At 37.7% G+C, this 144,179-nt stretch overlaps 5 protein-coding genes and 1 non-coding gene across 11 annotated transcripts; 1 reads left to right on the top strand and 5 right to left on the bottom strand.

The window, feature by feature from the left end:
* Positions 1 to 6,192: 6,192 nt before the first annotated feature.
* LOC107643302 (pathogenesis-related homeodomain protein) lies at positions 6,193 to 17,136 on the top strand. 2 transcript variants are annotated; one of them, XM_016346905.3, is made up of 6 exons: positions 6,193 to 6,575; positions 6,744 to 7,618; positions 15,530 to 15,695; positions 15,790 to 15,913; positions 16,011 to 16,123; positions 16,225 to 16,937. In XM_016346905.3, exons 2-6 carry the CDS (start codon positions 6,783 to 6,785, stop codon positions 16,588 to 16,590), a joined length of 1,605 nt encoding a protein of 534 aa, XP_016202391.1. In that variant the 5' UTR covers positions 6,193 to 6,575; positions 6,744 to 6,782; the 3' UTR covers positions 16,591 to 16,937. The 2 variants fall into 2 exon arrangements, with proteins under 2 accessions (XP_016202391.1, XP_016202392.1); XM_016346906.3 differs by having other exon boundaries at positions 6,209 to 6,575; positions 6,762 to 7,618; positions 16,225 to 17,136.
* On the bottom strand, positions 16,914 to 17,847 carry LOC107643303 (uncharacterized). Its single transcript, XM_016346907.3, has one exon. The coding sequence runs from the start codon at positions 17,795 to 17,797 to the stop codon at positions 17,102 to 17,104; it is 696 nt and encodes a 231-aa protein (XP_016202393.1). The 5' UTR covers positions 17,798 to 17,847; the 3' UTR covers positions 16,914 to 17,101.
* A 6,258-nt stretch (positions 17,848 to 24,105) lies between these two features.
* On the bottom strand, positions 24,106 to 25,999 carry LOC148563579 (uncharacterized). Its single transcript, XM_088486057.1, has 7 exons — positions 25,550 to 25,999; positions 25,378 to 25,464; positions 25,162 to 25,290; positions 24,937 to 25,071; positions 24,529 to 24,641; positions 24,365 to 24,458; positions 24,106 to 24,279 (listed from the first exon to the last, which is right to left on the bottom strand). The coding sequence occupies exons 1-7, from the start codon at positions 25,997 to 25,999 to the stop codon at positions 24,106 to 24,108; spliced, it is 1,182 nt and encodes a 393-aa protein (XP_088342183.1).
* A 7,692-nt stretch (positions 26,000 to 33,691) lies between these two features.
* LOC148563580 (putative pentatricopeptide repeat-containing protein At3g13770, mitochondrial) lies at positions 33,692 to 35,426 on the bottom strand. Its single transcript, XM_088486864.1, has 2 exons — positions 34,282 to 35,426; positions 33,692 to 33,926 (listed from the first exon to the last, which is right to left on the bottom strand). Exons 1-2 carry the CDS (start codon positions 35,424 to 35,426, stop codon positions 33,692 to 33,694), a joined length of 1,380 nt encoding a protein of 459 aa, XP_088342990.1.
* A 2,756-nt stretch (positions 35,427 to 38,182) lies between these two features.
* Positions 38,183 to 50,776, bottom strand: REV1 (DNA-directed DNA polymerase). Of its 5 annotated transcripts, none has more exons than XM_088488078.1 (23): positions 50,453 to 50,776; positions 50,237 to 50,366; positions 49,841 to 49,956; positions 49,682 to 49,758; positions 49,041 to 49,555; positions 48,395 to 48,532; positions 48,028 to 48,160; positions 47,849 to 47,937; positions 47,663 to 47,713; positions 47,377 to 47,580; positions 46,357 to 46,476; positions 45,821 to 45,913; positions 42,910 to 42,969; positions 42,722 to 42,808; positions 42,461 to 42,544; positions 42,285 to 42,357; positions 41,318 to 41,386; positions 40,987 to 41,055; positions 40,526 to 40,822; positions 40,362 to 40,432; positions 39,113 to 39,684; positions 38,693 to 38,753; positions 38,183 to 38,554 (listed from the first exon to the last, which is right to left on the bottom strand). In XM_088488078.1, the coding sequence occupies exons 1-23, from the start codon at positions 50,629 to 50,631 to the stop codon at positions 38,510 to 38,512; spliced, it is 3,333 nt and encodes a 1,110-aa protein (XP_088344204.1). In that variant the 5' UTR covers positions 50,632 to 50,776; the 3' UTR covers positions 38,183 to 38,509. The 5 variants fall into 5 exon arrangements, with proteins under 5 accessions (XP_088344204.1, XP_020979008.1, XP_016202394.1 ...); XM_021123349.2 differs by having other exon boundaries at positions 40,362 to 40,435; XM_016346908.3 differs by having other exon boundaries at positions 40,987 to 41,061.
* A 70,590-nt stretch (positions 50,777 to 121,366) lies between these two features.
* Positions 121,367 to 121,474, bottom strand: LOC148563581 (small nucleolar RNA R71). Its single transcript, XR_015885201.1, has one exon. It is a non-coding gene; the product is annotated as a small nucleolar RNA R71 (small nucleolar RNA).
* Between the last annotated feature and the right edge of the window lie 22,705 nt (positions 121,475 to 144,179).

A 144,179-nucleotide genomic window follows, 5' to 3' on the forward strand; every position in this document is an offset into this window, starting at 1 on the left:
GACGACCATAAGCAACGGCTGCAAGGATTGGAAGATATTGTGAAACTTATGTTGCAACAAACTTCTCCTAGTATAAATGTTGATGAAGCGCTTTCTCTCTTGCGATCTAAGCAATCGTCAGCAAATAGTGCACAAGATCCAAATTTAGTTCCTCGGCATTCTCCTCCATTGACTCATATACCAAATCATGATTAGGTATGTGTGCTAAATTGTTGTAACACTTGAGTATACATATTATTGTATAGCTGATGATGTTTTGACTATAATTTTTTTGTTCATTTAAATTTGACTGCAGCTTTCTTATTGTTGGATGAAGTTTTCTGAAGACATAAAGGCAATTCTTGGCACAATGGTGAAGCACAAAGTCTTTTTGGTTTCAAGTGGACAACTTAGTTTCTTTTTTGTTTAAGTCTTTTTGGTTTCAAGTGGACAACTTAGTTTCTTTTTTGTTTAAGTTCATCATCAGAAAAATATGTATTTTGCTTACTTATGTTTATTATTTATTTGACTTGGTAATTTAGCAAGTATGTTAATTGGTACTTGGAAGACCTTTCTATATATATGCAATATATATTATTAGCTTATTCAAATGTGGGTGTTATATATCCTTCAAATATCATATAAATATAACAAAGGTAAAAAATATATTATTTTAGATATTAAAAAAGAGAACCTAAGAAAAACTCAATAAGATGTTGCTTTAGTTATTAAAAAAAGACAACTGCAAATAAACTTACATAAGTGTTGCATTAGGTCTATAAAAAAAGCAACTTAAAAAAATCTGGATAAGTGTTGCTTTAGGTATATGAAAAAGGCAACTTAAAAAAATCTGGCAAAGGGTTGCTTTAGGTATATGAAAAAACAACTAGAAAAAATTTGCACAAGTGTTGCTTTAGGTATATGAAAAGGCAACTTAAAAAACTCTGGACAAGTGTTGCTTTATGTATTAGAAAATACAACTCATAAAAAGTGTTGCCATAATGTCTCATCTAAAGAGTTGTGTTTGGGTACTCTAAGGCAACCCTTTCGCGGAGTTGCTTTATTTGCAAAAAAATCAACATTTTTTGAAGGTTGCCATAAAAAGGGTTCCATTTAATACACAAAAGTGTTGCCTTAGACTAAAGGTGACGGCTGTATAGCCAACTCCCCAAAAAGCATTGCTTTTTGTTGGAAAGTATTGCTTTTTATCAAAGGCAACACTTTCCCTTATCATAGGCAACGTTTTTAAAGGGTTGCCTCAGCTCGAATTTGTTGTAGTATTAAAGTGAACTTACATCTGGTGGGGGAGTTGATTATGACAATAGAAGCACCACCAGTGATTGGGAGGTGCTAGCTCCCTTCTTCTTAGGTCTCTTTGTCTTTGGCTTCCAATTGGGGATAGAATGAACTCTTTTACAAGTTTTGTAGTTGTGCCCCTTTTCACCACACTTGCTGTAAGACACAAAGAATGATTTCTTTAATTTGTCTCCTTACATGAATGGCTCAATTGGATCCTTATGCCTGTTATGCACCTTAGGCCGTCCAATTGATCTTTTGATGATGGGTGGATCTGGCTGTGAGAATTCAGATCTTGGCCAAAATTCTGCACTTGGTAATACAATGTGCATACGTCGTTGGGATTGACTCTATACACAGCCAGGAGTGCACATAATCTTGTGGCAAATTACATCTTTTTCTAATGGCAGTAAGTGCATGTAAGCAAGACATGCCAAAAATAATGAAGAAAAATCAGACAATGGTAACAAAAGAAATAATGATATGGTTTATAATTGATAATGTAACTACAGTAGGTACCAGTCAATTGCCATATTTTGCATGAGCAAGTATGCTTAATGAGATCTACATCCACTTTGGTTGCTTTGCGGCTCACCTCAAACCTCTTCCGTTCGTTGTCACCAACCCATTCCACCATCCATTTAGTGCTAATTTTGATGAGCCTTTCTATTCTCTTTTGCTAAATTGGTGCTAGCTTGCCAGGATGGTTGTCTAGTACTCATTTGTGGTTCACCATCCTCCTCATTAGATAACACCTAATTTCTTCATACATAATTAGGATAGGCTTGCATCTGTAGTTAACGATCTTTGCATTAAAGACCTCACACGTTATTTATGAGGTTATCTACCTTTGGACCATATGAGAAGTAAGTCTTTACCCATGTTTCTGGCTCAAACTTACTAAGGTATTCCCAAGAACCTTGATTAACTCCCTTCAATTTTTCCATGCATTTCTTGAATTCTGGTATAGTAGTGCACCTAGCACACTCCCAGACAACCTCTCTGATGTATAAGTCTTTGAATCGGTTGGTGAAATTTTTTCAAATGTACATCACGCAATTGTGTAGCTTTGCATGTGGCATGACTTCCTTTAGAGCAGGCAATAAACCCTACATTGAGGAGGATTAGAAAAAAATTTCAGCCATCCACTCACAAAGCAATCAGAATATAAAGCAAAATTATCATATGTAAAGTAAATATAACATATGCAAGATTAGACTTTACCTTCTGTTGGTCCGACATAAAATTTCAACCATGGTTTGCAACATCTCCTAAGTCCTCTTGAAGAAGTGTGAGGAACCACTTCCAGGAATCCTTGGTTTCAGGCCTTGAAATCCCATATGCAACAACATAAAACTAGTTGTTTGCATCCTGCGCCATTGCTGCTAGAAGCCAACCCCCATAATATGTTTTAAGAAAACAACCATCTAAATGTAACAAAGGCCTACATCCACTTTTGAATCCTTGTTTACAAGTATCTAAGCATATATATAGTTTATCAAATACAGGGGGAGCTTGTGGAATTGGCATGAGCTCCAATCAGGCTGTTGATCCTGGATTGCTACTGAAGATCTGATCAGCATAATCCCTAAGTCTCTTGTATTGTTCCCTTTCGTTGTCCATAATCTTATTTTTTTTGCCTCCTTTACTGCTTTATAAACCATTTAGGGTGGGGACACAATGAAAATTTTTCTTTAAGAAATTCAGTTGCCTTTTTTGTGTTCATATGTAGTTGGGTACACATCTTCTTCTCAATTTTCTTGCTAATCCAATATTGATAAGCAGCATTACTACCTAAATCCCTTGCACATGTATGTTCCTGCTGGTAGGTCTTGACTTGATAACATTGCAAAGTCTTATTGTATGACAAATGCACCAAGAAAAGATACTCCTCATCTTTGCAACTTACTCTGACTCTCTCTTTGTCATTCTTGATCTAGTTCAGCTCCCTACTCTCAGCAATAAATGAGTCTTTTACCACCTCCTTAAACCTTTCAACAGTGAAAAACCTAGTTCTTAACTCAAATCTGCCTTCACAAAAAGCATACTCATCATCAAACTCAGGAAATTGATTCCTATTGCCTTCATCATCTAATGATATGGGAGTATGCAAAGCTTCAGACTCATACTCAAATATGATATCTTCCATATCTATTTGGACTTTACTGACATAAAACTCACCTGCCACTGCATTATTGGGCTGCACATTAGGCCCATCACTTCCATCAAATTGCTCATTGGACCCATCAATCCCATGAGCTCCACCTTCATCACTTGTTCTAACATTAGCATTCCCGCTGTTTTCACCTCTTGTCTTCGCCCTCATCCCATATTGCATCTTCTTCTTTTCCACCTTAGAGTTTGTCTTTAAAGTTTACTTTTTTGCAATTGGCTTCTTTGGGGTCACTACCTTCTTTTTACCCTTCAGACTTCTTTTTCTCTTGCCACCAACCCCTCCACTACTGTCAATTTCAGTATTATCACTTTCAAATCTAGCTGGTGGAGGTTTATACAACACATCCTCTGTGCTCTCGTACCCATCATCTGAGAAGGAGGATGTCTTAAGTCTCTCTAAAATATCATCTATGTCCACTGCGCCATCATTGTCCTTGTCAGGATTATCAATAACTATGGGATCATCGATAGGGTGATCAAAGTATATGTAGAACCCAGTTGTCTCTTGGTTCTTCATTTTGTTCTCTCGTATGGCATTGATCCCTATATCCCTAGTTAATATGTTCAACCCAGACTCAATATCAGCACTTGTTGAATCATATCAATATACTGCCTCATATGACTGGTATCCCAAATCCTTAAACAATGTTACCAAGTCTCCAAAATTCACAAAATCCAAGTCCATTTCAGGGAACTTCTCTACCTTTCTATTTTGATAAACTAAGGAACCATCACTTGTTCTGACAAAATTACCTCCATGATGAAAAATCGGCACCACAAAAATATCAACCATCTGAAATTAATCCATGAATAACTATGTGTAAGTTCAACCAACTATGCACACAACAGATAATATACTCACATTTCAAATAGCAATGGCTCTCCAACACCAAAAATAAAATTTATCAATCAAACACCTTTGTCCTAATAGAATTCCTTCTTCAAATCTATTACACAAGATTTTAAAAACGATTTTTATACATCAGTACACTATTTTTACCCACACTATTAACATGCACACAGAATGCCTTCAAAATTAGTTCATAGATGCATAACCAAAACTGCATCGCTAGGCAAGGTGATCTTACCTTCTGACAAAGACAGCAACCACGAGCACAATGCAACCTTTTTTACCCTCTCTGACACTGACTTCACACCACAACGATTGCTCTTCTACGTAGTGATTTTTTTTTGGAGGGATAAATAGAGAGAAGGGAGTTTGATCATTTGTTTTCTTAGGATTTTCAGTAATTCTCTGAGTGTGATATGGGTGTTATAGGTATTACATAAAGGGATTAAAGTGTGTATGGAGGGCTCTTAGTAAAACGGCATCGTTTTAGAGTAGGAGGACTCATATGTCCTGTTTTAAAAAGATCCATGCCACATGTGCTCCCCTAACGGCTAGGTCAGCACAACGGGAGCCACATCAGACTTTTCCGTAGGATCCAACGGAGTCACGTCAACGGAGGAGTAAATTTGTCTAGGTTTTAGAGAGATCAGGAACGTAAATATATTTTTCAATTCTCGGGGACGAAAATGTCCACAGAAAAAAAAGGTCAAGGACCTCTTTATCTTTTTCTCAAAATTTAAAATAGCATCAGGGAAGTGGGAATGGGTGTATTAGAGGGGAGTGATGTTCCATGAATTGGGTTGGGTTTTAGCCCACATGAATCGGTCCATGACAAAAAAAATGAAGAGGTAGTGGTGCTGATATGATGAAGGTAAAATTGATATTTAGTATAATAATGAATTATATGTTCTGTGGGCCCCATTCCCCATCCCCTTATGTTTAACAGATAGAAGTAAACATGCAGACACAGGAGTAGAGTTGGGGCTGTGGGAGAGAACGACGCGGTGGGAGAGAACGACTCGGTGAGACAAAGTGGAGACTGGAGAGAGTTGGGAATGTGGGAGAGAACGGCGTATGGTGCTGTGGGAGTTTTGCAGTTTGAACAAAGTGGAGATGGAAGAGAGTTGGGGCTGGGAATAGAGAGTAGATGGCGCAGCAAACAACACAGTGAGTAGGGAATTATGAAACGGTGCGATAATTGTAAGCAACTGAGATGAGAAATTCTTTTGTCTCAGAATTATGAAACAATGCGACAATTGTAAGCAACATAGATGACACACTTGATGGATATAGAATTGTTAATTTTTTTTTTCTTTTTTTTTTTGGTGACTAAATAGAAAGGAAAGAAAAAAAAAATAGATACAAAATCAAATTAATTGACTAGGTTCATGTCTAAATCTATTAGATGTTGAAACTCACTCCATGATTGATTCTCATTCAAGTGATTGTCCGCACTAGAAGTAGCTGCTCTAGCCATATAATCTGCAACACTTTCTTTTATTTTTTTTTTCCCTTCCTTTGGTAATAGAAAAATAAAAGATAAAAAAAAAGAAAGGAAAGAAAAAAAAAACAAGAAGAATAATAAATAAGGTTGTTTTTGAGATATTATTTGTTACAACTAAAAATTTTAGTGAAAGAATTATTTGTTCCAATCCAATTGTTGGAGAACACGTAAGCATCTAATCGTTCTACGTAAGATTCAGCCGTTAAAAGTTCACAGCAAACCTAACAGAAAAGCCAAGTTGTTTAACAAAAATGATTAAAGGTGGTATTGTTCTTATCATATAAAGGTGGATCCTCTTTTCATAAAATGAACAGAGTCGGGGCTCCTGTTAAAATGATTCTGGTGGTTTCAGTTTTTATATATATATTATAAATATAAATATATAAATAGATAGATAAATATTCAATGTTCAATTATTAATTTTAATATTATCGCAATGTGTTACTGGTGGGATGAAGAGGATGAAGATGGTATTGAAGATGGGTTGTAAAAGAATGAAGAATGCCGGGGTTAAGTTTGGAGTGAATGGGTTGGGTGTTTGAGGGGCTTATTGGTCATTCTGAAGTTGAATCAGCTTAGAAAATACAAAATAGAGAGAGCTCGAAGTAGAAGGAGTATTTGATCATCGGACTTGGAATTTGGCAACTGGAAAGCAAAGACAGTAAAGACACGCAACCGAAGGAATTGCTTCCGAGCATCGAGTTCAACGCATCTCAACTCGGTTCACTTCTCCAGATCCAGATCCAAATCCAATCATCTCTTCTTTTTCACGTAAGGAAGTACAGCCACATGCTTTACTACTTGCAACTAATCTCGTTCAGCTTCACTTTGTAACTATTGCTACTTTTACTTTACTGATCTAAGTTGTATCTTGAAGACTATGGCTATTTATGTTACAATTTATTGCAGTATTTAGTTCTTTTGGATTTATTTGATTAGGGTGTTCGGGTGGTGTAGGCACATCATAGGTCAGAACACATGCACAAACTTGATCCAGGAAGTCAGCAATTTGAATTCTCAGAAAATACAAATCAGATTGGTTCTTCATGTTTAGAAAATGAACAAAAGGTGCTAATCAGTATGAAGAATAGCACCGTCTTTGATGAAAAGTTACATCAAGGTTCTGATAATATGAGAGGGAATTCTCTTATTCAACTATCTGCTCCTCCTCAATATGTTTTGGTAAAGAGTTCTCAGATTGGAGAAGGTTCTTGCGATAAAAAAGTTACTGTCGAGCCAGAACTGGCCTTTCGAGATTTATCTGATTATAACTCACAAAGGAAATCTCAACCAGCCTCCCAAAATGTTCAAAATGGATCCGTAGAATCAACTAACTCAATAAGTAGCCTTTTTGTTCAGGATCAAATGCAGCCGAGTCCTGCACAAGAGAACATGAGCTCAGTGATTGAACACTTGGACCTGCCTACTGGGGATGTTGCAGGAAATGATGGTCCTAACTGTTTGCAAAGAAAGTCTAAAAGGCTGACTCAAATGAGGTTAAAGTCGGAGGACGGCAGAACTCCAAAATTACTCAAGGGAAAATATACACTCAGGTCTTCGAGAAGCAGTGACAGAGCTTTGCAGTCGCAGACTCGAGAAAAATGTAAAGTGCCTGAACTAAGTAGCGACTTGATTGATGTTAAAAATGTTGGAGAGAAAAAGAGAAGAGGGAGGAAGAGAAAACAGTGGGGAGGAGAGGGGATTATTGATGAATTTTCAAGAATAAGGAGTCACTTACGATATTTATTGAACAGAGTAAGCTATGAGCAGAGCTTGATTGATGCTTATTCTGGCGAGGGCTGGAAAGGATACAGGTATGTAAATTGTACCATTACCTTGTGCTCTAGTTAACTTGAAGTATTAATCTGCATTAGGATATGATTTTTGGAGGCTGATCTAGTTTGATCTCCTTTAATTCAGAATACTATATTATTTTGTGGTCATTCAGAATTCAATGGCACATTTTAAAGGTTTCAGGCTGAGTTATCCTGTATATGTAGAATGCTACTTTTATGAGTTGAGTGACTGTAGAAGTCTATGCCTAGAACTTTATCTGTTGCACTTGGATAAATCAGTTCACTGAAGTCTTAGGTCCCTGGATTTGAAATCTGTATTCAAATTGCATCATTTTTTTTTATTCATCAAATTCCTTAAGAAGAAAATATTTATATTTAAGTATTTTACCGATACCTCATTTCCCCAATGCTTTGTGAAGGATTGGTCTTGTTGAGAGAAAAAAGAAAGGAGATAAAGATTAATGAAGTCTGATTTGTGTCTTAAGCTACACAAAAGAGAAGCTGTTATAAAGAGTATATATATATATATATATATATATATATATATATACCAACTATTGTTAATATCTTATTAATAATGTAAATATTTAAATTAACAAGATATAAATTGAACAAAACCACTATTAATAATATAATAACATCTAATAAATTAATAATGAATTAAATATTAATACTCACAATATGATTGAGTAATATGAAAGATTGCAACAAAAGCTTTAAAAGTGTTTCAAAGTATGAGAGATTGTGTGTAAATGCGGATGCTTTACAACTCCTTCCCCCTCCCCCTTTTATAGTGGACTATCTATCCCCTTTATTCTCTTATAATTTAATCCCTAGTTTTGCAAATCTGTTTGCTTTTTCTGTGGGCTGATTCAAAGATTCTGTCTTGAACTTGATGTGTTTTGTCCTAGTTGAGAAAATTGGTAGCGGGTTTTGTAATTCTGCTGTGATTCTGTTAGTATTCCGCTGATGACTTTTGTTATTTTCTGCATGCGATGCTTTTGTTGATCTCTGAGCTGTCTTGACACTTCTTTTTCTGATGTTGGATAAGTGTCTGTTTTTTTGATGATTCTAGGACTTTTTTTTAATCAATCTCCAAATGGGTTTTGGGTGTCTAGTATGTACAGTCCTAGGTTGGACTGAACTTCTTCATCTTCATCTGTTGGTTTTGCTTTTATTGCTTTTAGAGAATTATGAATTTCTTCTTCTGAGGTAACCGCTACAAGGGCAGACATCATCTATTTTTTATGAGTTAAGAAACGAGTCTCTTTTTCGTATGATATTTTTTCAAACCCTGAACTGTGGCTCAGGGGTTCTGCTCTTTTATGAGATATAGTCATCCAATTATCAACGGTCTTTTTACTGATTAAGTTAAGGTCGAATTTATTCCACCTTTTTACTTTTATGTTTCGAATTAAATATTGGATGCTTGGAGTGTCTTCATATTCTGTGGAGTCATATTCCCAGATCATTATTCAGCATATTTCCATAGTGGAAATGAAGGAAATGAGCTTATATCCATCTAAAAATGAGGTTTTGATTTTGAAATATTCATAAGCCATGCTAACCTCCTTTGAAAAAATAACTTCTATTTGTCCAAACTCTTGGAACCATACCTGAAACCATTTGAAAAATGGTAGAGAAATTCCCTTGCAGAACCATATGAACCAGGAATGTGAATTCGGAGAAAGATATAGGGTGTTCCACCAAGGATCTATGTAATCATAATAGGAATAATATTGAGGTTCGAATTTTCTAGTAAAACTTTTACAGTGAAAGGGAGGTCTTTCCCATTCTGATAGGGTTATTACTTTGATGATCTTAATTTGGGAGTATATTATGTCTTTTGTGGTTGGGTCTTTATTGTGAGTTAATTCAATGGATCCTGTGTCAACTAAAATAAATTCATAAAAAATTCGGATTTTTTGAATACTCACTGGAGGGTAATGGAAAGTATTTGAAAAAATTGTTTTGTAAAAGGTTCTTCTAACCATCTTGAACCACTCTTTTTCTAAAGCCATTATTTTTATGGGTATAAGTTTTTCATGGTAAAGATGTTCTTCGAATAACGGTTTAGTTTTAAATTAGATCAGATAATTGTAATAATGTATATCGGTTAACTGTAGGAACTTCATGTAAGCTCTTAGTTGATGCAGATGATTTTTCGCTCTTACCTGTGACATTGTCAAAGGTTTAATGGTTAATTGTTTAACTTGTATTGAAGTTGCTAGTTGGTCAAGTGGTTGACCATAATCTTCACTGCTTACTTGTTTCTTGTTCATTTTTTACCTTGCAAAAATTTTCTTGTTAGAAAATCAGGCAATGCATCTGATTCACCTTTAATATGTTTAATAGTAAAATCAAAACATGATAATATAGCTTGCCATCTAACAAATATTTGTTTAGAAACTAAATTTTTAACATCATTTTTTAATACGCTAAGAGCAGCTTTACAATAATTCCTGATTAAGAAGGTCTTATTGAAAACGTAAAACACACAAGACAATAGCTAATATCTTTTTTAATAGTGGCATAATTTTTTTGGGTTGAATTTCATATACCAGAATGATATTTAACTATTTGCTCTTTTGATGAGTTTGGAGAAATTTGTTTAAATATTCTTCCGTATACTAATTCTGAGGTGTCCGTTTCGAAGATTAGACTTGCCTTAGAGTCTAGTATACTCAAACAAGAAATTTCTTTCACTATAGTTTTAATCTTTTGAACTATTTTGGATATGTCTTCTGTCCAAGATGGAGGTTGTTTTCTTAATCTTTTATATAAAAGTTCACATAAAGTTCTTATTCATGGTAAAAATTCGGCTACATAATTAAGACATCATAAAAATCTTTGTAGTTATTTTTTGTCAATAATTTCATCCGAAAATTTTTCTGCAAATTCAACAAATCTTTTAATCGGAGTAATCGTTCCTTAAAAAATTTCATACCCTAAAAACCTTACTCTTGTTATAAATATTTTTATTTTCTTTTCAGTTAAGTCAAGACCGTTTTCCTTTATAATATTAACGAATTTTTTTAGGTGTTGAATATATTGGTTTATTCCTTTAGAGTATACAAGTATGTCGTCTAAATAAAGTATGGTAAAATCTACCTGAGTAAAAAATATTAATCATAATTTTCTGAAATTTACTTGGTGCATTTTTTAATTCTTGAGACATTACATTCTATTCATAATGTCCAAAGGGTACTATAAAAGTTGTTCTATATCTATGTTCTTCTTTTACTGATATTTGATAGTATCCAAATTTTAAATTAAATTTAGAAAAGATAGTATAGTATTATTTAATCTTTTAATTAAGTCATTTTTGTGGGTAAAGAATATCTTATCCATTTTAAGGATTTATTTAGACACTTGTAATTAATTACTAACTTTGGAGCTCCTCTTTCGATTTCTGAGACTTTCATTACATAAAATTCTGTACAATTCTAAGGAGACTTTGATGGCCTGATTAGTCATTTGTCTAAGTATTCTTGGATTTCTTTCTTACAATACGTCAAGAATTCTTTGTTCATTTGGATTATTTTGCTTTAGTGGGGATATTTTTTTTATTAAAATCATCTTCATATGATAGAAATATTTCATGTAATTTTCTATAATGAAAAACTTTGGATTTAGGCTGCACAAATCTTTTTTTATCCTATTTTTTAACATTTTTATTACGTTTTGAATTTTTTTATTTTCTAATTGCTGTTCTATTCTCTTATATATAATTTCTTGGTTCAAAAAATTAATATTTTTTTTATTATATTAAGTTGGGAGATAGCAATTTGTTGTAGTAAATTTAGTTCTCTCCTCTTGAGTTTTTGTATAAATTCAAATAGAATGAGCTGGTTTGGTATACAATAGGTGGTTACTCCATCTACATCTACCATAAGAGGATATAGTAAAAGAGTGAAGGAGTTTCCTAATATAACTTGTTGGGATATTCTTTTTGTCAATAAAAAGTAGTTGAAAAGCATACTTTTCTTTTACAAATTTTCGCTTTAAAAATCTTATAGTTTATAGTCATTCTATCATTTTCTACTTTGACAATAATTTTAGTTGTTTTTTTTATAATACTTGGTAGATATTAACCCTTCTTATATACAGTTTACATCTACTCCTGAGTCTATCATGGCTATAAACTCAATTTTTTTTTCCAATCATTATTTCTATAGGAGTATACCATTTTTGGTTAATTAGTAATAGAGTAAAGTATCGTTTTTGTCCCGTTTGGAATAAGTCTCATAATTGTCCCTAACGTTTAAATCGTCCTATTTAAGTCCCTAACATTTCAAAATTGACTCAATGTTGTCCTGCCGTTAGAGATCTGTTAACGGAATTGACGGCAAGACAAAATTGAGACGGTTTTAAAACATAGGACGAAAATGTTGGGGGACAAAAACAATACATAGAAATAAATTTTAATTTTATTCTTCAGTAATATCAATTTTTTACGGTACATAATTATTCAATTATTTTTTAATCAAATCTAAGTAAATTACACTTAATTACATTATTTTGATTCTAAATAAATTTATATTTTTATAATTTTATTCTTAAAGATTTTTACTCATCATGAAATATTTGTAGAATGACTAGAATCACATTACTTTATTGTATATGTATCATTTTTTTCTACAAGTTTATGTACTAGTTATTTTACAAATATTTTATGATGAGTAAAAATTTTTAAGAGTAAACTTATAAAAAATAAATTTATTTAGAACAAAAGTAAATGTGATTAAGTATAATTTATTTAGATATGATTAAAAAAATTGAATAACTATGTATAGTAAAAAAATGATATTATTGAAGGATAAAATTAAATTGGGTAAAGTATATTTTTTGTTCCTGAAGTTTGACAAAAGTTTCAAAAATACCCTTAAGTTTTATTATGTTTCAATTTTGTTCTGAAAGTTTTCGATTTGTATCAAATATATTCTCGATGGCTAAATTTTTTAAAAATTTAAAACCAATATAACAATAATGCATAAAAATTATGCTTGATTTATTTGTATTAAGGGTTGTTCTTATGAAATTATTGTTGAATCGATCTTAAATTTTTTGAAAAATTAGCTGTTAGGGGTATATTTGATGCAAATTGAAAATTTCTGGGACAAAATTGAAACAAAATAAAACTTAGGGGTATTTTTAAAACTTTTATCAAACTTTAGGGACAAAAAATATACTTTACCCAATTAAATTTTATTTTTATGTATCGTTTTTGTCCCCAACATTTTCGTCCTATTTAAGTTTCTAACATTTTAAAATCGTCTCAATTTTGTCCCGTCATCAATTCTGTTAACAGATCCCTAACGGTAGGACAACATTGAGTCAATTTTGAAACATTAGGACTTAAATAGAACGATTTAAACGTTAGGGACAACTTTGAAACTTACAGCAAACGTTGGGGACAAAAACGATACTTTACTCTTAGTAATATTAGTTCATTAATGTAATTTTGTAGGGTTATGACTTCTTCTTCTTCCTCTATTAATTCTAATAGTTCTTTTCTTTCTTGTAACTTTACCATGTTTTCTCCTTCTAACTTCAGTATGTGTAGTCAAGAGAGATATCTTGTTGTTTTAATTAAAAAATTTCGAGTTTCAACATTTTTATTTCTTCTTATAAATGTTTTAAAGAAGTCTCTTCTTTAGAAGTTCTAAACATGTTATATATCTCTGGGAATGAATCCTCTCCATTGTTAAAAAAAATTGAGAGTGTAAAGTGTAATCTCTAACCCTTCATTGCTCTCTCTTTTATATTTATTTTGGTCTCACTTATAAAATTAATGATGGGAGATCACACTTTACTCCCTCAATTGTTAAAAAAAATTGAGAGGATCCATTTTCTATATCTCTTTAATTTCTACTGGCCTTATTTCTTCTTTGACTTTTTTTTTCTTCTAATCAGATCATTTAATTGGAATATGAACTCATCTTTCAACGGAAAATCTTTTAATTTATCTATTATAGATATTAAAGTGCTTGTTTGTTCTCTGATTAATGTATTGATTGACTTTTTCTGAGTTCTCGTAATTATATTTAAAAATTTTATACAACTATCACAACTACATATTTTTTATCCCAAACACGAGTCTTCTTCTTCTAATTCAGAAGAACCCGAGGAAGATGGTATATCTAACTATTGTATAAAATTACCTGAATCAACAGAAAAAATATTCTTTTTCTATTTCGATTTCTGATTCATTGTCAATTAGTATAGCAGCTAAAGCTTTTCTTACTTCGTCATTATTAATTTTGTTTATTTTTTCTTCTGTTTTGCACTTGTTAGCGTAATCACCTGACTTTTTACATCTACAACAAACTATGTGTTTCTGGTCACTTTTCTTTTTATTGTTCCATTTTTGTTTTTTCTTGTAGTTTTTCTTTGGCTTATTTCCTCTTATATAAGGTTCTCTAGATTGATATCTATACTTATGCTCATAATTTTTTATATATATTTTTTTAATAATTCTATTTTAGTTGCTAGGTGTCTTTTCAGTTGTAATGCCATATTATTGACAAAATTTTTTAAATTTTTGCTTACTACTCATTTTTTTCTTATTTTTTCTTGTAATCTAGTGTCAGTACATATTTCTACTTCAGTTTGTACTACTATATTATGTATTTGGCCAAAAATTAGACCTTCATATGGTATTTGAGTACCAAATAGAGATTGTAGCTTTTGTAAACTTTTTTTGAAAAGAGTTTGAGTAGAGCTGCTGCATCATCTCTCATCATAACTTTAGAGATGAAAACATCTTTATACCAATTATGATATGGTGGGACATCGTAAGTTCATTAGTTGGTTTCTATTCTGTCTTTAAAAATATTTGGGTCTTCTAAAAAATTTTTATGATTGTAAAGATTAAGGTTGCTGTGGCGTCTTGTGTTTGGTCTCCTGGTTTTACACTACTTAAAATTAAATCTTTTTCGGATAAGGCTAGAAAGTTATCCCACCATCCTTTTAATTGTCCCGTGAACCCTTTGGTGATCATGACTGCTGCTTTTCTATCACTAACTTGTTTTGCCTTATAAGTAGTTACTGCCATAGTCATATTATACATTAGATCTAAAATAATTTGTTCACTTAACCCATCACTATTTTGTACTAACTGTGTTCTTTTCTCAAGGCTTACGCCAACTGGGGTTGGTCTTGGATAATAATTCTTGAGTTTCAAATAATATTGATTTTTATGTGTTATCTTGTTAATTTTTATTATATTAATAGTTATTTTTTCTTGACTTATAGGCTTAAGTTTTTTCTTTAGCTCATCAATGTCAGCTTCCACGTTTGTTGTTAGTTTAATTATATATAACCCTACTACTAGAGGTTTAATGTGCTTTCTTCATAAATTTTCTTTTCTTGGTAGAGGTTGACTATATGGATTGAGCAATGCCATTGCATGCTATTCTGAATCATTTCAGAAGTCAACCCATTTATAAATATCCAGGAAAAGGTTAAGTTATTGAATTTTAATGTTTTTAGTATATATTAGTTCTATAAGGTTTAGTGGATGCTTGGTTAGTGGATACTGGATAGTGTTAGCTTTATTACGTGTGTAGTAATGGTGGTTATAAGAACATTTTAGGAATTAGAAATTGGACACCAAATAGCAGTTATATATATTTGCCAGATTCTAACACCCCGATTTCCTTTGGGACATGTTGTTTTACTTATATGACATAACTTTTTGGCTCTAAGGTGCTTTGTAATTTGTAATATTATTTTAGTTTATAGCCCCTTTCTTTCCTTCGTATGTTTGTGAGGGGAGTGGCGGGGATATCTAAATTGTTGGTGGAAGTGATATAATACTGGTTGCTTATGAGATGCTTTGGTTTAACCTGAACCCGGCCTAGAAGCAGCAACTTGGTTTAAAACTGAAGACTTGTATGGCTGTTTGACTGCATTGTAATTTTGCAGCATTGAAAAATTAAAGCCTGAGAAGGAGCTTCAACGAGCTAAGTCTGAAATTCTTAGGAGAAAATTGAAAATTAGGGATCTATTTTGGAATTTGGGTTTATTGTGTGCTGAAGGAAAGCTTCCAGAGTCTTTGTTTGATTCCGAAGGAGCAATACGCAGTGACGATGTAGGTTGATTCTTGACATATCAATCTTAGAAGATCTATCCTATTATTCATTGTTCTTTGGAATTATTCACTAACTTTAAATGTTCTGTGGCAGATTTTCTGTGCAAAATGCGGGTCCAAAGAGCTGACCACTGATAATGATATAATTCTCTGTGATGGTGCTTGTGACCGTGGATTTCACCAATGCTGTTTAAGTCCTCCATTGTTAACTAAAGACAGTAATATACTAACTTTTTACTCTCTTTTATTTGTTTTATTTTTATTTTTAATTTTGTGCTTTTGAGTTATCGATCATTTAAATATATTTGGTTACAGTTCCGCCGGGCCATGATATTTGGCTATGCCCAGGATGTAACTGCAAACTTGAATGCATTAAACTTCTTAATGACTTCTTAGGAACAAGTCTTTCTATTAGGGACACCTGGGAGGTCAGTGAGCAAAATTCAGGATTTTTTTTTCCTGTTACAGTTTAGTCTTCATGGTTTATTTATTGAGTTTTTCATTTCTCCTTTAATTTGTTACTGTGCAGCGGGTTTTTCCTGAAGCAACAGAGGCTGCTGGAACCAATGCGGGCCATAGCCTGGGACTTCCTTCAGTTGATTCTGATGACAACGATTACAAGCCTAAAGCTCCAGAAGATGAAGAGGATGAAGGTGGAGAATCAAGCTCTGATGGATCTGATTATGCTTCTGATTCTGAGAAATTGAAAGATTTGCATTCAGAGGATGATGATTATGATCCAAATGCTCCAGATACTGATAGGGAAGCCTCTGAAGAAAATTCAAGCTCTGGTTTCATTTCTGATGACACTGTGGACGAAGCTCAAATGCTTGCACCACAGGATGATATTATGAAGTGTAAAAGCTCTCGCAGTAAAAAGTTCAAAGTTGGTTAGAAGCCTTCTGCAGCTAATGAATTGTCATCTTTACCAAAGCCAAATCTTGGCCAAGAGAGTTCCGCTACTGTTGTCAGGAAAAGACATGTTGGTAGTGGTTTTTTCCCTCATTAAAATTTACAGGTCTATGTAATTGTAAATTGTATAACAAAAAATAATCAATCATACAGGCGTCGCAATAAATAGGTCGATCAATGCAGCTTGAAGGATGTAAATTAGTACATGTAACGTTCGTTGTGTGGTTCGTTATGTGATGATGCAATATGTCAAAGTATGGCATAAGTGTACAAGTAGAAGAGCTAAGCTAGTTCAAGAAGCAATACGAAAATCAAATTTTATTGAAGAAAGTGGCCATAGCACATAACATGATGATTGTTGGGGAAGCAGTGAATGCCAGAATAGAAATCTAGTCAAATTTTCTCCACCACCAAACCCTGAATCAAAGTGTTATGATACATGTGTTATTCTTAATTATTATTACTATTATGATTATAAATGTAATCTAGTTCTGCTAGTCGTTGGTAGTAAACTTGGCCTTGTAGTCAATCCAGAGCTGAGTAACGGGCTTGCCAAGAATCTGAGTGAAATAGTCATCGCTATAGCTGCTCTTCATCCTGTCGTTTAAGTCGGCAACAAAACCATTCTTTATGGTATTGCAGTAGTCTAAGAAGCGAGCAGTGACGTCGTAGCCTTGGAACCAGTTATCTCCACGGCCCGGGGGAGCCCAGCCCGGTGCAGCATAGCCAGCCTTGAGCCTCACGAAATCCGCAATGCCTTCTATGAGACCGGAGGGAGCCTGGCCGTTAGCATCCCACTGCAAGAGATGAGTCATCTCGTGATATAGCACTCCTGTCAGATCCTTCTTTATGTCTCCCTGGAACCTCTCTATGTATCCTGCACTCACATGGATCGCGTTGTTGTCGGCATATGCCACGCCATCGATGTTTTCGACTACCATGGTCACTTTCTGGACATTCTTCACATCATAATCAGTGTTTTGCTTATGGAAGAGCTTGTGTATGAAGTCAGCAGCATCGCTCAGAGTTTGCTTGGCGTAACCCGAGCCTACTTCTTTTTCGAAGCGGCGGCTGCCAACGCTGGATTCAGCATTGTTGGACACTGCATAGTCCACTGCCTTAGTGCCATACACGCTAGCTGCCAGGGTCAGCAACAAGCATAGAACCTGCTCATTATGGTATCTAGCCATTGAATTATATTGAGGATGAGTTGCTTTAATAACTTCGTTGGGTTTTTAATTTGCGCAATTTCGATGGTTTACAACTACTTCCTTTATAGGAGGAATTTGGCGTCAAAACAGCTAGTAATACGGAGGTGTTGGATACATGACATTTATTGGTTAGTCTTTTCTTTGGTAATGGTTCCTAAATATTACTGCATATTGTTGTTTGGATTTATGTATAAAAATACTAATGTTGGTTGATTGATAGTCTAAAGTGATAAAATTTGCTAGTTCTGTAGTAATATAGTGATATTATGTTATTCACAATATGCATGTGGCCTTATTTGATGCCTATACATCATGAACAAAAACAACTAGACTAAAAAAAAGTGGTGAACATGTAATAACTAATTTAAAACTTGTAAGTGACCAAAGCATAAGGCAAACTTGAGGTATCTGATTCAAGTACTGTTCACACTTTTTTTTTTTAACTTCAGTATGAAGAAAACGGAAAGGTATTTTCGATCTTACAGTTATGACTTAAGACTGAAAAGTGAAAACTATACAGACAAAGGGAAAAAAAGAAATTGATTAATATAAGGAAAAGTCTAGGGGGCCAGCAACTTTGTTAAATTCTGGCCAGCATGTAACCAGCAAAGGAAAATGAACCATTGGATGAATTCTCACACCAATCTCACACCATTAAAACCATCATTGATGACTATTTGATGGCTAAAATCACAAAAGTTGATGGCCCCTAGCATTCCTCTTAATATAAATAGAGTTGTGAATGTAATGCATGACTCCTGTGACACCATTTTCAATTTTCAATGACCACGTCCTCTGTGGCTAGGCCCAGAATAAGCCCGGCTTATTGAACCCATGAAGGTGAGGTTAGGAGCTGATGATGATTCATCTTTGAGAGGTCTCATGGCCACGGCATTCATGGAGCTGCTCCAGAGCAGCAACATCATGAAGACACAAATAATGGTATTGAATGCCACCGCAACAGAACAAGAATAACCCTTCTTCATTTTGATCTTTCTTGCTGCTAGAGAAACTGTTATATTTTAGAATTGTGTGTATGTAGCACCATTAGCATTGTCACCTTTGCAATATATTGCTGAAATTTGTGTTCTTTGACTTTGACTTTTGGATGATCATGTAGTTGTAGGGTTAGTGGCACAGTTTTCCTTTCAAGTTTCAATGCCGAACAAATGAAAATTTGTATTTGAAAAACGTAAAGAGCACGGTTTATTGACTATGGGGGGATTTATGACTTGCACGAGATAAAATATTAGGAGTTAGTCGATTACCAGAACTGTGTGTATATAAGTAAGTGGATATTGGACGGAATTGAATAGCATGACTTTGGAACCTAGGCTATCAAGTTCTTTAATGTACCGGAATAGTGTAATTGAGTAGAAGAGAAGACTCATTTCTCTTTAAAACGGTAGACTATTTTCCATACTTGAGAAAAATAAAAACCGTGAGTTAGATGTTTTTAAGAGAAAATACTCAAAAGACAGCAGAATTTATTGTTTTGGCCAACACTTTAGCTATTAATCTAATTTTTTTTAATCTAGTAATCCAACAATATACTTTTAGGTCACATTTTCTAGCATTTCTCAAATCAAATTATAAAACTATGATAATAGCTATTATAATTTGATTTTTAGTGAGAAAGCACTATGTCAACTCTCAATCATATACTGAGAAACTGTTTGTAACTTTTGAGTTTTGATTCTTAATGTAACCTTAGAAACAATTCAGCAATCATATATGAAGTATGATAGACTAGTTAAAATGAAACTTCATACATAGATATGTTGTGCTATTCGAAAACATATATTCAGGGACAGAAGGTGTCTCAGTTTACAGTTTTGGAGTCATCCAAATCGAATTGGAATTTAGTTTTTTAGGAATAATTTCTTTGCTTCTGTTGAATCTGTATTTAGAATGTATCATGCTCTAATTGCTATGCAGAGAGGTCAATAACCTCATGCAATAACTCCCATGAAGGATATTGTTTGGAGTGGCACAAACGTGGAAGTCAGAAACAAAACTAAATTGGTAAGATCATTTTTCAAACACGATATGGAAGAACTCCTTTGTGGACATAGCCAAAATCATCTTGATCAAGAAAATTTGGGCCAAAAAACCCATTTGTTGCCATTGCTAGCTCAGCCTCATCATATATAAAAGTATTCTAAGACAGATAACAAATGTTGATATAAATGTATTTTTACAAAATTAATTACGAATAAAATTAGATTGATGTTCATATGATTTGTGTTTGGATATTTTTTTATTGGACACTGAGAAAACAAATACTATACTTTTACTATACTTTTAACAAATCTAAGCCTACGCATATAAAGTGCTCAAATTTTACTATACTTTTAAGTTTTACGGAAAAGCTCTGCATAGAAGCCATTAGGACTTGTATGCTTTACAAGTTCATTAAGCAATAAAACAAAAAAATGCGCTGCTACACATACGTTGTATACACGCGCTATATAAGATCCCGCGTATATCTAACTACCAAATTTAAAAGATTTGTTTCCTTCTTCGTTTTCGTTATTTGGAGATTTGCTTGTTCTTCTTCTCGCGCGTCTTTCCTCCTTCTTCTCCATCGTTTTTTTCCTCTCCTTTTCTCACTGGTATGTTCTTCGTTTACGTTACTTTCCTCTCTCTGTGCAACTCGAGCTTCGTTTTCTATTTTGATTTGTTGTTTTCTAAAATCAAAGTTTGAACTCGTTTTGAAGATAATGGATCATTCAACCTCTCAGATTGTCAGTTGAATCCAGGCGAAGTGGATTATGAATTTGAATCTAACGAAGTTCCTGAGGTTTGATTTACATAGGATTAGTATGAATTTTCTTGCAGTAATTTGTATAGCATTGTGTAGTTGAAAAATTGTTGAACATCGACTGTGAAACTAACACGTTAACATGAATCTGTCGATTCAATGTATTAGTTTTGATTACTTATCTGGAATTTATAGCAGACGCTCGGGTGTAGATCAGGTCTTTTTTGGGTGTATTTTTGCTAGAAGTGTGGGTGTATTTACACTTTACTGGTTTTTTGTTATTTTAATTGAGTTGTTGTTGTTCAGGTGTATTATATCAGACATGATTGGGTGTGTTTTTAGTTTTTGACATGGTGTATTCTGCAGCATGTGTATTTACAGTTTATGGCTTTATTGTCATTTTAGTTGAGATGTTGCGGTTCGGGTATATCATATTAGACATGATTGGGTGTATTTGAATCATATCTATGGGTGTATTTACAGTTTTTGACATGGTGTAATGTGCAGCCTCTCTCGGTTGTTGATGACGAGCTTGTTCTGAAGGTTGGAATGACCTTTACCACCCTTGAAGATGCTGGAAAATTTTACAGGAACTACGCCAAGGCTGCAGGTTTCTCTACAAGAGTTCGGTGCACAAATAGGAAGGGAAACGAGATTAAGAATCAACTGATTACATGTAGCAGAGAGGGAAAATGGAAATCTAAAATATCTCCGATCGAGAAGACCAATCCAACAGCCGGTATAAACTGTCCTGCAAGAATTTATATACACACATTGAAGGATGTCGGTGCTTAGATCATTTCAAAGGTTGTGCTGGATCATTCACACCCCTGCTATCCAAGTAAAGCAGAGATGCTCAAACAGCACAGGGAACTAAGCATGTCCATTCGTCGTACAATAGAGAATAACGAGGAGGCCGGTATCAGACCAAGCAAAACCTACCAATCATTTGTTGCGGCTGCCGGGGGTCACCGCGAGTTAAATTTTATCGAAAAGGACGTGAGGAATTACATTACCAGGGAAGTGCGGAATATTTCCAAACAAGAAGATGCAAAGGAATTCGGGAAATATTTGTTAAGAATGAAAGAGAAGAATCATAATTTCTTTTTTGAGCTCGAACTCGAGGAGGATCAATCTATTAAGCTAGCTTTTTGGACCGATGTAAGAAGCAGAGCTGCCTTTGAGTATTTCGGAGACGTCATTTCATTCGACACCACCTACAATACAAACAGGTAACAAACTGCCCCTGTTTATGATGCTAAATTAATGTATTTTTACGAATTCGCAGCAGAGGTGTATATTTGCTGTTTCTTTGGGTGTATACGAAGAATCTATTGGGGTGTATTTAATGATTTTGCATTCTGCACTATGGTAATTTGTTTCAGGTATAATTTGGTCTGTGGTTCTTTTGTCGGGGTGAATCACCACGGTCAGTCAACACTTCTCGGATGCTCTTTGATGAAGAACGAAGAAATTAAATCATTCAAATGGTTATTTCAGTGCTGGCTTCGTTGCATGGGAGGAAACGCTCCGAAAAGGTTTCTCACCGATCAGTGCGCATCAATGAAAAGGGCTTTAGAGGCCTGTATGCCAACAATAATTCACCGTTGGTGTATTTGGCACATCATGAAGAAGATTCCAAGAAAATTAAACGGGTACAAGGGACACGCCGATATTGAACAAGAAATGAGCCAAGTTGTTTGGAACTCTCATAGCAAAGACTCATTCGATAGGAATTGGAATGATTTTCTGCTGAATTTTGGTCTTGCGGACAACAAGTGACTTTCAGGTAATGTCTTTTTAAAATCTGCAGCAGAGGTGTAAATTGCATGTTCTCTCGGGTGTATTTATAGTCTGTGTTTGGGTGTATTCTGCAGATCTGTACGAAGACCGTCACATATGGGTTCCTATCTATCTGGATCACCACTTCTGGGCAGGGATGAGAAGCACACAAAGGAGCGAGAGCATGCATTCATTTTTTAACAAGTATATCACCCGGAACAGCTCGCTTATTTAGTTCGTCAAACAATACGATAATTGCCTCGGAAGCAGGGAGCAAGCAGAGAGAGAATCAGATGCTGCAGATTTTCATACGGTCATACCGTGTGCAACCAAATCCTCCATTGAAGCTCAGTTTCAAGATGCGTACACTCATCAAAAGTTTAGGGAAGTCCAAGCGCAATTTAGAGGAAAGGCGAATTGCATCACCAGATTAACGAATTCCGCTCTAGGCTATTCAGTATACGAAGTTGGAGAACAAGTTTCCAGCTCAATATTCAACAAGTTTGTGGTTACTTACGACTCAGTTGCAGCCGAGGTAAAATGCCAATGCTTATTATTCGAGTCGAGAGGGATACTGTGCCGTTACGCACTAAGCGTGTTAAGCTTCGAACAAGTAAGCCAAGTGTCACCTAGATATATACTGGAACGATGGAGCAAGAAGGTAAAGAGGCGACACACACACATCAAGAGCAGCCACGACGAGCCACTGATGGAGCCAAGAAGCAAGAGGTTCGACCAATTGGTTTTTCGTTCGCAAAATATTTGCGAATTTGCATCCGAATCGGAGGAGGACATCTTCTTTATCCCACGAAGACGTCAACTTGGAATCCGTTAACGAGCTTCAAAGCCCGCCAAGGATTTGAACAAGAGGACGTCCAAAAAATAGGCTAGGTTCAAAGTTGGACAAACAGATCGCAAATGCCACAAAGAAGAAGAAGACGAAAGTTTTAAGCGAGGTAAAAGTAATGTTCTTTAAATTTGTGGCGATTGAGTTTATTTTTCTCGTTAATAGTTTAGCTAATATGTGAGTGTTATATTCAGATAAACCTGTTTGATGCTGCATCAGTGGTGCATTCAAATTCCAGCCAATATCAAGGACATGTTATGAATTATCAGTTCAGGGTACCAGCAGCAGGGGATAACTCTTTGGGTGTATAGTTTTTCAGAATATGGGTGTAGAAGCACTGTGCTTTTGGGTGTATTTTTGTTAATTCACAATTTACATATAGATACATATATATAATATTTGTGTTTTAGGGTTTACAGGTTAGGGGTAAGGGTTTAGGTTTTAAGTGTTTAGGGTTCAGGGTTTTAGTCTCAAAGCATCAGGGGGGATAGATTTTAGGGTGTATGTTCAATTTTATTTGGGTGTAAAAATTCGCAGGTTATGGGTGTATATTTGATTTGATGTTTTTCTTCATATTTTAGTACCTGTAATTCATACATTTTGAATACAGCACAGACAGTTTAACAGCACAGACAATTTGGGTGTATATTTTATGCAATCTTGGGTGTATTATTACACTTGCGTTGGGTGTAAAAGTTTATAATTTGCGTTTATATATGCCTTGATTTTTTCCTTCATATTTTACCACCTGTAATACAGCTTTTGAATACAGCACAGATAGTTTAACAGCACAGATAGTTTAATTATGGAAAAAATATACATGGAATAGAAGTTGTTGATAAATGGCAAATATTTACAACATTTGTTCAATTTACAAACTACCCAGCAGTTGGATTACGCAGTTTCTATATCAGCAGAATTTATCTGACAAAACGGACTCAATAATACAGAGGATGGCTTCGACAGCCTTATAGCATTACTCTCTCTAATTGCCTGATCTCTTTCTTTATTCATCTCATTGAATAGTATCCGCGAAGCATACTCCACTCTATAGTGGTCCACCTCCTCCTACAATTAAAAAGTATATTCTGTTTAAACAGCAATATTAATTCAGTAAAGTAATACAGAGTTATATAGTTCTAAAGATAGTTACCTGTTTCCAATTATCCCATTCATACTTCCCCTTTTTAATGTTTTCCGGCTCAATTAACTCAAGCCACTTCATAACGTAGATACCGCAGTCATAGCTGAAAATGAAGAAAATAAATTACAAATCTCATTTAGGAAAGTTTAATGTTCAGAGTCACAAATTTATACCTTGATTTTTGGCCTGATATTTTAACATATGATGCTTTAATTTCCTTCTCCTTCTCGTCTTTCTGCAGAGGTTCCCCGCCAGCATATGCTCTCAATCTTGAAAATACATATCCCTTAAATACCAAAACAAATCAGTAATACACCCGAATGAATGCACAAGATACAACCAACTGAATGGACAATATACACCCAACACAACTAACGAAATACACCCAACTTGATAAACAACATACACCCAAATGAATGCACAAGATACAAAGGCAAATGGTTCCACAAAATACACCCAACCCGACAAAGAAATTACACCTAAAAGAGAACATAATTACACCCAAAGCAAAACATACATACACCTTATATTGAACTGAAATAGACCTATCTATTAAAGTAAAGAACACAGAGGCAACTTACAGTGAATTTATTAAGCTGCTTTCTCTCATCGCTTGGAGCTTTCTTGTGTAGCGGGTCAAGTATACGACATCTCCGCTTTGTTGTATCAATCACCCATAACCACCAATGGCCCGAGTAGCAAACAGGTGCAAAAATCTGAAGGATTGCCACATTTCAACAATGTGTTATTTTATTTAGCATATAAGTAAAGAACGGTACTAACAAATTTAGCAAATGAAAACTTACATATGGATGAGAAGTTTTTTTTTTTGCATCTATGAAGGGAATAAAACTCGGGTAGTCTTCCACCCTGAATTCTTTATTGGTTTTCGGTGATATGAATTCCCCCTTTGGGTGCTTCGAAAGGGCCATGCTCTGCAACAATTGCGAAACAAAAAATGAAATACTGAAAATACACCCAAGTAAATACTTTAAATACACCCAAATGACTACACAACTTACCACAATATCGGGGGGCAGACAGTATACTTGTTCTTGAAACCTTTTATCATTTTTCCAGTTGAGGATGTGGCACATGGCAGATACAATCTAGAAATATATGCCAAAATCAATTTACGTTAATAAACATTGCAGTAAACTTTGGTGTAAAACATTAATGTGATTCTAATATTACCTCAGATTCTATATAACTTTCTGCCTGGAGGGATGCAAGGTGCATTCTAAATAAAATGTAATTATCTTGGGCCATCAGAGTGCACATGTGGTCATACTCGTCAGTACTGCCATCTGCGTAAGTCTTCAGTCGTGTCCCCCAGATGTAGCACTTTTCTTTCATATCATCCGTAATCTGATTTATTCCCTCAGGAGTTTCAAACTTCCCAGAACTTTCTCCCCTAGTCTCCCTTTGAATTTGTGGACTTTTACTTTTTTCTTTCGCCGCACTGCTTGCTATTTTTTGTACCAAATCGTCTAATTGTTCTAGCAAATTTGCAGTTTCTGGAGATTTTGCCCTTTCTGTCTCCTGCGTTGACGCTCCCTCCTGGCTTGAATAAGTCAAGCCAAGGCTGAATGATGGCACTGGATCTGTTTTAGGAACATAGGATGCTGTCCGTGCCATCATCATCAGGGCAGCAACGTCTTCTGCGGCTGGATGACTGCGTCATCATGTATAACATATTATAAGAGTAAGAATATACGGATCATAAGCAAAGATTGATTTTAGTTTGATGAACTTACATTTTAGATGGAGCTGGGGGAAGCGTGGGTGTGGTTTCTTGAAGTTGTTGGGGGGGGGTTCAGAAGTGCTGCACAGTTACACAAAATTAATAATGGCGTAAAAAAAACTAATCAGGAACAATATACACCCAAACTGTTAGCAAATATACACCCAAACTCTAAACAAATATACACCCAATACTATTTCTTACGTTTCTGTAGTTCCTTCAATCTGTAGCGGAGGGGTTGGTTCAAAATCTGTCTCAGGTGTTTCTTGAAGTTCTGGCACAGTGGTTGTTTGGGACGCCGGCACAAAAACTTGAATCGGGACTCTAAACAAGAAGAAAAATGAAAGGTTAACAACGCCTTTGAAAATAATAAGGTTATAAAGTTGAAATATTCTTGAAAAACTCACATTGCAAGCGCATCCGACGGTGTCTGTTCCCTCACAACCATCATATTCGAATCAGCTTGACTCAACCTAAAATACACCCAAAGAAAGTCAAAAAATACACCCGAACAATTCAAAAAGAAGACAGGCTTTGTTTTTTAAGAACTTACATACTTGCAGTTTTTGCTTGTTTTTCCTGCCTTTTTTTCTTGAATAAAATAATAAAGGGCTTTTTTCTAAAAAAATATATATATAGAATTAGAAGTAGAAGTTAATAGAAGAACAAAAGTAACGGTTATCTGAAAGAGAAATTACATGCTCTCTGACGGCTGGTTTACACTACTCTGTTCTGTGCGTCCTTGAGAGGAAGGATCATCACTTCCCAAGTTCACAGCCGGTATTCTAAACAGATTTCATGTTATTCAGACAAAATAAGATACAGGTATAAAATACACCCAAATGAATGCATAAGATACAACCAATCGAATGGACAATATACACCCAACACAACAAACGAAATATCCCAACTTAATAAACAACATACACCCAACTTGATCAACAAAATACACCCAAATGGTTCCACAAAATACACCCAAATCATGATAACAAGACTTTATTAAATAAAGCTTCTTACGTTTCAGAGGAGACATAGCGACCTTCTGTCGATCGCTGGTCAGCTTGGTTCTCCCTGCGAAATAAGAAACAATTATTAGAAAAGAAAACACACCAAAATCTGAAATAGACACCCCAACAAGACATACCCCTCTGCAGCAGATTTTTCAACGTTTCCCCTTAGCAATTCATCTAATTCTTCATTTGATATTTCATATCTCTCACTACATTCATAAAAGAAGATGTTAACAAAAATAATTACGATGATAGACGGTAATATAGCTGACGAGGTACTGTACCCATCAAAGTATTGATCTTCTTCAGGGGATGAATGCTCAACAACAACTTTTTTCTTTTTTGATTGTGTTCTGGGTGGAAAAAAAAAAGTATGAATCAGAAATAAAAAAGTAATTTTATCACAGAATATTTATCCAAAGAAGTGCTTACTTTTTTGGTGTTGTTTTTGTCTTTTTCTTTTTCTTTTCCTTCTCCGCCGGTGACGATTTTTCGCTTCTATAAGTTAATAAGAGACACTTCAGTTAATACATGAAATCTTTATAATGAAGCCAAAAGAAAGGAGTAATAATTTCAGAATATTACTCATCACTTGATTCAGATTCAGATTCTGAATCAGAATCTGACTCCTCTTGACTCTTCTTTCTTTTTCTGGAGTCCATTCTGTAAGGCAAACAATCATTATTTAGAACATACTAAAGATATAAAATACACCCAAATGAATGCACAAGATACACCCAACTGAATGGACAATATACACCCAACGCAGCAAACGAAATACACCCAGCTTAATAAACTACATATACCCAACTTGATCAACAAAATACACCCAAATGGTTCCACAAAATACACTCAACTCGAAAAAGAAATTACACCCAAGTATGGTACTTACTTTTTCCCCTTTTTGCTGAGGTGTTTTCTTGCTGAATCCTCTGAGTCTTCTTGAGTCTCAGACTCAGAGGTAGAACTGTCACTGTCAGTAGTTGTTTCTTCCTCCGAAGACAATGTTGAACTTGCCTTCCTTTTTTTTGTTTTCTTGATTTCTTATTTTTTTTCTGTTTTCTTTATTTTTTTCATTTTCTCTCTTGTTTGCGCCATGTTTACAATCCCCTGAAACATCAGATAATTTATTTAGCAGCATTCAGATAAATAAATATACACCCAACATATTATGTTCAACTTACCAAAATTTCCTCTGTTTCTGCATTCATTCTTTCGACTAACTGCTCCTTACTCCAATTGGCAATCCATGGTTTTGGTAGTCTTTCAGCCCTCTTCTTGCCTTTGTTTTCTGAAAGATGAAAGTATATTATCATCAGGGCAAAGAGGCAGCCATCAATTGCCTTCTTCTTTTTCTCCTTGTAGTCTGTGATGCCCTTGACGATGAAGGTCAAAACATGGCCCCCCAGTTTCACTCCGAGATGCCGTCCATCTCAAAAATTGGGGCCAGGTGCACAGGCGAGATTTTGTTTATTGTCGTTGGCAAAAGGAACGCCATCTGTATATAGAGGATGAAAATCCTCTTGAACATTAGGCGTTCCTCTTCGTTACCAACGCCGATATCCATCATCTCATCGGTAAGACTTTTGAGGGTCTTACCCTGGAATCTTCTAAAAATTATTTTGTCATCCTCAGAAAGTTTCTTATACTCGACTTTCTGAGGAAACAGATTTCCTACAAAAAGAAAAACAAGAAAGTATCAAAGTCGGTTCAAATACACCCAAGCATCAACCTTAAATACACCCAAGCATCAACTTAATATACACCTATAATTTTGAGCTAGTTACCTGTTGCATTGATGCCAAGCGCATGACCTATCTTTCTTGGGGTTATTTTGAAAGAACCATATCCTGTTTCCAGTCTGTTCTCCCCAAGTTTGAAGTTGTTTGCCAGCTCCCTTAATAGTTGGTGATGCACCCTTAGTGGTGGGATGTGCATCAACCCACCGAATCCTAGATCCCTCACAATCGCCTTCTTCTCCTCAGTCATGTTTCTGAATTTATCACTTAGGAGATGTGTGGCACACTTAAGGTCTTTTGTTTAGTTTCTTGCTGCCATTTTCTCTGAAATGAAAAATACACCCAAAGACATCAGTAAGATACACCTATATGTATGATTCAGATACATCCATATATATCAGTCAGGTATCACTCAAACATGCTTCAATATCAAGCAACATTACAAGGTCAAGCAATATACACCCCCCAATCTACGGAATATACCCCCAAAAATCAGTTACCAGAAGATCTAGAACAACAAGAATAACAAGAGAACCTAAAACAACAACGTAGAAGAACAGTGTAACAAAGAAGCAAGAATAACAGTAAACCCTAGAACAACAACGTAGAAGAAAAGTAAAACCTAGTTCGTAATCTGGAAAATATACAGGAATCGTCATGTAACGTACCTTGAGTATTGTTGCTTTGTTTTCGCTGGAGATTCTTGATGGAGAGTTTGATGGTGTGTTGATGGAGGTTTCGAAGGTTAGCGACGAGTTGTATATTTTGATTTTCGATTTTCGCTCGAAAACGGAAGGGTTGCGTTTTCTTCGAATTGCTTTGAGAAGTGGAAGAAGTGGAAGAGTCTGCCATTACTCGAAGAGAACGTAACCGTTTTGAGTGGGAGCGCGTGAATGTTACGCTCCATTCAATCTCTCTTCATGCGCGTGAATTCTTTTTGGGCTGGGCCAAACTTGTAAAGCTTGTAACTCGTTTTTGCTTGTATGTGTAGCTTGTAAGTTTTAACGTTGAAGCTTTGTGTGTAGGTGACAACTTTGAAATTATATTTTATTCATGTATAAGAATATCCCAAATTACAAAAATCGTTCGCCTTGGATCAAAGTTTACGATGATTAGTTATAAGTTATAACATATTAATGCATAACAAGGTTGTCTAATTCATTCTTTTAAAAAAAATTTTCAAAAAAATCATTGAAATGGATTTTAGCAGCCACACTTTTCTTTTTTTTTTTTTTTTGTCAATATTTCGTTTAGTCTAAACAACATTTAATCAAATGATTTCTTTCTTATATACCCATTTTATTTAACATGGTACAAATTGTAAAGGTGTTCCTAGTGCAGTTTTGATCAATTTTAAAAGAAAAATTAATTTGATCAAAATTTATAATTTATTGTTTTTGGCTTTTGATTAGATTGATTTTATTTTTAAATTGAATTTATCCTAAATCAAACTATTACGTTTTTGAATTGGATCGGTTTATTCGACTTTTAAAAAATAGAATTTAAGATTTTATTTTTAAAAGAAATAGAAGGTACTTTAGGTTGGTAAAATCAATAAACATCATTTTATTCACAAAATACTCACTAAATAATAATAACTCATTAATAAAATAAAAATATATAACAAATTAAATATATTATAAGTAAAAATTTAAATTTAATAATTAAATAATAATAAAATCTTACAATATATAATCTTTTATAAGAAAATCACAATGAAAAAATAGGCTTAATGTATTAAGTTCATAAAAAGAAAGTTATGTATAAAATAACATACGTGTGTGCTTATCTTTAGAGAAATATTATGAGCCAATATTTTGGATCGATGCTTTATTTTTATATTACTAAGATTTTATAATGAGTACTTAGCATTTAGAGTGTTAGCCAAGTATTAAGAAAAAAATGATAAATTGTATTAGTAACTTTACTTTTTACACTTGGAACAATAAAAAATAGTTAATTCCACTTTTATATAACAACAAAATCATATACTTTAACGATGCACATGGGGCGGATAAAGTCGGGTTCGCTTTAATTCAGGTTCGGTCTTAAATAATAATTAGATCTATTTTTGAGATTCTTATCTGATTCTAGATCTAATGAAATCACATTATTTTTGAGTCACACTAAAATCGAGTCTAGATCGGGTGAAGTCCAGATTTTGATAAATTTTATGTCAAAAAAATTATGACGCACTTATTTATAAAAAAAAAAAAATATACTTGTTATCGAAAAGTTGATATCTATACTTGAACTTGAATTTATCCATATTATACTTCTTTGATCTATTTTCTAATTCAACAAATATAATTAAAAATAAAATAATAAGTTTATAATTAATATAACATAATATTTAAATTAATTTAAAACATATATATCTTTTTAGTCCCCCTAAGATGCACATAAGTTGGGTAAAACCGGGTTTGTCTTGATCTGAACCCGATTCTAAATAATGATTGGTCTATTTTTAATACTCTTATCCGATCCTAAATCCAGTGAAATCACACCAAATTAGTCCTAAAGTATTCGTGTCTAAGCCGGGTCTTTAGGCCCATTCGAATCATATACACCCCTAATATACTTATTTATTTTTATAAATTTAATTAAAATATACTCTAAAGTTACTAATTAAAAAATATTAAAAAATACAAATAAAATATTAACTATTACTAAAGGATATTAACTATTTTAAATTTTATATATTAATTTTTTTTATAACTAAATTAAACATCAACATAACAAGAGATTAACTACCTAATTGATGTATATAATAATTAAATTAATTCTTTTAATAGATATACATTGATCTTTTTGTAAATAAATGATACCTGAATATAGAGTAGATTAATCACATGACCTACACATAGTGCGGGCCATACCCTAATAAGCTTAATAGTCTAATAAGTGTCACTTTAGTCAAATTTTTATTTTAGAATAAGATCTTCTAAAATAAAAAAAAATTAGTTAAATAATAAAATAAAGAGTTAATCACTCTTAAATTAAAATAGTGAAACACACATTTTATAGAAGTTATAAAATTAATAGTAATTATTTCTTTATTTTACTATTTTACGATTTCTTTTATTTTATAGAAGATATATTCTCCACATCCAAACAATTTTGGCATCCAAGTTCATCCAAACAATTTTAGGTCACGCGCTTTTTTCGCTTTCTTCTTTCCTTACGATTCTTCTCTTCTTCTTCTTCTCTTCTTCCATGCACTTCTTCTTCTTCTCATACTCGTTTACGCACGGAGCGTCTTCTTCTTCGCGTTCCTCCTCCTCCTCATTCTCCTCCTTCTTTTTCGCGTTCCTTCTTCTTCACGTGTTTTTTTCTTATCGTCATTCTTTTGGTGAAGAAGCAGTAGAAAATGAGGAGAAAGAGTTTTGAATTGTGCAGAATAAAAATAAACTGAACATGTTATTATGGTGAAACAATTGTATAGTACTGAGTGAACGAAACATAATCCATTATATAAAATCAAATTCAAACAGCATTCTGCATATTGAACCTAACACGTACTCATGGTGAAACAATTGTATAGTACTGATTGAACGAAACATAATCCATTATATAAAATCAAATTCAAACAGTTTTCTGCATAATGAACCGAACACGTACTCATGGTGAAACAATTGTATAATACTGAATGAACGAAACATAATTTATTATATAAAATCAAATTCAAACAACTTTCTGCATAATGAACCGAACACGTATTCATGGTGAAACAATTGTATACTGAGTGAACGAAACATAATCCATTATATAAAATCAAATTCAAACAGCTTTTTGCATAATGAACCGAACACGTATTCATGGTGAAACAATTGTATAGTATTGAATGAACGAAACATAATCTATTATATAAAATCAAATTCGAAACACCTCTATCTACAATTTAGAGATCATCAATTCAATTCAAATTCAGAAAACTTGCGTCCATTCAATTCAATTCAATTTAGCAATTGCATTCCATTCAATTCGATTAAAAAAATAATCCATTAGCAAAATGTTGGTGATGACGATAACGAAAGAGGAGAAGAAGAAGAAGAAGAGAAGGAGGAGAAGCAGAAGAAGAATCTGCGTGCGCGAAGAAGAAGAAGGAGGAGGAGGTATACATGAATTTGAAAGAAGAAGAAGATGACATATGCATGTATTTGAAAGAAGAAGAAGAAGAAGAAGAAGAGGAAGAAGAAGAAGCGCAGGGGAGAAGAAGAAGAAGAAGAAGAACATGGAGGAGAAGAAGATAAAGCGCGTGTAATGACGCTCTTTTAATGAGAGTAGTTTTTGTTAGTGTTGGACCTATTTGGATAAAACTTGGATAAAAAAAATACTTGGATGTGTGGCGTAGCCCTTTATAGAATCCATATTCAATTATTTTTTGAAAGGTAATTTATTAAAACTAGTTTTTAAAATATACTTTTTTAAAAATTATAACACCCATATTTGATGGATTTTTTATTTTAATAAATAAAATAAATGTAATATTTACGAAAATAAATATTTTTAGAGAATTTACCGATTTAAATTTTCTTACCATATCTCGTTTACAGTGTAAACGAGAGAGTAAATACCCATAGTCGTCCCTGAGATTCGTGCAAATACTCAATGTGATCCTCAAGATTTCGATTTCCCCGTTGTAGTCCTCCAGATAGAGTTCCGAGTACTCAAAGTGGTCCCTGGGCATATTTCTGGTGATGAGTCATCACCGGAGCGCTGACGTGGCGACGTTTGCCACGCTGGAGGGTTCCAACGACTAGCTGAGCTGGCTAATTTCCAATTTGTACCCACGTTGGTCCCTCCCATTAATTTAACCCTAAATCCCAATTTTTCATAAAATTTATGTCTTCTTCTTGTTCATCGCTCTCTTCATCGCATGCTCCAGCTTCTTGCCGATATCATAGTTTTGCAAGCTATCAATAATCCCAAAATATAGAACAACATCGTTAGTCTCTCCATTGTGATAAGGGGTCAAATGGCTGATTCCGACGGTTGTGTATTGATCGAAATCACTCCACCGGACCATGCACTTTGCTCTTGTAGGCATATTGGCACCCAACCTAATCAATGGTTTCCTGAAACAAGTGAAACAAAAATTAATACATCAAGTTGCAGGGTGAAAATTCTACAAAAGCAGAAAGAACATACATGAAGAGGTACTATAGAAATAATTTTCAAGAGACAATCACCATTGATACAGGAAATTATTGCCAAGCTAAAGGTAAAATAATAATAACTCTTTAAGTTCTTTCCAAGAAAATCAGGACCACAACCTGCCACACTATCCCATCCACTTGCCGAAGATAATTCAAGCTACTTTCAATTATTACCATGGAAATTATCAATTCAACAATACCATAGAAAATACTAAGCTTCTATAATGCCATTAAAAAGTCACGGCTCAAACATAGCATGCATAATTGCATATACAAGCCTATACAACATGTTAGGCTTTTTAAGAGATAGCAACAAGAGATAACATCCTTCTCAGCCATCCTATTGAAAATGAGCTTTGCATCTTTCACACTACCACACTTGCAATACATATCTAACAATGCATTGTTAAGGATAAGATCTTGATCATACTTTAGCACATGGACATGTGCCTTCATCCTTAACTCCAACAATGACAAACTAGTACACGCTCTCAGAACACTTGTGAGAGTCAGTTGTGTGGCCAGAAAGCCAGCTCTCCTCATCCTCTTGTAAAGGTTCAAGGCCTCATCCCCATTGCTGTGTTGAGCGAAAGCAGCGATGATGGAGCTCCAAACAACAGGGTCTCCAGTCAACATTTCATGAAAAACAGTCTCAGCTTCAAACAGCTCTTCCAGTTTTGAGTAAACATCAATAAGGACACTCCTTACAAAGTCATCAGACTCCAACCCCACCTTCAGTATGAAAGAATGAAGCTGTTTGAGATCAGAGAGCCTCTCACAAGACCTCAAAACAGAAGAAAAAGTGAACATGTTAGGCATGACACTTTCTCTAAGCATACCAATCAAGAGTCTCACAGCCGTATCATTCAGCTTAGCCTGAGAATAAGCAGATATCAAAGTCATCCATGAAACAACATTTCGTTTGGGCATTTCGTCGAACAACTTGTGTGCCTCTTCCAAGAGGTGGAATTTGACGTACATATTGAGTAGTGTGTTGACCAAGGTCTCTGGAAGGTACCATTTGAGAAATACCAGCACAAGTGGACCAAGGAACTGCAAAACCACAAGGCACAAGTAGTGATTATACACAAGTAGTGATGTAGGTGGAGGAGGGCATCGGGAGGTCGGGAGCAGGGCCTTTGGGGGCGCTAGGGCGGCGAATGGCAGCATAAAGGTCGTTGGAGGTGGAGGGTTGGACATCGGGATGGATGTAGGTTTGGAGAGCGTAGAGGAAGAGAATTGGGAGCCTGAAGAATGCGATGAAGAACGCGAGGAAGAGGGAGAGCGAAGCGTGCAAGAGTGGAGCTTTGTATAATAACACCAACTGCGAGGGACCAATATGGGTATAAATTGAAAATGAGCCAGCTCAACTCCAGCCTGGCAAAACGACGCCACATCAGCATTCCGGTGATGACTCATCACCAGAAATATGCCCAGGGACCACTTTGAGTACTCGGAGCTCTATCTGGAGGACTACAATAGGAAAATCGGAATCTTGAGGATTACATTGAGTATTTGCGCGAATCTCAGAGACTACTATGGGTATTTACTCGTAAACGAGATGACAATGCGCATATCTCGTTTAGACTGTAAACGAGATATGGACCGCACCTTGCAAGATCGGGATACTCACAGACAGATTGGACTGAATCAAGGGCAATATGACTCTGCAGATGAGACTGCTATCTAACTGACGATGGTCTTGAAACATAGTGGGTGCCAGACAGCTGTGTGGTCCACTAAACCTCCGAACCTCCCTAATCATAACAAAAAATTTATTCTTACACAATATCTATAACCAAAATAAAATATCATACAAAACTACTCAAATTCACATTTAAACTTGAACTTACTAGTATTCAAGATTCTGACGAAGGGCCATACGAAGGCTCCATTGACACCCACTGTCGGCTTGACGGCACTGCACATGGTACTTTAATCGGTCGGACTCAATCATCCGGTACTCAGCACTCCTGCAAATATTGTAGTTCTTCACACCTTGAAGCACCGTCTCTCGGCTTCTGAACCTATGTCCGACCCGAAACTCCACACTGCCGTCTAGGTTGTAATCCACTCCACAGGTGTCAGAAATCGGGATCCTCTCATGCATGGCGTCCAAATCTAGACTGAGATAGTGACTTGGCACAGTCGATAGCGCCGGAATCATGTGAGGTGGAGGCAGCACATGGTGCGGCACAGCCCTGCAGGTGTCTCCGGCATAAGAGTGTGCATGGGTCGGATGAAACCGGGTTTGATGTGACCCAGACCCGACTCGAAATATATACCGGACCTATTTATTAGACCCGAACCCGGCCCTAGACCCGATGAAATCTATACACTTTCGGACCACGATTATACCAAGTAAAAACCGGGTGAAAACCGGGCCGTTAACATTACATTACCTTGATACCTTCTTATAAGCTAGCATGTGAAAATATCCAAATTTCCAATACTCCAACCATTATTTGACATGGTAAAATTCACTTAGAAAAATATAACAAGAACCAACTCTTCTCTAAAATTAAAGCATAACCATAATTAGTACTAATATTGTCTAATAACACCAAATATTTAAATCAATACAAATAATACAATATTATGCATTAGTCTAAAATCTTATGCATTTTAAACATAAAACATTAACTTATAGTCTTATAATAACTAATAACACAAAATATTAAGGTTTACAATACTTAAATTTCACATAAGAATAGCCATCATCCATCACTAATAACACAATATTAATTGTGTATGATGACCGGGTCTATTTTTGAGACTCTTACCCAGCCCTAGACCCGGTGAAATCACACCAAAATAGCTCCTAAATTGTTCAGGGTTGGGCCGGGTCTTCGGGCCGAGACAGGCCATGCACACCCCTACTCTAGCACAAACTCATCCTCATCGCCACCATCGGAAGACTCACTGTCTCCGCTGTTCGCCACGTAATCCTCGTCCGACTCCTCCTCACCCTCCTCTGCCTCATGCTCCGGAATCGCGACATGAATGGGCAGTGGTGCGAGAGGTCGGTCATCTTGCACATAGGTGTCCTGTGCGGAACTCCTACTACCACCGTGACCCATCTCGGCGGACAGCTCCATTACCTGTTCACACATGATCCTCCCATAAATGTCGAACATCAGTCGCACATGCTCATCCCCGTGAAGTCGGAATAGTCGAAACCAAAAGACTCCATTTCCCATGAGTGCCAGCAACCTATACGCCACCCTTCCGATTTTCCTCGCTTGTGTCCTACCAAGCTTGCTCAATATCAAACTCTTCAAATCCGACAACGTCTCCACACGTTGAGTACGAAAAAATATCGGATCCTGACACTCAAATGTCACCCGTTGTCGTCATTTCTCATATGACAATTCGGATAAAGAAACAACTATGAATGGATTGTTACTGGCCATTCAGCTTTGTTTTTTAGACAAAGAGGAGACAGAGAAAGGATATGAAATGTGTGTGAAAAATACCAAGGATTATACATCCTTTTATATATATATATATATCATTTGTAGTGTAAACGAGATGACGTTTTCACGTATCTCGTTTACACTATATCTTGTTTACACTGTAAACGAAATATAATAAGGTTATTTAAATCCGTAAATACTCGTAAAATTATTTATTTTGATAAATATTACATTTATTTTATTTAATAAAATAAAAAATCCCATATTTGATAAATCAAACTAAAAATAATTTTTAATAAATAAAAACAATTGTTAGGTAAAAATTTGTAAAATTTAAAAAAAAAACTATAATAGACATTAATATAAAGATAAATTAAAATAGTTATTAATATAAGATTATATTAAATTTTTTTATTTTAATAAATACAAACTAACTTTAAAACGTTTTTTTAAAAACTACAAATACCAACACATAATTTTTTAATTTACCAAACTAAAACCCAATTCTAACAGTGACTCTAAATTACTAAATACTAATAATTTGTAAACCGATAAAAGGGACAAACACAGCATGGCAAGAAACATCCATCTATTTTACCAGAGAAAGAATACTCTTAAGTAAACAGTGCAAATGCAAATACCTGTCAATTATAAAATACAAAGAATGAAGTGGCAGGCTGTTTTCCTACAAATAAAAAGGCTAATATGACAGGTTTAATATCAAAGCAAAAGTCTAGGGAATGACACAAGGATTCACACTTTTTGAGCAAAAAAATATATACAACTGTTCACTGCTGATGGGAACAAAGCAACGTGAAATTACAAATTTGTTAATAAGAATGTTTAATTAACTTACTAGAACTTAAATAGTTAAATGCAACATCCAATAAAATAAGTACATAGCACCACAGACTGTTTAGCGATCACATCGCATAAATCAAAAGTACTCCACACATCAGCTGCAGATAGCAACTGTTGGTTTGTGATCTGACCTCTTATTCTTAAGCTCATAAAGCTAAACCAGTGAATTGCTGGGAAGTTTCTGAGAGTAATAAGGTGTGATAGACCATTTGGGTGTTGCTACTATTATGGCATAAACAAGCTTCCTCCGTAATTGTCATCTACGGCTGCCTACAAAATTAGAGCATGACATATGAAAATATACGTTTTGATATGCACGAAACAGACTATCACTGAACTTCTATTAGATGGCCATCCATCATCTCAACACCCCGAATTTATATGCACAAGTTGCCTTGTAAACTATACCTGAAGGAATGGAAATATATCATTATATACACGGGAGAAAAATTGGGACTTCACTGCAAACCTGAAACCAAATTGTAAGTCACTGCAAATATTCTCAACAAAATAATAATCCAAAAAATATAAGGAGTAAAATGACTTTGGCTGCACAACCATTGCCTTTACATTATGCTTTTTACCAAATACTATTTTACCCACACAAATACCAAGCTGACATGGATATGATCCTGAAGATGGTTTGCACAGACAAGAAATTATATCAACAACAAACTGTACTCCTTTTTAGTCCAAAAATCAACAGAATTGATACTCATTAAATTTGTATAATGTATATGGAGAATGTGAGAAAAGGCATAAATAAATATGAAAAGATAAGAATCTTTTTCAATACAGTATTGCTACCAAATTGCAAAATTAACATACCTTTTCAGAAGCCGAAAACAAATATAAATCTCTTCAATATCTCTCTCTATCTTCACTTTGACATATTGCTTCAGTAGCTCACACATGATGTTAACAGTTTCATCGTAAATCTCTTGGGTAAGATCTAGGTGGTGAAACTCAGATAAAAATTGGGGTAAAACTGAAGATAACTGGCTATTAAACCCAGATCTATGATAGATTTCTCCAAGCTTCCTTAAGCAACTGCTGTCTTTAAACTTGTCCATCCAACTTGGAAGATTACCGGCCCAAAGACTGTCATTCAAAGCATGGTTAACTGTTCCAGGACAATTCTTTGAAGTATCAACACCTACTGAATCCTGATTGATTCTACCAGGGCAAATGGCAGGAGTAGAGCAGAAATCTTGCGCCCTGTGTGCAGGAAGATGCTCAAGAATAACAGCTTTCAAATCCTCAGGAATTTGCTGTAACACTGAAGCATCAATTTGGCTTAAAGAAGAAGGCAATAAATCATCTCTTTCAATGTTCGAATTATGAGTAACTTGGGAACAGGATCCATGTCCTGAGCCAAGTACTCTTTCATGCTGCATTGCCTGTCAATAGATCATAATATATGTAACTAAATACAATACTTCTAGAAAAATCTTAAAATACTGCAAACAAAAATAACCAAGACTAAGATTGCTTCCCTTTCTAATAACTGTAATTGGTATTTAATTGCAATAAGCCACAATATAGACTGAGACTAGTTGTAGTGTCATGCAACAAACAATATGGATTCAATTCAATCACATGTAAGTCTCACCTTTTCAAAAAGGAATTAATATGAACTGCTAAATTAATTAGCAACTGAAGAAAACAGCTAAAAACCTAATAAAATTTTCAAACTGATCATCTTGGTTCCAAAAAGCTAGAGAAAAAACCATGTGGACTAAATAGCTAACCTACAAGTTCTGTAAAATTGATATGTTAGAGCAAGTTTTATTTATTTTTTCCTTAAAAGAATCTAATACATACAAAATTAAATAGAAGTTAATTGGCTAATGAACATGTGTCAGGGAAATGAACAGGTAAACAAATCTATCGAAAAAACTTGGATCCATCAAACCAAAATAATAAGACTAATAAAAATCAATAAGCCTTGGGAACATGAAAGATGGGTAGAAGCATATGAAAGATAGGTACAAGCGAGCTTAATGAAGTAATTTTTAAAGCAAACCAGACACTCATCCTGTCTAGTATCAAACAGGTTGAAAAGAGAAAACCATACCTTATTTTCTGAAAAGATTTGATTTAGAGGAATAGGATCAGAATATGGAAGGTCCTCTTCTTTACATGTAGCTGCTAACAGAAACAATTTGAATGCATGTATGACAAGTTTAACATTTGACCAACTTTAAAAGAGAAACGCTAACAAAATACAGAAAAATTTACCGTCATCCTCCAATGAGTTTCCTAGAGAGCTAGAACTCTCACATTTGCCTTTTCCTTTAGCAATAAAATCAATTAACTTCCCTCCATAAATTTCATTTAGTTCTGAAAATACTTCAGAGGGAAGATTTCTAATAACTTCCACATCAAGCTGACATAAAGGAGGTGGTGTTGAAATCGGATCACCACTAACATGAATATTTAGTATTTTATTGTCAATTTGAAATGAAGAGCCTTGTGAATGAATGCATCCATGACTTGAAGCACAATTCGCACAATCCGAATTGTGTTTGTTATGACCTGAAGAAAGAGAAACAAACAGAAGCTGTCTTCACAAATTCCACCACTAGTAAAATTCATAATGAAAATAAGAAATAAGAAATATATTATAAGCTGAATCAATAATCATGTTCTAAAGATTAGTATGCAATAAGTTAACTCTGTTTGGCAGCAATTTCAATTACCCATATGATATTTCTGTTTTTCCACACTTGCAGATCCTGAAGTAAGCCATGATTTCAAAGTATACTTCTCTGTACCTTCATGAAATAAGTAATGTTATACAACCCAAAAAGAGGAAAACAAAAACAAAGTTCAAAGCCCAGGAAAAGGACAAAATTCCCTATGCGCGGGGAAATGGAAAAAGATGGACATGCCAAGGTTAGAGATCTCATAAAAACATGAGTTTTCATTCAGTTCAGCAACTGGCATACCCTACATCTGTGTTATATACAACCGAATCATGCATTTTTACAGCAAAGTTAAGTTACACTTCACTCAGTATAATGCAGGTACCTTGCTTAGACGTATCTGCATTTTCAAGTCTGGAAACATGCAATCCAATACCGCGAATCTCTTTAACATCTATGTGAAATCAACAAAAGAAGAAAATGAATATGTTTGGATATCTAATTAGATCTTTATTGAACAGACCCTGATCCCCTACTAAAAGTATTCATCTGACACCAATTAACGTTTTGAGGAAGATAAACCAACATAACTTAGCACGTGAAGCTCTTTAAACATAAGCAACATTATAATGCCAGCATCAGATTTGTTATTTGATGCCAGCATCTGCAAATTCAGATTACAAGTTTACAACCATTTAAAAGTAATAGCTCAAACTAAAAGATAAGAGCTTATATGAACTTAAGTGCTTGCATGCAAGCATTTAGTTTAGAATATGATAAACAATTAACAAGATGAAGGTCAGTGTCAAGGAGCTTTGAGTATAAAACCAAGACCAAGGGTTGTCATCAGCAATGCAAGTAAAACTGCATAACTTCTTGGTTAACATCCTTACTACATAGCTATATTAAGCACCACAGGTGTGCTTTAGTTCTTGACTCTCATTTACCAAAATTAAGGAGTGAAAGAATGAGTGTAAGTGAAAGAATGATTTTATATCTCTGATACAACCACTCATGCTGAAACACTTTGGACTTGAACCACGGACAAAGCAGTGATATAAATGTGACTATAAAGTTGAACTTAAATAGATTACATTATTCTGAATCTCTCCATCTCCATAAAATTTTATCCTCAATATCTATCTCCACTACCTTAACTTTCACTGCCTTCACTATTAGCCGGTTTTGACCCCTAAAAAGAATGGTGCCAATTGATCCATGTAGCTACTGAACCAAAGAGGATTGTTTTTTAAGATAAAGGAACAAGTCCCTGACTTGCTAGTTATATATTTCAAAAAATAAAATGGTGGAAAACAATGCCAACGAAAGATTAAGCAGGCCAGAGTCCTTACCTATGTAAAAGCATCCAAGAAGTTGCTTTACTATTCGTTGAAGTATTTCCACATTTTCAGTTGCAAGAGGAATCTATCATGAGAAAATCACACAAAATCAGATATTAGAATAACTGAAAACCCTTAAAGAAAACAATAATATGGAGTATAGACATAAAACATGATTCAAGATTTACCGTTACAGAGTGACTCAAGTTTTCACAGTCCCCACAGCCCATAAACTTTGCAGGTTCATCAGCATCTTTTCTTCTCTTTTTTATCTAAATCATAGATCCAAAAATATTTATAAAGTTCAATTAGAATACAAGAAGGTATAAATAAATATCATGCATGATAGTTTAAGAAATTAACCTGGACATTCAAAGCAGTTTACCAGTTGAAACAGATGATAACAGAATAATCCAAAAATTAAATCTCACAAGCTAATTGTATAGTACCTTTAGAGTGAAAGTGCGCCCCTGTACTCCACAACATTGCAAACGCAACGAAACTTCCTTGCATAGGTTTATTAGGAAGTGTTCACACTGGAATATATTTTACGTTAATGTTGGGACAGATTCAGTTTTCCAAGGTTGTAAGATAAAAAGAAACTTAAGACTACAATACACGGTATAAGAGTACTAACATCTTTCATATCTCTGAACCTCACACCCCAATTAACATCCGCACCGATAGACTTACATTCCTACAGAATGGCAGATGATATCATTAAGAACCTTTAAACTGATATTAGACATCAGCTTATTAGAAAGACAGATAAACTTCCATAGGATAAAATGAGTAAGATGCCAAACATGAGTTGCTAAGTTAAAAGTGCTGCAGGCCCCTGATAAATCCATAATTTATGATGATTTTTTTGCATTGAAAGGAGTGGAATTTATCAACTTAACCTACACTTGTTCTTTAAAAATGCATACTTTTTGTGAGTTTTCTCCTAATTGTGCTTAATCGATTGAAACATGTTTTTTAGGCCTTTAAAATTATTAAATTAATTTCACTTTTATGCCATTCGATACCTTGATATGTTTGTTAAGTTGTTTAAGGGTTTAGGAGGCAATGATGGCTTAGAAAGATGGAAGAAAAGCATGCAAAAGTGGAGATTTTGTGAAAAAATGGAGGTTTGGAAAAGCTGCAGTGGTGCGTACACACCAAACCCATCTCGTGCCTCATTAATAAAGGCACTGTGACTCGCGATTTCAAGCCCATTTTTGGCCCAAATCAGTCCATTTCTGATGGCTTTTGAGGGGAGAATGAAGGGGGATACACACAACAACATACACTCTTCAATTTTTCCTTTATTTTTTTAGGTTTTTAGACCTTGAATTCTAGAGACAAAAGCTCCAACTTCTCTCTAGAATTTAAAAGGGTTTCTTATGAATTTTCTTTCTATTTTTAGGTTTTAGTTTTGTTAATTGTAGTTTTTAGTTTACAGTTTCTTGTTTTGCTACTCTACTTTGCTTAGAATCTTTTGTTTGTTTTTTTAGATTGCTATTTTAGTTTATAAATCTTTGTTGAATTCTCATTTTCCTTTAATACAATTTTATGTTTTTATGTTTAATTCATGCTTAATTGAGTTGTTATTATTGCTTTCTTGAATTGGATAGTTGTAGATTTTACTAATTCTTGCAATTTTTGAAGTTCTATGTTTATGCACTCTAGGTGTTTGATAAAATGCTTAAACTAGTTATAGAGTAGATTTTTATATTCTTGGCTTGGGATTGAGAAATTGGGTGACCTTGACTCACTAATATCCAAGTTGATTGATAATTTAAAGATATTAATTAATCTTGTTTCCACTAATGCTAGTCTTTTACTAATTCAATTAGTAAGTTGGTTAGTTCTTAAGGATTAGGATTAATTAAGCCTAATTGACTTTCCTCAATTTGTAGATGTTTACGAATTGGGTTTGCTTTTTATAATTATCATGTTGTATTTAGTGACAAGAATAGTGATCCTTAACCCTCAACCCTTGCCAAACCCTTTATAGCATTTGATATTCGCTTTCCTATTCTTAGTTAATTTCCTTAATTGCTCCTAATTTAATTCATTTTGATATTTACATATTGCTTGCTCTTTTAATTTCTTTCTATTTAAATTTCCGTTAATTGTGATCCAAACCCCAAGTTCCCCTATAGCCAATTATATGAACTCGATTGTGATTCATAGGGAGAACGACCCGGGATTAAACTCCCGGTTATTGATTTGAATTTGTGACATTTTTAGTAAACTTTGAAGAGTGATAAATTCCGGTTTAGAGCTACGATGAATCTTGAGCTTTAAATTTGAGAATTTTCTAAACCGGTGTTTAGTGCTCGTCAACCCCAGACGAGGGCCAGAAGTGAATCAAGCCTATTCCTGAGCTGCTTTGCATTCAACTTGTTAACAACTTGATAAGGTAAGTTCATGAGCTTGTGAGCCGAATTTGAGCCTAAGATTCGAGCTCATATATTAAATTTGTGTGTGTGTGTGGGAATATGAAACAGGTTAGTGCACAACTTTCTTTTTTAAAATAAGTGCACAACTTACTTTTTTAAAAATACTCTGATATATAATTCGTAAAAATAAAAAAATTTAAAACAAAAACATTTTTTGCTGTTTCCAAGACAACCAAGGCCTTTTAGTTAAGTTATAAGTCCTTCGTCATCTTAACTAATTCCAATTTTATTATTTTTACACACATTTAATAAATAAATGAGTGAATCATATCGATACACTAGTATATATAATATTCATGCTACCTGGTATGTGATGTTATTATATAAACTATACTTCAAATAAATTGTATTCTTATATAAAAGAAACTCAATCTACAGCTTCAACTAGCTTGTTAGTCTTTGGCGAGCAGCTTCAAGTTTAAAATTAGGTTCGATTGTCAATTAATCAAGCTCAATTTTCGTGCGTCGAGCTTAAATTTGGGCAAACTCAACTTAGCTCTCCCCGCTTCCACTTCTACCCCCCCCCCCCCCCTAAAAAATAATAATAATAATAATAATAGAACCGTGATTTCACGCCATATGTGCATATCACATCTTGTTAACCAGACAGTTATATCCTTTTAGTCATAGTCCAAGACCATTCTTACAGTTGTTAATCAAACCTAGACTACCATTAAAGAAAAGTTTGCACAGTAGGTCCTAAAATGAAAGAAAATAAAAGTTTATGACTTATAACACTTTGATCATAACTCGTGAACCATCTATCCCAGAAACTTAAACTTTTAGCTAAAGCATAGGAATGATTTTATATCCAATACGTCAAGCCTCTTTTGGGCTTGAAGTATGAACAAGGCACATGCTTATCATCCTTGTACTAAAATTCAATTTTTATTTAGAAGAGAGAGGCAAACAAGGATCGATTCTAAGGCTTTGAAACCATGTTTACCATCTACCCCAAAAGCTTAAGCTTTTATGTTTAGGCACAAATGGTTTAATGTCTAATAAGAAGTTAAGGAGATCTAACCTACCTCAAATCTGATGACAAATCAAGTTTGGATTTTAAAGCAAAGTATTAAGGACAAATGATAGGCTTTTCACTACCTGAATGATCCCTACTGATCGATAATCAATTCCTCTGCTATAATTCCACAGCATTTCCCCTGTTTTCATTCCATATTCCTTCTGCAGTGAGTTCTGTAAAAAAAAGAAAGCAGGGATACAATCTTGAATTTACAGATGTCAATGTCTTTAAATTATATAAACCAAAAGGAATGTTGAACATAGCTATGGAGTATAGAGGTACATGAACTAAGCTGCAAGAATACACACAAGTTTGTGCAATGACTATATTCTTGAATAAAGAAGGGCTGCAACTTCTTTTTTTTATTTTCTTTGCTCGAAAGAACTTATCGTATCATATTATTATTGTCTTCAATATAATTTCCAAAGTTTCTGACGAAATTAGTTATTTCAACAGAGCATATATATTCACTTATGATAAGCCTTATAAATCCATGTGCCTTCCTAAACTCGAGGAATGAGAAAAATAGCTAAGACCACGGGGAATTGATTGATGACAGACAGAAAGCACTACAAATTGACGTTATTAAGGAAGAATCAATAGAAATCTGTAGAACCTTGGAAATCATTCGCAACTGTCCACAAGTATTAACACTCTGCTTCTTTAATTTCTCTTGTAAAACATACCCTATACCAGGAAGAGCATCAACTGGAAGTTGATTTAAATGATCATCAACCTGAAAATGTAAAACTAAATAAGAGATAAGGTAATATTGATAATTTGATATATACCACACCTCAACTATAATATCAAAATACTTAAGCTGAATGTAAGAAGTAGATTCTCTTGTTCAAAGTGAACTACAACAGCTAGAAATCACAAATGATAATATGACGTTAGTTAATGTCACAAATAAAGAGTATAGAAGGGATGTAGCCTGTTATATTCTGTTATAGGAGATGATAACTGCCTAGTTGCTACTTGTTAGTGACAACTATAACTGCTTTAGTGATCAATAGGACTAATCTACCCCTATGCAACCCACTATATATTCTGTTGTATCAATGATTCTCACACAGAATGATAATATCACAGATTAACACATATTCTCTAATTCTCCAGATTCTCTCCTCCCTTTAAAAAATGCACAACATCAGCAGTATATAGAGAAACAAGGGAATAAGTTGATCTTTAAAATGTTCTGAAAGCCAGATAAGATATATCGAAAACATTGAACATAAACTATCATAAGCTCTTCCTGGAGAACCATAAAGAGTCACTTCCAATAATACACAATATAAGTGAAACTTAGAATTATCACTTTTGAGCAAAATCTAAATACGCAATGGAACTTAATAGGAAGATAATCTCTACAACTACCAATTGCCATCAAGAACAAAAGAGCTATTTATCATTTAAATGTTATGAATAAAGAATAATAGACAACAATAAAAAAAGAGAATAACAAGAGCACCAAGTACATCGATACTATGATCTGCAAATATACAAGGATACAAGATTCAGCATAAAATTCATGGCACAAACACTATTATGGCTAAATGAGATAAGTAAAATTTGCTTGCGAACAAGAAAGAAAGATATAAGGTTGTGAATCACATAATACTCCAAAACATACTCTCTCTGGAGTTATGTAACATTGACCATTTGGTTTTGCGGTCCTAGTAGCAATACGAGCCATAAGCATATTCCCCCCTATACCAGCACTTGCTGTACACCTAGTGGTTTCATAGATCTCTTTTCTAATTGATGAAGCCAAAAGTTCAGGATCTTCAACCATAGCATCTGTGAAGTCCAAAAATGCTTCATCACAGCTTACAGCCTACATCAAGTAGCAGTTAAAGGACTAAAGAGATATCAACTAACTACTTTATGCTATGCACTTTGAGAACACCCAACAAGACCTGCACTTTGTTGCAATGCCGATGCAATATACTATAAAATTGATCAGCTACCTGCAAGTTATCCAAATAAGAGAGATGGTGGTAAAAATCAACTGTAAAGGGGGAAAGGGAGCACAGAATGATACGCCATAAAGCATAATATTCTGCTCTGTAAGTTATTCAACTATGCATCCTGCAACTGCTTACTTCCTCATAAGCTTCAAAGTTGTATGGAAAGGTAACAAGATGGGGACAAAGAGCCTTGGCATCTCGAACAAACATACCAGCTCTGATACCTAGCAGCAACATAGAGCATAGTTTGATACCAAAAAACTGAGCAAACAATATGGCTGATTGAGTTATATATAAATTGGTATATATCCAACCATAACTACGAGCTGGGTAATTTGCAGAGGAAATCTCAGATGTTCCCTTCGAATTATTTGAGTGACATACAGCTACAGGCTTGTCAAACAACGCAGGTTTGTTTCTGATAACCACAGAAACGAAAAAGCAGTCCTGGGGCAGCACACACAGTATTCAAACACAACATTATTCTTAAAGTTTAAGCCCATAATGCAGGTATTAGTAAAAAAAAAGGCAAAAAAATAAAACTGGGATGGGAGTGCTAATTTTTAAAAGTCAAACTTACATATCTTCGTATGATACAGTTGACATATTTATTCAAAATCCAAATCAAAAGTAAAATGACAACAATAATTTATATTCAACAACCTCAAATGTAAAGCTTACCATGTCAACATGAAGAATAACCGACTTAATATCGGATTTATTACTGTTAGAAATTCCATTATTCAGACCAGTAGACAACGTTGGGAACCGTTTTCGATACCGTTGTCTCCAGGTTCCTATAAAGTGAAGTCGTGAATTCTACATATACCAAACTTGAATCAGGATGTTACAACATAAAATCACCAATAATAATAATAATAATAATAATAATAATAATAATAATAATAATAATAATGGCAACGGCAAGATTATGACGATGTAAGACAAGAAAATCAAGGAAATAAAGTGAGAAGCAAGTCAATATCATATCAGTACATCACATGTGCATCCTTCCTTTATATATGAGAGAAAGGGGCCATTGATTCATTGTCCACCCTCAACCCAAACCGAAAAACAAAAATCAGCTTTTCATTCACCTTATCTATTGAAGTTGAAGACATTATATTTTGATGTAATAAACAACTTTATCATTGGAGCTTATGTTCGTTTCCTGATAAATTTTTCATAATATTATATATCCAAATGGTTAACACATGGTATATCGAGCATATAAGATAACAAATGAATGGGCCCGGAAAATTTGCCAACAAAGTCATCATTTTTCCAAGCAATATACAAAGATCCAAACTTCTTCCAAAATCAATACCTTGAAATAATTTTCTACAAAATTGGGGTCTGTAAGAGTTGAATGACATTGTTTAGAGGATCCAGTGGCTTCAGAACTTGGAAATTGATGTACATTCTGGTTATCTGAGCAGGGAATACTAAATGATGTAGAAGGTTCTTGATAAGTAGGATCAAGCTCCCCTTCAGTGTTTCTTTCATTATTAGTTTCTGAACTGTTTGCTTCTGCAAGCTTTTCTTCATCACATATAACTCTTTCACCAATAGGCTCTTCCATCATAAATACATCAGTTTTCTTGGAGGAAATATCATTCGATTCATTACTGATTTGCCTGCAAACTTCAACCATCTCCCCAACTTCAGATGGGTGTCTCTCCTTCAGTTGGCCAACCCTTGGGAATGAATCTTGAACGTCTGGTTCCACTTGACAAAGGGCATTTGTAAAAGTGTCCTCTGACATCTTGCTACTTTTCAATGTGAAGAATGCTGACAGTTTTGGTTGGTTACTAGCAACCTGCTCAAGTTGATAAGGCACCCCTGGAAAAGCAAAATGAAGGTTTAGTCACTCTCAGCCCATTTTCGCTCCCTTAAAAATATATGGCAGAATTTATTTGCTGATGAAGATGAAATCAATATAGGTGCATGAAAAATGCAAGAACATACAGCTTAAGAGTCTGTTAGCAGCAATTGAATCTAAAATCCAAGTGGGTTTTACTACTGGTAGTCCTGCACTGAAGGCTCTGCATTGGACCAGCCAATAATTAAAATCATGGATAAGAAAGAGCAGGATTAAACCTCAAAATTGAAATGACTTTATCAAACCTGATGTTCTTAACTTTACTATCAGGAAGATTGCTGCAGATAATATGTGTGACACAATGTCTTGAGAAATAATTCTCGAACCTTCCATCATACTTTAACATGTAGCCCCGCAGCTCCTATAACATGTTGGTTATTAACGTCAAGTCATCCCTTTGTTTTACCGAACCAAAACAAACTACAACTGATTCAAACTTAGAATTTCATTCTGCACTAAGCCCAAAACAAGGAAAGCTAACTCAACCATATTGTTGTTTGATATTTAAATTTAACAGAGACCCCCACCCCCCCCCCCCCCGGCGGGTCTCTCTCTCTGTCTCCCCCAAATTGAAATTTCAAGAATCAGGTACATGGATAAACAGAATAAAAAACAGAAAAGGAAAAAAAAAAGGCACTAACCTGGCTGGAAGGGACCGTGAAACCATCAACAAATATAGAAACTCCACTGAAAATTGGTTTCCGAGCAGCAGATGCGGAAGCTTCGGAGTCGAACTGGTTCTGAAGTTTGCAATTCTTGTGTGCCATGTAACTGCATATATATATAGCGGGAGATAGCAAAAGGCCGAAGAGCATGGAAGGATGTTGGGAATGATAAATGAATGAGTCCGGAAATACCTGCTGAAATCAGAGAACGGGGATTTTCGAGAGGAGCAAGAGGAGGCAGAGAGGGACTTTGAGCCCCAAGCGACGCCTAGGGTTTTCTGGTTGGTGTTGTTGGCGGTGGCATTCTTCTTCCTTTTCTTAGAATTAGAGTGATGAGTGGAAGACGAGGAATTGGAGAGACGCGAGTCCATACTCACTGTGGTCTGCAATGGGAAATGAGCTGCGGAAGGAAGAGCGCTTCGTTTGCTTCTTCTACAAACCAACAACAACAACGCCGCCTCCTTTTCAAATCAAACTTAGCGCCAGGCAGCGCGACAACCACTTTACCATTGTTTAGTGATGCTAAGGGGCTAAGTTATCTTAAAAAATATTGTTAAAATTGAAATAATATTTGTTATTATTATTTAATAGTATTTTTTTAATTTAAAAAAAGTTTTATTAAAATACAAAAAATATATTTTTAATCTTAATAACAATTATATAGCTATTATAATTGTGAATACTATAAATTTTACTATAGATATTACTTATCTTATTATTTATTTTCTTATAAGCAATAACAAGATACTTATACATATATCCCATATTTAAATGAGATACTTAATTTGGATATTATAAACAATATTTTAATAGTCAAAATTTAAAATTTATATTAGTAATTTCATACATTATTTAAGTGTTTGTCAAATTATCTACTTTTATTCCATATATCTTTGTGAGTGTATATTCAAATATCGACTTAAAAAATAGTGAGGATGTAATGTCTTTTGAGTTAGACAGAATATTTAGTTATGTTAAAGAGTTTTATTTTGACAAATATAAAATGTTAAATATAAGTTTTTTGGATTAAAATCTTTTAAAATAAAAAAATTGATAAAATAAAAAGTTGATTATTTTTAAATTAAAATAGTAAAACACACATTTCATAAAAAATTATAAAATTAATGATAATTAATCCTTCACTTTACCACTTTATCAGCGTCCTCATTTTAGAGGATCTAAATTCAAGTTTCTTATCATCTTTGACAACCAATAATTCATATATTGCGTTTTATATCTCAAAAATAATGAACACCTTCGATTGATGTTTGACCGTCATAAAAAGTGCTAATGCAACAAGTGACTGAGTTCGCTGAGTGGGGGATATTGGAGTGCATGTTGGGCTTTTAGTTCAAACTTACAAGTCTCAATTGGTTATGATAATTTGACACAACTAGCAGCACAGCCTGTCTGATGTATTATTTTGGTCAATGACATGGAGGACAATTTTGATCCAGACGAAGAGTATGTAGTTGACTTTGATTTATCCGATGATATCACTTTTTATGAATTATTAAATTTTATTAAATAAAAAATAAATAAATAGATTCCTGAGTTTTTCATTTGTAGATATTTTACTTCATCGAAATTGGAAAATACGAAAACTTCTCTGACCATTCGAAACGCTTGACATATGAGTCTTTTCATTTAATCTGGTTGGCCAAACGTAACAGAGTCAAATTAGGTGGCGCTTATGTGGCGTGGAGTGTGTGTACGTGTCGCCAAGGTGTTGTTAACGGGGCTGACATAGTCCGTTATAGAAAGTTATAAGACAGATTGGTTCTTATGCTCTAAAACGACGACGTTTCGAAAAACATAGTTTAATGCTTCATATCAAATATATTAAGGATGCCCATATCAATCATAGACAATTACAAGAAGCCATAGCACTGATGTTTTCCCTCCAAAAAATACAACGCTTCATCTTTGCCATGTTGCGTTGGTGTTCTGTGAAGCAGCTTCAGCGAAGCTTCGTTGTTGTAGCTATGTCCGATGTGGAGAGCAGTAAGTACATTGTTGTTGAAACTTATTGTACTCGTACCTTTTATTTGTTATGCATGTCCTAGGATGGGATTTATAGGGACTGTAAGTGAAGGTAGTGGCTAATTAGTTGTGTGGGGTTAGTAAGGTCTAGGGCAATGTTTAAGGCGTACCCGATTGAAAATTTTAGATCATTGTTAATTATGTATGATTTTGTGTTGTTTTGTGTGTTGAAAAACGCTGTAGATAGATTATGTATTTGGTGTTCCTATTTTCTATCATGGGGACTACTTTTCAAGGGTACCTACCGGTGAGTTAGTCTATCTTCATGGTCAAGTTGAGAGGTTTTCACTCATGGACTTGAATTTTGTCAATTTTGAGAATTTGATCACACTATTTAAAGGATTGGGATATTAATCATGTAAGGAAGCTTACTGGTATGATCCAAAAAGAAAGGATATAGGGTCAGGGCTGCATGTACTGAGGGGGGAATATAGGGATCAACCAAGTGCAACAGGTTAAGTTGAGGAACAAAGACACTGATGAGTTCTGTATTTTTTTTATCAACCTGTTGATGATCCTGATATTGCAGATGGTGCTTGTGAGAAAAATGCTAAGGTTAAAGAACAAGTGGATCCAAATGAGTTGGAGATATTGGATGACTCATTTACTGATCATGATAGTGATGACAATGCGGAAGATAAGTTGTATAAACCACCACCTCCCGGTTATGAAAGTGGGAGTGAGAGTGATGAAGATAATGTTGGTGGCAGTAGTATTAGAGTTGCCAAAGGGAAGAGGAAACAAGTGTCTCCATCGTCGACAAAAAACATTAAGCCCCAGGAGAAGCAAAAAAAAATAAGCCACACATGTGTCTAAAAGGAAGAGGTTTAAAGCAAGAAGAGTGGGCTCATCTGGAGAAGGTTCATCAAAGATAAATGGGCCTGCTAAACAGCCTAACACAAGTGGGCCTACAAGACAGTCCAATAAAGCTAGGCCTGCTAGGGAGCCCAACATGAGGACAGGAATTGCAGATTATGTCAGTGATGTAGACATAGAGGATGAGGACATTGTGTATGAGTATAAATCTGAGGATCTGCATACTCATGTCTCATTAGAAGATGAAGGAAACAAATACTATTGGCCTGAGTTTGATGAACAGTATGGCTTCGAAGAAAGGAGATTTGAGCTTGGCATAAGATTTACTATAATTAAGAGGTTCAAGGATGTTGTGAAGGATTCGTTTATTGCTAAAGGAAAGGAGTTGGTCTAAATAAAAAATGACAGAAAAAGAGTTAGAGTTGGCTGTAAAGGTAAAGATTGTCCTTGGATTACCCATCTCTCTTACAATAAACAGTTGTAGTGCTTCCAAGTGAAAACATATAGGAATGAGCATACATGTGCAAAGGACCTAGGAAACAATGCAGCTGACCAACACTGGATGAGAAAGAAGGTGGAGAAAAGGATGACCACCCAGCCCCACATGACCACACATGAAGCTATTAATTTCTTAAGAGAAGAGTTCGATCTTGTTGTACACCCTAAGATGGTTTATAGAGCTGTAAGGGAAGCAAAAGACAAGATTATGGGCAATGAGGTAGAACAATATGAGAAGCTAAGGGACTACTTGATGGAGATACATAGAAGTAATCCAAAGTCTACTACCTTGCTAGATGTTATTCCCATGCCACAGTCACCCCCTACCTTTGACAAAATGTATATTTATTTCAATGCCTGCAAGCTTGGATTTAAGAGTGGATGCAGACCCTTGATTCATTTGGACGGAGCATTCTTCAAGACCTATCATGGGGCTAATTACTATCTGTTGTGGCATAGGATGCTAACAATACGGCTGGGAAAAAAAATCCAAATTTTGGATTTTAAACTAAATCCGAAACAAACCATTTTAAAAAAATAGTTTTAAATTAAAAAAAAATCCAAACCAAATTGGATCTATTTTATAATTTGGTTTTTAAATCCAAACTATTTAAATAATTTTAAATCCAGATCCAAATCCATATCCAAATTAAAATCCAAAATTGAAAAAAAAATCCTAATCTAATCGTGAATCCACAATTCAGTTCACACACATAACCATGTTGGTCTTCTTTCTTCGGCTCTTCCCTCTTGGTTTTCGCCACAGCCGGCATCGGAGCAGGCAATTAGCACTGGCACCCTGTTGTCTCTTTCAACGGCCTCACCTTTGTTTCTCATCTTCTGCGTTTTCTAGTGCTTCCTTACACATTAGCCATCGTTGTCCTTTGGTTTTGCCGTCGCTGACTCACTGTCACAGGTGTGGACAACTAGATCTTCTTCTTGCTTCTGGGTCAGTGGGTCACCATCTGCTTCTGCGTATTCTAGACTTCTGGTTCGTCGTTTGCCATTGTTTCTCATCTTCTTGAATTTTTCCCTGTTCTAAGTTTCCCTTTATTTTTTGAAAGAAATTTGTTGCAATAAAAATCTGTATCCACAATTTTTACTAGAGTTTGATGATTAGTGGGTCTTGGACCTGAGAAAATCTGATTGTGGTTATGGTTTTTGGTTGGACTGATTATTTTATTATTTTTGTTCTTGGTTCTGATTTTTCTGATCCTGGTTAAGGTTGATGGTTGGAACGTTTTTTGTTTTCTTGTACCGTTTGATTTCAATTTGTTTTTGCATTGTCAAACCAAACCGGTGAGTTGATGCAAATACCATCACCTAATTGCATTTTCTTAACTTCTGTTTTGGAGATTGTTTCTTTCTTTTTGGAACGGACTTGGATCCTCTAAATTTTGAAATTTCACTTTAAAGAGTAACGTGTGATCTTTCACCCTTGAATAGTTTCTCTTTCATATTTTCTCTTGGTTCCACCTATGAAATAAATGATGAAAGATCATACTTTACCATTTAAAGTGAAATTCAAAATTTAGAGGATCCAAAAACTTTTGGAACTGCCATTGGTGAAGTGCATATAAAGACAATGGATTTTCCTACTATTATTTGTCCACCTAAAACACTTGACATTTATCAAAATTAATCCTTCTTTTGAATATAATCATGTTTCTAATTTCCTAAGAAGTGTGGTATCAAATAATTTCCAACAGTCAGTCAGGAACCAAATCCATTGTATAAATCAATATTCGGCTTACATAGAATATATGTCTACTAGTGTGTTTCAAACAGGGAAAAAAAGACCAAATTCAAAATAAAGCTTAAAAATGTTATCCATTAATTATTATTTATCATATCCTTTGTTATTAGATAGTTAGTTAATCGAATACAAATTAAATTAAATATACTAAGTTCAAAGATGAAACAGCAACCTCATGTACCATCCTCTTTTTATTTTATTCATCTATTGATTGATCATATTGATATTGCGAATGGTTGTTGGCTTTGTAGGGAAAGAGGGTGTGTTGTAGGGAGATAGACAAAGGTGGGGACGGTGGGGGCAACGGTGCTGATTCAAAATCTCTGAGATAGAAAGAGAGAGTGGGAACATTCTGATATTGGTTGGCTTTTAGTGTGTGTGCCTGTCTAATATGAGAAACAACTCATCTTCTCTTTTCGACCAAATTATCTAAGATACTTAATTAAACAAAACATAAACTCTTTCTACTTAACCGTGGATTAACTTTGATTGAGTGGTTGTTGTGTTGTTGAGATTGAGTGAGAGAGAGGACGTGGGGTTCTTTGTTTAAGGATGGATGGATATACATATTTAGATTTTAGATGTAGTACTCAACTTTTGTGTGTGTGTGCTTCCTTTTCTTGTGGTGCTTTCACCACTCATTATTTTCATTCATTCCTACTAGTCACACACAACACTTTCACGTTTCAGATCTCTCCATATACCACATTCTCTTTCACAAAGGAACTTGTGTGTTACTCTGCTAAACTAAAGAGGTAGGTTTAGATTGATTTATGTTCATTCATTCTTCTTCTTTTCTTTTCTTTTTTATTTATTTATTATTCTATTTGTCCATTTCAGAGTTATATACCTTGCTTTATATGCAGAGCAAGATGACTGAAAACAGTAATATTAAAGCAGCAGGGATGTCTGCTAGCACTCAACCATCTTCTCCACTGTCAGGTGTTCGTAAAAATCGATCAGCTATTTGGGATCATTTTGATGTAGAAAATGCTATCAAGAAAAAGGCTAAATGCAAATATTGTGGTAGCTTAATACAATATGGAAATGGAACCAGCTCAATGGGTGGTCATTTGAGAAGATGCAAGCAAAATCCTAATAATGATTCAAACAAAAGAAGAAAAACAACGACCACACCGACTATAGAGAAGCGTAGTGTTTTAAATTCACCCAATGCTTTCAAATTTGACCAAGAGGAGGCTCGAAGGGCAGTTGTGGAAATATTTATTGGGGAAGAGTGATGAATGGATTTTTGATGGTATAGAATTTCACAAATGAATTCTCGTTGCAAGTATAGTTTCTAAACCAAGCAATAATCCTTTCATACAAAAGATTGTTTGTCACAAGTAACAAACCCCTAAATTTATAAACCGAAGTATTGGAACCTCGGGTCGTTCTCCCTAGGAATTATAATAAAGTGTCTTGTTATTGGTTGTGAATTATATTTGGGGTTTTTAAGCTTTTGGACAAGAAATATAAATGGCAATGAAAACAAACTAACAACTATAAAAGGCTCTTGGTAAGGTGTGAGAACTAGAAGTCCTATCCTAGTTATCCTTCTCAATTGTGATGAGAATTGTTCATTGCTACCACTTAGTTAACCCTTACTAAAGAAAGGAAAGTCAAGTGGATGAATTGACTTGAGCCACAAGTCCTAGCCAACTCCCAAGGAAAGACTAGCTTTAGTGCACTCCAAACCAATTAGCAATCTCTCCAATTATCAATCAACAAAGGGATTAGATAACTCAAGTGTCACTAATTACTCTACCTAGGCCAAGAGGAACAAAATCTACACTATATCTAGAAGAGGCATTTCAATAAACACATAGAGTGCAATAGAAGTAAACATTATTAATTGCAAGAATTAAAGGAATCTACAACTACAAAGGCAAGAGATCAACAATAGAAAAGCAAAGAAGAACAATTATTATGAATTACCTCTTATTGAATTGGAAGAAAGTAGAAGGAACAATACTAGATCTACAACAAAATATAAGAACAACATAAAGGAAATTACAATAAAAGAGTAGAAGAAGATTGAATGTAGCAACAAAGAATTGAGAGATAGAAGTGGAAGAATGCAAAGATTAAAACCTAGATCTAAAAACTAAACCTAATTCTAATCCTAATTCTAGAGAGAAGAGAGAGCTTCTCTCTCTAGAAACTAACTCTAAACTAATCCTAATGAGTGGAAATGAACTAATGTCCCTTTGCTCTTCAATCCTTGGCTTTAAATAGCATCTTTGGCGCCAAAGTTGGTTGGGATTGGGCCCCACAACCCTTGAGAATTCGTTGGCCACGTTTTCATTAAAAAATCATAAACCAACACTGACGCGTACGCGCACATCACGCGTACGCGTCCATGGGGTAATCCGCAAGGTGCGCGCAAGCGTCAGGTGCGCGCGCGCGTCCATGGGCGAGTTCAACTTCTTTGACTTTCCATGATTTCTCCACTTTGCATGCTTTCCTCTTCACTCCTTTGATCCATTCCTAGCCTTTTCATTCTGAAATCACTAACAAACATATCAAGGCATCTAGCGGAATCAAAGGGAGATTAGAACCATCAAATTAAGGGTCTAAAAGCATGTTTTCACATCTAAGCACAAATAAGGAGACAATCACAAAACCATGCTATTTCAATGGATAAATGAGGGTAAAAGGTATTAAAATCTCCAAAAATCAATACAAGATAAACCCTACAAATGGGGTTTGTCAACCTCCCCACACTTAAGCCAAGCATGTCCTCATGCTTAAACCAAGAATGAAGTAAGGGTATGGCATTTATTCAATGGAAACTAACTAAATGCAATCTACCTATATGCAACTATCTAAATGAATGCAAGTGCTTGGTCAAAATAAATCAATTCCCAAGAAACATATATGCACAAGGGCTAAGGACTAGCAAGTCTAATCCACAATTGAATTGAGTTATTAAATATTTTTACAAACTTGCATGAAAAGAGATGATCATAGGTGAAAACATGTAATTGAGCATCAAACCTTCACCGGTAGTGTTTGCACTCTATTCACTCAAGTGTTTAAGGTTGATTCACTCAATTCTCCTCTATTTCATGCTTTCCAAGATTTGTTTTTCTTCTAACAATCAACATTTATTTCATGCACGCATACAAGTATCATGAGGTCTTTTCATTGGTTGTAATGGGGCTAGGGTCAAGGTAGGATGCATATTTGGTCAAGTGAGCTTGAAATTTGAATCTTTGATAAGCTTAAACTTCCCACCTAACCTATGACATCCTATACAATTAAGTTCTAATCTAGCTACCCATTTTTCACCTTTTCACATACTCATGCATTTTCTTTTCATTTCACAACTCATATGCATTGATCTTATTGAGCTTCACCTTGGGGCATTTTTGTCCCCTTTTTATTTCTTTCTTTTTCGTTTTCTTTCTTTTTCCATTTTTTTTCTATACTTTTCATATATTTTTTTTTTGTTTTTCTCATTTTTTCTTTCTTTCAAACTGTATACAAGAGTACCAATGCATAAGGTCTATACATTTAATCAATACATGAGCATGTACCCAATTCCCAATATTTACAATAATAATACAAAACTACCCTTTTATTCACCCAATGTCCCAAGGTTCCCACACTTGAATGATACACACACTCTAGCCTAAGCTAATCAAAGATCCAAATAAGGACATTTATTGTTTTTCGCTTTAAGGCTTGTAATGTGCTAAATTAAGAACAAGTGGGTTAATCGTAGGCTCAAATTTGGCTAACAATAGAAGATAAAAGGTAAGGCTATTTGGGTAAGTGAGCTAATGAAATGATGACCTCAATCATATAAATGCATGAATACACAAAATAATGGACATAAAGAATCAAACAAATCAAAGATTACAATCATAGAAAGAGAATAATGCACACAAGAAGGAAAAATAAGTGGTTATAAGATGTAACCACATCATTAGGCTCAAGTCTCACAAGATTGTGTTCTTAGCTCATAAATCATGTTCCACAAAATATATAATTCAAGCAAGTTCTATGAAAAGTTTTCACTCAAATCAATTGACATGCCCTATAGATAGAAATCTTTGAAAAATTCTCATTATTTTGACTAAGCTTATTGTGTATATATATGCAAAAATAAGAAAATGCAACAAAAATAAAAAAAAACTAAAATGAAATGCAAAAGTGTTGGGATTAGAAATTTGTCACCCAAAATCGCCGATCGGTCGGACGACCTCCCCACACTTAAAAGTTTGCACCGTCCTCGGTGCACTCAAAGATGAGCAAGGGGGTACGGCGACTCTCCGGATTGCTATGTGTTCTTTCTTCCGCTTCCGTGGTTGCTTGTGGTGTATTCATTATGAAAAACAAAAATATAACACCATAAGATGAGAGCATACATTGTTGGAATGAGGTAAAACACTAGAATGAGGTGAGTGAATTAGTGTGACATTAAGAAATATTAGGTGTGTGAATTCTAAATTGCGCGGTTTAGAATACACATTAGCATAAAAGCTATGTCACAAAAGAAGCATGCACTTCACTTATCCTAGTGTGCTTGAGATGCTTTAAGTAAGCTTGTAAGGTAAGACAAGCATTAGAGAAGCATGAAAGCATTCAAGTCAAACATATGGATGGATATAATCATGAACACAATGCATTAAGGTAAATGCACAACATCATCCATCAAGAGGTTGCCCAATCAAGGGAAAAGGATCCAAATCACATGGTGGCTAGCTACAACATGCAATTCAAAAGAGTTATAAGCTCGAAGACAATTCTCATCACTTGGTATTTTTCAAAAGGTAAGCATGAAGAACTCAAAACCAAGTAACAAAATATAACCTCAATCATAGAATCCAACAAAGATTATCTAAAAACATTCATGCTAAAATAGCATTTAGGCAATAAAGGATATAGCAATGTATAGTAAACAAAGTCAATACTCCAACACGTATAATGAAAAGAGAGAAAATAAAATGAAAGCTAAACGAAAACTAACTAATTAACTAACCAACTAACTAACAACCAACTAAAATAAATGGTTATCGATGGTGTTTGGAAGTGTTGGATGAGGGGTAGTAGGAGGGAAGAAGAAAGGAGAAGGAAAGAAATAGAAAGATGAGAAGAAAAGAAGTGAATGGAAGAAAGGGCATCCACGCGTACGCGCACATGGCGCGCGCGCGTCGTTGGCTTATTTCGAGAGTGGCGCGTACGCGTCATGTGCGCGTGTGCGCAAGTGGGGTTTGTGCCAGAGGCACAACGTTGGCGCGGCGCAGGCACAACTCTCTGGAAAATGTATGGAGGTTGGAACTTCTCAATCCACGCGTACACACGCATGGCGCGCGCGCGTGGATAGTCGAAAATGCTGGAAGTGCGCGTACGCGCCATGTACGCGTACGCGTGGATGGTGCTGCGTTTTTCAAAATTTTTTTTCTATGTTTTTGCACCAATCCATGCATTCCAAATCTCCAAACAGCTACCAAAACACCATAAAACCTTATTTAACATACTTAAACTACCAAACATACTCAACTAACTAAACAAAACATGAAATTAAACTAATTCTACCAATATATACAAAAGAGAAAATGAAAAGATTTTACCATGGTGGGTTGTCTCCCACCTAGCACTTTTGTTTATTGTCCTTAAGTTGGACTTATGGGGAGCTCCTCATCAAGGTGGCTTGTGCTTGTATTCATCTTGGAACTCCCACCAATGCTTGGTTCTCCATTGTGCCCCAAGATTCTTCATGGATTGAGCCAAGTCTTGATGGAGTTCTTCACAAGCTTGGGGCTTCCAAAGTTGATCCTCTTCTTGTAATCCGGGATCCCACACTTTGTTTTCACACCCGTCTTGAGGTTGATCATCATTATAAGTCCAACCGGGTGGTGAGTAAGGTGAATTCTCTATATAGTGGCCAACAATTTTCCTAGACCCATCTAATTGAGCACTACTCCAACCTTTATATCTCATGTTTGATGCATCAACCATAATGAGCCTTGATTTGCAATGCCAACCACAAAACCTTTTTCGTTTACGCTTCATCCCACAAAGCTTCCTAAGTTGGCCATCCGTTTCAAGCAAACCATATTCAAGTGGGATAGTAAAGCTAATAGAAATAAATTTCATCCACTCAAATGAAGGAGTAGATGGCAACCTAGGCAAAGACAACTCCAAGAGTTTTGATAAAGCGTATTCAATTCCCATCCTCCTTTTTCTAAGGATTTCCACCTCTTCACAAGACTTCTCAATTATAATCCTTTGTTCAATAATTTCATCTAGCTCGTCTCCATCACTCAAGTCATAAATGGGAGGTTGAGAGAAATCTACCTCCTCATCACTTTTAAATTCATTGGGAGAGGATTCTTCAAATTCAAAGGATTCTTCACCAAGAAGATTGGATGCAGGATCATCATCACCAAGGGAACACAATTCTTGCTTCATGCCCTCCAAGTCTTCATATAGAATATGCCTTGGAAGTTGTGCACATTCCTCCTCAACATCAAATTTACTCTTCTTGGAGGGATTTTCTTTGATTTTAGCTTCCCATGGAAGTTCCACATCTCCTAAGTCTTCAACCACTTCTTCCCCTTCTTCAATGGTCATAGGTTCCTCCAATTGTTCTAACACAAAGTAGCATTCCTCCTTTTCCACCGGAGTTTCCAATCTCTCCTTCATGTTATGCTCTTCTTGAGCCATGGGAGTTCCTTGAGTGTCCAAAAGTTGGGATGCTAACCGGTTTACCACCGCATCCAAGGCGGTCATGAATTGTTGCACATCCCTTGTCATCTCCTCATGTCCTTGAAGAAGAACACCAAGGGTTCCATCCATTAGAGGTTGGAGTGGATAAGAAGGTTCATTGTCTTGGAGAAAGGGTTCATTATAGGAAGGTGGTTCTTCTTGGTGAGGTGGTGGTGTGTATTGAAGTGGTTCTTGGGAGTAGTAATCTTGGAATTGTGGTTCCATGTATGGCTCATATGGTTCAAAAGGAGGTTGGTATGGTGGGTAAGGATCATGGTCATATGGAGGTGTTTGTTGAAAATAGGCTTGTGAGTGTGGTTGAGGTTCATGTTGAGGATATGACTCATAGGCATATGGTGGTGGTTCTTGAAAGTCACAAGGAGATTCACCATAGCCATTGGATTGATATGCATCATAGAATGGCTCTTCTTCATAGTGCATTGGTGGAGGTTTTTGCCAAGAGGATTGATCATAAGCATATGGCTCCTCCCACCTTTGGTTATCCCATCCTTGACACACATCTTCATTGTAGCTCCCATCACCTACAACATAGTTGTAATCACACTCATAGCCAAAATGAGAATTCATGGTGAAAAGATAAAATAAAAACAAAAGCTAATAGAAAACAAAAGAAACAAAATTCTACAACTAGCAAATAAAGCAAAAAGCAAGATATTCACACTATTCACATATATAAAATAACCAATAACATAACACCATTGCAATTCCCCGGCAACGGCGCCATTTTGATGAATGGATTTTTGATGGTATAGAATTTCACAAATGAATTCTCGTTGCAAGTATAGTTTCTAAACCAAGCAATAATCCTTTCATACAAAAGATTGTTTGTCACAAGTAACAAACCCCTAAATTTATAAACCGAAGTATTGGAACCTCGGGTCGTTCTCCCTAGGAATTACAATAAAGTGTCTTGTTATTGGTTGTGAATTATATTTGGGGTTTTTAAGCTTTTGGACAAGAAATATAAATGGCAATGAAAACAAACTAACAACTATAAAAGGCTCTTGGTAAGGTGTGAGAACTAGAAGTCCTATCCTAGTTATCCTTCTCAATTGTGATGAGAATTGTTCATTGCTACCACTTAGTTAACCCTTACTAAAGAAAGGAAAGTCAAGTGGATGAATTGACTTGAGCCACAAGTCCTAGCCAACTCCCAAGGAAAGACTAGCTTTAGTGCACTCCAAACCAATTAGCAATCTCTCCAATTATCAATCAACAAAGGGATTAGATAACTCAAGTGTCACTAATTACTCTACCTAGGCCAAGAGGAACAAAATCTACACTATATCTAGAAGAGGCATTTCAACAAACACATAGAGTGCAATAGAAGTAAACATTATTAATTGCAAGAATTAAAGGAATCTACAACTACAAAGGCAAGAGATCAACAATAGAAAAGCAAAGAAGAACAATTATTATGAATTACCTCTTATTGAATTGGAAGAAAGTAGAAGGAACAATACTAGATCTACAACAAAATATAAGAACAACATAAAGGAAATTACAATAAAAGAGTATAAGAAGATTGAATGTAGCAACAAAGAATTGAGAGATAGAAGTGGAAGAATGCAAAGATTAAAACCTAGATCTAAAAACTAAACCTAATTCTAATCCTAATTCTAGAGAGAAGAGAGAGCTTCTCTCTCTAGAAACTAACTCTAAACTAATCCTAATGAGTGGAAATGAACTAATGTCCCTTTGCTCTTCAATCCTTGGCTTTAAATAGCATCTTTGGCGCCAAAGTTGGTTGGGATTGGGCCCCACAACCCTTGAGAATTCGTTGGCCACGTTTTCATTAAAAAATCATAAACCAACACTGACGCGTACGCGCACATCACGCGTACGTGTCCATGGGGTAATCCGCAAGGTGCGCGCAAGCGTCAGGTGCGCGCGCGCGTCCATGGGCGAGTTCAACTTCTTTGACTTTCCATGATTTCTCCACTTTGCATGCTTTCCTCTTCACTCCTTTGATCCATTCCTAGCCTTTTCATTCTGAAATCACTAACAAACATATCAAGGCATCTAGTGGAATCAAAGGGAGATTAGAACCATCAAATTAAGGGTCTAAAAGCATGTTTTCACATCTAAGCACAAATAAGGAGACAATCACAAAACCATGCTATTTCAATGGATAAATGAGGGTAAAAGGTATTAAAATCTCCAAAAATCAATACAAGATAAACCCTACAAATGGGGTTTGTCAAAGAGCTACCATTTCGCTTCGTTGAGAGCCCGAAATTCTGAAGATTTGTGCATGCCCTACATGCAAGATTCAAAGTTCCTTCACGGACTACATTAGCACGTGACATTGGAGCTCTTTATGTAAAGAGAAGATGAAGTTGCAAAATTTTCTCTCAGCAAATTGTGGAAGAGTATGTCTAATAACTGACACTTGGACTTCAATACAAAATTTTACTTATATGAGTTTGACAGTACATTTTGTGTATTTGGATTGGAAATTACATAAAAAAATACTTAATTTTTGCCAAGTAACAAATCATTCAGGAGAGGTTATAGGAGCAACTATTGAATCTTGTTTAAATAATTGGAATTTGAATCAGGTATTTAGTGTGACAGTTGATAATGCATCGTCTAATGATGTTGCGATTAAATATCTGAAGCAGAGATTAAGTTCTTAGAATAGCATTATTTTGAATGGTGAATTTATTCATATGAGGTGTTATGCACATATTATAAACTTAATTGTAAAAGAAGGGTTGAAAGAGATTGATGAATCAGTCTTGAGGATTCGTCGTGCAGTAAAATATGTTAGATCTTTCCCATCTAGAGCCAATAGGTTTTAAAAGTATGTTGAACTAGAAAAAATCCAATATAAAGGCTTGCCTTGCATGGATGTTGAGACTAGGTGGAACTCTACCTATCTAATGTTAGAGATAGCTTTGAAGCATCACAAAGAATTTGAGTTGCTTGTTTTGAAAGATAATACCTATATAGGATAGATGAGTGGAGGAAAAGGGAAAGGTGTGCCTTCTGATTCAAACTGGGAGTATGCTGAGTCCATTGTACCATTTTTGCGAGTGTTCAGTGATGCCACTATACATATTTCTGGTACCTTATATGTTACCAGTGATATGTATATGAAGGAAGTATTTGCAATTGGACGATTTATTCATCATTCTTGTGATTCTGTTGATTTCAGTACTATGTCAATGGCGGAAAAGATGAGGGTTAAGTATGAGAAGTATTGGGACAATCCTGATTCGGTGAATATGTTGTTATTGATTGCTATCGTACTTAATCCAATGCAAAAGATTGAGTGTGTCAATTATTTCTTGGATTACTTATTTGAAGAAGAAAAAGGGGGCGAATTGAAGTCAAAGTTGTCCAAGTGCATAAAGTTACTTTATCAGCAATACCAAAGTTCTGAGGAAGCAAGTGAAGCTGATACGCAAGATGTTCAAGACAACAACATTAATACTGATGCTCATGGCATCGGCTTTTTTTTGCAAGCAACAGGTTGTAGAATAAATACAAGATCTGAACTTGATAGATATTTACAAGAAGAATGCGAGCCATACTCCTATAAGTTCGATATCCTAAATTGGTTGAAGGTCAACTCAACCCGATTTCCAATTCTTGGAAATATAGCTCGTGAGGTATTGGCTATACGCCTATACCTATTTCTATGGTAGCTTCGAAGTCTGCATTTAGTATTGGAGGAAGAGTCGTCGATCCATACCGCAGTTCCTTAACACCTAGAATGGTAGAGGCCTTAGTCTACACAAGAGATTAGCTTAATGAAGATCTTTTCTCTGCTTTAGATGATGATGATGGTGATATTTTTCAACAAGTTGATCAAGGTATAGAATTTTTTTCATATTAGTTACCAATTAAAAGTTGAATATGGACTTTATAATTAATTTGTTTCCCTTGACAGATATATCTCCTCTAATGATGGTGCTTTTCTATGGCGGCATCAATTGATAATCTTGATGATGACTAGGTATGCTTAGTATTCACATTTGATTTTATACTTTCATTCAAAGATTTGTCTCAAAATGACAAAGATATATTTTGTTATTTGCAGATATATTTTTCTCAAAGGTGGTTGTTTTATGACTTTGTTGGCATCTTTTGATATTTTGTGTTGTTGTTTTAGGGAGATTTTTTGTGGTATCCTTTTGATAGTTTGAGAATGATTAAATGTTATATAGATTAGCTATTGTCATTAGATTTATAAAGAACCAAATTCTAGTTGTAATGAACCTATATAGTTTAAAATGTTTTAGTATTAATTTTACTTTTAAAAAGATTATTGTTTGAAAATCGGATTTTCTAAAAACTGGATTTTTGGTTAAAAAATCTAGTTTTAAAATTGGATTTTAAAAAAATGGACTTTAAATTTGGATATTAAAAAATGGATTTAAAACCAGTTTATATATAAAACCGGATTTAAATATTAAAATCGGTTTGAAACCGATTTTTATTTTTTTAAACTGGTTTAGAACCGGTTTCTCTTTTTAATCCCGTTCCAGTTTGGTTTCATGAACCACAAAATTGGTTCTAAAGTAGATGCAGTTTGGATTTTTGAAAATCCAAACCATGCCCACCCCTAGCTAACAACCAGTTTTATCTGATTGCCTTTGCAGTGGCAAGATCTGAATCGAAGGAGTCATGGAAGTGATTTCTTAACCTTCTACAAGAGGATATTGGAGATATGCAACATCATGGTTCGAATTTTATGTCCGACAAGCAAAAGGTTAGTATCTCAATTTCTGTAGTTAATTTCATTTAGTTCATGAAATTTGATCATGCTACTAGGGGTGTTCAGATCTAAACCGGTAAAAAAAATTGCAAAACCGCATCGATCCAAACCAAAAACCAAAGCAAACTGCTTAATTTTGAATGGTTTTTGGATCAATTTTATAACGGTTTGATTCAATTTGCAGCTTCATTCTACACAACCGAACTGAACCGCATATAGTGTATATAATGATAATATAAATATCAAATATAATAATAATAACAACAATAACTTAATAAGACCCTTAGCACTTAGCAGGAGCAGGGCCGCACACAACCCCCCAACAAACACAAACCCTAACCTAAAAAAGAAACCACTCTCTCGTATTCGTATCTTACTCACTCACTCTCACCGTCAGTGATGCCATCTGTCGCCTCCTCTTCTCAGTGACGCTGCTGCTGCTACCTCCTCTTCTTGGTGACACCGCTACTGCCTCCTCTTCTCAGTGACGCAGCTGCTGCCTCCACTTCTCAGTACCGTTGCTGCCTCCTTTTCTCAGTGTGCTTTTACTTGTTTTTGTTTAATTTTGTATTGTTATAGAGGGATTTGTTCTTGTTTTTGTTAAACTTTGTGTTGTTCTTGTTATTTTTTACAATCTATTCTTTTTTATTAAAAGTATTTAGATGTCTCTGTTATTTTTTCAAGATGTAAAAGTATTATGTTCTTTCTCACTATGTGTTTACTTATTTTTGTTAAATTAAGTATTCTGTTCTTGTTAATTCAATTCTATTTTTTTATCTTTTGCAGATTTTACATTTGTTCAGTTGATTTTAGCTTCCAATTTGAAGATCAACAATGTCAATTTCATATCCTGAGGTAAAATTTTTATTTTGTAACGTGTATGTTGGTAACAATTGAATATCTTGATTAATTGAGAAAAATAACATAAACTGATTAACTATTCTTTGTTATCACAAGATGTTCAAAGTAGCAAGCCAAGATTTACCAGTGCTACTCCGTCCACTTTTGAATTGGTTAGATCTTCGAGACAGTCAGAGTCAATCTCGCCACCACAGTCGTAGTCGCAGCTATAAACTCAGACACAAATATGGTTGCCATCGCTGCCACCGCACAGTGATAAGAACAATGAAGGAACTAGATCTTAGAGGAGGAGAGGCAAAGCAAATGTTGCTGATGAGTCACCTAATCCTGGCCAGTCTAAGAAACTAGGTAACACTAAGAAACCTTTTAAACCTAGATATTGGACTTCGGAACATTTTAAAAAAGATGAAAGTGGTCCCAAACCTAGGGCTATATGTAAGTGGTATGGAGCATCTTATCTAGATGATTCACATAAAAATGGTACTAGCGATATGAAAAGTCACTTGTTAAGTCAGTGTAGAAAATTTTCAAAAGATTCACTTGATTCCATACAAAAAATACTTGTTATGTAGTAACTTAAAAAAGAAGGAGGAAATGGCTGGGTAATTTTTTGACTGTTGTATCATTTGATCCTGATTTATGTAGGCAAGCCCTTGCTAAAATGATAATCGTAGATGAGTTGCCTTTTAGATTTGTCGAAGGGGAGGGATTTCGTTATTTCATGAGTATTTTGCAACCAAAACTCCACATTCCAGGAAGGATTTTAGTTGCTAGGAATTGTTGGAACTTGTTCATAAATGAAAAACATAAGTTGAAGAGTGTCTTTATAAACTCAAGTCAAAGTATGTGTTTGACCACTGATTATTGGACTTTTGTACAAAATCTAAACTATCTTTGCCTCACTGCACATTTCATTGATCACGATTGGAAGTTGCAAAAGAGAATTCTTAACTTTTGTCTCGTCAAGAATTATAAAGGTGAAACAATTGGTAGGAAGATAGAAAAATATCTTTTAAATTGGAGAATAAGTAGAGTCTTTAGCATCACAGTTGATAATGCTAGTTCAAATGATGTTGCCATTTGTTACTTGAAAGGTAGAATAGAGGATTGGAATCCACATCCTTTAAAAGTTGAACATTTGGATGTTAGGTGTTGTGCTCATACCTTGAACTTGGTGGTGAATGATGGTTTGAAGGATATGCATTCTTCAATTAGAAAAATTAGGAATGCTGGTAGATATGTCCGTGCTTTCCCTAGTCGCATGGATAGGTTTAAAAGTTGTATTAAAGAGGTTAGGATCCAAGACCGTTCTTGTGTACAATTAGATATCCCCACTAGGTGGAATTTCACTTACATAATGCTTGATAGTGCTTTAAAATTCCAAAATGCCTTTAAGAGATCAAGTGAAAGGGATGCTGAGTTTGTAATGATGCAAGGGGCATTCCAAAGAATGAAGATTTGAATAATGCAAGATGCTTTGTGAGGTTTTTGAAGATTTTTTTCTATGTAACCAAAAAAGTCTCAGATTCTACATTTGTGACCTCTTCATATTTTCATCACTTTTGTTTAATTCTTAGTTCTTTGAAGACTTGGGCTGATAGTAATGACATATTACTTAAGGGTATGGCTACAAAAATGAAGGCTAAGTATGATAAATATTGGGGTAACTTGAGGAACATGAACATGATGATTTTTGTTGTTGTGGTACTTGACCCTAGATACAAGATTAAGTTTGTTGAGTGGACTTTTCAAATGTTGTTTGAGAAGGAGGATGCTGATTTTTTATGTGCTAATATGAAGGAAGTATTCAATGACTTGTTTAACAACTATAGGGTTGCTCTTAATAGTAATCAAGCATACCAATCTTCACAACACAGCTAAGATGTGGAGATGGATGATAGTGCCTTTAAGGATGTTCACTTTGTAGCAGCCTTTGAAAATGATATATAAGCGAGAGTGTCAACACTAATGAAGTGAATTTGTATCTCATTGGGTCCTTGGAGAAACCAGTTGATCCAAGTAGTTTTGACATTTTAACTTGGTAAAAAGTGAGCTCTAACAATTATAAATTCCTATTCTTAGTTAAATTATGAGGGATATTCTAACTATGCCTGTGTTAACGGTTGTTTTTGAATCTGCCTTTAGCACTGGAGGTAGAGTGCTTAATCAATATAAGAGCTCTCTTACCCCAAAAACTGTTGTCTTTGATTTGTGCACAAAATTGGTTTCGAGTCAATTCATTGCCAATTGATCTTGAGGAGTCTTTTGAAGAATTTAAAAAACTTGAGAAAGGTAATGTTTTTTATTATTATGTTTTATTTTATCTACATATATTGATTAACTTTACTATTTGATAATATGTTTAAGTTATTAATATTATTTTATTATATTTTATTGTAGAACTTGAGTCAATTCCTCAACTAATAGATGAAAAAGACTCTGGTGATGAATCTAATTAGTGATCAGTGCTTCATCTCTCAACTTGGAGTTTTTTATGTTATGTTTTTATTAAGACTTTGTTATGTTATTAAATTTTGTGTTGTTGAGACTTGTTTTTATGCTGAAAAATCATTATTTTATCAAAACTTGTTGAATTTGTTGGATTGCTGGACACTTGGACAGGTTGCTTTATAATATTTTATGGGGTTTACGTTTTATTATGTTGGATTGTTGGACAGGTTACTTTATAATGTTTATGGGATTATTAGTACTTTAGTAGTGTGCATTTATACTGTGTCAGGCATTATGTAGTGAAACTTGAGATTAAGCCCCTTTTTTTGTGCATTATACATTCTAGTATCTTTTTGGTAAACTTTTGGTGCTCAGGTGGTGACCTACTGTGTTGTGTTATGTTATGTTATTTTGTTAGGATTGTAATCCTTTAAACTTATCATATCTTATGTTTGAATGTTTAATGAACCAAAATATTTAATGAAGTTCACATAGTTAGACCATCAACAAGATATTATATATAGCCATTTAAACACATGATATAACAGCAACAAAATATTATCATTCAGCAAACGTTAAACATAACTACATTCTGTCAACTCTAGCCATAGTTCATCACAACAACAATGCACAGCTTCTCTAGTTATCTATTTTTCAAGACTTAATTACAACAACCACACAAGTTACTAAAAAACACACAAGAATAACCAACAGATTAGTTTTTTTCTTCCTCTCTAGATAAGCAAGCTTCCTTTCCAGCTTAACCAGTCTCTGTTCTACTTTATTCTTACATAAGTACTCCTCCATGTCGTCAACCTTATTGTCTCAAATTGACTTCTCTCTATCCCTAATTTTTGCAACACGATCATCAAGCCCAATAAAAAACTTGTAGTGGGATGGATTTTTCAACTACAAGTTTAAAAAGGAAATCAAAATTCAATTAAATACATGAACCTGCTTCAAGCTTTACAGAACTATTTTACCTTGAAGGAGGGGTACCCAAGAAACAATTGGTTGGGGTTAGTTGGCATCTTGGATTTGTGCAATATAGCATAAACTCCACATTTGTACATCGGAGCAATGTCGTCCTTCTCGTCTCCACCTTCCATGCAACGAATGTTAGACGACAATCGGACTCGTTGCATGCTTTAAGACCCTTCTTCATTAGCCATGGAACAGAACCTTAAACACAAAAATCTCCTAACTATACGGCTGCAATAGCGTCTAGCACCAATTTGAAGAGTTAGGGCAGCTCCCAGAACGTCATTGTTTTGGGAGCACAAGGACCTAGTTGTCCTCCAACCTTCTGTGTACATGACACATCGACACTGTAATGGACACATGGGCGCCACATCAGCCTTCTCCGTTTGCCATTAGAGAGCAGATTGAATGGAAGGACTCATATGTCAGGCGTTCGAATGGCAGGGATGTTTTTGTATTTTCCAATCCTGAGGGAGTAAAATGTTTGTGAATGAGAAGCTCAGGGACCTATTTATCTTTTTTCCTAAATAAAATCAAAAGATATTATAAAAGGAGAGAATTAATAGATTTTATAAACATAAAATATATTAGTGCATACATACACAAATACATTTCAATATATAATATTTTAAAAATAGTTAGAGTTGAGAGTAGTAAAAATAGTGTGCAAGAAAAGTCTAAAAAAAAATAAAGTTCAGTTTAATTAGTTAGTTAGATGTTGAGCTTTCTGATTTGATTTCTTAGGTAACAAGTCTTGAGAGAATTCTATTATAAATAGACTTTCTCTCTCTGGTGTAAACATATATATACTTTAATGCAATTGTATCACTCATTGAATTCATAAAGTTCTTGTTCAATCTTTCTTCTCTAGTTTACATTTCCTTTGCATATTTTCTGTTGAAGAGTGTTGTTCATATAACACTTTTCACATGGTATCAAGAGCTTTAGATCCTTGATGATTTTTTTCTTTCTTCTTGATGTAATGGCTTTTCCTTCTTCTGATCCAAATCAACCCAAGACTCTTCTTTACCCAATTCAAGACAAACTTCATGAAAACAATTTTATGACATGGCAACAACGAGGCTTATTCACCATTCTTGGCCAGAATCTTCAAGATCACCTTCTTCTTGACAAGCAACCTCCTCAATTTGCTTTAGAATCGGATAAGTCTGTTGGTATCATCAAAACTCTTGACAGAATGGAATCTTCAAGACTATATTCTGAGCTCGTGATTTTTAGTTTCCATGGATGAAAACTTCAAGAGTTGAATGGTACATTGTAAGACATCATTTGAAATACGGGAAAAGCTACAAGTTTATTTTGTCTCATCTGCCAAAGTCAAATCTAAACAGTTCAAATCACAGCTTAAGAACATCAAGAAGCACAATCTTTCTACTGCTGCATACATAGCGAAGGTTAAACGGCTAGTTGATTCTCTCTCAGCTATTGGTCACCCAATCTCTCATGATAATCACATTAAAGCTCTTTGTGATGGTCTCACAGAAGTGTACTCTCCATTCATCACCACTGTTAAAGCCAAAGGAGATCTTTTATCAATTGGAGAAGTGGAGGCACTCTTAATCTCTCATGATGATATGCTTGGAAAATTCAAGCAGAATGCTACTTCTATTGCTCAGGCAAATCTTGTGCAAAATTCAAACTCTAACTCTTTTCTTGGAAGAGGAAATAATGGTGGAAGATGTGGAAGAGGAGGTGGCCACTGATGCATGAGCATCCTTCTTATCTTTTCTTAGTAATTTGCATGTGGATTTGCTATATTATTTTGAGATTTAGGTTTTTTAAGCCACCATGAATGCTACTTTGAGTTATTTTGCAATTTAATTTATTACATGTGGCATTCGGGGGAGTTTGGCAAATTGTAAAGAAAATTCGTGGATGCTATCAACCTTGACCTCCTCACACTCCAACGAGCATAACTTGAGCTACAAAGGTCTAATTGATGCGGTTCTAGTGGCATTGGAAAGCCAACTTCTAGAGCTTTCCAACAATATATAATAGTTTATGCTTACTAACTGAATTTGGAGCAGAAGGTAGCGCCAAATGCCACGTTACGGTGTTTGGCGCCATATTGAACGCCATACATCACAAGCCCTCAAGCCAAACGCCTGGATTACCAGGTATGGCACCACACCTACTCCTTAAGTTGGATGCCACTTTCCCTAAGCCAAATGCCATGCACTCAAGTGATGCTCAAGTCAGGCGCCACTCCTTCTAAGTTTGGCACCAATCCCTGCGTTCTAGAGTGGTCCCCGCATCCAAACAAAGCCTGCAACGCAATCCTGTGTATTTGATTTATATTTTAATTTATTTTTAATTAAAAAAGATATTAATTAGGTTTTGGAATTTAATTTTCAAATCGATTAGGTTAGATATAAAAGGAAAAAAAGATTCAACCCTTCGGGCTATCCTCTCTTCTCCTCTTCGGATTCCGCACTTTGCACTTTTCTCTGCTAGGGTTTTCCACACCATGAGTAACTAAACCACTATTGTTAAGGTTAGGAGCTCTGTTTATTTGGATGGATTAATAGCTATTGTTTTCTAGTTCTGATTTGTGCATTGATTTACATTCAAGAATCAGTTTCGTTCTTCATCCTACATATTAGAGTATATTGGAAAATAACTCTTTTCTAACTTGAATTCTTGTTGATTCTTGGAAAAGTTATCTCACCTGAATAATAGCTTAAAACTAAATTGTCATAACTCTCTAATTATCTGGATTTAACATGATATGTGACATATAATTATCTTATCTTTGGGTATTTAGGTTTTGTGTGGCTTATAAACTAGGGTTTGAACTTAAACCTTCTAATTAGATTAAGTGACCAAGGAATTGACAGTTAATTGAGTTAGAGGAGGATTAAATTACCAAGGAATTAGAGTCTAATAACTTAAAGTTTCCTATGAATTGAATCCTTACATAATCAAAGTAGTTCATGAGAATTGTTAATCCTGAAATCTGAACATCTCTGAAACCTTAACTATTTTCTCACATAATTCTCACAACCAATTCACTGTTTGCTTTCTTGATTCTTCTGATTTACTATTTTAATGCAATTTGAACTCAAAAAGCTCTTTTATGCTTGTCTAACTAAGTGAATCACTCAACTATTGTTGCTTGGTCTATCAATTCTCATGTGATCGACCTTCACTCACCTGAGGTATTACTTGATACGACCTAGTGTACTTGCCGGTTAGTTGTGGTTTTCAAAATCTGCACCAACCACTTCTTTAGAGGCGGTAGAACTTCTTGGCAATTAGGAAATCTGTAAGGTCCCACATCGGTTGGGGAGGGGAACAAAGCAGGCCTTATAAGGGTGTGGATACCTCTCTAGAGCGTGACGCGTTTTGACGAGTGAGTGTGGGGGGGCTTCGGCTATCATCCCTATCGTTAAAGGCAAAACTGTGAGGTCTTGTGTGCCAAAGCGGACAATATCGTGCTACTGGGCTGTTACAGATGGTATCAGAGCAGGAGCTCAGATTGATGTGCCAACGAGGGCGCTGGGCTCCCTTAGGGGGTGGATTGTAAGGTCCCACATCGGTTGGGGAGGAGAACGAAGCAGGCCTTATAAGGGTGTGGATACCTCTCCCTAGCCGATGTGGGACCTTATAATCCACCCCCCTAATGGAGCCCAGCACCCTCGTTGGCACATCGATCCGGGCACTGGCTCTGATACCATCTGTAACAGCCCAGACCACCCGCTAGCATGATATTGTCCGCTTTGGCACACAAGGCCTCACGGTTTTGCCTTTGACGATAGGGATGATAGCCGAAGCCCCCCACACTCACTCATCAAAATGCGTCACGTTAGGGAGAGGTATCCACACCCTTATAAGGTCTACTTCGTTCCCCTCCCCAACCGATGTGGGACCTTACAATAATGGGGTTCTGGGGGATTTTTTCTTTTATATATATATATATATATATATATATATATATATATATATATATATATCTCCAAATTGGTAACTCAAAAACCCAGACTGATTCTACCGGTTCATCGGTTGATTTTCGATTTTGACCGATTTTTTAAGCAATTTTTTGCTGAACGGTTTTGAACATCAACCAGAACAATTAGAGAACCGATTTCTAGTTTATATATATATATATATATCCAAACCAGTAACTCAAAAACCCAGACTGATTCTACCGGTTCACCAGTTGATTTTCGATTTTGACCGATTTTTTAAGCAATTTTTCGCTGAACGTTTTTGAACATCAACCAGAACAGTTAGAGAACCGATTTCTAGTTTATCTGTTAAATTGGTCAGTTCGCTCCGGTTTTCAGAACATTGCTCCTAACAAGTTTGTCACAATATATGCATATCATAGTAATTTTTCCTAATTTTTCAACAATTTGTTTATCATGTCCCCAAGCAGATCAGTCTTCCCTCTATTATTATAAACTCTTTTAGTTGTAATCTCAGGAGTTGACGATGCTTGTTTTTGGATGCTCGCATTTTGGATGGTGTTTGGGATGAAAACATTTTTGAGATTTTAACAAAAGAAAAAACAAAAAACTTGCAGCAACAAATTCTACTTCCGGCAAACAAAAAATTTTACTCAGTGATATATTCAGCGTCAAATTCAACCTACAGACAGCAACAAATTTTACTTTTAGCAACAAAATTTTATTGATATGTTTAGTATCAAATTCAATTTTACTTAGTGATAGGTTCATTGATAATTTTTAACAATAAATTCAACTATCATAATTGTCAGCAACAAAAATTTAAACCCCAATTCTCCAAATATGATTTACAGCAAAACAAACTTAGCTAAATCATTATTTCAGCAACACACTCAACTTTCAACAACAAATTCTAGATATACTGATGATTTATAGAGGTTAGAAAACGTAAGAGAGAGCAGTAGAGAAAAGGATTGTGTATATTCAAGTTGTGTGGAATGATATAATATAGAAGGGTATTTATAAGTGCTAATAGAATCGAAATAATAAAAACATATATCCTATAATAAATATTCAATATGCTAAATAATACTAATTGATCCTAATTATACTCTAACATCCCCCTCCCCCTCAAACTTAAGTGACAACTTGAGTTTGAAACTTATTTAAAACAACAAAATAAAAAGAAAATACATAAACTGATAGAACGGGTGCAGACGGAACTATTACAAAGAAGTGCAAGCGAAACTACCGGAAGGAAGCACAGACAGAACTGCCACAAGGAAGTGCAGATGGAACTGCAACAAGGAAACGCGGACGGAACTGCCACAAAGAAATATAGACGAAACTTCTAGAAGAAAACACAGATGGAACTGCCGGAAAGGAACACAGACGAAAGTGCCAGAATAGAACGCATACAGAACTGCCGCAAGAGTGGCTAACTGTCGAAAAACGGCTGAAAAGATAACAAACTACCAGAAAGCTGTTGAAAAAGTGACAAAGTATAAAGAGATGGAAAACTATCGAAAAGTAATTGAAACATATGGTTTCTCTATGAGAATAAGTAAATAGTGAATGAGTTAATCGGTGAAGTGAGAAAACATCAATGCATAGACAAAAGAGAAGGAAAAAAATGACACGAAAGAAAAGTATGAAAAATACGGTAATTTCATCAGAAGAAAAAACAACCTATCCTCCTAAAGGAGGATACTATAGCTCTAATACCATGCTAGAAAGGATAAGAGAGAGCAGTAGAGAAAAGGATTGTGTATATTCAAGTTGTCTGGAATGATATAATATAGAAGGGTATTTATAGGTGCTAACAGAATCGAAATAATAAAGACGTAATATCCTATAATAAATATTCAGATATGCTAATTGATCCTAATTATTCTCTAACAACAGCATAAAATTGAAAAAGAAATAACAGGGCCGAAGGAAGTGAAGCTCACCTGCAAGGAGCGTTGACGGTTGAAGCAAGAATATGAGCTTTCGACGGTGACAACGCGGCAAGCTTGAGATAGCGACGAGCTTGAAGCCGAAATGATCGCGATAGAATCAAGATACCAGAAATGAGAGAGGTCGACGGCGACACCGGCTGTGAGAGATGTGAGACTTAGTGAGCTTGAGGGAGAGAGTGGTGAGAGAAGAGAGAAGAGAGAAATGTGAGCGATTAGCATTAGGGGGTTAGGGCACTGGGGGGTGTAAAGTGAAAGACGTCGTTTGACATTTTCAAATTAAAAAAAAATTAAACGTGACCTGGTCTGGGTTATAAAACCAACCGAGTCAACGGTTTTCGTAAAATTTTTCTGAATCGAACCAATTTTTACCAAATTTAATGTTTAAGCGATCTGACGAATGGTTCGGTCTAATCAAGTGACCGAGTAACCATATTTTTTATTGAATATTTGAATCAATCGAATCGAACCGAATATGATAACTATTCGACTTGAGTCTTGGACAGAGCTTTTTTTGGAGTTGAAGAGAAACTCTGCTGCTGTTGATGTAACTTTGTTCTTTCTTCTATTTTTTTGTCATTCTTTTCTTTGTTTCTTTGATTCTTAGATAAGAAAAAAAACTAATTGAATTAATCAATACTTTATAAATAAAATAATTTAATAATTTATAATTTTAAAAGAATTTAAATTTGACAAAAATATTACATATCATATTTTCTACTCCATCCTATTGTTTATATTTTTAAATTTTTTTTGAATAATTAATTTTTTTTGGTTTTTTTAACTAATACTCAAGACTTGTTTGGATGAGCTTTTACGAAAATATATCTTTTAAATAATCTTTTAAAAAAATAATGTAATTTTATTTTTGGATATTTCATGTGAAAATATTTTTTTATTTAACAATTATGTTTAAATACGATAATATAAAAATATTTATTTATTTATAATGTTAAAAATATCTTTTTTAAGTAAAATGATCTTTTAAAAAAAGATATAAATTGTACTTTTAAAAAATATTTTTTTGATTTTCTAATATTTTTTTTACTATTAAAATTTTACCAAACACACTAAAAAATAAAAATATATTTTTTATTAATTTTTTTAACAACTTAATAACACCTAAATAAAGTATAATTACATTTTTTTATATTAAAAGTACCACTTTTTTGTTTTTGCTATTGGAATGGTAACGGTGTTTCTTTGAAATGTGGACTGTTGGAGTGTTATTTTCAAATGTGGAACCGTTTGATTATAGAAGTAGAAATCATATTTGTTAGAAGTAAAGAAATTGGATCGTCCGATTTGTGAGAAGTACACAAATCAGATCGTCCGATTTGTGTTAAAAAAAATTAAAAAATTTGAGGTACAGAAATCGGACGGTCCGATTTGTGTACGCTAAATTTTTTTTAATTTTTTAAACACAAATCGGACGATCCGATTTGTGTACCTCCCACGGTTTTAAAAAACACAAAAAATTACCATGTTAAGGTATATCACTTGTTCCGTTTAAGGATACTTCTTCCGAATTACAGCTCAGACACGCACTTCCTCCTCGGATCTCTTCTAACTCGGAAGGTGGTCCTCGAAACTTGAACAGGCTTGGCGTGGAACCTGCAAAAGAGACTCTGACAGAACGGATTCCTGCTGGTAAAGAATTTTTATAAAAATAATCACGTTGTAAGTATAGTTTCTAAACCAAGCAATAATCCTTTCGTACAAAAAAACTTTGGTTGTCACAAGTAACAAAACCCAATAAAATTTATAACCGAAGTATTTAAACCTCGGGTCGTCTTCTCAAGGAATTGCAGGGATGTGTGATTTATTATTGGTTATGGAAAAAGGTATGTTTTTGGGTTTTTGAAATAGGGAACAAGTAATTTGAATGGTAAGAAAATTAAATTAATAATTATAAAGAATCTCTTGGCAAGGTATAAGAATTGGAAATTCTATCCTAGTTATCCTTATCAGGTGTGATGAGAATTGTTTATCGCTCCCACTTAGTTAACCCTTACTAAATAAAGGAAAGTCAAGTGGACTAATTAATTTGATCCTCAAGTCCTAGTCAACTCCTGTGGAAAGACTAGCTTTAGAGCGATCCAAATTAATCAGCAATTCCCAAATCTCAATCAACCGCTGAGTTTGATGACTCAAGTGTTACCAATTACTTAACCAAAGACAAAAGGAGAAAATAAATCTAAATTAAATTGAAAGCATCATAAATAGAATAAAACAATCATAAGTCTGAAATTCCTCGAATTATATTAAATAGAATATTTAAATCTTGACATGGAAAGGTTCATAAGCTAAATTGGAACATTAACAAGTAAAAGCATTGGAATAAATAAAAGTAGAAGAGAAACATTAATTAAAGGAACATTGAACCTGGCATTGAAGTAGTAATCATAAAATAAAATGAAAGGAATCCAAATCCTAAAACTTGAGAGAGAGGAGAGAGCCTCTCTCTCTAAAAGCTACATCTAAAACCTAAAATTGGGGTATATTGAATGTTGTAAACGTCCTCCCTCTAGATTCCTCCATTCTCTGGCTTATATTCTGTGTTTCTGGCTTGGATCTGGGCTAAAAAGGGGTCCAGAAATCGCTGGTGGTGTTTTCTGCAGATTCCTGTACGTGGCGTCTGTCATGCGTGCGCGTGGGTCACGCGTTCGCGTCATCTGGGAGTTTTCCTTGTCACGCGTACGCGTCAGTCACGCGTATGGGTCATTTGCGTTCTGCTCAAGGCACGCGTCCTCGTCGTTCATGCGTTCGCGTCAGTGCCATTTCACGCTAGGCACGCGTCCGCGTCATCCATGCGTTCGCGTCGCTGCCTTTTCTTCAAAACTCCATTTTTGTGCTTTCCTTCCTGTCCTTTAAGCCATTCCTGCCCTATGAGACCTGAAAATACTTAACACACAAATTACGACATCGAATGGTAATGAAGGATAATTAATATTTAATATATTTTTAAAGCATAGGAAACATGTTTTCACATATATCATAAAATAAGGAAGGAAATGTAAAACCATACAATTCATATGAATAAGTGGGCGAAGAATTGATAAAAACACTCAAATTGAGCACAAGATGATTCATAAAATATGGGTTTATCAACCTCCCCACATTTAAACAATAGCATGTCCTCATGCTAAATCCAAGAGAAAGAGTAAAGGTAGAATGGTGGAATCTTATGCAATGCAATCTATTCTAAATGCAAACTAACTAAATGAATCATGAAATTCTAATTATTATCCACCTATATATATAAAGCTTTCATGTGGTTAGTTTGATTCATAATTTCAAGGAATCATATATGCATAGCCAAACCTAAATCATGTTAAAGCACTTTTACAATTGAGTTGGGTTAAAAATATTTCACAAACTTGCAAGACAATTAAATAATCAAATCTGTATATATGGAGATGAGCTATTGAACCCTCACTGGATTTTGTGTTTACTCTCTAGTCACTCAGTGTTTGGAGTTAATCACTCTATCATTTTCTATTCCTGCTTTCTAAATCTTTGTTCTTCATCTAACCAATCAACAAATATACAATTTATATATACAAACATCATGAGGTCTTTTCAAGGTTGTAATGGGGCCAAGGTAAAGGTGAGGATATATATAAGGCTAAGTGAGCTATAAGTTGAATTCTTAATTAGTCTAAGATCTCACCTAACATATACATTCTCTATAAAAATTTAAAATTATCATGGTTTGCCCAATTTTTTCCACTTTTGTGTCACATACTCATGTACCAAGTTTATTTTGTTTTTAACTCCATGTGCATTGATTCCTTTATTAAACTTATCATTCGGACGAATCTGTCCCTTTATTTAATTACTTAAAAATTTTAAAATTTTTTTAAACATAAACATAACATTTTCAATGCACAAGGTGTTTTCATTTATTTTTGTTTCATATGAGTATGCTCCCAAAATCCTAATTATTTTATTAAATTAATCATTTCCTATCAACCCATGTTCCCACGTTTTCCCACACTTAGTGTGCATCACAATTTCTATCTTAAGCTAACCAAGGATTCAACTTGGGATTTTTAAATTATTTTTCTGCTTAAGGCTAGTGATGTGGTTATAGAACAAAAGGGGATTAAAAGGCTCGAGGGGGCTAACAAAGGTGATGTAGGAGGTAGGTTTATTTGGGATATGTAATGAAAAATTCAAATGATGGCCTCAATCATATGTGGGTATGTATCTATATTCTATATTGGACATATAGATTGAAACAAAGTAAAGATTACAAGCATAGAAAAGAAGCGCGAAACACACAGGAATGAAATTTATGGTTGAATGTAACCATACAATTAAGCTCAAAAACTCAGGGGTTGTGTGTTCGTTGGCTCAAAAACCATATATCAGTTATGTATGTCATGCAAGTAGAAATCAAGAGTTCCCATCATTCTCAATGTGAATCTTAGGATGGCTCTTAAAAACTTAGTGTTATTCCTTGAAGAAATGTTGTTAACTAACTCACATTTGTTGCTATATATATATATATATATATATATATATAGCAGTGTGTGGATTGTTGTGATTCTGTTATACTAAAGTCTCTAGTTTACTCTTTTTATTTTCAATTAATCCAAATTATCGTATGCTAAATGGGTAAACTAAACTAATTAATCCATATATTCTATATCACAACTTAATAAGCTAAAAGTGCAGCTAAACTAGATATCTAAGATAATTATATAAACCAAAGTGCAAAATACAGAAATATGGTAAAAATACAAAAAAATGTGCGAGTTCTGGAAGATAAATAAGATAAGATAAAATAAAATAAAAATGAAAATAAAAATACAGAAAATAAACAAAATAGGATAAAAGAGAGTCTGAAAAGTGGTTCACCAAAAATAAAGTTCGCCAGAGATGACGACCTCCCCACACTTAAATAATAGCATCGTCCTCGATGCTAACTCAAGCTGGGTGTGAGGAAGTGTCATCTCCGGAAGGATGTGCAGTAGGTGTCTCTGTGGTGGTCTCAGGCTCTGCAATCTGTATGAGTGTCGGAGGGTCTGTCTGCTGAAGTGGGGGCTCTGCCTGTAGAGGAATATCTGGATCAGCCGGCTGTATCTGATGGGATTTATATTACAAAAGTTAATTAAGACATTTTTTTTATAAAACCGAGGAACAAGTGGAGGTTGACATGATTTTGTAGAGGAATATGTATCCTAAAATTTTTTTTTTATGCAGGATGCAAAATGCAATGCTAATGTAGGTGCTATGAATAATTCTAGGTTCAATGAAAATAGAATAAAATAAAACTCAAAAACAAACAAAATAAAATAAAATCAAAATTGAAAAAGGAACGATCATACCATGGTGGGTTGTCTCCCACCTAGCACTTTTGGTTAAAGTCCTTAAGTTGGACAATTGCTGAGCTTCCTGCTATGGTGGCTTGTGCTTGAATTCATCCACAAATCTCCACCACTGTTTGGAATGCCAACAGCCTCTGGGGTTCCAAACTAGGCATGTAAAGCCCTTGAGCAAATTCAAACAGATTTTTAGGCTCCTAGGGTGCTGAATATCAGAATATATTCCAGGATCCCAAACCTTACCTTTATATCCGCCTTTGTTTCGATCTATATTTTTCCAGCCTGGCGGTTTAGAAGTTGTATTCTCACCAAGTTGACCAAACATCTTCCGAGACCCATTCAATCGAACTCGAAACCAATCCCTACACTTCAAAGTGAAGCGTGGAGCCTCATTGAATCTTGCATACCAGCCTTGAGCACTAACCATTTCCCTTTTACTCTTAAAGCCGTAAAGAGCTCTAAGCTGGCCATCTGTTTCAAGCAAACCATATTCAAGTGGAAAAGTAAAGATAAAGGCTAAGGATTTTACCCACTTGAAATTTGTATTGGATGGTAATGGCCTTGGAAAAGGTGTTTCCAGTGGTTCTGCAAGCTCTACTCCCTTGTGTTCTTCTGTGAATTCTTCCACTTCCTTGCAAACTTCTTCAACTGCAACTACGTTTTGATCAAAATCTTCGATATCTTCCTCATCACTCAAGTCATAATTTGGAGGTTGAGATAAGTCTACCTCCGCATTATTTTTGTATTTACTTGGGGAGGATTCTTCAGTCTCAAAGAATTCAATTGCGGATGCAAGTTCATTACTAGGAGAACTTGACTCGTGATTATCATTATCAAGGAAACTCGCTTCTTGAGTTGTTCCGTCCAGTTCTTCATAGGATACCTGCTTTGGGGGCTGTGCACTATCCTCCTTAGCATCAATTGCAAATTTTTTGACGGCATTTTCCACAATTCTGGATTCCCATGAAGGTTCAACATCTCTTAAATATTCAACCAATTCTTCTTCGATAATTTCAGCTTCCTCACTTGTTCCAGTACAAAACCATGCTCCTTACTGTCCATTGGATTTTCTAGTATCTCCTTCATGCTGCGATCTTCATTAGATTGCCCACACGAAGCCATGGGGGTTCCTTGAGTGTTTGAATGTCGGGAAGGTAATCGATTAATCGCTTGCTCAAGTTGGTGAAGGGTTGCATGAAATTTTTCCACTGTTTCCTTAAGTTGCTCCCTTGATTCTTGGGTTAATGGATATGGACATGGTGTAAGGACGAGGTGGTTCTTGGGAGTAATTGGATTGGAATTGGGGTGGGTATGGGTTAGGGTCATACAGAGGTGAATGGTGGTAGGGGGCTTGTGAGTATGGTGGGTCAAAGCTATGTTGAGGAGGTGGTTCGTAGGCATATGATGGTGCTTGTTGCTAACTACGAGGGGGTCCACCGTATCTATTATCTTAGTATGCACCTCGAAATGGCTCTTGACTATAGTAATTTGGTGAGTGTTGGTTGTCACGAAAGTATCCACCATAACTATTGTCTCGACATGAATTCTTGAATGGTCGTTGTCCATGGTACGTTGGAAGGTGTTGTTGCCTAAAGGGTTGATCAGATCCTCGTGGCTCCATCCATCTCTGATTGTTTTGACCTTAATGCATGTTCCTGTTATAGCTTCCATTCCTTTCAACAATATTAGAACCAAACTCAAAGCGACGGGGGTGAGCACTCATAGCAACTAATAAAAATTAAAAACAAAAATAAAAACAAATAAACAGGTAAAAGGAAATATTTATAATAACCAATAATAAGGCACACGTTTGCAACTCCCCGGCAACGGCGCAATTTTTGATAGAACAGATTCCTACCAGTAAAGAATTTTTATAAAAATAATCGCGTTGTAAGTATAGTTTCTAAACCAAGCAATAATCCTTTCGTACAAAAAAACTTTGGTTGTCACAAGTAACAAAACCCAATAAAATTTATAACCGAAGTATTTAAACCTCGGGTCATCTTCTCAAGGAATTGCAGGGAGGTGTGATTAATTTTTGGTTATGGAAAAAGGTATGTTTTTGGGTTTTTGAATTAGGGAATAAGTAATTTAAATGGTAAGAAAATTAAATTAATAATTATAAAGAATCTCTTGGCAAGGTATAAGAACTGGAAATCCTATCCTAGTAATCCTTATCAGGTGTGATGAGAATTGTTTATCGCTCCCACTTAGTTAACCCTTACTAAATAAAGGAAAGTCAAGTGGACTAATTAATTTGATCCTCAAGTCCTAGTCAACTCCTGTGGAAAGACTAGCTTTAGAGCGATCCAAATTAATCAGCAATTCCCAAATCTCAATCAACCGCTGAGTTTGATGACTCAAGTGTTACCAATTATTTAACCAAAGCCAAAAGGAGAAAATAAATCTAAATTAAATTGAAAGCATCATAAATAGAATAAAACAATCATAAGTCTGAAATTCCTCGAATTATATTAAATAGAATATTTAAATCTTGACATGAAAAGGTTCATAAGCTAAATTGGAACATTAACAAGTAAAAGCATTGGAATAAATAAAAGTAGAAGAGAAACATTAATTAAAGGAACATTGAACCTGGCATTGAAGTAGTAATCATAAAATAAAATGAAAGGAATTCTAATCCTAAAACTTGAGAGAGAGGAGAGAGCCTCTCTCTCTAAAAGCTACATCTAAAACCTAAAATTGTGTATATTGAATGTTGTAAACGTCCTCCCTCTTGATTCCTCCATTCTCTGGCTTATATTCTGTGTTTCTGGCTTGGATCTGGGCCAAAAAGGGTCCAGAAATCGCTGGGGGCATTTTCTGCAGATTCCTGTACGTGGCGTCTGTCACGCGTGCGCGTGGGTCACGCGTACGCATCATTTGCGTTTTGCTCAAGGCACGCGTCCGCGTCGTTCATGCGTTCGCGTCAGTGCTATTTCGCGCTAGGCACGCGTCCGCGTCATCCATGTGTTCGCGTCGTTGCCTTTTCTTCAAAACTCCATTTTTGTGCTTTCCTTCCTGTCCTTTAAGCCATTCCTGCCCTAGGAGACTTGAAAATACTTAACACACAAATCACGGCATCGAATGGTAATGAAGGATAATTAATATTTAATATATTTTTAAAGCATAGGAAACATGTTTTCACATATATCATAAAATAAGGAAGGAAAAGTAAAACCATGCAATTCATATGAATAAGTGGGCGAAGAATTGATAAAAACACTCAAATTGAGCACAAGATGATTCATAAAATATGGGTTTATCAACCTCCCCACACTTAAACAATAGCATGTCCTCATGCTAAATCCAAGAGAAAGAGTAAAGGTAGAATGGTGGAATCTTATGCAATGCAATCTATTCTAAATGCAAACTAACTAAATGAATCATGCAATTCTAATTATTATCCACCTATATATATATATATATATATATATATATATATATATAAAGCTTTCATGTGGTTAGTTTGATTCATAATTTCAAGGAATCATATATGCATAGCCAAACCTAAATCATGTTAAAGCACTTTTACAATTGAGTTGGGTTAAAAATATTTCACAAACTTGCAAGACAATTAAATAATCAAATCTGGATATATGGAGATGAGCTATTGAACCCTCACTGGATTTTGTGTTTACTCTCTAGTCACTCAGTGTTTGGAGTTAATCACTCTATCCTTTTCTATTCCTGCTTTCTAAAACTTTGTTCATCATCTAACCAATCAACAAATATACAATGTATACATACAAACATCATGAGGTCTTTTCAAGGTTGTAATGGGGTCAAGGTAAATGTGAGGATATGTATAAGGCTAAGTGAGCTATAAGTTGAATCCTTAATTAGTCTAAGATCTCACCTAACATATACATTCTCTATAAAAATTTAAAATTATCCTGGTTTGCCCAATTTTCCTACTTTTGTGTCACATACTCATGTACCAAGTTTATTTTGTTTTTACCTCCATGTGCATTGATTCCTTTATTAAACTTATCATTGGGACGAATCTGTCCCTTTATTTAATTACTTAAAAATTTTAAATTTTTTTTGAAACATAAACATAACATGTTCAATGCACAAGGTATTTTCATTTATTTTGGTTTCATATGAGTATGCTCCCAAATTCCTAATTATTTTATTAAATTAATCCTTTCCTATTAACCCATGTTCCCACGTTTTTCCACACTTAGTGTGCATCACAATTTCTATCTTAAGCTAACCAAGGATTCAACTTGGAATTTTTAAATTATTTTTCTACTTAAGGCTAGTGATGTGGTTATAGAACAAAAGGGGATTAAAAGGCTCAAGGGGGCTAACAAAGGTGATGTAGGAGGTAGTTTTATTTGGGATATGTAAGAAAAAATTCAAATGATGGCCTCAATCATATGTAGGTATGTATCTACATTCTATATTGGACATATAGATTGAAACAAAGTAAAGATTACAAGCATAGAAAAGAAGCACGAAACACACAGGAATGAAATTTATGGTTGAATGTAACCATACAATTAAGCTAAAAAACTCACGGGTTGTGTGTTCGTTGGCTCAAAAACCATATATCAGTTATGTATGTCATGCAAGTAGAAATCAAGAGTTTCCATTATTCTCAATGTGAATCTTAGGATGGCTCTTAAAAACTTAGTGTTATTCCTTGAAGAAATGTTGTTAACTAACTCAATTTGTTGCTATATATATATATATACAGTGTGTGGATTGTTGTGATTCTGTTATACTAAAGTCTCTAGTTTACTCTTTTTATTTTCAATTAATCCAAATTATCGTATGCTAAAAGGGTAAACTAAACTAATTAATCCATATATTCTATATCACAACTTAATAAGCTAAAAGTGCAGCTAAACTAGATATCTAAGATAATTATATAAACCAAAGTGCAAAATACAGAAATATAGTAAAAATACAGAAAAATGTGTGAGTACTGGAAGATAAATAAGATAAGATAAAATAAAATAAAAATGAAAATAAAAATACAGAAAATAAACAAAATAGGATAAAAGAGAGTCTGAAAAGTGGTTCACCAAAAATAAAGTTCGCCAGAGATGGCGACCTCCCCACACTTAAATAATAGCATCGTCCTCGATGCTCACTCAAGCTGGGTGTGAGGAAGTGTCATCTCCGGAAGAATGTGCAGTAGGTGTCTCTGTGGTGGTCTGAGGCTCTGCAATCTGTATGAGTGTCGGAGGGTCTGTCTGCTGTAGTGGGGGCTCTGCCCGTAGAGGAATATCTGGATCAGCCGGCTGTATCTGATGGGGCTCCTCATGGTGTGGTGCAGCCTGCTCAGGTCCTTCCTGCTCAACCTCTGCATGTGCCTCCTCCTCATGATCGTCTGCCTCCTCCTCAGATGGCTCAGAAGGGGTGTCAGGCTCGGAGGAGATGTCGTGGTAGCCAGATCGGATCATCAACTTTAAGTGCTCATAGAGTCACTTGTTGCGACGCTCATATCTCTCATATCGCCACTGGTTGCGGCGCTCCATCTGGTCCAACCGGTCAAATAAGTGATGCACGAGGTGGTAGATGGGCTCTGAAGCAGGTGAGGGTGCAGTAGTGGTGGCTGGTGCAACAGGGCCTGAAGGGGCAGCGAAAGATGTGGCTGCCTCAGCAGAGGCAGTGAGAAATGGAGGTCTGTAGCCCAGAGCCTGAAACTTCCTGCTGTGAGGAATGATCTTCTTGCAGTCGGCGGCGGTGGGCTTCTCATCTGCTAGCTCCCAAGGCAACTCAGCTCGGCGGCCTAGCTGAGTGATCAGGTATGGGAATGGGAGGGTGCCTCTGACATGAACTCTGGCCTTGAAATACCGGATGAATCGAGGGAGATATAAGTCCTTTCCCTCCATCACACACCAGATGAGGATAATCATAGCAGCTGGCACCTCTGTCTCATGAGTGCTCGGCATCACATAGTTACTCAGGATCTGCTGCCAAAGCCGAGCTTCATCGTTCAGGCAGATAATCTTTATTCCTTTTGGGGCCACTGTGGACTTGCTCATGACCCATAGGACAGTAAGATCAAGAGCTATGGTCCTCTTGACTGTGTCCCATTCAAATCTCATGAATCTTATATCTTTCTCAGCCTTTTGGTAACCGTCTGGTTGATCTGATTTGGGCTGGAGGTGGAGCATTTCTTCTATTGCTTCTTCAGTTACCAGAATCTGTTTGCCTCAAAGCTGTACTGCATTCAGAAAAGTTTTGAAGTAGTTACAGTAGAATTCTCTGACCCAGGATGAGTTGACTTCAGTCAAGTTCCTTTCCAAGAAGAACTAGCCTCTCTGTTTGATTTGTTCTGAAGTATATTGTTTGAGTTCTTCTGGAATTTTGAGGGTCCTTTCCAGGTATAGGTTCCTGGAAGTGGCAAAAACTGGGTACTTCAGCTCACAGTATCTGTTGGTAAACTTGACAGGATCTGTGGCAGGTAGTAGCTGATCGGCCTTTTCCTGTGGGGTAAAGTTCTTCTCCCGCCAGGAATCGTCATCGAGGATATCCAAAATAGAGGTAGAGGATTCTCCTCTTTTCCATTTGCCAGTGGTGGCTTTGCCCTTTTCTTTACTTTTAGGGTCAGACATCCTGAAAAGCAGAATTTCCATAATACAGTTTAAGAATTAAAGCAGGAAAACAGGTAAGCAAATAGGTATATATCAATAGAAGCATAGATTGGCAAAAGAGGGATAAGTGGCAATTTAAGCATGAATTGAGTTAATTTGATGTAAAATTTTGGATTGTAGGCAAGTTAAAAGTTGGAGAAGAAAAATCACAATCCAAAATCTTTGATGTGCGGAATTGTTTGTAATTAGGAACAACACTAAACATGCCTTGAAGTGGTTTTAAAAGTAGTTAGTTGAAAATTAAAAAGTTAGAAAGTTAAAAGTGGTTAAGAGTTAAAAATGAAGTTAAAGTCAGTGACATGGTGTTGTGGTTCCCAATTAACTAAAATTGCACAAATTTGAAAAAAAGTAACTCAAATTCAAGTAAAAATTGCAGATTATTGATGATTAATCATGGAAAAGAATTGCAAATTCAAAGTGAAATCATCAATAATTGGATTTAATTAAATAAGGGAATCAGAAAGAATGAGAAAGCTGGCCCGTGCATTCATGAATTGCTTTGGTTAAAACCATTTAGTGCAAAATTAGAAAGTTCCAAAACTAATTCATGAATGGTAGTGGAGTGAAATAGTATGCTGAAAAAAATTGGGCAGCATTTCGTCTGAAAATTGGACATTCCCGGGTAATAAACAACAGTAAAAACTAGTTCATATGAAAAGAAGGAAATGCAGAAAAGAGTATCAAGTAGTAGTTCACAGGAATTCAAAATAAAAAATTCAATCCGCATCAAAGAAAAGTAAAGAACAGCATATGAACGACATCATCATCACAACATATTCAAATTGCGAAATAGATTAAAATAGGTAACAAGAACGGCGCAATTATCAGGCCTAAATCCACTAACCACATCCTAGCTACCTAACCACCTAAAATCCACTATGATCATGCATCTCTAACGATCCTAATTTGAACAAAAGTCGAAAAACTAACTAACTAATCAACGGGAAAAAGGATTCAGTGTTCGGCGGAACCTGGTGGGCAGAGGAACAGAATTAGGGCGCAGAGAGATGGTGTTGGTGGTGGTAGTGACGCGGCGGAGCTGGGTGGCGGCGCGGTGGCAGTTCGGTGGGGGCAGTGTGGTGGTGTGGTGGTTTGGGGTTATGGGGGAGGGAAGGAGAAGTAGGGGCGAGGGTGTGAGGGTTATGGGGGGGTGGTGGTCGGCTGGAGGTTCTGAGATGGTGGCGGCGGCGGTTCGGTGGCTTGGGGACGGTGAGGCGGCGCGGCAGAATGGTGGGGGAGGAAGAATGGGAGAAGAAGAGAAGGGAGGGGGTTGTGGCGAGGGCGGCGCGGCAGGGGTTGTCGACGACGGTGGGGCGGTTCGGTGGGAGGTGGTGGTATGGTGGTGATATGGTGGTTGGGGGGAAAGAGAAGAGAGAGTGCAGAGGGGGTTTGGGGGGTGAATGGCGACGCGGGGGGTTAGGGTTTCGCGTGGATTGGAGTTAGGGTATTTGAATCCACGCGAACGCGTGGGGCACGCGATCGCATGTTTATGGCAAAAAGAAATTGACGCGATCGCGTGGTTGAGGGATAATGAAGGTGACGCGTACGCGTGGGGCATGCGTACGCATCGCTGAGAATTATGCTAAACACACCATTCCAACGTCGTTTTGGCGCAACTCTCTGTTTCCAATTAGGGGACTAAGATTTCCAGGCGACGCGTACGCGTCGCCCACGCTTTCGCGTGGTGTGTGTGAAGTGAAAGTGACGCGATCGCGTCAGTGTGGTTGAGATGTAATGAAGGTGATGCGTTCGTATCAGCGACGCGACCGCGTGGCCCAAATTGTGCCTAATGCACCACAGCCGCATGATTCCAGCCCAACTTTCTAGGCGTTGGATTTGTGACGCCAATTCTGCTCGACGCCCACGCGTGGCCCATGCGCACGCGGGGGGTGCCTCTCTTTTTTTTTTATGCAAGATGCAAAATGCAATGCTAATGTAGGTGCTATGAATAATTCCAAGTTCAATGAAAATAGAATAAAATAAAACTAAAAAACAAACAAAACGAAATAAAATCAAAATTGAAAAAGGAACGATCATACCATGGTGGGTTGTCTCCCACCTAGCACTTTTGGTTAAAGTCCTTAAGTTGGACAATTGCTGAGCTTCCTACTATGGTGGCTTGTGCTTGAATTCATCCAAAAATCTCCACCACTGTTTGGAATGCCAACAGCCTCCGGGGTCCCAAACTAGGCATGTAAAGCCCTTGAGCAAATTCAAATACGTTTTCAGGCTCCCAGGGTGCTGAATATCAGAATATATTCCAGGATCCCAAACCTTGCTTTTATATCCGCCTTTGTTTTTATCTATATTTTTCCAGCCGGGCGGTTTAGAAGTTGTATTCTCACTAAGTTGACCAAACATCTTCCGAGACCCATTCAATTGAACTCGAAACCAATCCCTACACTTCAAAGTGAAGCGTGGAGCCTCATTGAATCTTGCATACTGGCCTTGAGCACTAACCATTTCCCTTTTACTCTTAAAGCCGCAAAGAGCTCTAAGCTGGCCATCTGTTTCAAGCAAACCGTATTCAAGTGGAAAAGTAAAGATAAAGGCTAAGGATTTTACCCACTTGAAATTTGTATTGGATGGTAATGGCCTTGGAAAAGGTGTTTCCAGTGGTTCTGCAAGCTCTACTCCCTTGTGTTCTTCTGTGAATTCCTCCACTTCATTGTAAACTTCTTCAACTGTAACCATGTTTTGATCAAAGTCTTCGATATCTTCCTCATCACTCAAGTCATAATTTGGAGGTTGAGAGAAGTCTACCTCTGCATTATTTTCGTATTTACTTAGGGAGGATTCTTCAGTCTTAAAGAATTCACTTACGGATGCAAGTTCATTACTAGGAGAACTTGACTCATGATTATCATTATCAAGGAAACTCGCTTCTTGAGTTGTTCCGTCCAGTTCTTCATAGGATACCTGCTTTGGGGGCTGTGCACTATCCTCCTTAGCATCAATTGCAAATTTTTTGACGGCATTTTTCACAATTCTGGATTCCCATGGAGGTTCAGCATCCCCTAAATCTTCAACCAATTCTTCTTCTTCGATAATTTCAGCTTCCTCCACTTGTTTCAGTACAAAATCATGCTCCTTACTGTCCATTGGATTTTCTAGTATCTCCTTCATGCTGCGTTCTTCATTAGATTGCCCACATGAAGCCATAGGGGTTCCTTGAGTGTCTGAACGTCGGGAAGGTAATCGATTAATCGCTTGCTCCAGTTGGTGAAGGGTTGCATGAAATTTTTCCACTGTTTCCTTGAGTTGCTCCCCTGATTCTTGGGTTAATAGATATGGACCTGGTGCATAAGGACGAGGTGGTTCTTGGGAGTAATTGGATTGGAATTGGGGTGGGTATGGGCTAGGTTCATACGGAGGTGAATGGTAGTAGGGGCTTGTTAGTATGGTGGTTCAAAGCTATGTTGAGGAGGTGGTTTGTAGGCATATGATGGTGCTTGTTGCTAACTACGAGGGGGTCCACCGTATCTATTATCTTGGTATGCACCTTGAAATGGCTCTTGACTATAGTAATTTGGTGAGTGTTGGTTGTCACGAAAGGATCCACCATAACTATTGTCTCGACATGCATTGTTGAATGGTCATTGTCCATGGTACGTTGGAAGTTGTTGTTGCCTAAAGGGTTGATCAGATCCTCGTGGCTCCGTCCATCTCTGATTGTTTTGACCTTGATGCATGTTTCTGTTATAGCTTCCATTCCTTTCAACAATATTAGAACCAAACTCAAAGCGACGGGGTGAGAACTCATAGCAACTAATAAAAATTAAAAACAAAAATAAAAACAAATAAACTGGTAAAAGGAAATATTTACAATAACCAATAATAAGGTACACGTTTGCAACTCCCCGGCAACAACGCCATTTTTGAAAGAACGGATTCTTGCCGTTTAAGAATTTTATAAAAATAATCGCGTTGTAAGTATAGTTTCTAAACCAAGCAATAATCCTTTCGTACAAAAAAACTTTGGTTGTCACAAGTAACAAAATCCAATAAAATTTATAACCGAAGTATTTAAACCTCGGGTCGTCTTCTCAAGGAATTGCAGGGAGGTGTGATTTATTATTGGTTATGGAAAAAGGTATGTTTTGGGTTTTTGAAATAGGGAACAAGTAATTTAAATGGCAAGAAAATTAAATTAATAATTATAAAGAATCTCTTGGCAAGGTATAAGAACTGAAAATCCTATCCTAGTTATTCTTATCAGGTGTGATGAGAATTGTTTATCGCTCCCACTTAGTTAACCCTTACTAAATAAAGGAAAGTCAAGTGGACTAATTAATTTGATCCTCAAGTCCTAGTCAACTCCTGTGGAAAGACTAGCTTTAGAGCGATCCAAATTAATCAGCAATTCCCAAATCTCAATCAACCGCTGAGTTTGATGACTCAAGTGTTACCAATTACTTAACCAAAGCCAAAAGGAGATAATAAATCTAAATTAAATTGAAAGCATCATAAATAGAATAAAACAATCATAAGTCTGAAATTCCTCGAATTATATTAAATAGAATATTTAAATCTTGACATAAAAAGGTTCATAAACTAAATTGGAACATTAACAAGTAAAAGCATTGGAATAAATAAAAGTAGAAGAGAAACATTAATGAAAGGAACATTGAACCTGGCATTGAAGTAGTAATCATAAAATAAAATGAAAGGAATCCTAATCTTAAAACTTGAGAGAGAGGAGAGAGCCTCTCTCTCTAAAAGCTACATCTAAAACCTAAAATTGTGTATATTGAATGTTGTAAACGTCCTCCCTCTTGATTCCTCCATTCTCTGGCTTATATTATGTGTTTCTTGCTTGTATTTGGGCCAAAAAGGGGTCCAAAAATCGCTGGGGGCGTTTTGCAGATTCCTGTACGTGGCGTCTGTCACGCGTGCACATGGGTCACGCGTTCGCGTCATCTGGGAGTTTTCCTTGTCACGCGTACGTGTTAGTCACGCGTACGCGTTATTTGCGTTATTCTCAAGGCACGCGTCCGCGTCGTTCATGCGTTCGCGTCAGTGCCATTTCGCGCTAGGCACGCGTCCGCGTCATCCATGTGTTCGCGTCGTTGCCTTTTCTTCAAAACTCCATTTTTGTGCTTTCCTTCCCGTCCTTTAAGCCATTCCTGCCCTATGAGACCTGAAAATACTTAACACACAAATCACAACATCGAATGGTAATGAAGGATAATTAATATTTAATATATTTTTAAAGCATAGGAAACATGTTTTCACATATATCATAAAATAAGGAAGGAAAAGTAAAACCATGCAATTCATATGAATAAGTGGGTGAAGAATTGATAAAAACACTCAAATTGAGCACAAGATGATTCATAAAATATGGGTTTATCAGACTCTGACACTCAAGTCAGTGGTTTTTCTTATGGGAGAATAAATTATCAAAAACAGTAAAAGATTATTATTGTGTGGAATTTCCTCTGTGTTGGTGAGAAGAAAAATCATACCCTGAAGAGGGTCAAATGGTCAGTTTATATAAGCAAAAGAATCTTGGCTTCTAGCTGTTGCGCTGAGCTATTAGTCGAATTTTTTGGATTATTCTGATATGGTTTTTTGAATCGAGAATCTCGGTTTGTTAGTAAGATCCAAAGATTTTTTGTTTAGTAGTGCTCGGTCAAAGCTGCTGAAGCCGAGGTTTGTTGGTATAGATCACAGCCTCCGAGCTTGGCTTGTAAAAAACAAGTTGAGCTTCTATATTCTCGGCTTTTAGAGCTTTGTCGCCTTATGAGAATATGCATCATAGGAGCCCCCAAGGTCAACGTGTTTTTATTTTTGTTTTTTTTTTGGGCTCTAGTGACTTGGGCTTTGTATTTATGTGTTCTGTTTGTCCCTTCTGGTTTTTTGTTGTGCGTGGGTGAGGGATTGTGGGGTAGTAAGTGTCTTGGGAGTTGTATTTGTCTTTTCAACTGCCTTTGGGTGTAGTGGATGTTTTGTCTTCTAAGAGTTGTACTTGTACCGAGGGAAACATCATGACTAAAAAAGGTTAGTGCACTTTTGTCTTGTACTTTTCTTTGTTGTTTTGTTTTGTTTCTGTAATGGGGAGAAAGGAACAAGCTGTGGTTGATGAAGGCAATGTGTATAGTTGGGTTGATGGTGATGTGAGGGGTCGCATTTCTATTTTTGGTAGTGCAGTGTTGGTAAAACAGTTGAACGAAGCTAGGTGGGTGAGAAATGCTAACAAGTTAGAGATTATGTTTTTACCTTGTGATGAGAATGATAGAGTCTGCGAAAAAAGGTCTGATTGGAGCTACTTTTATATATATACCTATTGACTGAACTTGGTATGTGATTCCCTTTTACCGATTTTGAGTGTGGGGTCTTAGCCCAGTTGAATTGTGCTCCAATGCAATTACACCTGAATTCATGGGCGTTTGTGCGAGCTTTTGAATGCTTGATAGGACACCTTGAGTGCTATCCCTCTCTTGGTTTATTTTCTTCATTATTCCAAGCTAAAGGTGTCCGAAGGGGTGGGTGGGTAAATTTGAGTGGCCATCCGGGCCGTGGTGTCTTTAGTCTATACAAACAATCTTTCAAAGATTTCAAAGAAATGTTCGTAAAGGTTCAGATTGTTGAGGATTTTTATCCGTTCTTTTTGGATTCATTGCTTGAGGAAAGATTCCCTGTCTTTTAGTCTCCAGAACCTAGACAAATTTTAGCTTGTGAGAATAGAGTGGCCTGTGAAGAGTATGTTCTGAATGAGCGCAATGTCCTCGTCTTCTTTGCTTTCACTTTCTAATTTGCTGGAACTTGAAGGGGATAGGGAGGCAATGGAGGAGTATCTAGGTAATTTAGGTGCTATAAGGGGTATTTTGTGTTTGTTGGTGTTTTGTTGTGACTTTATATGGTTTCTGTGTTGTGTTGCGGGTGAAAAAGTTCCTACGCTTACTACTGCTAACTTGAAGACCTTTGTTTCTAAGGCCAAAAAGAAGGAGAAGGAGGGATCATCAATGAACTTTGTCAAGGTCGGTGAGGGAGGTGGGGTGAAGCAGGATGTAAGTTTTAAAAGAAAGAGAGGTGACGGTTCGTCAAAGGTAGTTGATCTTATTGGTGTAAAGGAGGTGTTCCGAGGGTTACCTGAAACTGTAGGTCGATCTCGGACAAGATCTTCTGTGCTGGCCGGCGCTGACGTGTCCGGCTTGTGGGTGGTGGCCGGAGCTGCTGACGTTAGGATTTTTACCAGTAAAGAAGTTCATAAAAACAGTCGCGTTGTAGATATAGTCTCTAAACCAACAAAAATCCCTTCGTGCAAACGTTTTGGTTGTCACAAGTAAAAAATTGTTAACCGAGTATTCAAACCTCGGGTCGTCTTCTCAAGGAACTGCAAGGAAGTATGTTCTTATTATTGGCTATAAAGGTTGTAATCGGGGTTTAGAAGGTGAGAAGCTAGTGATTTAAATGACAAGTAAAGTAAATGGCAATTAAAATAAATAAAACTGTAAAGCAAACTTTTGGTAAGGTAAGAGAAATTGGAAGTCCAACTTAATTATCTCTCTCAACAATAATGAAAGTTGAATCTAAATTCCACTTAGTTAACCTTTACTAAAGCAAAGGAAAGTCAAGGGACTAATTAGTTTAACCTTCGAATCCTATTTAATTCCTAAGAAAAAGTTGGGATTTTTGAAGTTCAGTTCAATTAGCAAGATAGCGATTATCAGTTATGTTGAGTTTGATAATGTTGAGTTACTGATTTCTTAACCAAGACCAAAAGAGGAAAAAGTAAAATTACTGGAATAAAAATATCCTTAGATGGAAAGCAATGGTAACACAAATTAAAGAGAAAGCAATCAATAACTGAAATACCTCAAATAATCATTAATTCAAATCATAACATGGAAAGGGTTCATAAGCCAATTGGGCAACATCTGTAGATACGAATAAAAGCATTAAAGTAAAAGTAGCATAGAAACATAAATTAAAGTAAATATTAAAGCTAAATCGAGAGTCACTCTTAAAAACTAAGAGAAGTCCTAAATCCTAATCCTAATCCTAAGAGAGAGAGGAGAGAACCTCTCTCAAACTAAATCTAAATCATGGAAAGTGAAAATTGGCGAGCTCCCTCTGAATGGATGCATTCTCCCACTTTATAGCCTCTAATCTGTATTTTCCGGGCCGAAAATTAGGTCAAAAACAGCCCAGAAATCGCCTCCTGCGTATTCTGGTACGTTCAGGTCGCGGACAAGTGACGCGGAGGTGTCGTCCACGCGGCCGCGCGGATTGAAGTTCGCAGATGCAACGCGTCCGCGTGGATCACGCGTTCGCGTCACCTAGCATCAGGGCAACTATAGCATATTATATATCAAATCGAATCCCCGGACGTTAGCTTTCCAACGCAACTGGAACCGCATCGTTTGGACCTTTGTAGCTAAAGTTATAGCCGTTTGAGTGCGAAGAGGTCAGGCTGGACAGCTTAGCAATTTCTCCAACTTCTTGTATTCCTTCCACTTTTGCATGTTTCCTTTCCATCCTCTGAGCCATTCCTGCCCTGTAATCTTTGAAATCACTTAACACACATATCAAGGCATCTAATGGTGATAAGAGAGGATTAATATTAGCAATATAAAGGCTAAAGAAGCATATTTTCAATCAAAGCACATAATTAGGAAGGCAAATGTAAAACCATGCAAATAGTATGAATAAGTGGGTAAAGAGTTGATAAAAACCACTCAATTGAGCACAAGATAAACCATGAAATAGAGGTTTATCAACCTCCCCACACTTAAACATTAGCATGTCCTCATGCTAAGCTCAAGAGAAGCTATAAGAGAGTGAAGAGGAATGGTAGAATGTATGAAATGCAACCTATGAATGCAACTACATGCAAAATGTTTCTACCTACTTAGTTAAAAGTAAACAAATCCTTCAAGAAGAAATATGAACTGGATTTCACTAATTCAAATCATGAAAATGAAGTACAAATAGACTTGCAAGAAAAAAATAGCTCATGAAAGCAGGGAACAAGGAATTGAGCATCGAACCCTCACTGGTAGTGTATACACTCTAATCACTCAAGTGTTTTAGGTTCGATTTTCTCAATTCTTCACTAACCTTGCTTTCTAAGGCTTGCTCTTCATCTAACAATCAACATAAATTTAATGCACAGATACACATATCAAGAGGTCTTTTAAGGGTTGTAATGGGGTTAGGGTCAAGGTAGGATTGTATTTGGTCGAGTGGACTAAAATCTGAATCCTTAATTAACTTAAACTTTCCACCTTACTTTAGACAGTCCATGTAATCATAATACCACATCTAACTGTCCATTAACCATGTTTTCCACATATTCATGCATTCTAATTTCAAGTACAGTACATATGCATTGCTTTCACCATTTACTTTGGGGCATTTTGTCCCCTTTTTATTATTTGCTCTTTTTTTTCTTTTTTTTCACTTTTTTTTCTTTTATATATATATATATATATATATATTTTTTTTTCTTTTATTTTTCTCAATGCATATGATTAAGATATTGAATGCATGAATCATGTTCTAAATATTTCTTTCACAGTTTCATAAGGATATATAATACCCAATTCTTAAACCAATTGTTTCCAAACTCACTTTCCCCACACTTAATTCATGAGCACTTTCACTAGTCTAAGCTAACCAAGGATTCAAATTAAGGACATTATTGTTTTCCGCTTAGAGTTAATGATGTGCTAAAGTAAAGAACAAAGGGGTATAATAGGCTCAACATTGGTTTGCAAAGGATAATGAAAGGTTAGGCCATATAGGTATGTAAGCTCAGTGAAACAAATGCCTCAATCATGTAAGTGTATGCATACATTAAATCATGGAAATATAGAATTAAGCAAGACAAAGATTACAATTTTAGAGAGAAAAACACACACCAAAATAAAATATTGGTTGATAAAATGCAACCAATCAATTAGGCTAAAAAAAATCTCACAGGTTTTGTGTGTTCGAGCTCTACACCATGTTCCAATATAATATTTCTTCAAACAAGTGTAACAAAAAATTTTACTCAAATTAGTGAAATACTTTAAAAGGTTTCTTGAAAGAGAAAATATTACTTTAACCAAGTGGTAAAATATGCAAAAATCAAACAAATATGCAATCAATCATGCAAATGCAACAATGAACAAGAAAAATAAACCATTGGTGTTGAGATAGAGTAACTAACCCATGGAGATCGGTATCGACCTCCCCACACTTAAAGATTGCACCGTCCTCGGTGCATGCTGAGATGTGCAGGTGGACGGGTTGTTCCAACTAATGCTTTTCATCAAAGAATTTGCAGATGGACTTGTCTGTCTCTCCTTTTAGAAGTTCCTCCCTTTTTCTGTCTTCGGTGGCCAGCCTGAAAGAAGAGAAAAAGAAGAAAAGTAACCCAAAAGATAGAAAATAAATAAAATATGGGTATTAATGCCAGATGATAAGGGTCTCATTTACATGAAAGCTTCAGCATGTTCGTGAGAAAATAATAGAAGCATATGGCATATCAGTGGTGCAGAAATCGCAACAAAGGGGAGGAGTGTGGGTAATGAAAATATCAATGTAAGTTCATGTTAATGCAAATGAAGTGCAAGTATCATAAAAGATTGGCATTGGCAGATAATTAATATCATCCCACAGTGTAAAACAAGTCACTAAGCACCAAAATAGTTCAAGAAAAGATGCAACAGTTGAATAAGAACATTTAACACCAATAATAAATTTAGAAAAGAAAAATTAAAATTAAAATATGCACAAAATTAAGATGCAATGAATGAAATATGCAAATAAATTAGGTAAAATAAAATAAAAGATAAGAAGAATGAGAAGGGAAAGAAGGGAAGAAGAAGTAAGGAAGAAAGGAGGGGAAAAATTAGGATTGGGGGAGAAAAGATAAGATATTTGGCAAATTAGGATAAGCTGTGCGGCGCAAGCGACGCGGTCGCATGGGGCACGCGGTCGCGTGGCTTGCGCTTAAACTGATTGATGTGGTCGCGTCGGTCACGCGGTCGCGTGACCCGTTTTATGCCACTGGCGCGAGGGCAGCCTCGCTCTCGCACAATTCTCTGTTCAAAAATCATTAATTGCCAAATATTGGGTGACGCGATCGCGTGGGGCATGCGATCGCGTGAGTGGGCTTTCAGAAGGATATGACGCGGCCGCGTGGGGCACGCGGTCGCGTGAGATGGACTGCGTGTCCAGCGCCAGTCCAGCACCACTCTAGCACAACTTTCGGCTGTGCACCATTATTACGTCGAAATCTTGGCACGCGGCCGCGTGGGGCACGCGGTCGCGTGGGAGGCCATTATTCCCATATGACGCGGTCGCGTCAGCGACGCGGTCACGTGGGGTAAATTGTGCCATTGGCACACCTCCAGCGCTGCTTCTGCGTAACTTTCTTTTCAATATATTATTCTCTCCCAATACCTGCGACGCGGACGTGTCAATGAGGCGGTCGCGTCGCGTGATTTTTTTTTAAATGCACAATGCAGAATGCAATGCTTAATGTGAATGCTATGCATGATCCCAGGTTTAATAAAATAAAATAAAAGTCAAAAACAAAACTAAATAAAATTAAAAGTGTAAAAGGAACGATCATACCATGGTGGGTTGTCTCCCACCTAGCACTTTTAGTTAAAGTCCTTAAGTTGGACATTGGAAGGGCTTCCTGTTATGGTGGCTTGTGTTTAAATTCATCCAGAAATCTCCACCAATGCTTGGAATGCCAATAGCCTCCGGGGTCCCAAACTAGGCATGTGAAGCTTCTGAGCAGCTTCAAACAGATTTTCAGGCTCCCGGGGTGATGAATATCAGAATATTTTCCATGATTCCAAGCCTTGCTTTTAAATCCGCCTCCGTCTTGATCTACATGTTTCCATCCGGGCGGTTTAAAAAGTAGAATCTCACCATGGCGACCAAACGTTCTCCGTGATCCATGCAATTGAGCATGATACCAATCCGTGTACTTCGAGGTGAAGCGTGGAACCTTATTGAACCTTGTGCACCAGCTCTGAGTACGAGCCATTTCCCTCTTACTCTTAAAGCCGCAAAGAGCTCTAAGCTGGCCATCTGTTTCAAGCAAACCATATTCAAGTGAATAAGTAAAGTTATAGGTTAAGGATTGTACCCACTTGAAGCTTGTATTAGGTGGTAATGGCCTTGGGGTAGGTGTTTCCGGTGGTTCTGTAAGTTCTACTCCCTTGTGCTCTTCTGTGAATTCCTCCACTTCCTTGCAAGGTTCTACAATTGTATCTGTGTCCTGATCAAAGTCTTCTATGTCTTCCTCATCACTTGAGTCATAGATTGGAGGTTGAGAGAAATCTACCTCCGCATCGTCTTCATATTCACTTGGGGAAGATTCTTCGACCTCAGAGAATTCACTTGCGGATGCCAGTTCATTACTAAGAGAATTTGACTTGTGACTATCATCATCAAGAAAATTTGTGTCCTGGGTTATTCCGTCTGATTCTTCATAAACAACTTGCCTTGGAGATTGTACAATATCCTCCTTAGCATCCACTGTAGCGTCCTTGACGGAGTTCTCCTCAGTTCTGGATTCCCATGGAGGTTCAGCATCTCCTAGATCTTCAACCAACTCTTCTTCTTGAATAATGACAGCTTCTTCTACTTGTTCTAGTACGAATTCATTCTCTGTCTTGTCCACTGGAGTTTCTGGTATCTCCTTTATGCTACGCTCTTTGTTAGACTGTTCACATGGGGCTGTGGCTGATCCTTGCGTATTTGAGCACCTAGAAACCCATTGAATTACTGCTTGCTCCAGTTGTCGAATGGTTGTTTGAAGTTTATTTACTGTTTCCTTTAGGCGAACCTCTGCTTCTCGGGTTGCCGGATTTGGACATGATACAAAGGAAAGTGGTGGTGATTGGGAGTGATTGGATTGGTACTGGGGTAAGAAAGGATCATATGGTGGCGAATGGTGAAGAGAAGCTTGTGAGTGTGGTGGTTCGAGGTTATGTTGAAAGGATGGTTTATATGCACGGGGTGGGGCTTGTTGGTAGTTACAAGGTTGTCCACCATATCTTTCAGCTGGGTATGCATTGTAGAATGGTCCTTGTCCATGATATCTCAGAGGTTGTTGTTGCCTAAAGGGTTGATTAGATCCTCTTGGCTCCATCCATCCTTGATTGGTCTGACCTTGATGCACATTCCTGCTGTAACTTCTATTTCCTTCAACAAAGTTAGAACCAAACTCAAAGCGAGAGGGGTGAGAGTTAATGGTAGCAAATAAAGATAAAAAGGAAAAACAAAAATAAAGAAACAAGCAAAAGAAAAATATTTACAATAACCAATAATAAGGCACACGTTAGCAGTTCCTTGGCAACGGCGCCATTTTGACGTTAGGATTTTTACCAGTAAAGAAGTTCATAAAAACAGTCGCGTTGTAGATATAGTCTCTAAACCAACAAAAATCCCTTCGTGCAAACATTTTGGTTGTCACAAGTAACAAACCCCTTAAAAATTGTTAACCGAGTATTCAAACCTCGGGTCGTCTTCTCAAGGAACTGCAAGGAAGTATGTTCTTATTATTGGCTATAAAGGTTGTAATCGGGGTTTAGAAGGTGAGAAGCTAGTGATTTAAATGACAAGTAAAGTAAATGACAATTAAAATAAATAAAACAGTAAAGCAAACTTTTGGCAAGGTAAGAGAAATTGGAAGTCCAACTTAATTATCTCTCTCAACAATAATGAAAGTTGAATCTAAATTCCACTTAGTTAACCTTTACTAAAGCAAAGGAAAGTCAAGGGACTAATTAGTTTGACCTTCGAATCCTATTTAATTCCTAAGAAAAAGTTGGGATTTTTGAAGTTTAGTTCAATTAGCAAGATAGCGATTATCAGTTATGTTGAGTTTGATAATGTTGAGTTACTGATTTCTTAACCAAGACCAAAAGAGGAAAAAGTAAAATTACTGGAATAAAAATATCCTTAGATGGAAAGCAATGGTAACACAAATTAAAGAGAAAGCAATCAATAACTGAAATACCTCAAATAATCATTAATTCAAATCATAACATGGAAAGGGTTCATAAGCCAATTGGGCAACATCTGTAGATACGAATAAAAGCATTAAAGTAAAAGTAGCATAGAAACATAAATTAAAGTAAATATTAAAGCTGGATCGAGAGTCACTCTTAAAAACTAAGAGAAGTCCTAAATCCTAATCCTAATCCTAAGAGAGAGAGGAGAGAACCTCTCTCAAACTAAATCTAAATCATGGAAAGTGAAAATTGGCGAGCTCCCTCTGAATGGATGCATTCCCCCACTTTATAGCTTCTAATCTGTGTTTTCCGGGCTGAAAACTGGGTCAAAAACAGCCCAAAAATCGCCCCCTGTGTATTCTGGTACGTTCAGGTCGCGGATAAGTGACGCGGAGGCGTCGTCCATGCGGCCGCGCGGATTGAAGTTCGCAGATGCGACGCGTCCGCGTGAATCATGCGTTCGCGTCACCTAGCGTCAGTGCAACTATGACATATTATATATCAAATCGAAGCCCCAGACGTTAGCTTTCCAACGCAACTGGAACCACGTCGTTTGGACCTTTGTAGCTAAAGTTATAGCCGTTTGAGTGCGAAGAGGTCAGGCTGGACAGCTTAGTAATTTCTCCAACTTCTTGTATTCCTTCCACTTTTGCATGCTTCCTTTCCATCCTCTGAGCCATTCCTGCCCTGTAATCTCTGAAATCACTTAACACACATATCAAGGCATCTAATGGTGATAAGAGAGGATTAATATTAGCAATATAAAGGCCAAAGAAGCATGTTTTCAATCAAAGCACATAATTAGGAAGGCAAATGTAAAACCATGCAAATAGTATGAATAAGTGGGTAAAGAGTTGATAAAAACTACTCAATTGAGCACAAGATAAACCATGAAATAGAGGTTTATCAGCTGCCGTGTCCGACTTGTTGGACTTGTTGGTGATGCTGATCCTTTGTCACCAGAGGGTGGTGGTACCTGCAAGGGACTCTGATGCTTAAGTTAGCAAGGGTATTAAGCAGGTTTTTTAGTAGAATCAGAGTATGAGTTGTACCTGGGTGCTCCAGTGTATTTATAATGGTGTGGAGTGACCTTTCTGGAGATAAGATAGTTATCTTATCTTATCTTTGAGTGGAGTTATCTTATCTTTAGGGGGAACCGTCCTTATCTTTCTTAGGCTTTGGCTGCCTTTAGATTTGGGCCGTGTTCCTTAGTTTGGGCCTGCTTGGGCCTCTTATAACAATTTGGCCGAGCTCTTTGTGAAGAGGTCGGTAATGGGCCAACCTTCCAAGAGGTCGGGTAGTTCTGATCTGAAGAGGTCGGTCGACTTGGCGTCAAACAACCCAAGTCGGATAGCTCGACCCCGGGTATGAACAGTGCCCCTGCTCGAGTGTGGTCTTTCTCTTGAGGTCGAGTCCTTAGTTTTAGGATTTCAATCCTTCTCTGGAGAAGTCGAGCTCGAGCATTGTCGATTTCTTTTGTAGAGATTCCTCTGAATGCGGAACATTTTTCTTTTTTCCTCATCCTTTTGAAAGCGCGCATCCCTTTGCTTTGGGAACGTGCTAGGGTTTAATAACCCATTAATTAATTCTTTAATGCTCCGTTTCTTTTGCCTCCTACTTTTATTTTGAATTTTCATGAAAAAAGGGTTTTCTCTTCTTACTGTAACTTCCTCTTTTCTCTTTTTTGTTCCGTTTCATCTGTAACTCTTTTGTTCTTTTGCCCCCAATTCTTTACGTCTCCATGCTCTCCTTGGTAGTGATCGTTGGTGTAGGCTCGCTGTTCGTTTCTGTTTTCGCTGTCTCCTTACTTTACAGGTTGGTCCTTCTTTCTTCTTATTTCTTTCCGTACTTTACTTTATGCTTGAAAAGTTTTGATCTTGCTTGGTTTTAGAAAGCTTGAATCTTTTCTGTGTTGGTCGTGCATCTGATTACTACTACAATGTGTGCTCTGGGAGTTTCTTCGATTTTGAATGATTCTTTTTGCCTTTGATATTTTTAGAGTTTCTGCATGCCATTATTGTTTCTGGTTTGTATCTTTTGATTTTTATGAACTGCATGTTTTTTACTAAGGCTTCTGCTTGATTCTTGAAAAGGGTTGCGCCTTTGATGATTTCGCCATGTTGGTAGTTTTCTTTACTGATAAACTTGTAGAAGATAACGTTTTTCTGATGACTTGCTTTGATTTTCTTCTCGTGTCGTTGCTTGTTTGGAAGGGGATTATTTTTCTTCACTGAGAGTTTTGTTGGGGTGTAGCCTTGTAGACTTTTTTCTGAGTCCTTACTCTGTCCCTGCCTCCAAAGGATGCCCCTGGACCTTGTTGTGCGTCTTGGGATTTTTCTTTTACTGTTTGTATTGTTTTGAGTCATGTTTGTCCGAGCTGATTTCTTTTTGTTCGAGATGTTTTGGTTAGTAATCCATTTTCTTCTGGCTATAGGACTAGTTGACCATGTCTTCTCGCAAAAATATTGTCGATACGTCTTCCAAGGTTCCTGAGGGTATGTCCGACTGGCTGGACTCCCTTGTCCTGCTGTGTGTTTCTGTAGTTAACTCTGAATTCTGTGCGGAGCTTAGAAAACATCATCGAATCTGTAGTAGTAGAGATCAAGAGAACAACTATGAATTGGTAGCACCTGATTCTGATGAAAGGGTTTGCTTCCCTGTTCCGACCCAGGGGGAGCGTCCCTTCTTTTATGTGTACGACTTCTTTTTTAGCCAAATGAACATCACCCTTCCTTTCACCCCTTTTGAGACCGACCTGTTGTGGTGGTGTAACGTAGCTCCATCTCAGCTTCATCCGAACTCATGGGGATTTATCAAAATTTTTCAATTACTTTGTCAAGAATTTGATGTTAAACCTTCTCAAACCCTCTTTCTGTACCTCTTTGTGTTGACCAAGCCTGGGACTACCAAAAAGAAAGCTTCTTGGATTTCTTTTAGGTCTGCCCAAGGATACAAAGTTTTTTCCATGTATGATGAGTCTTTTAGGAATTTTAAGAATTATTTTTTTAAGGTCAGAGCCGTTGAAGGAGCTCGACCTTTCTTTTTGGATGAGAATGGCGAGCCCATCTTTCCTTTAGAGTGGCAAAGGAACGTAGTGGTGTCTAGGTACACCTGGGAGATGTTGGACAAAATTGAGCAAGCTTTTGTAACTATGTGGAAGAGAACTGGGGGTAGCCTCCCCATCTTGATACTAAGAAATTTTTAGGAAATCCTTTACTTCTCCGAGCTGAACTGGGTAGGGGTCGACTTCCTTGATATTTGTCGTATTTGCTTTATTCTTTTGAGCTCTTTCCTTTTTCTTCTAGTTTATAACTTGGTTTTTTGTGTATTTTCAGAGATGATTAAAAACAACGAATCTATGAAGGCCTTTAAGAAGGCGAGAAAAGCTACAGCAGCGCAGCACATCTTGGGTAAGGTTGCTGGGGAAGGGTCTTCCCAAATTCCTCCCAAGAAGCCTATTTTGAATACTGTTAGGCCGAGAAAGATGATTCCTATGCCTCAGGTCCGTTTAGTTGATCCCCCTCAGACTTCTACTGCTACTCTTCTCCCTCTGCCGGCCCACTTTCCAAAAGACAAAGGACTGTCGAGCCCTTCAATCTAGATGCCCCTGACTTCGATGTCGTTGGGTTTGTCGATCAGTAGATTGCTCCTTATGGTGTTATTCCTACTGACGATGTCTCTCTTCTTCGTCATTTGGATTTTATTACTCGAAGCAGCATCAAAATGGCACATATGGGAGCAGCTTTATATCGAACTGCCCAGGATCTTCCTATCCATGCAACGAAGGCCTTTATGGAGGAGGCCAAATCAGAGTTCGACCGGATGAAGGGTTTGAAGGAGGAGCTCGAGGTGAAAGTGGCTAAATTGGAGAAAGAGTTGGAGGGTGAGAAGACTCGGGCTATTGCCTTGGCGGCTTCTGCCAAGTTGTCTCAAGATATGGCGTTGAAGCATAAGGAGAGCTATGTCACGACTTATAGGGAGATGATGGGTCTTAGGGAAGATTTGGAGTCTGCCTGAGCTGACTATACGGAGCTCCAGGGTCATCTTGTAGGCAGTGTAAATGCTGCTTATGGGAATTTAAAGGATCAAGTTCTAGTTCTTGCGCCCGAGCTTGACCTTACTCTTTTAAGTTTGGACAACATTATAAAAGATGGTAAGATTATCCTAGATGACCCTGATGATGATGATGATGTCGACCCTCCTCTTGTGCCTTCTGCCAAAGTCTCTGTTGCCCCGCCTTCTTCAACTCTGGCAGCTGAGTCGGTCAGCCTGAGTCTGATCCCGATGTCCAGATCCTGAACCGGGATGATGGGACGGTAGATGCAGTACCTCTTCAGACTCGTCCTCCTTCACCTCGAGATGCTGCTACTGGGAAGTCTTTGGATTCTCTCTAATTATTTCTGATGTATTTGTGTATAGCCCGGCCTGTGGGCTTTGAACTCTTTTATTTTGTAGTTTTATGGTCTTGACTTCTGGATACTTTTTGTTGCTTTTTTAGCAACCTTATTTTGAAAAAACAAATGAGTTTTTCAAGCCTCTTGGGGTCGACTTCAGGTGGCCTCTTGAGTCTTGTTATTATAACAACCTTGTTTCTTTTGTGATATGCTTGTCTGCATTTTTTTGAAAACTTCTGGAATCTTGAGAGTGTTGGAGCCTTGTTGTCCAATCTCTTTTGATTGCCTTTTGTGTTTTGTTTTCTGTTTGAGTTGAAGCTAGCTTCGTGCAACTAGTCTTTTTTGTATTCTCTGATATGGTGCCTATCTTTCTTGATTTTCTTGAGGTCCTGGCTTTTTGGGTCTGACTTGGGTCCCTTATAGCACCTGCCTTTTAACTTGATTAAGTTTTGAAGTTGTTTCTAGTAATCCATTTTGCTTGGACCTTGGTAGGTCTCTTTCTCTGGATTATAGCCTTTGGTTTGGGCTGACTTCATCACGTCGGTCCCTTCTGGTAATCCATTTTCTTGGACCTTAGTCAGGTCTTTTTTAGGGATTACTTTTATGACTTTTTGGTTTGGGCCGACTTCATCATGTCGGTCTCTTTCTAAGTTATTTCTAGTAATCCATTTTTCTTGGACCTTGGTCAGGTCTCTTTTATGGATTACTTTTTATAATTTTTTGGTTTGGGCCGACTTCATCATGTCGGTCCCTTCTAAGTTATTTCTAGTAATCCATTTTTCTTGGACCTTGGTCAGGTCTCTTTGATGGATTACTTTTTATAACTTTTTGGTTTGGGCCGACTTCATCATGTCGGTCCCTTCTAAGTTATTTCTAGTAATCCTCTTTTTTAGGGCTAGCCAGGCCTCTTTCCAGGGATTTACTTTTTATAACTTTGGTTATTGTGGTCGACTGGTCCGACTTCTTTACGTCGGCCTGTCTTTAAGTTATTTTTAGCAACCCATTTTTATTAAGACCTCGTCAGGTTCTTTCTATGGATCACTTTCGATAACTTCTTGCATTATTCTATTTTTGTCGCCTTTTCATCTTTGCCGATTTTATAGAAATTGGGTTTTGTTCATACCCTGGGTCGAGCTATCCGACCCAGGATGATCGGCAACAAAGCGACCGACCTCTTAAGGTCAGACTATCCGACCTCTTCTCAAAAAGAGCTCAGCCAAATCGACAGGAAGGCCCAAGAAGGCCCAAACAGAGGAACACGACCCAAATCCAAAGGCCGTCTAAGCCTATAGAGATAAGAGCGGTTCCCTTGAAGATAAGCTGACCTCAACTCAAAGATAAAGATAAGATAAGATAACTAACTTATCTTATCTAGAAAGGTCACTCTACAACCACTATAAATACACTGGAGCACCCAGGTATAACTCATACTCTGATTCTACATAAAACCTGCTTAATACCCATGCTAACTTAGGCATCGGAGTCTCTTGCAGGTACCCCCCACCCTTCGGTGACCAAGGATCAGCAGTGCTGTAAGTCCAACAAGTCGGATACAATAGCTCCGACCGCCATCAGCCAGCCGGATACACTATCTCCGACCAGTACAGAAGATCTCGTCCGAGATCGATCTCCAATTTCAGGTAACCCTCGGAACATTGGCACCGTTGCCGAGGAACCTGGAAGTCATCCCAACACCATGGCGGACGGCCATGACAACGACCACGATTCAGATCTAGAAAACAGAACGCCACACAAGAACGTGGACACTACATTGAAGGATGCTTCGGAATCCAACGGAGACAAAAACTCATCAAATCCGGGAGCAATAGAAGCACTTCAAGATCGCTTAAAGCAACTTGAGAAAGAAACCCAACAACAACGGGAGATCGGAAAGGATCTGCAAAGAGAGGTACGACGACGTCGAGAATTGGAAGAAAAACTACAGCAATTAGAAGCCGATCTCAAATCAAAAGCTCCTCAGACCACTCCTGAGGAAAATTCACGCAAAGAACAAGATCCATTCACCAGGGAAATCATGAAAACCAAAATTCCAAAAGACTTCAAGCTCCCAGATATGATTTTGTATGATGGCACCACAGATCCCAACCATCATCTCAGCAATTTCAGAAGCAGAATGTACCTCACCAATGCCTCAGATGTCGTTTGCTGCAAAGCTTTTCCAACAACTCTCACGAAGACAGCAATCAGATGGTTCAACAACCTACCTCCAAAGTCCATCTCAAACTTTGACGACCTGGCCAAAAAGTTCCTGGCCAGATTCTCCATCCAGAAAGATAAGGCCAAGCACGCCCCCAGTTTACTAGGGATCAAGCAAGGAGAACGGGAGAGCCTCTGCAGCTACATGGAGAGATTCAACAAAACATGCATGGACATACAAAGCTTACCAACAGAGGCCGCCATCATGGGACTCATCAACGGCCTACGAGAGGGACCTTTTAGCCAGTCTATATCAAAAAAGTACCCGACCTCCTTAGACGAAGTACAGGAACGAGCAGAAAAATATATCAACATGGAAGAAAACGCTCGGTTAGGAGAAACCTCAAAATCTGGGGCCCCCTACCGAGATAAAGACAAGGAATCCAAAAGGAAAGAAGATCGACAAGGAGAGAAAACAAAAAAATACTATAATTACACTCCTCTCAGGGCATCCCTGGTCGACGTTACAAAGAAGTCTGCCATACAGAGAAAATCCCCCAGTGCGGCCACTCAAAGGTAAAAGGGGAGGAGGAAATCGGAAGGAATATTGTGAATACCATCGAGTCCGAGGGCACTCCACCAACGAGTGCTTCGACTTAAAGAATATCATAGAAAAATTGGTGAGAGAAGGAAAATTAGATCGATTTCTGGCCACCCGAGATGATGACCAAAGAAAGAGACGAAGGGACGAAGATGACGGACGAGCTGAACGATCACCTCGGACACCATAAAGACACGTCCACATGATACACGGCGAATTCGCAGGAGGTGGGATCTCCAAATCATCTCGCAAAAGATATCTCAAAGAAGTATATCATGTCGAGGGAAAGGAGGAAGCACCCGGCATCCCTGCGATAACATTCACTAAAGAGGACGCATCCGGCATCATCCCGGGACACGACGATCCCATGGTCATCACTATCATACTGGCAAACGCCAATCTACATCGCACATTAATAGACCAAGGGAGCTCTGCCGACATCTTATTCAAAACTGCCTTCGACAAGCTCGGCTTGGATGAAGGGAGCTTAAGGCATACCCAAGCAGCTTGTTCGGGCTGGGAGATACCCCGGTACAACCACTGGGATACGTATCGCTACACACAACCTTTGGAAAAGGGAACCAATCCAGGACCCTCAAAATAGACTACATTGTGGTCGACGTAAGTTCAGCCTACAATGCTCTAATAGGTCGGACAACACTCAATCAACTCGGTGCAATAGTCTCGACCCCGCATCTATGCATGAAATTCCCAACTACAGAAGGGATAGCTACAATAAAAGCAGATCAAAAGATGGTGCGCCGCTGTTATAACGAAAGTCTAAACCTCAGAGGCAGAGGAGAAGAGTTTCATACAATTGAACTTAGCGGAGTTCAGCAACGAGAAGAACTCCGTCTACTGCCAGAAGGTGAGATAGAGAAGATTCAGATCAGAGACACCTCAGATAAAACAACTAATATCGGCACGATCCTAAGAGGAGACTCAAAAGAATTACTGATACAATTCTTACGAGATAATGTTGATCTCTTCGCATGGAAAGCCGCAGACATGCCAGGCATAGACCCTAAGCTAATGTGTCACAAGTTAGCGGTCTACCCAGGATCTCGGCCAGTGCAACAGAGACGAAGAAAACTTGGGCCAGAGCGATCCCAATCGGTGGAAGAACAAGTACAAGCACTACTGGAGGCAGGATTCATAAGAGAAGTCAAATACCCACTATGGCTAGCCAACGTCGTCTTGGTGAAAAAATCAAATGGGAAGTGGCGAATGTGCACCGATTACACCGATCTCAACAAAGCCTGCCCAAAGGATCCATACCCACTCCCAAGTATCGACGCTCTGGTAGATGCTTCCTCCGGATATAGATACCTCTCGTTTATGGACGCATACTCGGGATACAACCAAATCCCCATGTATCCACCAGATCAAGAAAAGACCTCGTTCTTAACACCGAAAGCAAATTACTGCTACATCGTGATGCCTTTCGATCTCAAGAACGCAGGAGCTACTTATCAAAGGCCAATGAATAAAGTCTTCTCAGATCACATCGGAAAAATCATGGAAGTCTATGTAGACGACATGTTGATAAAGACACAAAGCGAAGATATATTATTGTCCGACCTGGCTCAAGTGTTTGACACTATAAGGAAGCATGACATGCGACTCAATCCCGCAAAATGCACTTTTGCAGTAGAAGCAGGCAAATTCTTAGGGTTTATGCTCACACAAAGAGGAATTGAAGCAAACTCGGATAAATGTCAAGCTATACTCAACATGAAGAGCCCCACCTGTGTCAAAGAAGTATAGCAACTCAACGGGAGGTTGGCCGCCCTATCCAGATTCTTAGCAGGAGCAGCGATAAGATCTCTCCCCTTCTATGCTACTTTAAGGAAGGGAAAGCAGTTCGAATGGACGACGGAATGTGAACAAGCCTTCCAAGACTTCAAGGAATTCTTAGGATGGCCGCCTATCCTATCTCGGCCACGAGAAGGAGAACCGCTCATATTATATCTCGCGGTAGGAAGTCGGGCGATAGCCTCAGCACTAGTCAGAGAAGACAAAAGTGGGCAACAACCCGTTTACTTCATTAGCAAAGCGCTACAGGGATCCGAGCTGAACTACCAGAAAATAGAAAAGTTTGCCTATACTCTCATTCTAACATCTCGACGACTTCGCCCGTACTTCCAGGCTCACACCATTAAGGTTCGAACTAACCAGCCCATAAAAAAAATATTGCAGAAAACAGATTTAGCAGGCAGAATTTTACAATGGGCAATCGAGTTATCAGAGTTCGACCTCCAATATGAAGCTCGGACGGCCATCAAATCACAGTATCTAGCCGACTTTATCGCAGAATTCACAGATGCCCTGGAAACCCTCACAGAATGGAATCTCTATGTGGATGGTTCTTCAAATAAAACTGGAAGCGGCGTAGGCGTGATAATAGAAAGCAACCAAGGAACCCAAGTTGAGCTCTTCCTCAAGTTTGGGTTCCCAGACTCAAATAACCAGGCGGAATATGAAGCATTATTAGCTGGTTTGAAGCTGGCTAAAGAGGTTGGAGCTCAGAAACTCAACATTTACAGCGATTCACAAGTAGTCACCTCACAGATAACAGGGAGCTATCAAGCCAAAGACCCTACCATGAAAAAGTATTTGGATAAAACCAAGGAACAGCTCAAACAGCTCGAGGAATATAAGATCTACCACATACCCCGCGAACAAAATGCCTGAGTTGATGCACTCTCGAAACTAGCCAGCACCAAACCAGGGGGCAACAATAGAAGCCTCATATAGGAAATGCTACAGAACCCGTCAATCTCGGAAGAGGAAAAAGTCCTGGCCATAACAAGTCAGGACCAAGGATGGATGACCCCCATAATCAACTACCTCAAAGCAGGAATACTCCCCACAGAAGAAAATTAGGCAAAGAGGTTAAAAAGGGAGGCACAGTACTACACCATCATAAACAACATCCTATACAAAAGAGGGATCTCAATACCATTACTAAAATGTGTGCCGATCTCTAACACAAGGGAAGTGCTAGAAGAAGTACACGGCGGCATTTACGGCAATCATCTCGGAGCACGGGCTCTCACCAAAAAAGTACTTCGGGCGGGGTTTTATTGGCCAACTCTACAGAAAGAAGCTACAGAATTTGTAAAGACATGTCCACCATGTCAGAAATATGCCAACTTTCACATCGCCCCGCCAGAGGAGCTCATCAGCGTGACTTCGCCTTGGCCGTTTGCAAAATGGGGACTTGATCTTCTCGGACCCTTTCCCCAAGGATCAGGACAAGTAAAATTCCTCATAATCGGAGTAGACTATTTTAGAAAATGGATTGAGGTAGAGCCCCTAGCCAACGCCACCGCTCAAAGAAGCCGGAAATTCCTATACAGGAACATTGTCACAAGGTTCGGGGTTCCATATTCAATAACCACAGACAATGGCACTCAATTCACAGATGCAGGCTTCAAAAAACTAGCAGCCGACTTGAATATAAAGCACCAGTACACCTCCCACAAGCCAATGGACAGGCCGAAGCTACCAACAAAGTCATATTGGCCGGGTTAAAATGGAGATTACAAGATGCAAAGGGAGCTTGGGCAGAGGAGCTTCCACAGGTCCTATGGGCATATCGAACGACGCCACATTCCACCACGAAGGAATCCCCCTTCCGGTTAGCATATGGAATAGAAGCAATGATCCCAGTAGAGATCGAGGAAGGATCGCCTAGAGTGGTTCATTACAATGAGGGAGCAAACTCCCAACTTCAGTGGGAAGAGCTTGACCTACTACCTAAAATCCAAGAAAGAGCTCGGATCAGGGAAGAAGCACTAAAGCGTCGAATGGCTTCCAGATATAATCAAAGGGTAGTGCCGAGAAGTTTCACGGAGAATGACCTCATCCTAATCCGAAATGATATCGGAACAACTCGACCAGGAGAAGGAAAGCTGGCAGCAAACTGGAAAGGACCCTACCGGGTCGTAGAAGTACTTGGGAAGGGCTACTACAGACTGTCCGAACTCGATGGATGAGAGCTTCCCAGATCATGGCATGCCTGCAACCTAAGAAGGTACTACAGTTAGAAAAGGTAAAAGATCTCATTATCGGATGCACTCTTTTACCTGAAAAGGTTTTTTAACGAGGCACCAAGTTGAGACTCAGACACTATCCGACTTAAAGGGATGAAAAATTCCCACATGTATATATTTGCACTTTCCTTTGAATAAAATATATTTTCTAGAAATTCTACAAGATCTCAAGACGCATTAATCTGAAGTATTCATCATCCGATTATAAAGCAACAGATCGGCAGAAAGTAAAAAACAATTTCACTGCATGATCACGATAAAGATAAATCGTCCGATAAAGGTGAAAACGCGATTCACCCAAAAGACGATCTAGAGATGACAACCACTTTCTACAAATCGGCAAAGATGAACACAGAATAATGTAAGAAGTTATCAAAAGTGATCCAAAAAAGAACCTGACAAGGTCTTACGGATCGCTAAAATAATAACTTAAAGACTGGCCGACGTTAAGAAGTCGGACCAAGTCAACCTAAGTTATAAGTAAACCCTGAAAAGAGGTCTGGCCAACCCTATTAAAGAGGATTACTTTAACTTAGAAGGGCCCGACATGACAAAGTCAGCCCAAAATGAAAAAGTTATAAAAGTAGTCCCTGAAAGAGACCGGACAAAGGTCCAAAAAAGAGGACTACAAAAATAACTTAGAAAGAGGACGACGCAAAGAAGTCGACCTCCTACAAACAAGTTATAAAAGTAATCCCTGAAAGAGACCTGACAAAGGTCCAAAAAAGAGGATTACAAAATAACTTAGAAGAGATCGACCTAACGAAGTCGATCTCCTACAGAAAAAGTTATAAAAGTAGTCCCTGAAAGAGACCTGACAAAGGTCCAAAAAAGAGGACTACAAAAATAACTTAGAAAGAGGACGACGCAAAGAAGTCGACCTCCTACAAACAAGTTATAAAAGTAATTCCTGAAAGAGACCCGACAAAGGTCCAAAAAAGAGGATTACAAAATAACTTAGAAGAGATCGACCTAACGAAGTCGATCTCCTACAAAGAAAGTTATAAAAGTAATCCCTGAAAGAGACCTGACAAAGGTCCAAAAAAGAGGATTACTAGGAATAACTTAAAAACGAAAGCTACAGCTTGGACCGACAAGAGAAGTTGGACCAACGAAAGCTACAGCTTGGACCGACAAGAGAAGTTGGACCAACAAAAGCTACAGCTTGGACCGACAGGAGAAGTCGGACCAACGAAAGCTGCAGCTTAGACCGACAAGAGAAGTTGGACCAACAAAACTACCACTTGGACCGACAAGAGAAATCGGACCAAAGAAAGCTAAAAAAGGACCGGCAAGAAAAGTCGGACCAAAAAGAAACAAGCGCTAAAAGGGACATAGCTTTACCCAATAAGCCACCCGACAAGGCTAACGAAATTGTTCAAGACTAACTAAAAAGGTTTTGCCAGGAACACTAAGAGTTGTCGAACGAAAGTCGTCCTACCTCAACCAAAAAGAAGACACCACAGACAAGACGAAAGAAGGCCGAAAAGACCTCTCAAACAAATTATGCAAAAGATCGACATGATAGCATCGGTCAACCACAAATAAACTTGGAAAAGGACAACATAAGAGAAGCCGGTCATGGATTAACACTTAAAAACAGCTCAGAGATTCTGAGCAACAAGGCCCCAACATTCTCAAAGCGCATAAAGAAGTGCAAGCAAGCATGACATAAAATACCAAGCTTCAAGGTCAGACCCAAAAAAGCTTAGGAGCTACTCGATTGCGTTTGTGTTTAATGGGTTGCTAAAAGCAACCAAAAAGAGTGTCATCAAAGGATACTAACCACAAAATAAAAAGTTAAAAGCCCACAAGCCGGGCCAACTACATAGATATCCAAAAACTACAGATCAGAAGACTTTTTAATAGCATCAGGAGAAGGAGAGCGAGCCTGGAGAGGAACAACGTCCACAGTACCATCGTCCCGGTTTAAGATCTGGCAGTCAGGATCAGAAACAGGAGGGCCGACCTCAGCAGGAGGAACAGTAGGAGCTGACACCTTGGCAGAGGAAACAGGGAGAGGTTCAACATCATCATCATCCTCATCATCAGGGACAACCTTACCATCCCTGACGACATTCTCCAGGCTGAAGAGAGTAAGGTCAGCCTCGGGAGTAATAATCCGAACCTGCTCCTTCAGGTTCTCGTAAGCAGCAGTCACACTGCCAACGAGATGACCTTGGAGCTCAGAGTAATCAGCTCGGGCATTCTCCAACTCCTCCCTCAGGTGCACCACCTCCCGATAAGATGTCACATAACTGTCCTTATGTCTCATAGCCGTATCCTCGGCCAGCCTCACCGAAGCCGCCAGAGAGAGGAAACTCGCCTTCTCATTCTCCAGATCCTTCTCCAACTTGGCTACCTTTACCTCAAGCTCCTCCTTAAGGCCCTTCATCCGGTCAAACTCCTGTTTAGCCTCCTCCATAAATTCCTTAGTGGCATGGAGAGGAAGATTCTGAGCAGTTCGGTACAAGGCAGCCCCCATGTACGCCATTTTAACACTGTTTCGGGTCATAAAATCCAGATGGCGAAGGAGTGACACATCATCCATGGGAAGGGTACCGTAGGGACCGATCTGCTGATCTACAAATTCGATTGCATTAAAATTAGGGGCGTCAAGGTTGAAGACCTCAGTTGTTTTTTGTTTTTTATTGGGAGGAGCACCAGAAGTAGCAGCTGAAGACTGTGGAGGCTCAGCCAGACAAACCCGAGGAGTCGGGATCACTTTCCTCGGCCCAGGAGAACTTGGCACGGGCGGCTTCACTTGCACTTGGGAAGATCCCTCCCCGGCCGCCTTGGCCGAGATGTTTTGAGCAGCAGCAGCCTTCTTCGCCTTCTTATAGGCCTTCATGGAATCATTATTTTTCGACATCTCTGAAAGAACAGAATCAACCATAACGACAAGTTACAACACAGGAAAAGAAAAGTTCAGAAAGCAAGTATAAAAACAAATCAGACAGTACCCAAAGCAGTTCGAACCAAAGACGGATCACTTAAGAATTTTTTTGTATCCAGATGGGGTGGTTTCCCCCACAAATCCTCAAGAACAACCACAAAAGCCCGCTCAACCTCATTAAGCATCTCCCATGTATAACGTGGCACTCTCACATTCTTTTGCCACTCTAGAGGAAAAGCAGGCTGATGAGCGGATAATTTATACGCTTTTTGGCATTGTTTTTAGTATTTTAGTAGAATCTAGTTACTTTTAGGGATGTTTTCATTAGTTTTTATGTTAAATTCACATTTCTGGACTTTACTATGAGTTTGTGTGTTTTTCTATGATTTCAGGTACTTTCTGGCTGAAATTGAGGGACTTGAGCAAAAATCAGATTCAGAGGTTGAAGAAGGATTGCTGATGCTGTTGGATTCTGATCTCCCTGCACTAAAAGTGAATTTTCTGGAGCTACAAAAATCAAACGGGCGTGCTTCCAATTGCGTTAGAAAGTAGACATCCAGGGCTTTCCAGCAATATATAATAGTCCATACTTTGGCCGAGTTTAGACGACGCAAAAGGGCATTGAACGCCAGTTCTATGCTGCAGTCTGGAGTTAAACGCCAGAAACACGTCACAAACCAGAGTTGAACGCCAAAAACACGTTACAAACTGGCGTTCAACTCCAAGAATGACCTCTCCACGTGTAAACTTCAAGCTCAGCCCAAGCACACACCAAGTGGGCCCCGGAAGTAGATTTATGCATCAATTACTTACTTCTGTAAACCCTAGTAGCTAGTCTAGTATAAATAGGACTTTTTACTATTGTATTTGAATCTTCAGATCATCTTATGATTTTTAGTTCAACTTTGGATCATATTGATCACGTTTGGGCGCTGGCCATTCGGCCATGCCTGAACCTTTCATTTATGTATTTTTCAACGGTAGAGTTTCTACACTCCATAGATTAAGGTGTGGAGCTCTGCTGTTCCTCAAAGATTAATGCAAAGTACTACTGTTTTTTATTCAATTCAACTTATTCCGCTTCTAAGATATTCATTCGTACTCCAACATGAATGTGATGAACGTGACAATCATCATCATTCCCCCACGAACGCGTGCCTGACAACCACTTCCGTTCCACCTTAGATTGGATGATTATCTCTTGGATCTCTTAATCAGAATCTTTGTGGTATAAGCTAGATTGATGGCGGCATTCATGAGAGTCCGGAAAGTCTAAACCTTGTCTGTGGTATTCCGAGTAGGATTCAGGGATTGAATGACTGTGACGAACTTCAAACTCGCGAGTGCTGGGCGTAGTGACAGACGCAAAAGGAGGGTGAATCCTATTCCAGTATGATCGAGAACCTCAGATGATTAGCCGTGCTGTGACAGAGCATTTGGACCTTTTTCACAAGAGGATGGGATGTAGCCATTGACAACGGTGATGCCCTTACATAAAGTTTGCCATGGAAAGGAGTAGGACTGATTGGATGAAGACAGCAGGAAAGCAGAAGTTCAGAAGAACGAAAGCATCTCTATACGCTTATCTGAAATTCTCACCAATGAATTACATAAGTATTTTTATCTTTATTTTCTATTTATTTATTATTTATTTTCGAAAACTCCATAACCATTTAATACCCGCCTGACTGAAATTTACAAGGTGACCATAGCTTGCTTCAAGCCGACAATCTCCGTGGGATCGACCCTTACTCACGTAAGGTTTTATTACTTGGACGACCCAGTGCACTTGCTGGTTAGTTGTGCGAAGTTGTGAAGTTATGTTTGGACCATGGTATTGTGCACCAGTTATTGGCGCCATTGCCAGGGAGAGAACGAACAACAAATTTTACAACCTCAGAGTAACAATTTCGCATACCAAGTTTTTGGCGCCGTTGCCGGGGATTGTTCGAGTTTGGACAACTGACGGTTCATCTTGTTGCTCAGATTGGGTAATTTTCTTCTTATTTTACTTTCAAAAAGTTTTCAAAAAAAATTTTCAAAAATATTTTCCTCTTTTTTGTTTTTCCCAAAAAAATATTTTCAAAAAAAAATTATATTTTTTCTTCAGAATTTTCAAGAATGAATTCTAGAGTTTCATGAAGCATGTAGAATCCTGGCTGGCTGTAAAGCCATGTCCAAATTCCTTTGGACTGAGGATTCAACTAATCACTTCAATGCATGTAATAGCATACTAAAGCTTGGCTGGCTATTAAGCCATGTCTAACCCTCAGATTGGAGCTTTAGACTAAAGAGCACAAGATTCCTGGAATTCATATTAAAAATTTTGGAATCCTTATTTTTCTTTTTCACATTAATTTTCGAAAAATCCAAAAAAAAAATTCTTAAAATCATAAAATCAAAAATATTTTGTGTTTCTTGTTTGAGTCTTGAGTCAATTTTTAAGTTTGGTATCAATTGCATTTTTTCTAAAATTTTTTATGCATTTTTCGAAAATTCATGCATTCATAGTGTTCTTCATGATCTTCAAGTTGTTCTTGGCCAGTCTTCTTGTTTGATCTTCATATTTTCTTGTTTTATGTCTTTTCTTATTTTTTATATGCATTCTTGCATTCATAGTGTCTATACATGAAAAATTTTTAAGTTTGGTGTCTTGCATGTTTTCTTTGCATATAAAAATTTTCAAAAATATGTTCTTGATGTTCATCATGATCTTCAAAGTGTTCTTGGTGTTCATCTTGACATTCATAGCATTCTTGCATGCATTCATTGTTTTAATCCAAAATTTTCATGCATTGAGTCTTTTTCATGTTTTTCTCTTTCATCATTAAAAATTCGAAAATAAAAAAAAAATATCTTTCCTTTTTTCTCTCAATAAATTTTCGAAAATTTGAGTTGACTTTTTCAAAACTTTTTAAAATTTAGTTGTTTCTTATGAGTCAAATCAAATTTTCAATTTAAAAATCTTATCTTTTTCAAAATCTTTTTCAAAAATCATATCTTTTTCATTTTTTTTATTTATTTTCAAAAATTTTAAAAATATTTTTCAAAAATCTTTTTCCTAATTTTATCTCAAAATTTTCGAAAATATTATCAACAATTAATGTTTTGATTGAAAAATTTCAAGTTTGTTACTTACTTGTTAAGAAAGATTCAAACTTTAAATTCTAGAATCATGTCTTGTGATTTCTTGTGAGTCAAGTCATTAATTATGATTTTAAAAATCAAATATTTTTCAAAACTAATTCTAATCATATCTTCCTATCATATCTTTTTTAAAATCTTATCTTTTTCAAAAATTTGATTTTCAAATATCTTTTCTAACTTCTTATCTTCTTATCTTTTCAAAATTGATTTTCAAATCTTTTTCAACTAACTAATTGACTTTTTGTTTGTTTCTTATCTTTTTCAAAACTACCTAACTAACTCTCTCTCCCTAATTTTCGAAAATCTCTTCCCACTTTTTCAAAAATTCTTTTTAATTAAATAGTTATTTCAATTTTCAATTTTAATTTGATTTCATTCCTAATTTTCGAAAATCACTAACCCCTTTTCAAAATTTTATTTTCGAAAATCCTCCCTCGCTCTCATCTCCTTCTATTTATTTATTCATCTACTAACACTTCATCTCACCCAAATTCGAACCCCCTCTTCCATCTGTGTTCGAATTTTCTCTTCTTCCCTTCTTTACATTACATTCTTTTCTTCTTCTACTCACACAGGGGAACCTCTATACTGTGGTAAAAAGGATCCATATTATTATTTTTCTGTTCCCTTCTTTTTCACATGAGCAGGAGCAAGGACAAGAACATTCTTGTTGAAGTAGATCCAGAACCTGAAAGGACTCTGAAAAGGAAACTAAGAGAAGCTAAAATACAACAATCCAGAGACAACCTTACAGGAATTTTCGAACAGGAAGAGGAGATGGCAGCCGAAAATAATAATAATGCAAGGAGGATGCTTGGTGACTTTACTGCACCTAATTCCAATTTACATGGAAGAAGCATCTCCATCTCTGCCATTGGAGCAAACAACTTTGAGCTGAAACCTCAATTAGTTTCTCTGATGCAACAAAACTGCAAGTTTCATGGACTTCCATCTGAAGATCCTTTTCAGTTCTTAACTGAATTCTTGCAGATATGTGATACTATTAAGACTAATGGAGTAGATCCTGAAGTCTACAGGCTCATGCTTTTCCCTTTTACTGTGAGAGACAGAGCTAGAATATGGTTGGACTCTCAACCTAAGGATAGCCTGAACTCTTGGGATAAGCTGGTCAAGGCTTTCTTAGCCAAGTTCTTTCCTCTTCAAAAGCTGAGTAAGCTTAGAGTGGATGTCCAAACCTTCAGACAGAAGGAAGGTGAATCCCTCTATGAAGCTTGGGAGAGATACAAGCAACTGACCAAAAAGTGTCTTTCTGACATGCTTTCAGAATGGACCATCTTGGATATATTCTATGATGGTCTGTCTGAATTAGCTAAGATGTCATTGGATACTTCTGCAGGTGGATCCATTCACCTAAAGAAAACGCATGCAGAAGCTCAAGAACTCATTGACATGGTTGCTAACAACCAGTTTATGTACACTTCTAAGAGGAATCCTGTAAGTAATGGGACGCCTCAAAAGAAGGGAGTTCTTGAAATTGACACTCTGAATGCCATATTGGCTCAGAATAAAATATTGACTCAATAAGTCAATATGATTTCTTAGAGTCTGAATGGAATGCAAGCTGCATCTAACAGTACTCAAGAGGCATCTTCTGAAGAAGAAGCTTATGATCCTGAGAACCCTGCAATAGCAGAGGTAAATTATATGGGTGAACTTTATGGAAACATCTATAACCCCTCATGGAGAAATCACCCAAAATTCTCATGGAAGGATCAACAAAAGCCTCAACAAGGCTTTAATAATGGTGGAAGAAATAGGTTTAACAATAGTAAACCTTTTCCATCATCCACTCAGCAACAGACAGAGAATTCTGAGCAGAATCCATCTAGCTTAGCAAATTTAGTCTCTGGCCTATCTAAGGCCACTCTGAGTTTCATGAATGAAACAAGGTCCTCCATTAGAAATTTGGAGGCACAAGTGGGCCAGCTGAGTAAGAAAATCACTGAAACCCCTCCTAGTGCTCTCCCAAGCAATACAGAAGAAAATCCAAAAGGAGAGTGCAAGGCCATTGACATAGTCAACACGGCCGAACCTAAAGAGGAAGGGGAGGACGTGAACCCTAAGGAGAAAGACCCCCTGGGACGTCCAGTGATCAACAAGGAGTTTCCCTCTGAGGAACCAAAGGAATCTAAGGCTCATCTAGAGACCATAGAGATTCCAATGAACCTCCTTATGCCATTCATGAGCTCTTATGAGTATTCCTCTTCTGAAGAGAATGAGGATGTTACTGAAGAGCAAGTTGCCAAGTTCCTTGGTGCAATCATGAAGCTGAATGCCAATTTATTTGGTAAAGAGACTTGGGGAGATGAACCTCCCCTGTTCACCAATGAACTAAATGCATTGGATCAACTGAGATTGCCTCAGAAGAAACAGGATCCTGGAAAGTTCCTAATACCTTGTACCATAGGTACCCTGACCTTTGAGAAGGCTCTATGTGACCTTGGGTCAGGGATAAACCTCATGCCACTCTCTGTAATGGAGAAACTGGGAATTTTTGAGGTACAAGCTGCCAGAATCTCATTAGAGATGGCAGATAACTCAAGAAAAGAGGCTTATAGACAAGTAGAGGACATGTTAGTAAAGGTTGAAGGCCTTTACATCCCTGCTGATTTCATAATCCTAGATACTGGGAAGGATGAGGATGAATCCATCATCCTTGGAAGACCCTTCCTAGCCACAGCAAGAGCTGTGATTGATGTAGATAGAGGTGAACTAGTCCTTCAATTGAATGAGGACTCCCTTGTGTTTAAAACTCAAAGTCATCTTTCTGTAAACATGGAAAAGAGGTACAGTAAGCTTCTCCCACTGCAGAGTCAACCAGAGCCCCCACAGTCAAACTCTAAGTTTGATGTTGGGAGGCCACAACCAAACTCTAAGTTTGGTGTTGGAGAGTCTCAACAATGCTCTGAACATCCGTGAGGCTCCATGAGAGCCCACTGTCAAGCTATTGACATTAAAGAAGCGCTTGTTGGGAGGCAACCCAATTTTTATTTAATTATATTTTTTATTAGTTATATGTCTTCATAGGTTCATGATCATGTGGAGTCACAAAAACAACTGAAAAAATTGAAGAAAAATAAAAAACAGCATAAAAAAAATAGCACATCCTGGAGGAGGAGTTCACTGGCGTTTAAACGCCAGTAAGGAGCATCTGGCTGGCGTTCAACGCCAGAACAGAGCATGGATCTGGCGCTGAACGCCAGAAACAAGCATAGAACTGGCGTTCAACGCCAGAAACATGCTGCATTTGGGCGTTGAACGCCCAGAACAAGCATCAATTCGGCGTTTAAACGCCAGAATTGCATGCAAAGGCATTTTACATGCCTAATTGGTGTAGGGATGTAAATCCTTGACACCTCAAGATCTGTGGACCTCACAGGATCATCTCAGGATCTGTGGACCCCACAGGATCCCCACCTTCTCTCCTCATAATCCTAGATTCTTCCACATCTTCTTCTTCATCTATTCTTTCTTCTTTTGCTCGAGGGCGAGCAACATTCTAAGTTTGGTGTGGTAAAAGCATAGCTTTTTTTTATTTTTCCATAACCATTGATGGCACCTAAGGCCAGAAAAACCTCTAGAAAGAGGAAAGGGAAGACAAAAGCTTCCATCAAGGGTCTATAGCTCAGTGGTAGAATATTTGACTGCAAATCAAGAGATCCCTGAGATACCTCAGGGGATACATTTTTCCCCACACAATTATTGGGGATAATTAAGGGTGGAACATCAAGAGCACTCCATCATCCTTCATGAAATTAGAGAAGATCAAAAAGCAATGAGGGAGGAGCAACAAAGACAAGGAAGAGACATAAAAGAGCTCATTCCTCAAGGAGAAAACGCCACCATCACTAAGGTGGACTCATTCTTTGTTCTTACATTCTCTGTTTTTTGTTTTTCTTATGTTAAGTGCTTATCTATGTTTGTGTCTTCATTACATGATCATTAGTAATTAGCAACTATGTCTTAAAAGTTATGAATGTCCTATGAATCCATCACCTCTCTTAAATGAAAAATGTTTTAATTCAAAAGAACAAGAAGTACATGAGTTTCGAATTTATCCTTGAACTTAGTTTAATTATATTGATGTGGTGACAATGCTTTTTGTTTTCTGAATGAATGCTTGAACAGTGCATATGTCTTTTGAAGTTGTTGTTTATGAATGTTAAATATGTTGGCTCTTGAAAGAATGATGACAAGGAGACATGTTATTTGATAATCTGAAAAATCATAAAAATGATTCTTGAAGCAAGAAAAAGCAGTGAATACAAAACTTGCAGAAAAAAAAGGAAAAAATAGCGAAAAAAATAGAAAAAAAAAAAGAGAAAAAGCAAGCAGAAAAAGCCAAAAGCTCTTAAAACCAAAAGGCAAGAGCAAAAAGCCAGTAACCCTTAAAACCAAAAGGCAAGGGTAAATAAAAAGGATCCCAAGGCTTTGAGCATCAGTGGATAGGATGGCCTAAAGGAATAAAATCCTGGCCTAAGCGGCTAAACCAAGCTGTCCCTAACCATGTGCTTGTGGCGTGAAGGTGTCAAGTGAAAACTTGAGACTGAGCGGTTAAAGTCAAGGTTCAAAGCAAAAGAAGAGTGTGCTTAAGAACCCTGGACACCTCTAATTGGGGACTTTAGAAAAGCTGAGTCACAATCTGAAAAGGTTCGCCCAATTATGTGTCTGTGGAATTTATGTATCCGGTGGTAATACTGGAAAACAAAGTGCTTAGGGCCACGACCAAGACTCATAAAGTAGCTGTGTTCAAGAATCAACATACTGAACTAGGAGAATCAATAACACTATCTGAACTCTGAGTTCCTATAGATGCTAATCATTCTGAACTTCAATGGATAAAGTGAGATGCCAAAACTATTCAAGAGGCAAAAAGCTACAAGTCCCGCTCATCTGATTGAAGCTATGTTTCATTGATAGTTTGGAATTTATAGTATATTCTCTTCTTTTTATCCTATTTGATTTTCAGTTGCTTGGGGACAAGCAACAATTTAAGTTTGGTGTTGTGATGAGCGGATAATTTATACGCTTTTTGGCTTGTTTTTAGTATGTTTTTAGTAGAATCTAGTTACTTTTAGGGATGTTTTCATTAGTTTTTATGTTAAATTCACATTTCTGGACTTTACTATGAGTTTATGTGTTTTTCTGTGATTTCAGGTACTTTCTGGCTGAAATTGAGGGACTTGAGCAAAAATCAGATTCAGAGGTTGAAGAAGGACTGCTGATGCTATTGGATTCTGACCTCCCTGCACTCAAAGTGGATTTTCTGGAGCTACAGAACTCAAAATGGCGCGCTTCCAATTACGTTGGAAAGTAGACATCCAGGTCTTTCCAGCAATTTATAATAGTCCATACTTTGGCCGAGTTTAGATGACGCAAAAGGGCGTTGAACGCCAGTTCTACGCTGTAGTCTGGAGTTAAATGCCAGAAACACGTCACGAACCAGAGTTGAACGCCAAAAACACGTTACAAATTGGCGTTCAACTCCAAGAATGACCTCTCCACGTGTAAACTTCAAGCTCAGCCCAATCACACACCAAGTGGGCCCCGGAAGTGGATTTATGCATCAATTACTTACTTCTATAAACCCTAGTAGCTAGTCTAGTATAAATAGGACTTTTTACTATTGTATTTGAATCTTCGGATCATCTTATGATTTTTAGTTAAACTTTGGATCATATTGATCACATTTGGGGGCTGGCCATTCGGCCATGCCTGAACCTTTCACTTATGTATTTTTCAACGGTAAAGTTTTTACACTCCATAGATTAAGGTGTGGAGCTCTGCTGTTCCTCAAAGATTAATGCAAAGTACTATTGTTTTTTATTCAATTCAACTTATTCCGTTTCTAAGATATTCATTCGTACTCCAACATGAATGTGATGAACGTGACAATCATCATCATTCCCCCACGAACGCGTGCCTGACAACCACTTCCGTTCCACCTTAGATTGGATGATTATCTCTTGGATCTCTTAATCAGAATCTTCGTGGTATAAGCTAGATTGATGGCGGCATTCATGAGAGTCCGGAAAGTCTAAACTTTGTCTGTGGTATTCCAAGTAGAATTCAGGGATTGAATAATTGTGACGAACTTCAAACTCGCGAGTGCTGGGCGTAGTGACAGACGCAAAAGGAGGGTAAATCCTATTCCAGTATGATCGAGAACCTCAGATGATTAGCCGTGCTGTGACAGAGCATTTGGATCTTTTTCACAAGAAGATGGGATGTAGCCATTGACAACGGTGATGCCCTTACATAAAGTTTTCCATGGAAAGGAGTAGGACTGATTGGATGAAGACAGCAAGTAAGCAGAAGTTCAGAAGAACGAAAGCATCTCTATACGCTTATCTGAAATTCTCACCAATGAATTACATAAGTATTTTTATCTTTATTTTCTATTTATTTATTATTTATTTTCGAAAACTCCATAACCATTTAATACCCGCCTGACTGAAATTTACAAGGTGACCATAGCTTGCTTCAAGCCGACAATCTCCGTGGGATCGACCCTTACTCACGTAAGGTTTTATTACTTGGACGACCCAGTGCATTTGCTGGTTAGTTGTGCAAAGTTGTGAAGTTATGTTTGGACCATGGTATTGTGCACCAGTTATTGGTGCCATTGCCAGGGAGAGAACGAACAACAAATTTTACAACCTCAGAGTAACAATTTCGCATACCACAGGCTCATCATTTTCATCAAGAAAAAAAGGGCGGACCCCCTCAACAGCACAGACGCGGAAGAAATAGTTCTTAAAATCTTTAAAAGTCATACATGGCAAAAACTTTATGCCCCTGGGCCGACCTGAAAGAAACCCAAGAAGCTTTTCTTTTTGGAGGAACCTCCGGGCTTGGCCGAGACAAAAAGATAAAGGAAAAGAGTTTCAGAAGGTGCTATGCCTAACTCTTGGCAAAGCAGTTGAAATATTTTGATAAAATCTCAGGAATTCGGATGAAGCTGGGATGGAGCAATGTTACATGACCACAATAGGTCGGTTTCAAAAGCAGTAAAAGGAAAAGTAACGTCTAACTGACTGAAGAAGTATTCATAAGCGTAAAAGAAGGGACGCTCCCCCTCGACGAAAGTAGAAAAGCAAGTTCTCTCATCAGAATCAGGAGCTACGAGTTTATAATCCCTCTCCCGGGCACTGCCACTACAAATCCTATGACGCTTCCTCAGTTCTACACAAAATCCAGCATCCACGATAGAGACACACATTAGGACAAGGGAGTCCAGCCAATCAGACATCCCCTCAGGAACTTTGGAAGACACCTCTACAATGTTATTGCGAGAAGACATGACACCGACTAATCCTACAAATAAGAAAAGAAGATTGGATTACTAAAAAAATATCTCAGACGAGGGGCAAAACAACTCGACAAAAATGACACAGGCAAACACATAGGAAAGGAAAACCCCAAGACTCAAAACCAAAGTCCTGGGGCATCCTTTGTAGGCAGAAACAAGGCAAGGATTTAGGAAATTCCTACAGCTTACGAAGGTCTCAAATAAACGCAAAGGAAGCAAAAACACAAAAAGCCACTATCTTTCTACAGTTTCACCAAACAACAGGGCATAGCAAAAAAGCCGAAAGTAGGAAAATCGTCAAAGATACAACCTTTTTTCAGAAACAAAAATCATCATTTCGAATACAATCATCAAAAGCACAAGCAGAAGCGACAGCAACATGCAAAACTCCAAAGGCATCAAGCAACAGAGAAAGTCAAAGAAATCACACAAAAAGACGAAGAAATCCCAGAATACACAACAATCAGGCACAGTAAAACAGAAAAATCCAAACTTTCTCCAAATCAGACTTTCTTTAAATCAGACAAGAAAATGACGCAGAAGAAAGGGAAGGAGAAAACCAACCTGGAACAAAAGAGAAGCTGCAAAAACTGAAGACGGGAAAATGGAATCAACCCAGAGAATCGCCAAATGACGCTATCACGCAAGGAAAGGCAGAACGATGCGGATGAAAACAGAAAGTGAGAGAGTGAAGGAAGAAGTTACGAAGGAGAGAAACCGTTTTTTGATCGAAAGATTCAAAATAAAAACCAAGGGAAACGGGCAATTAAAACCAATTAATGAAGGTATTTAAAGCTTTGCATATTCCCAAAGTCAAAATATTAAAGGCAAAAGCACGCGCTTTCAGAAGAAGCGAAAGAAGAAACGTTCCACATTCAAAAAGACTCTACAAAGAAAGGAATCGACAAAATGCTTGAGTTTGGCTTCACTAAAAAGGACCGAAGCCAAGGATTCGACCTCAACAAGAAAGACCGAGCTCAAGCAGGGGCACTGTTCATACCCTGGGTCGAGCTATCCGACCCGAGATGATCGGCGACAAAGCGACCGACCTCTTAAGGTCAGACTATCCGACCTCTTCTCAAAAAGAGCTCGGCCAAATCGACAGGGAGGCCCAAGAAGGCCCAAACAGAGGAACACGACCCAAATCCAAAGGCCGTCCAAGCCTATAGAGATAAGGGCGGTTCCCTTGAAGATAAGATGACCTCAACTTAAAGATAAAGATAAGATAAGATAACTAACTTATCTTATCTAGAAAGGTCACTCTACAACCACTATAAATACATTGGAGCACCCAGGTATAACTCATACTCTGATTCTACATAAAACCTGCTTAATACCCGTGCTAACTTAGGCATCGGAGTCTCTTGCAGGTACCCCCCACCCTTTGGTGACCAAGGATCAGCAGTGCTGTAAGTCCAACAAGTCGAATACAACAGCTCCGGCCGCCATCAGCCAGCCGGACATGCTATCTCCGACCAGTACAGAAGATCTCGTCCGAGATCGACCTCTAGTTTCAGGTAACCCTCAGAACAGGTTTGATCCCCGTTTGGTCGACCTTTTGACGAATTTGGTTTTCATCTTCATTGGTCTTTATCGTGATCGAGTAGTGAATTTGATTTTCACTTTCTGCCGATCTGTAGCATTATAGTCGGGCGATGAATTTTTTGCGTTTCAGATTAATGCGTCTTGATAAGAGGATTTGTAGAAAATCTAAAAACTTTATTCAAATTAAAGAAAATGCAAATATATACATGTGGGCATTTTATCCCTCTAAGTCAGGCAGTTTATGGATCTTGGCTCGGTGCCTCGTTAAAAAACATTTTTCAGGAAAAAGAGTGCACCTCATCCTAAGATCTTTTATTACCTCCTAACTTTAATACCTTCTTAAGTTGCAGGCATGCCATGACTTTGGAAGCTCTCGCCCTTCGAGTTCGGTCAGCCTGTAGTATCCCTTTCCGAGCACTTCCACAACTCGGTAGGGTCCTTTCCAGTTTGCTGTCAGCTTTCCTTCTCCAGGTCGACTTGTTCCGATATCATTTCGGATTAAGACGAGATCGTTCTCAGCAAAACTTTGCTGTACTACTTTTCGGTTGTATTTTGAGGCCATCTGACGTTTTAACGCCTCTTCCTTGATCTGAGCTCTTTCTCGAATTTCTGGAAGTAGGTCGAGTTCCTCCTTCTGAAGTAGGGAATTGGCCTCTTCATTGTAGTGGATTACTCTGGGTGATTCTTCTTTGACCTCCACTGAGATCATTGCCTCCATTCCGTAAGCTAATCGGAAAGGTGATTCCTTTGTGGTAGAGTGTGGAGTTGTCCGATATGCCCATAGGACTTGTGGGAGCTTTTCAGCCCAGGCTCCCTTTGCATCCTGTAATCTCCGTTTTAGCCCGGCTAATATAACTTTATTGGTGGCTTCTGCCTGTCCATTGGCCTGGGGATGTTCTATGGATGTGAATTGGTTCTTTATTTTCAAGTCGGCCACCAATTTTCTAAAGCCTGCGTCTGTGAATTGAGTGCCATTATTTGTGGTGTTGGAGTAGGAGACCCCAAACCTTGTGATAATATTTCTATATAAGAATTTTTGACTTCTTTGAGTAGTGGCGTTAGTTAGGGGCTCTGCCTCAATCCACTTTGTGAAATAATCTACCCCAACGATGAGGAACTTGACCTGTTCTGATCCTTGGGGGAAGGGTCCTAGGAGGTCGAGTTCCCATTTTGCAAATGGCCAGGGTGAGGTTATGCTGATGAGCTCCTCTGGTGGGGCGATATGAAAATTAGCATGCTTCTGACATGGTGGACATGTCTTTACGAATTCCATTGCTTCTTTTTGTAAAGTTGGCCAATAGAGTCTGGCCTGGAGTACTTTTTTGGTGAGGGCTTGTGCTCCAAGATGGTTGCCACAGATGCCACTGTGTACTTCTTTTAAAACTTCTTTTTTGTTGGAAGTCGGCACACATTTTAACAGTGGTGTTGAAATCCCTCTCTTGTATAGAGTATTGTTTATGATGGTGTAGTATTGTGCTTCCTGTTTTAACCTCTTTGCTTCCTTCTTATCTGTAGGGAGTGTTTTTGTTTTGAGGTAATTAATTATGGGAGTCATCTATCCTTGATCCAGACCTGTTATGACTAGGACCATTTCTTCTTCCGAGATTGACGGGTTTTGCAGCATCTCTTGGATGAGGCTTCTGTTGTTGCCCCCTGGTTTGATGCTGGCTAGTTTTGAGAGTGCATCAGCTCGAGCATTCTGTTCCTGAGGTATATGACGGACCTCATATTTCCCGAGTTGTCCAAGTTTTTCCCTGGTTTTGTCTAAGTACTTTTTCATGGTGAGATCCTTAGCTTGGTAACTCCCTGCTATTTGTGAGGTGACTACTTGTGAGTCACTGAAGATGATAAGCTTCTGAGCTCCAACCTCCATAGCCAGCTTCAAACCAGCCAGTAGTGCTTCATATTCGGCTTGGTTGTTTGAGGCAGGGAACCCAAATTTGAGGGAAAGTTCGATTTGGATTCCCTGGTTGCTTTCTATTATTACGCCTGCGCCACTTCCCATTTTGTTTGAGGAACCGTCTACGTAGAGATTCCATTATGTAGGGATTTTTGGGGTGTCTGTGAACTCTGCAATGAAGTCGGCCAAATACTGTGATTTGATGGCTGTCCGAGCTTCATATTGAAGGTCGAATTTGGACAACTCAACTGCCCATTGCAAGATTCTTCCTGCTAAATCTATTTTCTGTAAAATACCTTTTATGGGCTGGTTGGTCCAAACCCTGATGATGTGGGCTTGGAAATATGGGCGAAGTCGTCGAGATGTTAGTATGAGAGCATAAGCGAATTTTTCTATCTTTTGATAGTTCAGTTCGGACCCTTGTAATGCTTTGCTGATGAAGTATATAGGTTGTTGTCCACTATCGTTATCTCAGACCAGTGCTGAGGCTATTGCCTGATTTTCTACTGCGAGGTACAATACAAGTGGTTCTCCTTCCCGTGGCCAAGTTAGAATAGGTGGTTGTCCCAGGAACCTTTTGAAATCCTGGAAGGCCTGCTCGCACTCTGTTATCCATTCAAACCTCTTTCCCTTCCTTAGGGTGGCGTAGAAGGGGAGGGATCTTATTGCCGATCCAGCTAGAACTCTGGACAGGGCTGCCAATCTTCCATTGAGTTGTTGTACCTCTTTAACGCTGGTCGGACTCTTCATGTTGAGTATGGCCTGGCATTTATCTGGATTTGCCTCAATTCCTCTTTGTGTGAGCAAAAAACCCAAGAATTTGCCAGCTTCTACTGCGAAGGTGCATTTTGCAGGGTTTAGCTGCATGCCATGCCTTCTTATAGTATCGAATACTTGGGTGAGGTCAGACAGTAACGACTCTTCACTTTGTGTCTTTATTAACATGTCGTCCACGTAGACTTCCATGATTTTCCCGATGTGGTATGTGAATACTTTATTCATTAATCTTTGATAAGTGGCTCCTGCATTTTTGAGTTCGAATGGCATGACGATATAGCAGACGTTTGCTTTCGGGGTTAAAAATGAGGTTTTTTCTTGGTCAGGTGGGTACATCGGGATTTGATTGTATCCCGAATAGGCGTCCATAAACGAGAGGTATTTGTATCTGGAGGAGGCATCCACCACAGCGTCGATACTTGGGAGTGGATAAGGATCTTTTGGGCAGGCTTTGTTGAGATCAGTGTAGTAGGTGCACATCCGCCACTTCCCATTTGATTTTTTTACCAAGACGACGTTAGCTAGCCATAGTGGGTACTTAACTTCTCTTATGAATCCTGCCTCCAGTAGAGCTTGTACTTGCTCTTCCACAGCTTGGGATCGTTTTGGTCCGAGCTTTCTGCATCTCTGCTGTACTGGCCGAGATCCTGGGTAAACTGCCAACTTGTGGCACATTAACTTAGGGTCTATGCTTGGCATGTCTGCGGCCTTCCATGCAAAGAGGTCGACATTGTCTCTTAAAAACTGTATGAGTGACTCCTTTACGTATCCTTTTAGGATTGTGCCGATATTAGTTATTTTGTCTGGGACATCTCCGATATGGACTTTTTCTATTTCGCCTTTGGGTTGTGGACGAAGTTCTTCCCGCCCTTGAACTCCCCCAAGTTAGATGGTGTGGAATTCTTCTCCTCTGCCTCTAAGGTTTGGACTTTCGTTGTAACAGCGGCGCACCGTCTTCTGATCTGCTCTTATCGTAGCTATTCCTTCTACGGTTGGGAACTTCATGCACAAGTGTGGAGTCGAGACTACTGCGCCGAGCTGATTTAATGTTGTCTGACCTATTAAGACATTGTAGGGTGAACTCACGTTGACCACGATGTAATCTATGTTGAGTGTCCTTGACCGGTTTCCTTTTCCGAAGGTTGTGTGTAGTGAGATGTATCCAAGTGGTTGGATTGGAGTGTCTCCCAGCCCGAATAGGCTTTTCGGATACGCTCTGAGTTCTTATTCTTCTAGGCCGAATTTGTCGAAGGCGGTTTTGAACAAGATGTCGGCCGAGCTTCCCTGGTCTACCAGTGTGCGGTGGAGATTAGCGTTGGTCAATATGATAGTGATGACCATGGGATCGTCATGTCCTGAGATGACGCCAGCTGCGTCCTCTTTAGTAAATGTGATAGTGGGGATGTCGGGTGCTTCTTCTCCTCCCTCAACATGATATACTTTTTTAAGATATCTTTTGCGAGATGATTTGGAGATTCCTCCTCCCGCAAATCTTTCGTGTATCATGTGGACATGTCTCTCCAGTGTACGAGGTGGTCGTTCAGTTCGTCCGACATCTTCGTCCCTTCTTCTTTTTCTTGGTTTGTCTGCCCTGCTGGCTAAGTACCGATCTAATTTTCCCTCTCTCACCAGTTTTTCTATGACATTTTTCAAGTCGAAGCATTCGTTGGTGGGATGTCCATAGATTCGATGGTATTCACAGTATTCAGTCCGATTTGCTCCTCATTTCTTGCTTTTGAGTGGGCGAGCTGGGGGTATCTTTTTAGTATGGCATACTTCTCGATAGACATCTATAAGAGACACCCGAAGAAGGGTGTAATTGTGGTATTTCTTGATCTTTTCTCCATGCTGATCTTCTTTTTTCTTGGACTCTTTGTCCTTATCCCGGGAGGAGTAGGAAAATTTGGACTTTGAGGTCTCTCCCAGTCGAGATTTTTCTTCCATGTTGATGTCTTTCTCTGCTCGTTCTTGCACTTTATTTAGGGATGTGGGGTGTTTTTTCGATATCAAGTGACTAAAAGGTCATTCTCGTAAGCCATTGATGAGACCCATAATGGCTGCTTCCGTTGGCAGACTTTGTATGTCCAGACATGCTTTGTTGAATCTTTCCATGTAGTTGTAGAGACTTTCCCGATCTCCTTGCTTGATTCCTAATAGACTTGGTGCGTGCTTAGTTTTGTCTTTCTGGATGGAGAATCTGGCCAGAAACTTCTTGGCTAAGTCGTCAAAGCTCGAGATGGACCTAGGGGGCAGATTGTCGAACCATTTAATTGCTGTCTTTGTTAAGGTAGTCGGAAAGGCTTTGCAGCGGACTACATCTGACGCGTCAGTGAGGTACATTCTACTTTTGAAATTACTGAGATGATGGCTGGGATCTGCGGTGCCATTGTATAGAGTCATGTCGGGAGGTTTAAAGTCTTTTGGGATTTTGGTCTTCATGATCTCTTTGGTGAATGGGTATTGGTCCTTACGGGAGCTATCTTCGTGGCCGGATCGAGTAGTTTTGGCCTTGAGATCCGCTTCGAGCTTTAGGAGCTTGTCCTCTAACTCGCGTCGTCGTCTAGCTTCCCTTCGTATGTCTCTCTCAGCTTCTCGTTGATACTCGACCTCCTTTTTGAGTTGTTTTAGGCGATCCTGAAGTGCCTCTATGGCTCCTGTGTTTGGAGAACTCTTGTCTTTGTTAGGTTGAGAAGTATCGTCTATTGTGACCTCTGTATTCTTGTGTGGTGTTCTATTTTCCAAATCAGAATTGTGGTCGTTGTCAAGGTTGTCCACCATGATAATGGGATGACTTCCAGGTCCCCAGCAATGGCGTCAATGTTCCGAGGGTTACCTGAAACTGTAGGTCGATCTCGGACGAGATCTTCTGTACTGGTCGGCGCTGACATGTCCGGCTTGTGGGTGGTGGCCGAAGCTGCCGTGTCCGACTTGTTGGACTTGTTGGTGATGTTGATCCTTTGTCACCGGAGGGTGGTGGTACCTGCAAGGGACTCTGATGCTTAATTTAGCAAGGGTATTAAGCATGTTTTTTAGTAGAATCAGAGTATGAGTTGTACCTGGGTGCTCCAGTGTATTTATAATGGTGTGGAGTGACCTTTTTGGAGATAAGATAGTTATCATATCTTATCTTTGAGTGGAGTTATCTTATCTTTAGGGGGAACCCTCCTTATCTTTCTTAGGCTTTGGCTGCCTTTAGATTTGGGCCATGTTCCTTGGTTTGGGCCTGCTTGGGCCTCTTATGGCAATTTGGCCGAGCTCTTTGTGAAGAGGTCGGTAATGGGCCAACCTTCCAAGAGGTCAGGTAGTTCTGATCTGAAGAGGTCAGTTGACTTGGCGTCAAACAACCCGAGTCGGATAGCTCAACCCCGGATATGAACAGGAGGGCTCTACTATTTTTACTGCATAGGAGATTAGTGCAGCGTATGAGAGTCAGATGGTTCTTCATGGTTACAAAGAAGGTCCTCAAAACTCTCTCTGGTCTTCTGATTATCCATTCATGGCTGTTGCTGATGAAGTCGCCCAGGTGGATTCTGATGTAAAAATTATCCATGATGCTGGGAAAGTTGGAGTTGCCCGCTACCTACAGGTAGTTTTGTTTGTTATTTTGCCCTTGATTTATTTATCTTTGATAACTTGTTGTCTTCTTTAGGTTATTGGGGCAAGGCTTCTATCTATTGGCCGGTCCTCCGAGTTGGATGCTATTCTAGAGGGTGACAATATTGCTGCTGTCAAAAAATTGAAGGAGTCTTTGGAGGAGAGAGACTTACGAGTGGAAAAACTCAGGGGCGAAGTGAAGCATTTGAAAGAAAAGCTCAAAAATTCCGAGGCTGAACTGCAAAAGGTCAGGGTCGATCTTGAGTCTAAAGTCGAGGAAGCTGAGAAAACTAGAGCTTGCATTCCCGAGTTAAAGGAGGAGGTCCTTTCTGCTTTTACGCTCGAATTTGACCGTGCTGTTGCGCAGATAGGAGTTGTTTCTCTAGATGCCAATGTGAGTAAATTGGACATAACAAAGATCGTTAGTAATGGCCAATTGCTTGAAGATGAAGCTTTGTCCGACAAGGAGGACAAGAGTGTTTCTGTTGAAAAGGCAGATTAAAATGTTTGTTTTGACTTTTTATTTTGTAAAGTGACTTATTTTGTGAGATTTTGATAGACTGTGATTGACTTGTTATAAATTATCTCTCGCAGGGTTTGTTGGTACCTTTCTTGATTGTAGATTGAGTTGTTTGGATTTGGATTTTTGTATTTGTGTTAACTAACAATGTTTGTACATGTGGATGATATGCGGGTGGGGACCTCATTAAAACCTCTCCAAGAAAAATCCTGTATGGGATAAAAACTTGAGAGTAGGAAAAAGAGTGTCTCCCCTTGTCCATATCATTTTTATGAAAAGTAAAATTTCAAAGATGAAATATTCTAGATTCCAGGGATATCTCCGCCCTAGAGTATTTGAAGTTTGTATGCTCCCCTTCCGATGACTTGTATAACTCAGTAGGGGCCTTCCCATGCTGCTGCGAGTTTTCCGTGTGCATGAGTTTTCCTCGCTTCTTCTGTTCGTCTGAGGATGAGGTCTTGTTCGGCAAAAGATCTTGGTTGTACCTTCTTGTTATACTTTTTTTCTTATTATTTCCTGCATTGCTACTTGTCTTATTTTGGCTTTATCTCTGTCTTCGTCTACTGTGTCGAGTTCCATTCTTCTGATGTTGTCATTTTCACCTGCTGTGGTGAGGATATTGAGATCTCTACCGGGATCATTGCATCTATCCCATATACCAACCTAAATGGTGTTTCTTGTGTTGTTTTTTGTTTTGTGGTGTTGTAGCTCCACAAAACTTCAGGGATCAACTCGGCCCATTCGCCTTTGGAATCTCCGAGCTTTTTCTTTAATGCGTTGAGTATGACCTTATTAGCTGCCTCGGCAAGTCCATTGGCTTGTGGATGCTCTACTAATGAAAAGTGGTGCTTTATCTAAAATTCATTCAAGAATGTTGCTAAACTTTGGTCGGTGAATTGCCGGCCATTATGAGTGATAATATCATGAGGTAATCCAAAACGACAAATAATATTTTTCCAAATAAAAGACCTTACTTTATCAGCTCCTATTTTTGTTAATGGGGTGGCCTCGATCCATTTTGAAAAATAGTCAATTGCTATGAGTAAGTATTTTACCTGGCCTGGGGGTTTTAGAAAAGGCCCGAGAATATCTAGCCCCCATATCTGTAAAGGCCAACTTACCTCCAAGGTATGTAATAGCTCGGCAGGGTTGTGGATGGCCGAAGAATGTTTTTAGCAGCTGTCGCATTTTTAACCTTATTAATGCAGTCATGTTTCATTGTTGGCCAGTAATATCAGGCCCGAGCTATTTTTGAAGCCAGACTCAATCCTCCTATATGGTTACCACATACTCCCTCGTGGGCTTCATCCATGACGATTTTATTTTCTTGCTTACTGAAACATCATAAGAGGGGTTGAGAATGACCTCTGCTGTATAGCTCTTTCCCGATTAGTGTGAGAGTTGTTGCGCGCCTTCTGAATGTTTTGATATCGGCTACTTCGTCTGGTATGTTCCCTGTTTGTAGGTATTGCTTATACGGCGTCCTCCAATCATCTTCCTATGATATTGAAATAATAGCTTTGCTGCTGAAACTTGGTTCAATGAGGGTTAGTTGAGATATAATAGAATGTTAGAATCATTCAAAGTTTTTCTAGTTGTTGCTAGTTTCGACAGTGCGTCTGCTCGGGTGTTGTTCATACCCTGGGTCGAGCTGTCTGACCCGGGATGTTTAGCGACATAGCGACCGACCTCTTCAGGTCCGACTATCCGATCTCTTCTTAAAGAGATCGGCCAAATCAACAGGAAGGTCCAATAAAGGGCCCAAATAGAGGAACACGACCCAAATCCAAAGGCAATCCAAGCCTATAGAGATAAAGGCGGTTCCCTTGAAGATAAGCTGACTTCACCCAAAACAGGATAAGATAAGATAAGATAACTAACTTATCTTATCAGAAAGGTCAGCCCACACTACTATAAATACACTGGAGCACCCAGGTATAACTCATATTCTGATTCTACATAAAACCTGCTTAATACCTGTTCATACCCTGGGTCGAGCTGTTCGAACCGGGATGTTCGGTAGCAAAGCGACCGACCTGTTCAGGTCAAGCGGACCGACTTCTTTACGAAGAACTCGACCAAATTGACAGGAAAGCCCAGTTAAGGGCCCAAAATGAAGGAACACAACCCAACTCCAAAGGCAGCCCAAGCCTACAGAGAGAAGGGCAGTTCCGTTGAAGATAAGCTGACCTCACCCAAAGATAAGATAAGATAAGATAACTGACTTATCTTATCTAAAAAGGTCACTCTACAACCACTATAAATACACTGGAGCACCCAGGTATAACTCATACTCTGATTCTACATAAAACCTGCTTAATACCCGTGCTAACTTAAGCATCGGAGTCTCTTGCAGGTACCCCCACCCTCCGGTGGCCAAGGATCAGCAGTGCAGCAAGTCCAACAAGTCGGACACAACAGCTCCGGCCGCCACCAGCCAACCGGACACGTCATCCCCGACCAGTACCAAGGATCTCATCCGAGATCGACCTCCAGTTTCAGGTAACCCTCGAAACATTGGCGCCGTTACCGGGGAACCTGAAAGTCATCCCAAAACCATGGCGGACGGCCATGACAACGACCATGACTCGGATTTGGAGAACAAAACACCGCACAAGAACGCGGACACTATGCTAAAGGATACTCCGGAATCCAACGGGGACAAAAACTCACCAAATCCGGGAGCCATGGAAGCACTTCAAGATTGCTTAAAGCAACTTGAGAAAGAAACCCAGCAACAACGGGAGATCGGAAAGGATCTACAAAGAGAGGTATGGCAACGTCGAGAACTAGAAGAAAAACTACAGCAATTAGAGGCCGACCTCAAATCAAAAGCTCCTCGGACCACTCCTGAGGAAAATTCACGCAAAGAACAGGATCCATTCACCAGGGAAATCATGAAGACCAAAATCCCAAAAGATTTCAAGCTCCTGGATATGGTTTTGTATGATGGCACTACAGATCCCAACCATCATCTCAGTAATTTCAGAAGCAGAATGTACCTTACCGATGCCTCAGATGCCGTTCGCTGCAAAACTTTTCCAACAACTCTCACGAAAACGGCGATCAGATGGTTCGACAACTTACCTCCGAAGTCCATCTCAAACTTCGACGACCTGGCCAAAAAGTTCCTGGCCAGGTTCTCCATCCAGAAAGATAAGGCCAAGCACGCACCCAGCTTACTAGGGATCAAGCAAGGAGATCGGGAGAGCCTCCGCAACTACATGGAAAGATTCAACAAAACATGCATGGACATACAAAGTTTACCAACAGAGGCCGCCATCATGGGGCTTATCAATGGCTTACGAGAGGGACCTTTCAGCCAATCTATATCAAAAAAGTATCCTACCTCCTTAGACGAAGTACAGAAGCGAGCAGAAAAATACATCAACATGGAAGAGAACGCTCGGCTGGGAGAAACCTCAAAATCTGGGGCCTCCTACCGAGACAAAGACAAGGACTCCAAAAAGAAAGAAGATCGACAGGGTGAGAAAATAAAAAAATACCATAACTACACTCCTCTCAAAGCATCCCTGGTCGACGTGTACAAAGAAGTCTGCCATACAGAAAAAATCCCCCAGTGCGGCCACTCAAAGGCAAAAGGGGAGGAGGAAACCGGAAGGAATATTGTGAATACCATCGAATTCGAGGGCACTCTACCAACGAGTACTTCGACTTGAAAAATATCATAGAAAAATTGGTAAGAGAAGGAAAATTAGATCGATTTCTGGCCACCCGGGATGATGACCAAAGAAAAAGACGGAGAGACGAAGATGATGGACGAGCTGAACGGTCACCTCGGACACCAGAAAGACACGTCCACATGATACACGGCGGATTCGCAGGAGGTGGGATCTCCAAATCGTCCCGAAAGAGATATCTCAAAGAAGTATATCATGTTGAGGGAAAGGAGAAAGCACCCGACATCCCGGCGATAACATTTACTAAAAAGGACGCATCCGGCATCATCTCGGGACACGACGATCCCATGGTCATCACTATTATACTGGCAAATGCCAATCTACACCGCACACTAGTAGACCAAGGGAGTTCTGCCAACATCTTATTCAAAACAGCCTTCGACAAGCTCGACTTAGACGAAAATGAACTTAGAGCATACCCGAACAATCTGTTTGGACTAGGAGACACTCCGATACAACCGCTGGGATACGTATCGCTACACACTACTTTTGGAAAAGGGAACCAATCTAGGACCCTCAAAATAGACTACATTGTGGTCGACGTAAGTTCGGCCTACAATGCTCTCATAGGTCGGACAACACTCAATCAACTCGACGCAATAGTCTCAACTCCGCATCTATGCATGAAATTCCCAACTACAGAGGGGATAGCCACGATAAAAGCAGATCAAAAGATGGCACATCACTGTTATAACGAGAGCTTAAACCTCAAAGGCAGAGGAGAAGAGTTTCATACCATTGAGCTTGGCGGAGCTCAGCGTCGAGAAGAACTCCATCCGCACCTAGAAGGTGAGGTAGAGAAGGTTCAGATTGGAGACACCTCGGACAAAACGACTAATATCGGCACGGTCCTAAGAGGAGACTCAAAAGAATTACTGATACAATTCTTACGAGATAATGTCGACCTCTTCGCATGGAAAGCCGCAGACATGCCAGGCATAGACCCTAAGCTAATGTGCCACAAGTTGACGGTCTATCCAGGATCTCGGCCGGTGCAGCAGAAGCGAAGAAAACTCGGACCAGAACTATCCCAAGCTGTGGAAGAACAAGTACAAACGTTACTGGAGGCAGGATTCATAAGAGAAGTCAAGTACCCACTATGGCTAGCCAACGTCGTCTTGGTGAAAAAATCAAACGGGAAGTGGCGCATGTGTACCGATTACACCGATCTCAACAAAGCCTGCCCAAAAGATCCATACCCACTCCCAAGTATTGACACTATGGTAGATGCTTCCTCCGGATATAGATACCTCTCGTTTATGGATGCCTATTCGGGATACAACCAAATCCCCATGTATCCACCAGATCAAGAAAAGACCTCGTTCTTAACACCAAAGGCGAACTACTGCTACATCGTGATGCCTTTCGGTCTCAAGAATGCGGGAGCTACTTATCAAAGGCTAATGAATAAAGTCTTCTCAGATCACATCGGAAAAATCATGGAAGTCTATGTGGACGACATGTTGATAAAAACACAAAGCAAAGATACATTATTGTCCGACCTGGCTCAAGTGTTTGACACTATAAGGAAGCATAACATGCGACTTAACCCCGCAAAATGCACCTTCGCAGTTGAAGCAGGCAAATTCTTGGGCTTCATGCTCACACAAAGGGGAATTGAAGCAAATCCAGACAAATGTCAAGCTATACTCAACATGAAGAGCCCAACTTGTGTCAAAGAAGTACAACAACTCAACGGGAGACTAGCCGCCCTATCCCGATTCTTAGCAGGAGCTGCGATAAGATCTCTCCCCTTCTATGCTACTTTAAGAAAAGGAAAATAGTTCGAATGGACGACAGAATGTGAGCAAGCTTTCCGAGACTTCAAGGAGTTCTTAGGACGGCCACCTATCCTATCTCGACCACGAGAAGGAGAATCACTCATATTATATCTCGCAGTAGGAAGCCGGGCAATAGCCTCAGCACTAGTCAGAGAAGACAAAAATGGGCAACAACCCGTCTACTTCATTAGCAAAGCACTACAGGGATCCGAGTTGAACTACCAGAAAATAGAAAAATTTGCCTATACTCTCATCCTAACATCTCGACGATTCCGCCCGTACTTCCAGGCTCACACCATTAAGGTTAGAACTAACCAGCCCATAAAAGGAATATTGCAGAAAACAGATTTAGCAGGAAGAATTCTACAATGGGCAGTCGAGTTGTCAGAATTTGACCTCCAATATGAAGCTCGAACGGCCATCAAATCACAGTATCTAGCCGACTTCATCGCAGAATTCACAGATACCCTGGAAACTCCCACAGAATGGAATCTCTACGTGGATGGTTCCTCAAATAAAACTGGAAGCGGTGCAGGCGTGATAATAGAAAGCAACCAAGGAACCCAAGTTGAGCTCTCCCTCAAGTTCGGGTTCCCGGCCTCCAATAACCAAGCGGAATATGAAGCATTATTAGCTGGTTTGAAGCTGGCTAAAGAAGTCGGAGCTCAAAAACTCAACATTTACAGCGATTCACAAGTGGTCACATCACAAATAACAGGGAGCTACCAAGCCAAAGACCCCACCATGAAAAAATATTTGGATAAAACCAAGGAACTATTCGGACAAATCGGGGAATATAAGATCTGCCACATACCCCACGAACAAAATGTCCGAGCTGATGCACTCTCAAAACTAGCCAGCACCAAACCAGGGGGCAACAATAGAAGCCTCATCCAGGAAATGTTGCAAAACCCGTCAATCTCGGAAGAGGAAAAAGTCCTGGCCATAACAAGTCAGGACCAAGGATGGATGACCCCCATAATCAACTACCTCAAAGAAGGAACACTCCCCGTAGAAGAAAAGGAGGCAAAGAAGTTAAAAAGGGAGGCACAGTACTACACCATCATAAACAACATTCTGTACAAAAGAGGAATCTCAATACCTTTACTAAAATGCGTGCCGACCTCCAACACAAGGGAAGTGCTAGAAGAAATACACGGCGGCATTTGTGGCAATTATCTCGGAGCACGAGCTCTCGCCAAAAAAGTACTCCGGGCGGGATTTTATTGGCCAACTCTACAGAAAGAAGCCACAGAATTTGTAAAGACATGTCCACCATGTCAAAAACATGCCAACTTTCACATCGCCCCACTAGATGAGCTCATCAGCGTGACTTCGCCTTGGCCGTTTGCAAAATGGGGACTCGATCTTCTCGGCCCCTTCCCACAGGGATCAGGACAAGTTAAATTTCTCATAGTGGGAGTAGATTACTTTACAAAGTGGATCGAGGCAGAGCCCCTAGCCAATGCCACCGCTCAAAGAAGCCAGAAATTCTTATATCGAAATATTGTCACAATGTTCGGGGTTCCATATTCAATAACCACAGACAATGGCACCCAATTCACAGATGCAGGCTTCAGAAAACTAGTAGCCGAGTTGAATATAAAGCACCAGTACACCTCCGTCAAACATCCACAAGCCAATGGGCAGGCCGAAGCTGCTAACAAAGTCATATTGGCTGGATTAAAACGGAGATTACAAGATACAAAGGGAGCCTGGGCAGAAGAGCTCCCACAGGTCCTGTGGGCATATCAAACAACGCCACATTCCACCACGAAGGAATCCCCCTTCCGATTAGCATACGGAACAGAGGCGATGATTCCAATAGAGATTGAGGAAGGGTCGCCCAGAGTAGTTCACTACAATGAGGAAGCAAACTTCCAACTTCAGAGAGAAGAGCTCGACTTGTTACTCGAAATCCAAGAAAGAGCTCGGATCAGGGAAGAAGCTCTAAAACGCCGAATGGCTTCCAGATATAATCAAAGGGTAGTGCCGAGAAATTTCACGGAAAATGATCTCATCCTAATCCGAAATGATATCGGAACAACTCGACCAGGAGAGGGAAAGCTGGCAGCAAACTGGAAAGGACCCTACCGAATTGTAGAAGTACTTGGAAAGGGCTACTACAGACTGTCTGAACTCGATGGATGAGAGCTTCCCAGGTCATGGCACGCCTGCAACCTCAGAAGGTACTACAGTTAGAAAAGATAAAAGATCTCATCATTGGATGCACTCTTTTTTCCTGAAAAGGTTTTTTAATGAGGCACCAAGTTGAGACTCAGACAATCCCATATGTATATACTTGCACTTTTCCTTTAAATAAAATATATTTTAGATATTCTACAAAGATTTCAAGACGCATTAATCTGAAGCATTCATCGTCCGATTATAAAGCAACAGATCGGCAGAAAGTGAAAAACAATTTCACTGCACGATCACGATAAAGACAACCGTCCGATAAAGGTGAAAACGCGATTCACCCAAAGGACGATCTAGAAATGACAACCACTTTCTACAAATCGACAAAGATGAACACAGAATAATGTAAGAAGTTATCAAAAGTGATCCAAAAAAGAAACTGACGAGGTCTTACGGATTGCTAAAATAATAACTTAAAGACTGGCCGACGTTGAGAAGTCGGACCAAGTCAACCCAAGTTATAAGTAAACCCTGGAAAGAGGTCTGGCCAACCCTATTAAAGAGGATTACTTTAACTTAGAAGGGCTCGACATGACAAAGTCAGCCAAAAAATGAGAAGTTATCAAAGTAGTCCCTGAAAGAGATTTGACAAAGATCCAAGAAAGAGGACTAAAAATAACTTAAAGGAGACCGATA

This window comes from Arachis ipaensis, chromosome B5, assembly GCF_059453495.1.
Source record: "Arachis ipaensis isolate K30076 ecotype BB chromosome B5, ASM5945349v1, whole genome shotgun sequence".
NCBI lineage: Eukaryota > Viridiplantae > Streptophyta > Magnoliopsida > Fabales > Fabaceae > Arachis > Arachis ipaensis.

Excerpts from the sequence above, each read along its gene's own strand:
- LOC148563580 (XM_088486864.1), bottom strand. The coding sequence starts at position 35,426 with ATGAGTCATCACCGGAATGCTGATGTGGCGTCGTTTTGCCAGGCTGGA. Across the intron at positions 33,927-34,281 it reads CTAACATGTTGTATAGGCTT|GAAACCATTGATTAGGTTGG; the intron begins GTATATGCAATT and ends CACTTGTTTCAG.
- LOC148563579 (XM_088486057.1), bottom strand. The coding sequence starts at position 25,999 with ATGATGATGGCACGGACAGCATCCTATGTTCCTAAAACAGATCCAGTG. Across the intron at positions 25,072-25,161 it reads AAAAAACTTCTCATCCATAT|ATTTTTGCACCTGTTTGCTA; the intron begins GTAAGTTTTCAT and ends GCAATCCTTCAG. Across the intron at positions 24,280-24,364 it reads AATGGGATAATTGGAAACAG|GAGGAGGTGGACCACTATAG; the intron begins GTAACTATCTTT and ends TTTTAATTGTAG.
- LOC107643302 (XM_016346905.3), top strand. The coding sequence starts at position 6,783 with ATGCACAAACTTGATCCAGGAAGTCAGCAATTTGAATTCTCAGAAAAT. Across the intron at positions 15,696-15,789 it reads GAGCAATACGCAGTGACGAT|ATTTTCTGTGCAAAATGCGG; the intron begins GTAGGTTGATTC and ends GTTCTGTGGCAG. Across the intron at positions 15,914-16,010 it reads TCCATTGTTAACTAAAGACA|TTCCGCCGGGCCATGATATT; the intron begins GTAATATACTAA and ends ATTTGGTTACAG.
- LOC107643303 (XM_016346907.3), bottom strand. The coding sequence starts at position 17,797 with ATGGCTAGATACCATAATGAGCAGGTTCTATGCTTGTTGCTGACCCTG.
- REV1 (XM_021123348.2), bottom strand. The coding sequence starts at position 50,631 with ATGGACTCGCGTCTCTCCAATTCCTCGTCTTCCACTCATCACTCTAAT. Across the intron at positions 45,914-46,356 it reads AGTTGCGAATGATTTCCAAG|AACTCACTGCAGAAGGAATA; the intron begins GTTCTACAGATT and ends TTTTTTTTACAG. Across the intron at positions 38,754-39,112 it reads TGTTTTCGGCTTCTGAAAAG|GTTTGCAGTGAAGTCCCAAT; the intron begins GTATGTTAATTT and ends ATTTGGTTTCAG.